The sequence below is a fragment of the Dromiciops gliroides genome, chromosome 2, assembly GCF_019393635.1.
Source record: "Dromiciops gliroides isolate mDroGli1 chromosome 2, mDroGli1.pri, whole genome shotgun sequence".
Taxonomy (NCBI): domain Eukaryota; kingdom Metazoa; phylum Chordata; class Mammalia; order Microbiotheria; family Microbiotheriidae; genus Dromiciops; species Dromiciops gliroides.
Window position 1 is genome coordinate 477,086,300 of NC_057862.1, and position 144,179 is coordinate 477,230,478.

The 144,179-nt window shown below is 39.7% G+C and overlaps 1 protein-coding gene across 1 annotated transcript; it reads right to left on the reverse strand.

Moving 5' to 3' along the window:
• Positions 1-28,634: 28,634 nt before the first annotated feature.
• Positions 28,635-98,753, reverse strand: XDH (xanthine dehydrogenase). The gene is given in 41 exon segments (XM_043988998.1): positions 28,635-28,736; positions 30,966-31,143; positions 32,542-32,567; positions 32,569-32,707; positions 35,259-35,365; positions 36,981-37,070; positions 37,073-37,097; positions 39,278-39,330; positions 40,887-40,961; positions 41,901-41,960; positions 41,962-42,030; positions 43,549-43,644; positions 45,048-45,129; positions 45,477-45,623; positions 45,779-45,879; positions 45,881-45,946; positions 45,948-45,970; positions 47,117-47,207; positions 49,490-49,579; positions 49,701-49,838; positions 51,210-51,334; positions 54,389-54,485; positions 54,883-54,999; positions 57,597-57,717; positions 58,976-59,145; positions 59,937-60,020; positions 62,441-62,612; positions 62,760-62,944; positions 68,041-68,150; positions 69,400-69,493; positions 71,109-71,260; positions 73,069-73,161; positions 74,819-74,960; positions 76,892-76,978; positions 77,533-77,601; positions 82,957-83,018; positions 85,029-85,155; positions 88,741-88,849; positions 90,056-90,152; positions 91,172-91,229; positions 98,504-98,753. Coding segments are annotated over 41 exon segments (4,026 nt in total). The 5' UTR covers positions 98,552-98,753; the 3' UTR covers positions 28,635-28,685.
• Positions 98,754-144,179: the final 45,426 nt, after the last annotated feature.

Sequence of the window (144,179 nt, forward strand, 5' to 3'; positions counted from 1 at the left end):
ATTTTTTTCTCTGTTTGTTCCCAGAGGGCAGAACTATATGCAACAGGAGAAAGGTGAAAAGGATGAACTTAGGAAGAAAAAGCAAATATTATGCTCAGGGTTTCAAGATCCTTGGCCCAGTCACACAGAGCTAGGTAAGGAAAATCAGAAGAATAGTATCCAAAACATTTGAACACTGGGCCTAGTTTGGTCAAGTCAGCTTCACGACATCAGTATCCACCCATGGCTATTTCCTGGTTCTTCAGGAAATGTCATTCTAGCACATTCCTGGTCTCTAACCCCAAGTCTCACTCCTGTATCTCTTTTTCTGACTAGACTGTGCTCAAGGAGGAGGTTCCACTGGCCAACCCTTAGTTACATCTCTACTCTAACCATGAACTGGGAGAGGATGGAGATTTATCTATATATCTACATCTATATGTATCTATCTATGTATATGTCTATATGTGTGCATATGTATATATGTACATATGTATACACACACATATACACATCTCTACATCTATATCAATATATATCTATGTCCATTTCTATCTATCTTTTCTTTCTCTCTTTGTGTACTTCTTTTGAGTTCACAGCTTGTGCTCTAATTCTTCTCAGAATTACTGTGTCAAAGCAATTTATTATTTTTGTTTCCCTGTCAAGAAGGTCACTGAAGGCCAGAGAGCCTACATACAAGTTGTGAATTGGGAATATTTCTCTTGAGAACAAATGAGAAGCTAGGTTAAGAGGTCACCCTGACTAGAAGTTTCTTTGCTTGCTCAGTAAGAAAACAAAAGAGTTTGTGTTGTCTTCAGGTGTTTCAGAAGGCAATGCATTTCTTTCTTTTTTTTTTTTTTTTGGTCTTGTGAGGCAATTGGGGTTAAGTGACTTGCCCAGGGTCACACAGCTAGTAAGTGTCTGAGGCCAGATTTGAACTCAGGTCCTCCTGAATCCAGGGCCAGTGCTCTATCCACTGTGCCACCTAGCTGCCCCGGCAATGCATTCTTATGGAGGAAGGAGAATGGATAAGCTCTCTGAACTCTTGACTTCTGAGCATCTAGCAATGACCTGCATCTATTGGGTAAGGAGTAATGTGACCAGTGGCTGATCCTTATCAGAAATTAGGTCCCTGGACATGTGGCCATTACTCAAGCACACTATCCTGGTACTCCTGGGTAACTGTTAAGCTCTCTAGCCTGCTCTTAGAGCATTTGACTGCCAATTACTTCCTTATCTCCACTCCTTTGTGACTGGATTCTTACTTGAGGTTGGGCCCATGTAATTCAGTCAAATCTCATGGCCCCAGACCCCCATCCTGTTTAGGAAACCTCTCCCTTTCACCATATAACTGCTGTTTCATTCAAGGTCACTGACAAGACATATTGTATAATATTTTTGTAATGTAATTTTTTACTACAAATGAGGATCAAGTATTGAGAACATGTACAGATGATATAAAATTGGGGAGGGACTGAACTTCAATTCAGAGGAAGCACAAGTGACAGTGATTTTTTCTAATCTAATTACTAGGTGGTGGGGGAAAAGGTCTTTTAGTACAGGCAGAAAATATCCCAAAATGTCATTTTCTTTACTGCAAAGTAATCAGACTGGAACCAGGCACCTAGTATCTGTGACCATGCTGAAATGCTAAGTGGAGCCACTTCATGCCATATCATCACAGATTCTCAGAAGCAGGCTCACTGAGCATCAAAGTGAGTGACTGCATATATTCTTAGGACCAAACCTTTTTAGTTTTCATCTTTTTATCCCCAAGGATGATGACAAGATGCCTTGCACATAGTACGTGCTTAATAAATGTTGTAAATTTGTTGAATTAAGTTAATATAATGTCGTAAGTCATATACAGTATTTTCCTCATAACAATAAAAACTTGTATATAATACAAGTTTTATTATCTATTTTTTTACATAGGAGGAAGGGAGGAAGGGCCTTTCTCATGGTTACACAGCTAGCAATTGTCAGAATGAATTCTTCTATTTCAAAGTCCAGTGTTCTTTCACCTATACCACACTGCCTCTGATCAATCAATGTTAGTACCCCACTATGATCTCTGAAGAGGATCATATTTCCATGGTGATCTAACAATGATAAGCTGGAGAGTAGGAAGGGGTGGACCAGTTGTTGTTGTTGTTGTTTGTCAGTGGTTTCAGTCATGTCCAACTTGTTATGAGCCCAATTGGGTTTTTTTTTTTTGGAGTAAAGATTTAGAGTGGTTTGCCATTTCCTTCTCCAGCTCATTTTACAGATGAGGAAACTGAGGCAAACAGGATTAAGCAGCTTGCCCAGGGTCACACAGGTAGTAAGTGTCTGCGGTTAGATTTGAATTCAGGAAAATGAGTCTTCCTGACTCTAGGTCTGACACTCTGGGTTCAATCATGCCCACCACTTACTACTTGAATGACCATGGGCAAGTCACTTCATCTCTCTAGGTCTCAGTTCTAAATTTATGATCTCCTGAATCAATCAAAGAATAAAATGAAGCTGGGATAGATCTCAAGAGAATATTTCTTCTAGCTTCCTGCTTTTAAACAGGTAATATCTAGGGCCCAATAAGAACAAAGTATGTCACAAACATCTAGCACTCTTGGGCCATAAGTCGTGTTGCATTTCCCATGGCCTTTAACATCTACAATTATAAACACCCCCATAGGAGAAGATCTGATCCAAATTGAGAAGACCCAATACAGGATTTCTTAACAATTTTTTTTGTATCATAGACCCTGTTGGCCATCTGGTGAAGCCTATGAACCCCTTCTCTGAAGAATTTTTTAATGCATAAGATTATAACAGAAACCAATTATATTGAAATATAGTTTTGAAAATATAAGAAATAAAACAAATTCACAGACTCTAGGTTAAGAACCTCTTATCTATGGGAGAAAGCTGGTGACTTGGCCTATTGCCTAGAGGAATGAACCTGTTTTAGTAGCCAGGGGAGCAATCTCATGTGAAGTGACCTTCCACAACGGGAATGGCCACTCAAGAAAAGGAAGGAAGTTTGCAGTTCATTTGAGAAGGTAAGTGAGGCGGAGGTTGTAAGCAGTGTCTTGGCACTCAGCTATTTCCTCTGAGCCTCCACCAGGGTTGTGATTGTCATATTATTATGCTTCTCATCCGGTGAGGAAGATGATATTGGGTTGGACCAAGGCAGCAGGATGTTTGTAGTAAAGAATGAAGCAAGGTGCTCTTTTTCTGGTTCCCTGAGGAGGAGATAGAGGAACAAGTATATTGTGCCTCTAAAAAGCTTTTGAATCCTCTCTGGGGTACTAACAATTTTCTATGTTCTGAGTCAGATCATTGCCAAAGAGTTGTATGAGTGAAGTAATCCTGGCTGGAAGTGTTGTAGAGATGTCATAATTCGTTGCACTTGTGATGTGAGAGGGGGCTAAGTAGGCCCTGTGGTTTTCACTTGCTCTGGTTTTCTGTCTTCATAACTAAGTTAGAGGAGATATAGGTCTCTCAGTCTAACTTAATCCCATCTGGTCCAATCCAATCTAATCCAAAAAGCGTTTAATGAATAAATTAAAAAGCATTTATTATGAGCTTAATTTGTATGTAGTCCAGTCTTAGCCCTCCACCAACTGGAAGAGGGTAACTTGAGAGACTTGAGTCTCAAAACTTGCTCTCTTGGTGGGGTTAAATTTTACCCAGTACTCCCCAAGCCTGAGGATCTCTGCCTTGAACTTGAGTTTGAAAAGGGTTTATGGTAAGAAGAAAGAGGAAATTAGTGTAAGCAAAATTATGGAGGAAGCTAACAAAAGGGGAAGCCAATTAGGATGACACAAGGAATGCCATGCTAGATTAGAGAAGAGATCTTATATTTCTTCCATCTCTTCCTGATTCCCTATTCCATGAAGTTTCAATCAGTACTATGGCCACCACTCAATCATGGTATATGACCTATTGATGGGCAAGCAGTCCATCAAGAATACAAGATAGAGACCTCAGTCTGACAGACTTCTTAGAACACTTAGTGAGCAAATGCAGATGTATTGTTGGTCTGTTGCTTGATGTTATGTCCATTTTTAATTAAGTGGTTTTGAAATAATAGCACATTACATTCCAGCTCCTCTCCTGCATGTAAAACGTACTGAACTTCTACTCCATTTGTAACATTTTCTTCAGTTATAATGGAAAAAAACTGTTCCATCTTAGTCTTGGATGACCCTTAGTTCTTTAGCAATTCTCAGCTAGCCATTACTAGCCATTACTACTTGCTCCAGTATCTGCAATGCCTTGTAAATAGTTATGTGAGGCATAGAAACATCAGTTGCTTAGGGAACAGTTCCTCTATGAGGAGCAAGGCATCTGTAAATGAGACAATGCCCTCAATATTTCACTGTAGTTTTGACCTTGTGGACCAATGAATGGGTGACCAGAACTATTAGTCTGCTGTGGTCTGCCTCCCCTAATTGGATGACTATTTGGGTTTCAGGAAAAATATAACAATAACCATTTATTGTTTTGGTTATCCTAGTTTATTATAATTAATAATAGATCATATTGGGGCAGCTAGGTGGCACAGGGGATAGAGCACTGGCCCTGGAGTCAGGAGGACTTGAGTTCAAATCCAACCTCAGACACTTAACACTTACTAGCTGTGTGACCCTGGGCAAGTCACTTAACCCCAATAGCCTCACCCCCCCCAAAAAAAAATAATAATAGATCATATTTATCTGACCTATTAAGAGTTACAAAGTGTTTTTCTCACAACACCCATGAGGTAGTGTCTGTATCTCCATTGTTCTAGTCAGGCCCAACTCAGACCATTCCAGTGGTTCCAGTTCAGGATTGGCATGTAATAAGACATTTGCAAACCACCTAGTAGCTAAGAAAAGGAAATTAACTTAGCAATGGCATGGAAAGGATATTTAGTAAAGACATAGCATTGATTCAGATGGGTGTACTTTCCCTTTGTTTTAACCAGCAATGCTGCCATGAACTTGTGTCAAACCTGAGTCCAGTGGAACCACTGGACTCCTTCTATAATAGCTTTTGTACTTAGGTAACCAAACTTTCAGTGGTTTAGGTATTAGTATCCTAAATCTTAAGTCCTAAGGATGATTTGCATACCTTTTGAAGAAAAACTAGTATAGCTCTCTGAGGTAGGTATTGTTCCTATGACTTGGGAAAGTGGAGACTAAGAGGTCAGTGAAAAAATAGGTTATTGAATGTAAGTTCCTTGCAGCTGTTGCATTGAAAATAATTACTATAGAGGGCAGCTAGGTGGTGCAGTGGATAGAGCACCAGCCCTGGATTCAGGAGTACCTGAGTTCAAATCTGGCCTCAGACACTTTACACACTTACTAGCTGTGTGACCCTGGGCAAGTCACTTAACCTCAATTGCCTCACCAAAAAAAAAAAAAAGAAAAGAAAGAAAGAAAGAAAATAATTACTATAGACACCAGTTTGGGATAAGCATATTATTAGTTTATCAATATTATACCAGTAAAGGATTGACCGTGTGTCTCCCTGACTTCTCATGGTCTCAGGCCCTGTGGTAGTGAAAGCAGGGACAGAGCTTCAGCATGCCAGTTAGCAAGAGCAGAAAAGCCCCAAAAGACCAGTGTGGTCTCCCAGAGAGACAGCATATGGCCTCAAGGAGACCCTAGAGAGGGAGAGAGATAGAAACCATGTGTTCCCAGAAAGCCAAGAGAGAGAGAGAGTTCAAGAGCAAGGCAGAGATCAGGTGGTCTTAGAGAAGCAAGAAACCCAGAAGATGCTCCAGAAACCCCCATAGGGGTTTTTATCCTATTTTGATAGAGACAAGTCACTATACATTGATCAAAGCTAATCGGGTCATTACACATCAAACAAATCTAATTGGTTGACATGATTTGAAGAGGGTCTATATTAAAATGAACTCTAGAAATGACATCAGGGGAAGGTATGCAAAAAACCCTCACTCAAGTTGCTCTAGGCAAAGTCCATTATCTAGGTGTGGTTTAATCCCATCAGTCCTTCCATCAATCTAGAGAAAAGAATCTCTCTCCATGCCCTTTGTTCCCTTGGGTTTGTCCCAGATGACATTTGATGAAGTTTCTTAAGAAAAATTCAACTTTCTGGAGTGATGGGGAGAAAGGTCTGATCCCTGGGTCCCCAAGAAATAGATTATTAATAATTATTTTCTCATACAACTAAGAAGTTTTCCTTTCTTTAAAAAAAAAAAAAGAAATGTGTACCTTAGCAACTAACGTAGTCCCTGACACCAGTAGACTCTTCATTGTTTGATTGATTAATAATGTCTAAAACTGGAAGGAACTTTAGAGATCAACTGCTCTTATTTTTGCAGTAAAGGGACCTGAGGCCCAGAGAATCATTTTACAGCTTTTTAAAGATCACATGGGTATTAAATAGCAAGGGTAGGATTTGAACACGGGTCCTCTGACTCCTAATTAGCATTGCTACTATATGATTTTCCCAGTGTCATACAGCTTCTGAGTGTAAGAACATGAACCTAAGTTTGTTGATTCACACACAGAGAGATAATACTTCCAGAAGGAAGATAATAAGGATTGCTAAGGATTTCAAAGTCCTGTGCAACATATTAAAGATCTCAAGGGCGCGGGTACTGTTGTTATTACAGCTGCCAGTACTAGAGAGGGATTTCAGAGGAGAGGGCAGATTTAGGAAATGAATAGCTTGTAAGAAAATAGTGTTTGATTAGTTCTATATCGATGATTCTCAAACTTTAGGACCCTTTTACACTTTTTTAAATTATCAAAGATCTCCCCCTCAAAAAAGGAGCCTTGATTTATGTGGGACATATCTATCAATATTTTATTATATTAAAAATTAAAACATCTGAGTATTACGAAAGAGTCTCTAGGATCCAGTGGTCCCTGGACCATACTTTGAGAACCACTATTATAATATTATATCTATATTATAAAGCAGCAATCATCAAAGCCATTTGGTGGCTAGGTGGTATAGTGGATAGAATAGCAGGCCTGGAGTCAGGAAGACCTGGGTTAAAATTTGACCTTAGACACTCACTAGCTGTATGACCCTGGGGAAGTCACTTAACCCTGTTTGCCTCAGTTTCCTCATCTGTTAAATGAGCTAGAGAAGGAAATGACAAACTAATCCAGTATATTTGCCAAGAAAATATCAATTTGGGTCACAAAAATTGGACACGAGTGAAACAATTGAATAACAAAAAGTAGAAAAGTAGACCTATGGAACAGATTAAACAATGAAGAATCAGAAATAATTGAATCCAATAACCCAGTGTTTGATAAACTCACAAAAATTTTACCTAGAAAAGAACTCCCATTTGATAAAAATTACTTGGAAAACTAGAAAGCAGTCTGGCAAATATTAGGCTTAGAGCAACATCTTACACCATATTACACAATAAATTCAAAATAGATATGTGACTTGACTATTAAATATCATGCCATAAAAAATTAGAAAAGAAACATATTACATACGCTTAGTAGTCAAAGTAAGGATAAGAATTCTTAAATAAGGAATAGAAGCAATTACAAAAGATACAGATAATTTTGATTACCTCAAATTGAAAAGTTTTTGCACATACAAAATTACTGCATTTAAGATAAGAAGGGAAATGATCAAGGATGTGGGGGAACAGATCTTTGTATCAAATATCTCTAATAAGGGTTTGACATACAAGATATATAAACAACTAACAGAACTATATTAAAAATTCATTCCCCAATAAAGAAGTAGCAAAACAATGTCAATAATTATAGAAAGAAATATTATACTCTATTAACAACCATATGAAAAAAGTTTAAATTCACTAATGACAAGAGAAATGCAAATTAAAACAACTCCTTGGTTTTACTTTACACTCAGCAAATTGGCAATGATTTAAAAAGACAGTAATAGTTAATGTTGGGAGAGATGGTGTAAAGACATAATGTATTATTGGTGAAGTATTGCACTGATGCAAACATTCTGGCAAGCAATTTCGAATTATGCAAATAAAGTTGACCCAGAGAGTCTACTGTTAGGCATATATTCCAAGGAGGTCATTGATAAAAATAAAGACTCTCTGTATACCAAAATATTTATAACAGAACCTTTTGTGATAGCAAGATTGGGAAACAAAGATGTCCATCAATTGTGGAATGGCTAGACAAATTTTAGTACATGAAAGTAACAGAATATAATTATCCCTTAAGAAATTACTAAAATGATGAATACAGAAAATCATGGAAAGAATTTCATGAACTGATATAAAATAAGTAGAGCTAGAAAAACAACATAAATAATGACTACCATATAAATGGAAAGAATGAGTAGATGAATGTAAATGCATTTAGTAAACACAATTTTAGCAATGTGTTAAACACTGAGGATACAAAAAGAAAGACAACCTCTGTTCTCAAAGAGCACATACTATAAGTTAGGCAACACAGAAAAGAAAGATCAGCTGCAGTGCATATGGAAAGCCCCAGAAATACTAAAAAAGTCTGTAGCAGGACAAACGGCCAGGTTAAAAAGCCAGGTAGTAGTAGCAGGGGACTGCAGAGAAGAGAAGCAGGGCAGGTGGTAAGTCCTGCAGGACTTTGGGAGCCAGTGGCAGGACAGACAGCAAATCCTGGTGGTCCTCCATCTTATATAAAGGAATGGAGTGTTTGACTTCCATTTCATCTGAACCCTGTGTGCAGCCAAGCAGCCTAGCAGTGGGGATGGGGATTTCAGAGGTGGAGAGTAAAAGGGGAAGGACTCAACAGAAAAAAAAAAAAGTGAAACAATTGTGAAATTATAAAGAAGAAACCTAGTCCCAAAGAAGAGATATGAAAAGTTTCTCTCCCCCCTTCCTCACCCCATTCCTTCGCAGAGGTCAAGGTCTGTGATGGGAGTGGGACATTGCATATAACATCAGATTTTTTTCATTGTGTTGATTGTTTGCTATTTTTTTTCCTCTTCTTCCTCTTTTTCTTTTTTTTTTTAATTTTGTTGTGAAAGATGACTTTTTGGAGGGAGTTTTGAAAACAATAGAAGGGGATATTTAGACAATAAAAACAAAAGATATCAATTAAGAAAAACCTATTTGAAGAAAGAAGTGGTGTTTAAGAATAGAATTCAAATTTCAGGACCTTGAATTAAGGTACAGGAACAATGGCCTCTCAGATAGGGATGGAATACATAACAATAGGGGTAATAAATGTATACATATGAGGTGCAAACATACTTCTACCAAATTAAATCACAAAGTCAGAGGATAAGAGGACCCATAGAAATATATAGGAGGCAACATTCAAGAAATGGTTGCTTCCAGTTCTAGTGTTCTAGGACTGATTTTACAGAGAGCTCTTAGGCAGGCAGTGGGCCATTTGATGTGAGCAAATGAATATGTTAGGACAAGTACTGCACAAGTTTATGATGATCATTATTATAAATTACTATGTGCTAAGTACAGGCATATATTTAGCTCTGTATGAGACCTTCAGGAATGCAGGCTCTGCCCAAGATTTAGTGTTAGTGTAGGATAGAAGGATCAACCTGCTGGATTCAGACCAGAAAGGTACCAAATGGGGAAAAAAGAAAAAGAAAAAAGAAGGAAGGGAAATATGTAAGGGGATTTGGGGGCCATTCTTTGGAACAAATAGTTTCTCATTCAAATAAAACTAAAATAAAATGTTAGCAAAATCGATCTGAATATCTGAAATTTAAATTACCTAGACTGACCTTGAAATGTGGACAGATAGTTGGAGGGAGGGGGTGTCCAGCTGAGAGGAACCAGTGTCTTTCTCCTTTCTGATTGCCTAGACAGGATGATGATTTAGGGGCAGTTTATGTCTAGGAATGGGTTAAAATCTCCAATATTAAAGAGACAGAGATAAAATCAAATTATACACCTGAGAGTCAGGTGGGAAAGGAGAACTCAAGATCAGGAAATGGAAAGACAGAGCCTTGGGTATAAGACCAATGTCACAAACGCTGACTTTGGAAAGACTAGTAGAGATCTTTCAGGCATCTCTGTGGAAACTGCTGTACTGCAGAGACTTTTATAAATATCAAAAGCTCTGCGTGAGCTTTCGTAACCATTGGTCACATCCAACTGGACGAGAGAGTCTGAACCTTTGGGAGTTAGAAGGGTTTGGCCTGCATTCCACTCGGAGGGGAAGAGGCTGATGTAGAAACTGAAGTTCCACATTGAGTCCACAGGTAACACTCTACTTAGATATATTATCATCATTATAATTTAAATGTAATGGTCGACTTATCAATGAAGGCCCAGTCCTACATGCACAAGGGACTCGCATGGATATCGACAAGTGAGGGTCCAAAACTCCATGATGACAAGGCACGGAGGAGCCTGTGCTCCACTTTTAGAGCATGCTCAAGTATACTGTGATGGTTTCTTTGTACTGAAAAAGAGACCTTTTATTTTAAATCGTAGTTCTGGCTAACTAGGCAGCCAAAAGATAGCTAGTTGGTGTGAGTTGGATCAGAAAGACCAAAAAAAAAGTTCAAATGTGGCCTCATACACTTATGAGCTGTGTGACCCTGGGTAAGTCACTTAACTTTTATTTGCCTCAGTTCCTCAACTAGTAAAAATGGAGCTAATAACAGTACCGATTCTATAGGATTGTCATGAGAATCAAATGTATGTGAAGTCTTCATAGATGAAAAAGAGCTGGCTAATGCTAGCAATTAATATTTACTATTTTTTTTCATTAAAAGTTTAACTATATAGATATTGTGTCTTGCTTTTTGGTATTTTTTGTGGGGCAATGAGGGTTAAATGACTTGCCCAGGATCACACAGCTAGTAAGTGTCAAGTGTCTGCAGTCACATTTGAACTCAGGTCCTCCTGAATCCAGGGCCAGTGCTTTGTCCACTGTGCCACCTAGCTGCCCCCAACAGTGTGTCTTAAATGAGTATTAAATGATTATGAACTTCAAGACTCATGAAATGTATAACAATTTGTCCTATTTAAATGAATTGTAATTTCATTTTTTACCTTAGGAGAATTTACCCCATGAGGATGAAGTTTTCAAACAATAATAACACCCTTATAAGGTGAGGGAAGACTGTTGAGCTAAAATCTGCCTCTATTTGCCCTGGTAATTTCCTTGGGAGCCACATGAAATAAGTCTAACCCTTTTCAGATGATGGGTCTTCCAATATTTGACCAGGACCCTACTGAAGCCTTTTCTTCTCTAAGCCAGAACCTCCTGGTATTCTTCAGCTTATCCTCCTATGTAATGGGATTACCTTTACTGTCTAGTCATTCCCTTCCGTATGTATCCTAGGGTGTGGATGTCTTTTCTGAACTGGTGCCTGGAAAGGAATGCAGTACTCCAGGTATGGTCTGACCAGTGACAAGTGTGGCAGGCTAATGCCTTCCACTTGTTCTGAATGCTCCAGTCCTAATAATACAGCCAAGTACTAAAAGTAGCTTCTTTTTTTAAATTTTTTTTTTGTGGTGGGGGGGTTGTTGGAGGGGGAAATACGCCCCACTGCCTCTGCATAATGCTTTTTTATATATTTTTTACTGCTTTCAGGTACTCAGTCTTTTCTGCCCCTCACAGAATGACTGGCCAGCAAGAGGTCAGCATGGTTAGTTTCATGTAGTAAGTGAGCAACCTCAGGCCCTGAACATGCAAGACAAAATAGCTAGAGAAGAAAAGGGATCAAATGGGTCAGATTCTGTACTGAAAAGAAGCAGCCTATTGGGAGGAGGCTATGTTATGTTGTAAGCAAACAACGGCCTTGTCACTTAATGGCTGTGGGAGGTCCGGCAAATCCTGCAACCTATCTACATTTCCTACCTGGAAAAAAAAAGGTCTCACAGGCGGATGATGTAATCTTTGGCCATGGGGAATAGGGAGTGGGGTAGAGTGAGGGGAGGGGACACTCCTGGAGAGTCCAGAGACTCTTCCATACACCCAGGATTGCAAGGCTAAGTCTCATACACACCTGTCACCCCGGTAGAAACTCTGTATCACTGGACTTGATTGTCTCCAAGCCCCAGTGTTAATCCTATTGGTCAGTTATGGAATTGAATACCTTTTTCCGCTTGAATTCTTGACAAAGGCTCATTAAAGTGGCTGGCTTGAGCTGATCAGTTATGATCTCTCACAATTTTATTGCTACTATTTAATTGAGACACCCCTCACTGATGGGCAAGAACTTGTACTTCTCCCTGAGCATGATAATTACATTTATGTGAAAAGTCATACCTTAAATTTACATTTGCAGAGAAATAAAGAACCTGTCTTCTGAAGAGGGAGAGGGAGGAAGGGATAGCAGGAAAGAGAGTGTGAAAGAGAAGAAGAGCAGCTGGAGAGAGAAAAAGAAGGCAGAGGAACAGAGACAGAGAGGAACAGAGACACAGAGATAGGGAGACAGTGGAGTACACAGAAAGAGACAGAGAGATAGACACAGAGATAGACAAGAGACTGACGCAGATAGTCAGACAATTCCTGCATATGACCCTGGGTCAGTGGATTTAAGTCTAGCCTCTGACATTGATACCATCTTGTAACCCTAGGCAACTGTCTAAGAGTATAAATTGCAAGACAGTTATCAACTGGTATTGGTAGAGGGAGTTTCTTCACTGAGAATTCCCAGCCAGGTGATCCATAGGGCTAAGAGTATTTTACAGTTTCCAAATAACTGTATATCTGTGATTTCATGTGATTCTCATAGCAACTCTAGCAGGTTGGCAAGGCAAGTCTTGTTACCCTCACTTTGTAGATGCAGAGATGGTAAGGCGATTTGTCCAGCCATCAACCTAATAATGGAAAAGGTAGCAACAGGAGGGAAAAAGATGGAGTAGAACAAAACCATATACCAAGCTCCAAGTAGACTGCAATCTCCTTGAGGGAAGGTCTGTTTTGTGTTTGTCTTTTGTATCCAGCACCTGACAGAGTACCTGGCACACAGTAGATGCCTTAATATATGCTTGCTGAATGAATAAAATAAGCTGCTCTGTAATTAAATCACTGGTTAAAAGATGGCTTGACAGCTCTTTTGGTGGTGGCTAAGAACTGAAACATCAAAGGAAGCCCATCAATTGGGGACAAACAAGCTGTGGTATATAATGGTGAGGGAATATTATTGTGCTATAAGAAATGACAAGCAGGATGAGTTTCAGAAAGGCCTGTGGAAAGACTTGTATGAACTGATGTATAGTGATGAGAGCAGAACCAAGAGAACATTATGCACAGACGACAGCAATATTGTTTGATGAAGACTGTGAAAGACTTAACTATTCTCAGCCATACAGTGACCCAAGACAATCCCAAAGGACTATTGATGAACCATACTATCCACCTCCAGAGAAAGAAATTATATTGATGGAACACAGACTGGAACATGCTATTTTTCACTTTTTTCATTTTTCTTTATTTAAAGTTTTCTTGTACAAAATGACAATATGGTAATTTTTTACATAATCATAAGAATGGCTTGAATCTTACATATAGTGAGTAGGTTTGGTCAAGAAAAGGGAGAGAGAGTTATTAAAGGATCTATTTATTGGCTCTGCCATTTATTAGGTTGATGACTGGACAAATCACCTACCATCTCTGCATCTACAAAGTGAGGGTAACAAGACTTCCCTTGCCAACCTGCTAGAGTTGCTATGAGAATCACATGAAATCACAGCTATAACAGTTATTTGGAAACTGTAATATACTATCCAAATGTTATGAAATCACAACAAAACAGACAGGAATAAGTGGTATCCCAGCTTGTAAGAAAACTGAAAGCAGGGCCTTCAGGGCATACATTCTGAGGAAATATGTAGAGAATAAGCAGCCTGGAAGAGACTATATTAGACTTTAGCTGCATGGGATCCAGGGTTTAAGATAATATTTCAATGGATGGACTCTTGGGGCCTAAAGATATGAATTAGAGGGATAATTAGGGCATGTTATCAATTTAGGGGCAAATAGGGTATAGTCCAGGAGTATCTAGGTGGTGCCATAGTGCAGAGAACACCAGGCCTGGAGTCAGGAAGTGAGGAAGGAGTCAGCCAATCAGACACTCGCTAGGGGGTGACCCTGAGCAAGTCGCTTAACCCGGTTTGCCTCAGCTTCCTCATCTATAAAATGAGCTGGAGAAGGAAATGGCAAACCACTCACAATCTTTACAGGAAAACCCCAAATGGCATCAAAAGAATCAAACACAACTGAAACCACTGAACAACAACAACAACAAGGGTATAGTCTCATGGGAGAAAGAAACTTCAACTCATTCAGGGAACATTTCTGGGCTAGAGTAGAATAGTAGTTACCTTACCATGTTCTAGCCTGATGTACTGGAAAGAGTGCTGACCCTATCAGAAAGACCTGGGTTCAAACCCTAACTGCTATTCACTAGTTATGTGATTGTATATACCATAACCTTATTGTATCTCAGTTCTTTATCTATAGAAATCAAGATAACAATATCTACTATTCCTGCCCCTGCAAGGATGTCAAGAGTATAAATGCTTAACTAGCTGTGTGACCCTGGACAAGTCACTTAACCCTCATTGCCCCTGCAAAAAAAAAAAGAGTAATAAATGATATATTGCATAAAAAACGTTTTTCAACATTAAAGCACTAATAAATGTCAGCATATATTTGAAGTTAAGGAATTAGAGCAGTGGTCAGATGAGAACGGCTAGAGGGTGTCAGAGAGTGTCTTTATCTCTGGAGATATAGGGGACTCTTCCTTTGTATTTCTCATGATCTCCCCCGGTGACAGATCTATGTTCCATTCCAATTGGCCTCTCCTATCTTCATGCCTTTGCCTTTGCCTATGGTTGGGGATGCATTCCATACTCACTTCTGTCTGTTGGAATGTTCTGGTTCCCTTCGAAGCTGTTTGGTCAGCTCCCCCATGAAACACTCTAGTCTTTGGGCTAATTTACCTGTTGGTATACTGCTTTGATGAGAATAAAACAGAATAAAAATAGCACTGCGTAGAATCTTAGACTCACTAGGCCCCTCTCTTAATTTTATAGAGAAAGAAACTAAACCAGAGGTTAAGCAAACTTGCCCAAGCCATACATCTAGTTAGTTGTGGCAGGCCTAGGAGCAGAGTCAAAGTGTCCTCACTCCCAACCTAGTGTTCTTTCTATTTGTTAACTTTTAAAAATGAAATTTCTCTCTGTTATACTGTAGCCAATACTCCTTTAGGCAGAGATCTTCTTGTCAATTTGTTAGACCATTTTATTTTCATTTGGAAATAAAAACCAAGGAGGGAAATCCATGTACATCCCAGTCTCCAATGACATTAAATTTCTATAGTCAAGGAGTTCTCTCACCAGTAGAGTTGGTGATCAGACTTCAGTTTGGGAGGCTTGAGCAGGTAGATTGAGGGAGCAGGGACACTCCCAGTATTATCCAAGTTATGAGCTGGCACTCTCCTTCCCAATATCAGTTCATTTTGTTCCAGAGGATAGTGGTGTCACATAATCCTATCTCTTACCAGGCAGCCATTACTCCCCCAGTTGGGAAAGGGACTGAACAAAAGGGCAGGTTGCAGGCCCTGTGGGCCTCAAGGTCATCTGGTTCAGAAGGAAGTTGATCTGAATAGGCTTATAGTGGGACCTAACCCAACAGTGATCAGGCTATTTCCGGGCTCCCCCTCAGATGGGGATAAAAATATCAAGAGATAAGGGCGGGGGGGAGGGTTGCTTGCCATCCATTATATGAGATTGTTTTGGTTCTCTTCCTAAACTCTGGCTCCCTCCCACAGCCTTCTTTCTTCTCCTTCCTTTCCCTCCCACACCCAGCTCCTGAAGCCACTCCATCTCTCTGGCTAGAGGTAAAACAATAGGCTGGACATTTTGTGACTTTTCTCGTCCCTAGCAAGGTTATCTGCAAAGAGTTCATAGCCTAAAAGAAGAATGTGGGGCAGAACTTGGGATATGTCCAGAAACTATAATGCAAGGCCCCCAAATTGCCCCCAGTATCTTCTGCAACGTCATAGACTCCATAATGACTGCTTCGGCTCCTTAGCTTGGTTGAAGATGAAGCAACGGTGTTTACTATATTTGAGAATGGTACGACTCCAACCCTACATTTTCAAAAAACTGCTGTTTTCCCCTTTTGCAAGCACATAATCACCACCACCACACTCACATCCCACTCCACTTTCCCAACTTCTCTTTTATGTGTTTGTCTTCCTCCATTAGGATGTAAAATCTTTCAGGGCAGAGGCTCTTTCTTTTTCTTATTTGTGTCTCTAGCACTTAGCAAAGTGACTAGCACTGAGTAAGGACTTAACAAATGTTTACTGAATTGAACTGAATTAATGTCAACAAGTATTTCTTAAGCACTGGTGAGGTGCTAGGGATGCAAAGACAAAGGGGGAAAAAAACCCTGCCCTCAAAAAGCTTATATGCTACTGGGGGTGGAAGAACATGACATGTATAAAATAAATAATTTTTATTCACATGCATATATGAAGTGAACCTATATAGTATCCCTACCTGGACGATGCCTCATAGGTGATATAGGTGCCTAAAAACCAACATGGCCCAAAAGAAAAGTCATTACCCTTCCTGCCAAATCCTCCATCATCCTGATTTCACTTTTCTGTTGAGGATACCGCCATCCTTCTTGTCATCCAGGTTCTAAGCTAGGAGTCATTCTTGACTCTTGACTCTCTCTCACCCCTCCCACTTTGACAGTTGCCAAGTTTAGTGGATTCCACCTCCACAATATATCTTGCCTTTGTCCCCTTCTCTCTACTCACACTTCTTAAGCGCTCATTACCTCTTTCCTGTATATTTTAATAGCCCCCTAATTGGTATCTCTGCCTAAGCCTCTCTCCCCATCCATCTAATGCAGGATAAACCCTTACAAATCATCAGCATTTCTATATCTTACCAACAAAACCCAGAAGGAAGAGAAGATAGAAAAAGAATTCCTTTTTGAAATAAATGCAGTTACTATAATATACTTGGGAGTTACCTGCCAAGACACACAGGTTACTGGAGCTATATGAACACAATTACCAAAACACTTTTCATACAAATTAATGTTGGATCTAAATAACTGGAGATATACAAATTGTTCATGAGTAGGTTGAGCCAAGATAATAAAATGACAATGCTACCTAAATTAATTTACTTATCCAGTGCCATACCATCAAAACTACCAAGAATTACTTTATAGAGCTAGAAAAAAATAACAAAATTCATCTCGGAGCAACAAAAGGTCAATATAATTAAGGCAATCGATGAAAAGAAAAATGTGAAGGAAAGAGGCTTAGTAGTATCAGATCTCAAATATACTGTTGTTCAGTTGTGTCTGAATCTTTGAGACCCCATTTGGGGTTTTCTTGGCAAAGCTATTGGAATGGTTTACCATTTCCTTCTCCAGCTATTTTACAGATGAGAAAACTGAGGCAAACAGGGCTAAGTGACTTGCCTAGAGTCACACAGCTAGTAAGTATCTGAGGCTGGATTTGAACTCAGTCTTCTGACTCCAGGCTGATGCTTTATCCACTGTTCCACCTACCTGCCTGAAAATTATACAACAAAGTGTTAATCATCCCCAAGCCATCCTTTGTACCACCATAGTGATATTCCTAAAGCACAGGTGTGACTATAGTATTCTTCCATTCAAGAAGATCCAGTGGCTCCTCTCACCTCTAGGATAAGACCCAGTCTGTTTGGCTTTTAGAGCCTTCTCAATCCAGACTCTTTTCCCAACTCATTACAGATTATTCCCTCCCCCTCAATGCTACATTCCAGCTACACTAGGCTGCATAGTAGCTCTCCTTTGTACATCTCCCCTTCTGTGCTTTTTCAAAGGCTGTTTCCTTTGTCTGGAAAGCCTCTTTCCTCACCTCTGCCTGGTAGAATACCTACTTTCCTTCAATACTCAGCTCCATGGCCAACCCTTCAAGAAAGCTTCCCTGAGATTTCTCCCCTTCCCTCCCACTTACTAGAACTTCCCTCTTGAAATTTGTGGGGTTTTTTTGAGGGGTAAATCTATTTTGTATTAATTTTATATCTATTTTTGTATCTATGTACATATTGTTTCCTTCCAATAAAAAATCCTTGATTCATTTTCACTTTTGTATCTCTACCACCTAATGCAACATCTGGCACATCCTAGTTCTTTTTGTTGTTGTTGTTGTTGATGTTGTTGTTTTGGTGGGTCAATGAGGGTTAAGTGACTTGCTCAGGGTCACACAGCTAGTAAGTGTCAAGTGTCTGAGGCCGGATTTGAACTCAGGTACTCTTTAATCCAGGGCTGGTGCTCTATCTACTGTGGCACCTAGCTGCCCCCACCTACTAGTTCTTAAAAAAAATGCTTTTATAAATTTTTAAAAATTTAACAAGCATTTTTTTTCTCTCTCTCCCCCTCTCCCAATTGAGAAAGAAAATAAGAAAAAAAAAAACATTTTAACAAATATGCATAATCGAGACAAATTCCTCCATTGGCCATGTCCAAAAATATATGTCTCATTGGGCATAATGAGTCCATTACTACCTCTATGTCAAGTGGCGGTTAGTGTTTCTCATCATTGGTTCTCCTGAATCATGGTTGGTTATTATATTAATAAGTATTCTTAAGGATTCAAAGTTGTCTATTTTTAGTGTCATTATTGTGTTCTCTTGGTTCTGCTCCGATTCACTCTACATCAGTTCATACAAGTTTTCTCTAAGGAAATGAGGAGAGGGAATCAGAAAAAGACTTTGTCCAAGGAGGTGATGTTTTAGCTAAATGAAGGTTACTAAGACATTCAAGAGGCAGAAGATGGAATGGCATCCAGGCAAAGGATATACTCTGTGCATGAAAGCTGGAAATCTAGTGACAAAAAGAAAAGGGAATGACAAGAATCCATTTGACTCCAACATTTGACTACAAGAGGGATCATCCTCCATGCATGAACTCAAGGCCAGCTTCCTCTATTCACCATGCACGAATTTTGTTTTGTTTTGTTTTGTTCAGTAGTTTTACAGTCACATCTGACTTTTCATGACCCATTTGGTCTTTGTTTGTTTTTTTCTTTTAACAGAGATACTAGAGTAGTTGGCCATTTCCTTCTCCAGCTCATTTTACAGATGAGGAACTGAGGCAAAACTGGGTTAAGTGACTTGCCCAGGGTCACACAGCTAGTAAGTGTCTAAGGCCAGCTTTGAACTCAAGAAGAATCTTCCTAATTCTATACCTGCATTCTTATCCACTATGCCACCTAGCTGCCCTATATTTTTTTTTAACATATCATAAAAAACAAAATTTCATAGGTAACCTCTACCTTCTCCTTCACTGAGAGCTTCTAGACTTCTAGACTCAGATCTATCAAATCAGGGCAGTGTGTGTGTGAGGGGCAGGTGGTGCGGGAAGGTGTTAGAAATTGACTAATCCAGCCCCTTTATTTATAAAAGAGGAAGATGAGGTATGGGCAAGGTTAAATGCTTTACTCAAAGTCACACACATAGCAAGTAGTGAGGCCTGGACTTAATCCTCAGGCCAGTGTTCTCTTCAGATCTGTTGATCAATAACTTCCCAGGACACTTTACCATTAAGGTAGTCATTCCCAGTTTGTCAATTTCAATGTAGACTTAATGTTCTTGTCACTGAACACAAACCACTGTTGAGAGTTTCAGTTTTAAATTCAATCCCCTGGCGCCATCTAATGTCTAAAATCAGAACTGCAGGGCATATCAAGTTCATTGGATTCCAGCCAAATCAAAAGAATAGCCCTGGTTTATTGCTTCTTATAATATTTGTGTCATTTGCATCTGAAACATCTCCTTGTCTATCTGAGGGTGGTGTGACGATAAATGTTTAACAACCAGCTTTGGAGGGAGGATGGAGGGGAATGAACCCACAGCATACTTTTAAGTTGAATCTGCATTAACATTTTCTCCATCAGTTTCTCTAGACAATCTTGTTTCTGTTTGTAAGACCCTTATTTCCCCTTTCCCTGAGACTTTAGACCTGAGACACCTCTGACTTCTCTACCCATTTGGATTCTTGAGCTAATCCCGTGCCTATAAACATACATTTATCTAGCACTTTTAGGGTGTCAATGGGCTTAAATCACATCAGATCCTATAAAGTAGCTAGTATGTATTATCCTCATCTTACTCCAATATGCGAATGTATCTTATGTGATCATTACGGGTTATATAGTTCCCTCATTTGATTGTAGACCACAATCCATCCATGTCTGCCCATTCAGTGTGACTCTTGCCCATCTCTTCCCATAACTTCACGATAGAGGGTGCATTCAACCTGGTGGAAACCTTCTTCAATTGTCTCCTGAAATCAAGTGGGTAACAGAACATGCTGAAAGTACGTCTGTCATACCTCAACGTTTTTGCATGACCTACCTATATTCTCTTCCTAATATAAATATCTTCAATGACTCTTTTACTCATGTTCTTCTAAAGCTCCATCATTGGTTATATGTTGCAGTTTGCTCCCTCCCATTCACAATGCACCTCTCTATCAACCTGTTTGTGATACTCGTCTATTTTTGATTGTCTGTTATATAAATGTCTTGCTGCCATATAGTGATTCTTATAGATAGTTGGTGCTTTATAAAAAAATAAACCTTATAGGTTCTTTTCTAGTAACTGTTTCATGTTTCTTATTTCCTAAGCAGATGAAGCATGGTGCAGTAGCTACACTATATTTGAAAGCTAAGAAAGACCTAGGTTTGAATTCAAACCTCAGACACTGGCTATGACACCCATGTCAAGTCGTTTAACCTCTTAACGGCCTCAATTCCTCAGATGTAGCATGAGGTGGTTGGATTCATTGAACTCTTAGGTTCTTCCTCACTTTAAAATGATGACCTTATAAAATGTTCCCCATCCATATGTCAAATTCATTCAAGGGAAAAAACAAATAAAACCCATACTTCATAAATATTCACAGAAATCACAAAAACAGGAGAATGTACACCTATGAATGCATTAGACACTGTGATAGAGAAATTCTAACCAAAAAAGTTCAAGTTAAAAAGGGTTTCTATGTGGATGGTGAAGTACAATTTGCATTATGATATTGCACTGTTCATATTAAGCCCCTGAATGTTGTAGAGCCTACAGAATAGATTATATATACATAGAATTTTAAAGCCAGACCATCTACACAAGAAAAACCAAATGGATGAAGAATTCATATGACCAGATTATGGTATACATTTGAAAAAACATTCTTTAGTGTGCATTCATAAGTATATGCATATAGGACAGACAGTTCAGTTGGACAATATTTAGGTCTGAAATTGAACAGGAAGGAGTAAGATGGACTGTTTTTATCAAATTGAAAAGCTTCCTTAATAACCTCAAGTCTCCCATGGAAACAAAATTCCATATCCATTTTACAAATAAGGAAACAGTCTCAAAATAGATCAAAGGTCAACTGGATATTGGCATCTTAACTTTAACACATCTAAAATGAAGCTGTTATCTCCCTACCCCCACCCCAAACCTACCCCTTCTCCAAACTTCTTGATTTCTGGAGACACCACCATCCTTCAAATCCTTCAAGTCACCTGGTTCACAACTTTAAGTTGCCACCATTGGCAATTCTTATTATTCTTACCTCCATCATATCTATCAAATATTCTTCTTTCTCTCCACAATATTATCCTTGTTCAGGCCTCATTACCCTCAACTGGACCATTACAACAGCTTCCATATTGGTTTCCTTACTTCTAGTCTCACCTTTCTCCTAACTCTACTCTTATATACAACTACCAAATTAATATTCTTTTCTTTCTTTCTTTCTTTTTTTCAGAGTAATGGGGGTTAAGTGGACTTGCCCAGGGCCACACAGCTAGTAAGTGTCAAGTGTCCTGAGGCCGGATTTGAACTCAGGTCCTCATGAATCCAGGGTCAGTGCTTTATCCACTGTACCACCTAGTTACCCCCCAATTAATATTCTTAAAATCATGGTCAGACTGTCTTAATCCCTTTCTCAAAAAATATTCAGTGGCTTCTTATTGTCTTTGGATAAAATTTAGGATGAATATACAAACTTCTCACCCTACTATTTAAAAGTCATCTATATTAGGACATTCAACTTGAGTAAAGACAGAAATGTTGGTTCCTATATACCGTGCTTAATAGTTATACCATGATCACAAATATTATCTAATTTGAGCACCTCCTCAGACCTAGTGAATTAAGTGGCATATCAGGATCCCCATTTTATAGACAAAGAGATTGAGTCTCAGAGATTAAGTGAGTTACCCATGGTCATACAACTAGTTAATGGCGGAGACAGGATGTGAACCCAGATCTGTTTCACTCTCAGTCCACAATCTTTTTACTCTCTATACTGACTCCCAAGAGACACAGAATGGAACATCTTCATGATAACCAAAAGAAATAGATTTACTTATAGAATTAGGAGTAGATGGGATCTTGGATGTCATATAGTCCAATTCCCTTGTCCATCAAAAGAGAAAATTGAGGCCCAGAGAGTTAAAGATTTTCTCAAAGATCACACGGATGGTAAGCATCAGGGCTGAGAAATGACCACACTGCAGAAGCCAGGAAAAGCTTCACAAGTGCTATGTAAGACAGAATGAAGGAAGAGGGGAAAGGGAATCTCAGACAGAAGAGCAGCACGAACTCCAATTTCCAAGTCAGCAATGAAAATAGTGGGTTTAAGGGGAGAGAGGGAGGATAGGCCTAGATTTAGCAATTAAAACAACCATCAGTCAAAAGCGTTTATTAAACGCCAGTTATCTGCTGGTCATTGCTCTAGGCAATGAGCATGTTATGAAAGAAATGAAACTATAGCTGCCTCCAAGAATAATATATTCCAATGATGGAAAGGAAGAGAGGGCTCACGTTGAAGATTTGTGAATCATACCACTGGTCCAACAGGGTGAAGGATTTTCTTGTTTCATAAATAAATTAGTCCAGGACAGCTATGGGACAACACTTTAGAGCTAAATCTCAGGTCACCTTCCAGAGGTTTTCCTCTTTCATATATGTGTGGGTTAGCTTTCCCCTCTGCCAGTTGTCTGCCAAATGAAGTGTCTTATTTTTTTTTTGCTTTCTCTCTGTTAAATCTTGGACCCCCAAAATACCTAGGTGATAAAGCTCAGACAATAGCATTATCAGTAATGGAAGGTGGGGTTCTATTTGAATTGTGTGTGAATACAAATTTGATCTTCCAGAGAAAGACCCTTTACTTTGGGGAAGGTAACCAAATACAATGTAAATACATAACAAAATAATAATAACTAATATTACATACCACCTACAGTCTCATTTGATCCTTGAAAACAACCCTGGGATGTAGGTGTATTATGATGCCATCTTACAGATGAGGAAGCTGAGGTAAACAGAGTTTAAGTGACTTGTCCAGATACTAATAAGTATCTAAGGCCAAATTTGAACTCGGGTCTTCCTGACTCAAGGGCAGACCAATAACCCACCAATAGGGATTATAGAGACAAACAGCCTGCTTTTCTGACTGTCTAGGTGAGTATACTGCAGGAGCCTACAGAAAATGACCTCATAAAAAGGATACTGCTTGGAATATCTATAGAACCACAGCCACACCCTTCCCTAAACTTTGAAGAGCCACCTCTTCTGGCTTAGTTTTTCTCTCTGCTAAAAATCCAATTCTGCCCACATTCAGCCAAGTAGGGTCAGTCTTATAACCAACTGCATTAGTAACTGCCCTTCCTCAGTCTACATGAAGCAATAAAATTTAGTGTGAAAACCCCAGTGAAGCACCAATCAGTTCTCTCACATCTGCCCTCAGTGAACCCCAGAATTGGGCTAATGGGTGCCTTCTAATTGTCTCTGCCACCACTCTTTCCCCCATTTTGTGTCCTCCCTAACATACATCTTTTCAAGCTTCTCTTGTCCTCCATTGTAAAAATCATCACAGGGCCTCTTCCTTAGCCCTTAACAAAAGGGAAACGAGACTCAAAAATTATACTGGACACATTCATAGAATTCACACTTTATTTAAGCTCTAGCCAACAGGTTTAATTGTTGAATAATCAACCAAGTTCTTTCTTCAATAGAGCTAGTACAGCATTGTGATGTCTGATTCTGCCCACTGCATGCAGGAGACTCCCCCCATCATAAACACATAAACCCCATTTTGAACAGAGGGGCATTAGGTTATGTTCTCCCTAATTCCTTATTAAAACAGGGAGGGGAGAAACAGGTGGCAGAATTGTTTGCTTCAGTCAGAGGTGTTTTGTTTTGTTTTTTAAGTGACAACACAAGATGAATAAATGAGTATTTTAATTTTGATTAATGTGCCTAAAGATTTAGAATTTTTCTTGGTGGTAACAATATGAAATGATTAGAAACCTTCATATTAAATCATCTTTCCTACCAAAAGGGAAAAAATAGATAGTTTTTACCTGAATTAATCAAATCAACCAACAAGTTGGGTACGCATTGTCTTTCCTCGTCAGTATGAATGCAAATCATGTTCAGCTCTGATTAAGTTTAGAAATGAAAGGCATGGAACAGGTCTGAGCACAAAAGTGAGGAAATCAAACTGAGGTTTATTTCTGAAATATTTCTGCCCCAAAAGCTTATGATCATAGATCTAGGATGGTGAAAGGACCTCAGAGGCTAAGATGTTATACTTCACCCTGGACAATTTACCCAGCCTATTTGAAATGATGTTGAAAGGCATAATTAAATCTAATTTAAGCAAACAAATAAAACAAAACAAAAACCCTTTTTGAAGCATGTCGCCCCTCATTTCCTATTGCAAGATCGTATTGTCCTAACCTGGGGTAAGTAGACCCCTAGCCTTTTAAATGCCCCTTTAAACTCCAGTAGAAAAATACTCTTCTTTCTATCTTTGTATCACCCTTACAATGGAAGGATTTGTTCAGTCATGATCCTAAAACATAACTCAAATAAGCGGAAGTCTAAGCATTGCTTGTTTGCCGGTCAAGAATTTTAACTTTCAATTTTCTAAGAAAATTGACCTCAAGGCTGTAACTTTCCCATGTGGTTCTCCAGGTAAAATAGAATACAAGTTTTGTGATCCTCTAGCTTTAAAACACAATGGTAAAATAAGTCAAGATTTATACAGTACACTAAAAAAGAGAAAATTTTATGGGAAGTGCTGGCATTTTCTTCATCAAAAATATCATTCAAGAGGATGTATTGCCCTCTGCTTTGCTGCTGCACCTTGGGACAATGGGACCTTTCCATCTGACTGCAGCTCAAAGTTTCTATATATGTATTGCCTCCACAATTAGAACGTGAGCTCCTTGAGAGCCCAGGTCTATTTTCTATTTGTATACTAGTTCTGTGCAAACAGGAAGCACTTATATTTTCATGTTGCAGAAAAGAAAGCAGATTATAGCCCCATCAACACCTTCACTATCATTAAGGATGAGTATGATGATTCACTAGCACTTATTGGTAGGTCTGACTCTTCTTCTTCTTCTTCTTCTTCTTCTTCTTTTCGGCAAGGCCATGAGGATTAAGTGACTTGCCCAGGGTCACACAGCTAGTAATGTGTCAAGTGACTGAGGCCAGATTTGAACTCAGGTCCTCCTGAATCCAGGGCCGGTGCTTTATCCATTGCACCACCTAGCTGCCTGGTCTGACCCTTCTGACATGCCTAACATTCTAATCAACCAATCTACCTCTCAGGAATTTCTCTCCCCACAACCAGGCTGTATATGAGCATGCTTAATAATGAATATAGCTAGACTATTCCTCAGATAAATACAGTTATGGGCCCCTACTCCATAGCCTTTTCAACTTGGTAGAATCTTGGAGGGACTCACTGAAGACTTGTTTGTTGGTTTGTTGGGTGATATGAGTCTAGTCAGAGGGGGGAAACCTATCATTGAAACTAGGAGCTCATTCTTTATCTCATAACCACCAGAATTGAGCATGTGTTCTCCTCCCTTGCTCTTTTTATCTGCCCTGTGGATGAAGAGAATATTAGGGAACAGGAAGTAGAGTGATATCTTCACACCCTAGTAGCCCATAATAATAAGTGATCCATTTCTGTGAGTGTAGCAAATCTCTGAAATTGTTGTATTCAGAGGTAATAGAACGACAGAATTTTTATATCTTGAAAAGGACATCATCCAACCACCTCACTTTCCAGATGAGGAAACTGAGGTCCAGAGAGAGGTGATGAAATGGATTGCCTGAGGTTAAGCAAGTAGCTAGTGGAAAAGCCAGGATGAGAACAGGATCCCACGCATCTTAAAAAGACTAACATGAAAGAGAGACTAGATGCACTCTGCTGGATCCCCCAGAGCAGAGCCAGGAGCAATGAATGAAAATTTCAGAGAGACAGGGTTAAGCTCAATATAAAGAAAAACTTCCCATGATTACAGCCATCCAAAAGTGGAACAGGCTGCCCTGGGAGGTGATAGCTTCCTCTTCACTGAAGATATTTGAGTGGAAACCCCTGGATGCTCACTTGGGAATGTTGTAGAGAGTATTCCTCTTTAAGTATAGGTTGGACTGTATGGTCACTGATGCTACTTCCAGTTAGGGAATTCTGCAGCTTTCTTTTGCCTCTTCTTGCTCCCTATGAATCAACTGATCAACAAGCATTTATTAAGAGCCCTACTATGTGTCAGTACTAGCAAAATTGAAACAGTCCCCTGCCCCCAAGAACTTATATTCTACAGGAAGAGGATTGGAGTGACCTAATATGGTCCGCTTGAAAAAACCTGCATGAGATTATTTCCATAACAATGAAAATCCTTAAATTTATGTAGTACTTGACATTTTTTAAAGCATTTGCACAAGGAAAGGTGAAAGCATTATGAGCTTACACCTACTATGAATCTGAAGGCCAAGCCTTATTATTAGTCAGTACTGTCACTGACCAGTCCTTCTCAAGGAAGCCTGCTACTTCTCCCTTCCTGCCTGAGCAAACCAAGGCAGTGAAGTTCCATGTTCAAAAATCTGGGCAGGACTTTGCCCTCTGTCATCACTCCTGGGAAAAACCCTGGGCAAGATGCTCTTCTGACATCCTTGCTCTGGACCAGTGAACTGTGAGAGCTATAAGCCTTAGTTTTGATTCTTGGTCATCACAATGCCTAATTTGTGGCTTTCTCAACACAATGGAATATAACCCATAGACTTCCAAATCCACTGAATGCTTCCTATTTTCTTTTTCTTTCTTTTTTCAGGGCAATGAGAGTTAAGTGACTTGCTCAAGGGTCACACAGCATAGTTACAAGTGACAAGTGTCTGAGGCTGGATTTGAACTCAGGTCCTCCTGAATCCAAGGCCAGTGCTTTATCCACTGTGCACCTACCTGCCTGAATGCCTTCCTATTTTCAAAGGGGCTGAACTGAAAATTAACAGTTAATTGGTAAGGCCATAACTGATACTAAGGTTACTTTGAGAATATCAAAAGATCTGTATAGTTAGTTATTCTCTCTACCAACACAGGTCACATACCTCTCCCATTTAGTAGCAGGCCCTTTGGGAGGTGCATCATGCTTTGTCAGCCCTTAGGAGAAAACCTCTTAGAACATAGCCAGGCTATTCCTCAGATGACATAGTTATGGGCCCCTATTCATAGCCTTTTCAGCCTGGTAGGACCTTGTAGGGACTTACTAAAGATTAGCTGGTGGTTTGTTGGGTGATATGAGTATGCAAAGCATCTGTGATTTTCTCATTTAGGTTTAAGAGCTTTCCCTATTAACCCATCTATAACATAGTAAACAAGGCCAAGGTAGTTACCTGAGGTACTCAGACACTAAAAGATCTGCCTGGAACCCACAGCAAGTAAGTGTCAGAGCGCAGGACTTAATAAAGTGTTTTCCTACCTCAAGCCCAGCACTTTATCAACTATATCATGCTTCTTTTCTTGATCCATGTAGCTATACAAAATGAGGTCAAATCAACATGAAGTTGTTTTTTCTTTCTTTTTTTTTTATCAGCAAACAGAAGGCTGGAACTGTCTCTTGCAGAATTTAGAATATCTAATTTAATTACAAAGGGGACAGCTCAAAATTTCAACTTTTGGTGGTGTAAGGAGAATCCCTTAAAGGAAAATTCCAAAAAATTTGGTCTAAGCTTCTGGAGGTTGTAAGTCTTGGCTGGAGGAATCCAAGGAAGTGGACCCCAACTTGTGAGGTTGTCTAAAGATATTTTGATTTTGGCTCTGATGATATTCTAAGCAAGGCATTAAATTTGTAGCTAATTATTTGTGTGTGTGTCTTTCTTTTCTTTTCTTTCTTTTCTTATTCTTCTCTTTCTTTCTTTTCTTTCTTTTCTTTCTTTCTTTCTTTCTTTCTTTTCTTTCTTTCTTTCTTTCTTTCTTTCTTTCTATTCTTTCTTATTTCTTCTTTCTTTCTTTCCAGGGAACATGAGGGTTTAAGTGACTTGCCAGGGTCACACAGCTAGTATCAAGTGTTGAAGCTGGATTTGAATTCAGGTCCTCCTGAATCTAGGGCCGGAAGCTCTATCATGCACAAATAGCACCTATGTGTGGTTTTTTAAAAGAAGCTATGGGTTTTAAAAATTAAATCTGATATAAATAACATTAGTAACTATTCAATTACTACTATTGAGATCATAAAGTTCTGACTTTTCTCACTCCATCTGTTGTAAATCACATAGTCACATAGTAGATCAAAATCTTTTCTAAATGTTCAATTTCCTTTAATCCAGAGATGGTGTGATGACCCAGAAATGTTTTATGTTGTGCATTTAGAATCTTGGGTCCCTTGGAGAGGTGTTTTTCCTTTTCTCTTGAAGGCACCATCTGCTTAACAGGGAGATTGTTCTGTGAATTTTCTTCTCAGACTCTCATAGACCATGGCTTGCAATTCGCTGGCACTTTTGTAACACACTGCAGAGGAAAGAAAAACAGTTGTTGACTAGCAGGATCTTTGTTTGTGCTTCCTTTCACTTATCCTTATCCCCTCAACAATTAAAACACATCCTCCTCAGTCCTGTCCTCTGAAACATGGCATTTGCATGGGCCACGGCCCATTGCTTCGACACAGTGTGCCCTTCACAGAATTTCTGGCTAATACCAGAATTCATTTGAATCAGACCATAGTGGAAAATCTATACATTGTGTTATATGGTTACCTCCCATGACGTATTAAGATAACTAGATGAGAAATGGATCCTTTATAGAGATTTATGGGAGGCTACAGATGCAAGTCACATATATTGAGAAAGTAAGGTGTTCTTACAGTCTTATCAGTGGAGGGAATTGTTGTTGTTGTCATCTTTATCATCATCATTGTCATCGTCATTTCCTTATCTTTTTCATGGATTTCAGATAGAAATGGTTCTGGCAACATGTTGATACACTCCTATCATATGTAATGTTTTAAGGGACTATTGTGCGGTGGGACAAAATGACTGTGCTTTGTAATTGAATAAAAGTATTGCGATATAAGCCCATTTTTAATTACTATTATTACTAATGAAATGTACTTATGATTTGCCTATGCCAATCCGAGGGCTCTGCATATATGCACCTCAGACAAACCCTGAGGCAAAAAACTAGATCTAAAGTTTAGACCAAAGAAGAAGTCCTCCACAACCCCTTTTTTCAGGTTCTCTTTCAAATTAACCAATATACAAATAGCATCAAATCAGCATTTCCCAAAGGTGTGCCAATAAAAAGAAATTTTATGTATCATTTGTCTCTCCTCACAGAGCCATGACATATGAGGGTTTCTATAAAATGTTAGTGACCAACTTGAAGACATGACTTTTCTGGGGATCTATTATATAACTTTTTTATTCATATCTATGAAAAGCAAGATAACATCCATGCATTGTACTTCATTTTTTTTTTTTAGCTCCAAGGAGGTGACCTAACATGTGGCACTTCTACAAAACTGCTATTCTGAGAGTTTTCTCATCATTTTTTTGTTTCTTCAGAAACCTGAGCCATCAAAGGTATAACTTGGCAGGGGGGAGGGGGGAGGAGTATGCAGGGCATTGCTTCAGAATAGGAAACTGAGATAGTGCCAATAGACTCTGTGGGAGAGTACTTCCTCCTCTGAGAGCTCTACCTCCAATAGAGGTAAATTAGGCTTTTTCCCCCATAGTGGCTATAGTTCTAAAGCTGGAAGGGGCCTCAGGGATCACTCTGTATTAACCTCCTTATTTCGGAGAGGAGGAAAGTAAGACCTAGGGAAAATCAAGTGACTTGCCCAAAGTCACATGAGTATCAAACATCAGAGGCAGGATTTAAACTCTAAAGTCAGCATGCTCTTTCCAAACCCAAGAATTCCCAAGGCTTCCTTCCTGAAAATTACAACCCTTTAAGCCCTTTTGTTACCCTAACTTTGGCCCAGGTGAAACTATTGCTAGTTATGGTTCTTTTTGGTACTCAAGAAATACAATTTTTTTTGAATTGTCATTTTTTATGTTTTTTATGATTTAATTTGCTTGTAAAAAAGTGACAATATTTTTCTGCATGATCATACATATATAACCCATATCAGATTGTTTGCTGCCTCAGGGAGGGGGAGGGGAGGAAGGAGGGATAGAGATTGGAACTGAAAACTATAAATAATTTTTTTGTGGTGTGTGAGGCAATTGGGGTTAAGTGACTTGCCCAGGGTCACATAGCTAGTAAGTGTTAAGTGTCTGAGGCTGGATTTGAACTCAGTACTCCTGACTCCAGGGCCGGTGCTTTATCCACTGTGCCACCGAGCTGCCTATAAATAATTTTTTAAAAAACTGTAAAGGATCTTAGCTCAATAAAGGAATCACTTCTGTTGCTTCCCCAATTGTCATCTATTCTCTTGAACACTTCCAGTGGTAGGGAACCTCCTACCCAATGATCTAGTCCATTCTACTGTATGCCAAATCTCATTAGTATCAAGTTCTACCTTCTGTCAAGCCAATTTCTGACCTACTGTGGCTTCCCCAATTAATCATAGTTCTTATAATGCTAATGGTTAATCACTGAATCTATGTTGTGCAACAGAGAAGTAGCCTCATAAGGCCCCTCTCTTTGGTTCCTTAACCTTAGTTTTCTAAATTCACAGACAAGACTTCTCTCCAAATCCCTTCCATTCTAGAAGGATTAAGGCTGTGGAAGTCATACCAGAGTGGTGAACTTGTCCACACAGGCATTGCGGATCTTCTCTGGGGTGGCAGGGCTGTCTAGCTGGAAAAGCTCCTTCATCTTAGAATCTGCATTCTGAACACGGGCTGCAGAAATGGCATCTTTGACTGCAAAGTAGACGGAGGCGGCCAGGAAGAGGGGGGGCCTCTCCAACAGCCTGTGTGAACAGAAAGCAGGGGAAAGAAGTCAAACTGAGCCATGGTCTATTTATCGTGCAGGAGCCTGGACCCAAGAGTATATTTAGAAATAGAGTAGGGAGCTGCAAATGGGGACTAAATGAGGGAAAAATGAGAGTCAGGTCTGGAACTTGAATCTCATCACCTAAACCATCATAAGAAGAATGGACAAAAAAGGAAGCAATGGCCATCCCCTTGAAAGGTCTGTGTGTCATAGGAAACATTTCCATTCCTTTCTGGGTGGGGAAATCTAAGTGACTGTCAAACTGTATTAAGGATTACAACAGTTTATGGAATGGCTAAATAAATTGTAGTACAAGAGGTAAGGGAATATACTGTGCTGAAAGAAACAATGTAGAATGAAGCATTGAAAGATATGAACTTATGCAGAATGAAGTTGGCAGAGCCATGAAAACAATATGCACAAAGACCACAACAATGGAAACAGAAAGAACCATAACCACAAAGTGATCAGAAATGACTGTTGCAAAATTACAAAGAACAAAATTAAGATAAGATAGAAGACACTTCCCCCACTTCTTTGCATGGGGGGAAGTGTCTACAATGGTACAACATTAAATATGTTTTCAGATTTTTTTTCCAATGCATTGATTAGTTTTCCTCAATTTCCTTTCTTTTTTTTTAAATCTTTATCACAAGAGATGGCTCCCTAATAGGGGAATGAAGAAAGGATATAGCAAATTGAGGCTACAGAGTAACAAAAGATCTATTTAAATAATACTAGCTCAAACTTATGCATCACTTTACATACATTATTTCATTTTATCCTCACAATGATCCTGTGAAAGAGGTGCTATTAATATCTCCATTTTACAGATGTGGAAAGTAAAGATCACAGTCATAGTAGGCATCTGACGGCTGCATTGGAGCCCATACCTTCATGATTTCTAGGTGGGCACTTCATCCATTACACTATGCTGGCTCTTCTCTCATATCTTAACAATCCTTACAACATCACTAGGAGAAAGCTACCATGGATCATTAGCCACATCATTAACAAGTAACGTAGATTGAGGTTTGCCTAAGATCAAAGATAATTCCTGGCAAAGTGAGTCTATGTTTGTTTGCACCTTATTGGAACTGGACCAAGTAACATTAGACGAATCTGGAAACCTTCCTAATCTGATTCTAGATGCAGTGAGTTCATATACCTTCAAGGTATCCCTTCAAAACCAAACTCAACTGGAAGCTTTGGGCAGCACACCCCAGTTGCCAACACCCAACACCACTTGTTTACCAAGAGAAAAGGACAATTTTAAACCTAGGCAAATGGGTATCTGAAAAGACCACTGCCTTTTACCCTGGTTCAGAAAGATGCATTTATTAAAAACCAAATATCGCAGACCCCAGAGTGATACCTTAGTGCATAGATGGCTTTTTTATTAAGGACAATTCCGGAGAAGAGACACCCTAAACTCAATAGGAATGTTTCCAAAGGCAGGGATCTTGTAGGTACTGGGTCCACGAGTATGTAGGCTCCCTTCAGGAGAGTAATGCAGCTCCTCCAGAGTAAAGAGGCCAAGCCTTGGACAAATGCCCTTCAACCTGCAAGATGAAACAAAGATCCACTCATTAACCCTGGCTCTCAATAAGTATTGGACTTTTCTCAAAGGTGCTCTTCTCCCCATAAAGTACCCAAATCTAATGAGACTGAAAAATAGCCTAAAAGAAAAATGAAGGGATAGGAAGGTCATTGTATTATTTCTCTAGCATTTTCTTTTCTTTTCTTTTTTTTTGGTTGGGCAGATGAGGGTTAAGTGGCTTGCCCAAGGTCACACAGCATAGTAAGTGTCAAGTATCTGAGGCCAGATTTGAACTCAGGTACCTCCTGACTCCAGGGCTGGTGCTCTATCCATTATGCCATCTAGCTACCTCCATTCTCTAGCATTTTCTAAAGTATTCAGAGACTAATTAAACAATGATGGATCTATGTCATCCCATTACTTCTCATTTACCTCGCACTTCTAGTCCCTGTGGTGACTTCTAGTTATTGGTACTTCCACCAAGAGTTTGACCCAGAGAAAGGGAGTCAAGATCCCTTTGCTAATACAGTCATGTAGATTCTCATACAAGCTTTGATAGTAAAGGAATTTCATACATTGATCAACATTTTTTGGTGGTAATCAGACTTTTGCTTTCATTGGTATAAGGAATGCTCCATAAGGAAACATCTACACTTCAGATCTTCACGTCTCTGTCCATCTTTTAGTTTTAGAGAGTTGCTTGGGGAGCTCAGAGTTTAAATGATTTGTCCAAGGTTCACACAACCAGTGGGTGAGCTCACCTAATCAGAGGTGAGACTTGAACTTAGGTCTTGCTGAGGGCCAGGTCTCTATCAAGTACACCAGAGATATCACATATGTAGCTCTCTGGTTGTATGGACCCAAATACTACTTATTGCTTCAGAACCAATTAAAATATAATTGGGAAATATTTACCAAAATAAACAAAAATGCAAAGGACATAGATAATGTTAATATGTGGTTTTCTAAATGGATAAATGGCTCCAAAGATCCTTTTGTATGGTTAGTGGAAAGCATTTCTATTTGGGTTTGACACCATGAACAGTATCATGCTGCATCTACATTAGCCTTCATAAAAACAAAAACAAACAAAAAAACCTCTGATAAAAAAAAAGAAAGGGACTTCCAATTTAATCTCTGAGGAAGTGGAGATGTAAAGGAGAGAAATAGCGCTCTTTAAAATTGCAGTTGCCTGTGATGTCACACAGGGAAAAAGCAAGTTCTCTCCCACATGGTGGAGGGGGAGAGGGGGGTTGTTCCTCCAGCTGTGACATCACAGAGGATTAATCTAGATAATTCTCCAAGGCCTCTTTAGCACTACTGTCCTATTAATACACAAAAAGTCACTAGAGAGTCAAACATTCCACAACAATCCTAACAAGAAATGACCTGCTTTCTTAGAGTGCTGGATTTCTGCATGTTGTGTTATCCCTGCTCCTGTTCTAAGAAATCATGATTTTGTTTTCTGGGCTTGCCCACTCATATTTCCAATCTGGTCATTTCCTTTGCCTTTCTCTAAATCTCGGGTATATCCTTTCTACATATAGGGGACACATCATTTGTTCATCTCTTTAATTCTGAATAGGCATCTTCTAAATTTTCTCATTCATCTGGAAACTTTCCCTTCTGCAATCCCTCCCACCCTCCATCCCAGCACTCTCAGTGATCTCCAATACAACTTCCAATTCTTCAAGTTTCATTTCTACCATACCTATGAAGGGAGGAGGGTAGCTATGGTAACATCTCCTTCTCACTCTCTCTGGGAAGAGATCTGATCACTTCTCCCATTATCTGCACTATCTACTCCAAGAAGGCTTTACTCTTAATATATATGAGTGTATACAATATGTCTTACTGGTGGCAGGGGGTTGGATGTGGTATATAGATCCATGACTCCGCTGAAGTAGGAAACTTCTTGAGAGAAAAGTCCCTCTATTAATGTAGATCGATAATTGTTTCCAGCTTACAGTATTAAAGAATAGCCTGGGGCACTTTAAGTAGCTTGCCCAGAGTCACAGAAACCAGTATAATGCCAGAGGGAATATTTAAACCTATATCTTCCTGACTCTGAGCTCTCTCTTCACTTGGCCATGGTACTTTCTCACCTAAGAGTTTTACTGTCTTGAATTTATTTGGTTGTTTGTGCCACCTTTTAAAAGTAGTTACAGTTAGTTGTTGTTTGCCTTAATTTATAAATGCTCACTCAGCAGGGACCCTGGTGACCTAAAATGATTTACTGTACAATAACTCAACTATGCTATGGGTCAATGTGCTTAATAAGTAGGGTTTTTTTCATTTAATTTAATTTTTTCATTTGACAAAAATATTGTTTTTCTTCCTCCCATCCCTGCAAAGGAAATAGAAAAAACAAAACTTTTATAACAAATATGCATAGTAGAGCAAAACAAATCCCTGCATTGGATATATCCTAAAAAATCTCTCTCTCATTTCTATATTCTGAAATCATCTATCCTGTCTAATGAGTGAGGAAGTTTGAAAGTAATAACAAGATATGGCAATTGAATCAGAAAATCAAATGGAAACACCAGTACCCAAATTTGTTTCAACCCTAGTTTTTCCATGAGATCCTTACCTGTCCTATATCTATAGCTGGATTCAGGCTGGAGCCAACATCCCTAACAATGTCTGTGGAGATGTTCTACAAAGGAAGAAAAAGTTGGAGCAGTTCAAAGACAGATCAATGTCAAAAATAACAGTCAGGATCTTGACTAGGTTAGGCTCTGGAAGTACCATAGTGAACACTGTCTTGCCACAATTCCACTATTGTACCTGTGGTGTCCCAGATCCACTCAACCACAAGGCTAATTGATCTCTGAATTCTCTGTCCTGGATCAATTCTTACTGTTTCAACTATCAACCAGACTGTAAGAATCTGGGATCACTGCCTGACCCATAGCTTCCTCTTCAGAAAGTTCAGTTGTATTTACAATCTACAGTATCAATAGTACCAACACCATTTTCTCTCACTGAAACTATGAAACAGTCAAAAAGAGTTCATATATATATATATATATATTTATATAAAATTTTTACTTAATGATACCTTCAAAATAATATGGTAGGGAACCAAGATAGTTGAATACAAAAATATATCAAGAAGTGGTATTCTGTCCTCGGAACCTGATAATTATCAGATTGATGTATAAATAATGTATTTGATATCACCATTCAGATCTATGAGATGAGACTTTGGAAAGCACTATAAAGTTTTCCCACCAAAATTGGTACATAGTGCTTGAAACCAACAAGCACCAAAATGGATTCTTTGGATAGTTTAAACCTTTAGCCACAATATGTAGTCAAATGCATATGTTCACTGAGAAGCATGTGAAACAGAGGGGACAAGAACAGTTTGACTAAAAAATCTGAGTTATAACAGCCTAATCTGATCTGTCTCCTTGAATTGTCCCTTGGCTACTCAGAGTCAGGATTTGAACCCAGATCTTTGTTTCCTCAAATATACCATTCTATCTACTCTACCTTTCTATCTCTGATAACTTACATGATGCCTAGGTGGACCAAAGTAGGTACTTAGTAATTGTTGAATTAATTAATTGATAATTTGTGCCCTTCAGATATCAATCAAGGAAGAAGTTGTTAGAAGAAGGAAAACTTAGGATAAGAAATAAATATACATTTGTGGTTATTAAGTTGCATGTTTTAGTGATCGTCTTAAAGATCAACTAGTGCAACCTCTTCATTTTACAAATGACAAAAATGAAAACCCATAGATATAATTTGTTCAAGGTCAATAGGTAGGAAGTAGCAGAGCCCAGTTTTGAATCCAGGTTTTCTGACTCCTGATCAAGTGTTCTAGCCACGTTCCTATGTACTAAGGTTCACTAAGTATATTCATTCATCCATCAGTATTAATTGAAAGTTCCTAGTGTCCATGGGACAGCAAATACTTTTGAGGTCTGCTAAGATCATATAAAACTATCAAATTTTGAGTCAGAAATATCTGGATCTGAATCTATTATTTCTCTGTGACCTCAGGCCAATCATTTATCCCCTCTGGGTCTCAGTTTCTTCATCCATAAATAGGGCAGGGGAAATGGTTGAACTAGATTCTCTCTAAAGTCCCTTCCACTTCTAGGTGTATGATTCTGTGATATATCATTTCAGTGGCCCTTTGAAGCTTTCAATTCTAAAGCCCTAGAATTTTCCTTAAACCAAGGATTTTCCTTCTAATAGCCCATCAGCATTGTTTTTTTTAACTTGACTCCACAATAAGAGAGTCTCAAGCTTCTTACCTTATGATCACCTGTTAAACAGTCTATCTCAACCTCAGAGCAAGCTACACCATAGGAGACGTAGTGGAAAGGATTTCCCAGAATTGGTTTCAAAAGCTATAACCCAGGTTGGGTGTTCTGAGAAGAAAAGACACCATACATTTCAAAATGAGCAGCAAGAAAAATAGTCCTTCCCTACAGTAGGAATCAATGTCTACGCACATTAAGGTTCACAAAACACTTCCTTCTCAATAACTCATGAGACAGTACAAGGTATTACCAATTGTTCCCATTTTTACAGGTGAGGAACTGAATTTAGAAGAGGCCATAGGACCGAGGTAGAGAGCTAGAAGGAATCTCAGAATCAGCCATCCAGGGCAATATCATTTTACAGGGAAGGAAACCCCAGGGAGGTATAGAATTTTTCCAAAGTCACTCAGGTATTTAATCAGTAAAGCTGCTATGGAAACCTAAGTTATCTGATGTCAAATCCAGTGACCTCCCCAATTACACACTGCCTCACCTTCCTCCTTGAGATCACAAAGGTTTTTCATATTAATTTTCCAACAAAGTCCAAATTTCATTAAGATAAAAACATTTTAGCCTGGCAAGGAAACATAGGTAATTTCATAATATGTGATCTCTGCTCCCCTGATATTGTAATCCCATCTTTTATGAGCTGCTACTATTAGCCAACAGATATTAATTAGTCAAGTCATTTTGTAAATCAGAGTTCCACCCTATTTTCTAGTAAATAATGAGAGCCTCAGAAGGGTCACAGACATGTATAGGCTCACATAGTTAAAATAAAACTGTGGTTTTATTAGAAGGGTTTGCCCTGTAAGGAATCTTTGGCTATGTTGCTGCTGAGTCTACCTTACTATTAAAACAGTAGTAGGATGTAAGCTAATTGAGAGCAGGGACTATCTAACTTTCACATTTTTATCCCCAGGACAAAGTACAAAGCAGGGAGCTTAACAAATGTTCGTTGAATCTTTGATTACCTGAAAAAAGTTAGATAGAGCCTCATACAAGTCTTCACTAATCTCTGTGTGAAAGATGGTCATTTAGCCAGTTATTCAGACAATCTAGACAGCCTCAATTTTGTTGTTTTTAAAAGTACTCTGCTTTGCTCTCTCTTCTGCTGATGCCCTTTCTGACCTTAGCAAAAATATTTTTGAAAAAGTCTATACAAATACCCATACACCCACAGTTTCATACCCCAAGAGACCACTAAAGTGGAATAAAACACTACTACCTGAAGTTAAATATCTGTGAATGAACTGAAGTTTTGCTAGTTAAAATTTCATAGGAGAGATGGAAATCAAAATGAACTCAATTGTAATTGTGTGTTCATCAATTTCTAGCTTCTAAGTCCAAAGGGCTTCTGTCCATAAAGGTCTTTGGTTTCCAATATATTTCAAAGAGACAAAGTGATGCAATGAACAGTGTTCTGGACTTAAGTGTCCAGAAAGTCTGATTCAAATATAGTTTCTGACACTTATAGCTATGTGGAGAAGTCATTTAACCTCTCTGAGACTCAGTTTTCCTCATCTATAAAAATGAGAATAATGCCATACAGTACCTACTTCACAGAGTGGTTGTGGGCCATAGGTTAGATACTGACTATTAAAGCACTTTGTAAAGTTAAAGTCTACAAAAATGTTAGAGTATGAGACTGATCAAATGGCTTAACCTTCTAATGGCCCAGGCGGCTCTCTAAGGCTATAAATTACAAAGTAGATACCTTCTTCTCAGTTTCCTCAACTGTCGGATAATAATAGCACCTACCAATCAAGATTGTTGTAACCGGATCAAGTAAGATATATTTGTAAAGCACAGTTCCTGGCGCATAGTAAGCACTATATAATGCTAATTGTTATTATTATCATCATGGATCATAATTATTATTATCTGAATTAGAAGAGGGAGATTCTCATAAGGAGTTTTCTATACCTGTGGACTCACTGTCTGGTCTAAAAAAAGTCAGTTATTAATAGTTATCATCATCCTCCTTCTCCTCCTCCAAGCTGGAGAAGGAATTTGCTCCTCTTGTAAATCCATTCAACATCTCCATTGAGATGACTTTGTAACAAGGCTCAATATTTCATAGGAAACATGGTAGTTCTATCTAAGGAGATGTCTCCAAATGGAAATTCCTAGGAAAAACTCAGAGAGAACTCTATTTCTACCATCGTAGTGAAAGGTTGGAACTCTCTGCTTTTGCCTGGGCACAGATCAGAATTCATGATGGTAAAATTTTCCCAACAGTGCTTTAATAATCAAATAGGATAAATTAGAAAAGATTGAACAATTACCTGTAAAATCCTGTGGCGGACAAACTCACTGGTGCCAAGTAGGCAGCATTGACCTGAAGGAGAGAAAATGATTTATGAGAGATATGGGAAGGTCCATATTCCAAACCTCCAACCTTAGAGAGAATTATAAAAAGACAGTTTGATCTGCTATTCTAAGATGTAATGTGACCATTCTCCCAAGCTTCAGATCTCAATCATCCATCACTGCCTCTTCTCCTTCCCTGTTACCAAGTCCTGCTGAGTTTTCCTTTATAATTTTTCTATAATTATTCTTTCCAGTCTTGGTGCCATTCTAATTTAGGTTATCTTGCCTCAAACCTAAATCTGCCTCCCTATAAATGTCATCCACTACTCCCAAATTCTGCCCTCTAGGCCCAAGCAGAACAATTCAACATTTTCTTCCATGTGACAGTATTTCAAATACTTGAAAAAAAAAAACTCTTTCCCTTACCCTACTTCCAAGTCTTTTCCAAACTAAAAATTTTCCAGTTCACTCAATGTAGCATGATCCTCAATCCCTCTCACACAATCTGGGTCACCAATTTTTGTTGTTGTTGCATTATTATTGGGGGGGTGTGGAGTGGGGTATCAGTTAATGAGATAAGGAATACTGTGAGGAAACTTTTTGTAGCAATACAGATCAGAAACTGCTCTGTTATGTAGAGTCTTGGACAGTTGTCTAGGACACTGAAGGTAAAATACCCTGCCATGGTCACAAGCCTGTGTGAGTCATAGGTAGGATTTGAACCCAGATCTTTCTAACTAAAGAGCAGATACTTCTAAGAGGGACACTGTAAAGTTAATAAGCTAACATCTCAAGCGAATTTGTTGTCAGCCATCTGAGAAAAAGATAAGACCCTGGAGAAGAAGAGGTTACTGGAAGTAAGGAAGACGGGTTTTAATGAGATATGAGATATGTTAGGGAAAGAAAAGTAGTTTGTTTCATTAATTTCCCAGGGGGAAAAGCCTGAAGGTCTTGGGAGTGGTGACAATATTGCTCTAAGTCTTAAAAGAAAATGATTAGAATGAGAATAAAACCAAAGATACATTCCCTATGCATGGCTTGGTGTGCAGGTGTGCAGGTGACCCAGGTTCTCAAGAAAGCCATGCCAATAGGGCATAAGCTCTGGCAGGCACTACCAAGGTGAAAAGGCATTGAGTATAGCCCCAATAATGAACTCTGGGTATCTTCATTGAGACAGAACTAGTCTTGGTCAGAGCATCAACATTCTTCACTAGAGAACTGTCCAGAGGATGGATTTTAGGGGAACAACAAAATTCACAAAATCTATCTACAAAGGCATAGAGGAGGTTATAATTTGTCCCAGTGGATAGAGCATCCAAACCCAGGAAATCACAGATCATGAGCATTTTGCACTACAAATATTATCAGGTCCTTAGTTTCACCATGTTTATTTTATTTTATTTTATTTTATTTTTTGCAGGGCAATGGGGGTTAAGTGACTTGCCCAGGGTCACACAGCCAGTAAGTGTCAAGTGTCTGAGGCCGGATTTGAACTCAGGAACTCCTGAATCCAGGGCCAGTGCTTTTATCCACTGCGCCACCTAGCCGCCCCTACCATGTTTATTTTTAATAAATGCAACTTACCCAGTCTTCCCAAGAACCATTGGGATTTTTCTTTTTGAAAGGTTCCAGCCTCTGTAAGATGGTTTGACATGCTTCCTAAAGGAAAAAGCAAACACAAACCATGCCCCACAAACATATTGGTCATTGGTCATAGGGTCATAGATTTAGAGCTAGAAAGGACCCTAAAAGTCACCAACTTCAAACCTTTGTGTTATACTAAGGAAATTGAGAAAAACAGAGGTAAATTATTTGTTCAGGTCACACATCATGTAAGTGTCTGAGGCTAGATTTGAACTCAGGACTTTCTGACTCCAAGTCTAGCTCCTCCTCAACTACCCCCACAGGCCCCGTAATGGTATATAAATATTATTATTCTGCCCCTACCCTCTCAGCATTTCCTGAAGGTAGAGAAATGCCCCCAGAAGTTCCGAGATAATAGGCTGGGGTTGCCTGAGGAGTGGGAGGTGATCACTGACTTACTCTGGGGGATACCTACCGTCCAAGGCTCCTCACTGAAATAGGCATTGCTTAGAAAGAGAGGCTAAGAAAGCAGTTGTTACTCAGAAAGGTGCTGTTTTGAGGTCTCATTCACTGCCAAAGCAAACCTTTTGCTTGATTTAAAAAATACTGATTTCTTGCTGGTATATTTATGGGGACTGTTAAGGCTGTATCTGAGATCATTATCTCCTCAGTTTAGTCAGGTCTCTCACAATAAGGAGTCCCAAAACAGATATCCCCATCTCTTGGTTTGACCATCTCACTTCCTCTCCATTGTCCTGCCCTGTCCACTTACCTGTCTTCAGCTTTGCCACCTAAATGCAAAGATGTTAATAGAAGCAGTTATGAGCCTTGTGGGTTTTCCTATGCCCTTGAGTCTAGAGAAAAGGGTCCTCCTTAATCACAGCACCAGAGGAACAGGACAGCTCATGATCAAATAACCTTAGTGGAACACTGCCACAGACATCCCAAAGAGACTGATCTGGACCTGAACAAGAGGCCATCCCAGAGACCCACCGAGTCCCACAAGATCCTTACATAGACAGCCTGTCCATTGATGTCAGTGCTGACAGAGGCAGCTGTAGGAGAAGTGTTTGGGCACTGTAGTAGTGCTTGTTTCACTGATGTAAAATCTTGGAGGTGAGGATCTTCAAAGCTTTGCTGCCACCTGTAAAAAGCGGAGCCCATGGCTAGAGAGTATATTTATGTTTAGAAAGCATTGCTAGCAATGCTTAGAATCACTGAATCTTATTAGCATTGGGAAAGAATTTAGATCCATCTAGTCCAATGTCTCATCCCATGCAGCAACATTTGATTACAGCTCCGAGGTTCATTCACTTATGCTACATCCCTTGGGAATTCATCCCTCCCTGTAAGTACATCCTGTAGCCAATATACCAGCTTTTGTGGGAAGGTCATTAGATGTTAGAGCTGGAAAAGACCTTTTTTTAAACTGATCCATGATTTCACTGATATAGAGAATATCAGATGAGGAAGCACCTACAAATACAATGAGGCACCGCCTCCTCTCAGAGTTGTATAGAATCTCCTGGGAGCACTGGTAGTCTAGGTGACTTGGCCAGGGTCACATAGCCCATTAGGTGGAACAGTATAGACTTGAACTAGGTCTTCTGACATTCAAGCTGGCTCTCTATCTATTTATACTTTTTTTTTAAGTGAGGCAATTGGGGTTAAGTGACTTGACCAGGGTCCACACAGCTAGTAAGTGTTTAATTGTCTGAGGCCGGATTTGAACTCAGGTTCTCCTGACTCCAGGTGCCTGTGCTCTATCCACACTGTGCCACCTAGCCTGCCCCTCTATTTATACTTTGATGAGTCTCAGAAGTCCATAGAAATTACTTGATCCTACTCCTTCATTTATTAAGATGATAAAATTGAAGCCTTAGGAAAAGAAAGGTGATATTTTTCAAAGTCACTGGACTCTATTTACTCATCTCTAAAATTAAGGAGATGGATTAAATATACTTAAGGGGTTTTTTCCCATTTTTTAATCCTATGATAATTTATGTTGAGGTATATCCCTTGTATATTCCATTGGACAAATCTCATTCTCACCTGGAGAGTACTAGTAAGTAAACAACAACAAACATTTATGTTTCACAATAAATGTATTACAAAGTGCTTCCCCCCCCCAATTTGAACTCCATAACAGCCCTGTGAGGAGATGCTACAATTTTTTGTGTGCAGAGGGAGAAGAGAAGCAGCAGAACATCTGGACTTGTGATTTCATCAGTAGAAGAAACTACCAAGGAGGCTATTCTCTCTAAGAAAATCTGAAATTTGTTTGCACCTTGTAACATTAAAGAATTGTCTGAATGCATGATTCATTACCAAAGGTCACACAGCAATTATAGCATGCGTCAGAAGATGGGGTTTGAATCTAGGTCTTCTGACTCTCTAGTATGCCACTCTGCCATGCTATCTCTCAGTACCGATCCCCACTTTGCAGATGAGGAAACCAAAGTTCGAAGATTTGAAATTATTTTTCCAGGGTCATACAGCTAGTTAACATCAAAGGAGGGTTTTGAACCCAGGTCTACTGGACATCAACTCAGGCAGTCTTTCCATTAGACCATGTTGCATTTCTAGAGGAAGTGCCTAGTGCTGAGAGTATTCCCCCACAAAGTAGTCTCCTTTTTTTGTTGGGCTCACTTAGGCTGCTTACTTGGATCATCTTGGTGTGAAGGCCTTGGCCCATCTCTGTACCACCATGGGTAAGAAGAACTGAACCATCTGTGTACACATGTATCAGGGCTCCAGCCTGCGGGAAGAAGAAGAGACCACATCAGGACCACCTCATGGGACCTACTTAGCTTCAAGTTCTCTTTAGGCTTAGACTGAAGGTAGTAGTGCCCAACAAAATACTTTCTGAAGAGCATCATAAGCCCCAGAAAGTTAAATGCTATATTCTGAGCCTTCTTTTCTTCTCTGTTTACATTCCCTCTCCTTTAGTAATCTCATTCTTCTTCATGGCTTCAGTTATCACTACAGATGACCACGTATCCAGGCCCAGTCTCTTCCCTGAACTCCATTTCAGCATCTCTAGCATCCTACTGCATGTTTGTACCTTGAAATCCTACTGGAACCTCAAACTCAGAATATCTAAGACTGAATTCATCTACTCTCCCTGCTCCCAGGCTTTCCTGCCTTCTGATTTCCCAACTATTGTCAATATCATTCTCCAAGTCCCTTGGGTTCAAAACCTTAGGTTTGTCTTTGATTCTTCCCTCTCTCTAAGCCTCAATATCCAGTAAATTTCCAACTCTTGACAATTTATCCCCATGACATCTCACATTTCTCCCTTCCTTTCCACTTACATTGCCATCATTTTAGCTGGGGTCATCACCACCTCCTTCTTAGACCATGTATTTCCTACCTATTCTCCCTGCCTCTAGTCTTTTCACTCTCAAATTCTTCATATAGCTAACAAAACAATCTTCCTAATGCACAGGACTGACCAAGTGACTCTCCATCTCAAAATTCTTTACTGGTACCCCTTAGTGTACAGAATAAACTTACTCTGCCATTTAGGACCCCTGAAAATCTGACTTCAAATCTACATTTCCAGCCTTATTTCACTCTTCTCCCTTTCATACCATCTAACTTCCAGCCAGACTGGACCACTAGGCATTTCCCAGTTTTTCCCTGCCCACTCTGGTCCCTGTGCATTTGTGTTACTCATTTCATCATGCTATCCTACCACTCTCTTTGCATTTCTACCTGTTGAAAAAGTTTGCCTTCAGAGCTCAGTTCTTGGGCTGCCATCATCTGGGAAGCCACCTACCTCTTTTCCTTCAGATAAAACAACCCTGATTCCTCATCTTTCTTATAGTCTTCAGGTCTGGATCCTTCCACTGCCCTTGTTACATTTTGCCTTGTACTTTATTTACAATTTTCATCATAGTATCCTTAGTACCTCACACAATGCCATAGGCATGACGGACACTTGATGAATTGTGGTGGCATCCCCAGCTGGGGTAGAGGTGCTAAAACCTAGCTCATTAATCATATATAACAAAAGTCTAAGCAGCACCAGGCTTCTCTCTCCAGTGAACTCTACCACCAACAAAAATAGATATCCCTCTTGAGCAGCTTTGTGTAAAGTAAAAATGCAGGCATCCAGTCAAGTGAAATGAAAGTGAAGAGACGAGGGTACTTAATTACCTGATTCAGAAAGGGAACTGTGAAGCTGATTCCAAACTTGGTAGGAATTATACACAAACCTCTCTTCTTCCAACAATTCTCCCTGGAAAAAGAGTGACATTTTTTTTCCAAAGACCCTAACCACTCATGTGGACCTCAACCTTCTTTGTATATATATCTTATCTCCCTTATTAGATTTTAAGCTCTTTGAGGGCAGGGACTGTATATTTTCCAGGCAACCACATGGCCTCACATAGTCATTGTATCACCCTCAAGGGTTTGGCATACTGGCTTAATAAACATCTGTTATGGTTAAAAATTCAAATTATTGCAGAAAATTTCAAAGTTGACCTATGATAGAAATGGAGGATTCAGTCACTGCCCTTTCCCCAACACCAGTTTCTCCAAGTGCAAGTTCTTGGTTTCCTATCTTTTCCTCCTGAGTCTTACTTGTTAAACTTCTCGATCTCACTCCTCCTGCTGTGGTACCGTGAGCTTGCGAGGCATTCATCCCAGCACCTGGGCAAAGTGAACACCTCCAGCTTCTGTTAAAGGTGAGTCAGGTCTCCTTCCTTGTACATGTTCAGCGTCCGAACCAGACCCAACAGACAGAGAGGTTGTGGGGGTTGGGGTACTCAGAGGCTCAACCCAATCCGATACACTTGCTCCTGGGAGGACAGGTTATTTTATCCCGATGCTAGGGCAACCCAATATTTTATGCCAACAATCACTATCTTAGTTCTTACTTGTCCTCTTGCAGTGGAAGTTTACAGGTTAGGGCACTTCACAGCATCCAGAAGGTACTCAGCGATGAACCATGCCCCTGGGGCCCTCCAAAACCCCTGAAAGCTGTTGTTGGAAGGCAGGTTGGTCTTGCATAGTCGGCCAGTACCCCGAAAATGTGTGGGGATCTTATAGTCAGTTATCCATGTGGAATAAAAGCCCTCTCCATGATCTGAGGAAAAGAAAGTCCAAAAAGGAACAATTAATCCATCACTTTCACTGGCTGTCTCCACAGATTTATTCTTTCCAATTTAAACAGTCAAAAGTCTCAGGATTTCACTATAAGGGGTCTGGTCATGGGATTATGGGATCATACATTTAGAGCTCAAAGCAATCTTAGAGGCCATCGAATCCAAGCCCCTCATTTTACAGATGAGGAAACTGAGGTTTACAAAAGTTAAGTGACTTGACCCAGGTTATATAGCTATTAAGTATCTGAGCAGGGATTTGAACTATTGTATTTCCTGACTGCAGGTCCAGCAGCAGTCTATATACTTTACCACCTGACTTAGTAGATGACATATGAGAGTTGGAGTGGCAAAAAAAAAGATCACCCTGTGGGCAACCTGGTGACATTCAGTCCGTCACCAGGTTCATATTTAAAACCATTACAGCTCATTAAGACATGTCATAACCTGTGTTCTCCTGGGATAGCCTTCGAGAGCCTAAAATCCTTTGCATTTTAGAATGAAGCATTGTAGTAGGACTGAGTCACGTCATCCTATCTATGCCAATACTACCTCTAAAAAAATTGCCCAATTTCTTCTGGTCTCAACTAGTCCAAAGCAAATGGTTAACCACAGTGCTCCCTATTCTTTCCCCAACTCTACTTCTTCCACTTATGATCACCCACACCCAGTAACCTAAGGGCTTTTGACTAATTCTTGAGATTCTCCCTGCCAAATCGTATAGTCCTCAATGCTTACTCATGGTGTAATTCAGATTGTGGTCAGTACATAGCATCAAGGAGGTCGCCTGAAATTAAGTCAAATCAATAAAATCAGATGCCTATCCTCAGGGTATCTTTCCTCTGAGAAGTTTAGTTCACTTAATAATTGTTAACTGGCCACCATATTATGGATGTTGACTTGCTGGGGTTCTTAGGATATTTCAAAAGCCAAGTCATACTCTAAATCCCTTGAATCAGGCTAAGGATAGTTCTATAATGCAACCCGTGCAACATTGGAGGACCCCAACCTATTCTTCTTATGCTCAGGAACATTCTCCAAGCAATGTTCACCATTAAACTTGCATTTGGGGCGGGGAGGGGTTGGAGAGGATGGTAGCCTCTAGAGTCCAGGTCTTACTTACACTCCCAGAGAGGTCTAAAGTATTTCCTGCATTGCTGTAGTGTTCAACTTCTAGGGCCACAATCTTCCCAGTCTTCATGAAGCCAACCTATTCACAAAACAGACCTCTTCAGCCAAGGTACTTTTCCAATACTCCATCTCTGTCCACCCCTTTCCCTCCCCTCTCTTTAGCTTCACAGGAGAAAACCAGAGGGAACAACATACAAAGGATATAACAGAAGTGACCTAATACAGGTACTTCCTTCAGAGAAAAAAATACAATCCTTTTCTTTAAAAGACAAATCGGGTCAGGAGGAGACTAACCTCGGCCTCACAACCTTGGACATAGCCACCCCACCCCATTCATCGCTCCAAGATCATTTTGGTTTTGTCTTTTTTTTTTTTCTTCAGAAGCTCACACAATGATTTCTCTACAGTAGAAAGCTACATAAAATGCTTATTGAATGGAATTTATTGTTTTCTGGAGTTCCTGGAAGAGAGAGAGAAAGAGAAATTGGGGAGCAGAAAGATGGTAAACCAAAGAAGAAAGATGAGGAAAGGAGGAGAGAAGATGAGAGAAGGGAAAAGAAGAGAAGGAAAGAAGGGCAAGGTAGGATTTAGTGCTTCACAATAGATTTCAGGACACCATAAGTGAAGGTGTTAAATTCAATCCACTAAAAAGAGAGGAATACACTCTGCTGACTCAATTCTGTCAGTCTGAGGAATCCAGGAAAAGGTCTCAATCTAAGGGCAAATGCTCTTCTAAGCATGTAAACATGGATGAAAGAGGGATGGTACTGGCAGGCTACATTGGAATTGATGTCACACCATGAGCTTTCTTTGTGGTATTCAGTCACCAAGCAATCCCAGCTAAACCTCTCATTCATTCCTCTTTTTTTTTTTTTTTGCGGGGCAGTGAGGATCAAGTGACTTGCCCAGGGTCACACAGCTAGTGTCAAATGTCTGAGGCCAGATTTGAACTCAGCTCCTCCTGAATTCAGGGCCAGTGCTCTAGCTACTGTGTCACCTTAGCTGCCTCACTCTAGTCCTTTTCGAAGTACATCCATACCCATCTTGGCATTTCATCCTCACACCAGCTCTCTGAGGTAGTTTATTATCCTCCCATTTTACAGATGAGAAAGCTAAGGTATGGCATATGCCTAGGTCACACAGCTAGCATGTAAACATCTTGATAGCAGGGACCAATTCATTTTTGCTTCTGTCTTCAGAACCTGGCCTTGTGCTTAGTACATTGTAGGGTCCTAATAAATGTTACTGAATTGAATTAAAGTGGATAGTCAAAGAGGTAAGATTGAAATCAGATCACCTGATTTCAGAAAGGCCTGGAAAGACTTGTATGAACTGATGTATAGTGAAGAGAGCAGGAACCAAGAGAACATTGTGCACGAGAGACAGCAATACTGTTTAATGAAGAACTGTGAAAGACTTAACTCTTCTCAGCAGTACAGTGACCCAAGACAATCCCAAAGGACTATTGATGAAACATACTATCCACCTCCAAGAAAGAAATTATATTAATTGATGGAATACAGACTGAAGCATGCTATTTTTAACTTTCTTTTTTTCCTTTTATTCAAACTTTCTTATTACAATAATGACTAATATAGCAATGTTTCACATAATGGACATGTATAACCTATATCTGATTGCTTACTACCTCAGAGAGAAGAGAGGGAAAGAAGGGATAAAAATTAGAACCCAAAACTATAAATATAAAAATGTTTTACTAAAAAAAAATTAAAAACTAAAAAAATAAATAAATTTTTAAAATTAAGGGGTTGAGGGGGGGAAGAAATAAGATCACACGAGTTTAGTCCAGTGCTATATCTACCAGAACTATAACTAGGGCAGGGAGATCTAGGCTTATTCCTAGGGCACTAAATTTAGAGGGTGCTAACAGCACTTACTTTAGCAGCATAGAAACAACTTAGTTTAGCAGTTAATCAGCAAGAAATAATAATTTAGAATAGGAAACTACCATATGGCATGTTGTCCCCTCTATCCATATCCTTACTAATTCCCCATCACCACCACTCTATGAAGGGGGCTTCATCTCTGTCACCACAACCATATGCAGTATCCAGATGTCTCTTCCCACCAAATGATTTTTTCTTTAAAAGTTAAAAGTGAGGTGGTATTCTTGTGGTTCACCATATATGTATGTGTTTTTGTAACATTTGCCCTAGACTCCAAATTGCTAGTTACCGTTCTGATTTATGGTTACCATGCTTCTTCACATACGGGGAAAACTTAAGTAAAGAAATCTGACCCCATTCACACACTGTGGCCCACATCCCTGAACTTCTGTCTTCCAATTATGACACTAGATAAGCATGGCTGAACTTGACTTTGTTCCTTTGAATCTGATACCTTATATCTGGCCATAAACGGGTGTCTCCCACCAGTTATCAACATGTCTTCATCTCGATCCAGCATGCATCTGTACAGGGCGGGCCAGTCCTGGAGAGAGACCATTACCTTATATAGACATACCAACCTCTTCTCAGAAACCCGCTTCCAAACACAGCAGGAAGTCTCCTTCTCCCCACCATCCCAACATCCAATCCCTCAGCTTTAGAACTCACTTGTATGCTGCCAGAGCAACTGCCGTAGACAATATTGTGCTCCGGGTCTCCTTCCCTCCAAAACCTCCTCCCATTCTTTTCACTCGAACCGCAATGCGATTTGCTGGCACCCCCAAGACTTTGGCTACAAAACTCTAGAATGAAAACAAGAGTATGCTTCAGTGTTAACACCCCATCTAGCACCATGTTCAGGTTTGTGTCAGTTCTAATAGATTCAGACTCCACATGCATTCAGTTCTGGTGAAAACAGCCTCTTAATTTGCAAGGAGAAAGACCAGAAACATCTGTAGCTGAGGTCTATTCAGCTAGATCACACCCTGTACTGGGTGTGATGGATGGAGCTCAGGCTCTTTTGAGCCTAAGGAGCTGTCAGCAGATCCCAGCAAGGCACAGGGGGTGTGCTCACTACAGATTAATGTGACACACACTAATCCCACTGGAGCAGATAGGGAATTCTGCAGAAGAGTTTATTTATGTAAAAACAAGTCAAATTCAAGGCACCTCACGATTTCAGATATGTGGTGACCTCTGACTAAACCCAGACACTAGAATTCTTTTCCTTTTCCTTATGTTTGTATAGACACCCTGAAGCTAGATGGATACAACCAGTGGATACAACCTACACTGGTTCACCTCTCCCTAGGCAGCCTGATTCCCCACTCCTCACTCCCATATTGGGGCTGAACTCTGAGTCACACCTGATCAATCAGGTTTAACCCTATAACAGCTCAGAACTCTCTAACTCAAATGATCCACCAGCCTTAGCTTCCCCAGTTGTCAAGGACTATAGGCAGAGACTACAGGCAAGACAAATGTATTGGAGCCAGCTCCTACCAGCTGTTAGATTTTCAGTGTGAACATTTACACCTTAGAAATCCTCAAAAGCTACAAATCAGGGCGTGATTTATTGTTTTGGTTGATTGTCAAGACTTAAAGTGGTGGAGAAAATATTAATAATGCAGGTTATAGCTTAAAAGTGCACATTTCAAACATATGTATATATATTTTTGGAGGGCAGTTGTTTAAACATTTCCCAGAAACACCCCTCTGTATTCAGCACCTCACTCTGGCCCCACCATGGTTACTATCGACCAGAAAGAGGAGGATCACAAAGGTCATTTGGTCTGATCAATACTTGAACAATAATACCCTCTCCAAATGATTTGCCTCACAGTTACACAGAAAGTAAGAGAAAAGAACCCAGATGTAGTGATTAGGCACTGTGGACTTGCAGTCAGAAACACCTGGATTCAAATCCACATACTAGCTGTGTGACCCTAAGCCAGACATCTCACTACTTGTCTGTGTTTTTCTTTCCCCTCTCTGTAAAATGAAGGGAGGGGACTTGATGGCCTCCAAGGACCCTTTCAGTTCTAAATTAATGAATGGTCCTCTGATTTTTAGTTCAATGTTGCCTCTCTATGTTTTTCTGCAAACAGGAATCAACATTTTACGTATTTCTGTCAAATTCCCTTTTCTAGTTCATCAATTGATTAGTTGGTTACCTGCGTCTTCATTGTGTTTTGGGTGGACACAAAGAGCTCCATCTCTCCTGCTTCACCCTTCGGGACAGCAATTGTGCAATGAGTCTCTAAGTAGAAGTGTTCCTGCCCACCAATATACAGCTCTCCTGGAAAAGCCACAGAAAATTGCATGTTAGTAGTGCAAAGAAGAATAGAATCCTATATAAGGAAGAAAAGGTATAGCACAGATTCCTATTGGCGTATCATTGTGAGTAAACCAGGAAATCAGAAAAAGATCTCAGGTTCATAGCAAACCATGCGTTGAAAATGAAGCAGTAATAATGTCAAGGCAAGTCAAGTCAAGCAGTATTAATTATTAAGTTTCTACTATGTGCCAAGCACTGTGTTATGCACTAGGGAATACAAAGAGAAGGCAAAAAGTAGTCTCTCCTTTCAAGGAGCTCACAGTCTAATTGAAGAGGTAATTATTATATTTTCACTGTGAGTATTTACACCTTAGAAATCAGAAAATGCTACAAATCAGGACTTGATTTATTATTTTGTTTCCTATCTAGACTTAAGAAAGCAATAAAGAAAATATCAATTGTGCAGATTAAATTTAAAAGTGTGTTGGTGCATACATTCTTTTTTTCCAAAGAGGTGATTGTTAAATACTTATAAGTATTGTTCAAACCATTGGGAGTTGATTCAATAGGGAGGTAACATGGTCAGCCTTGCTCTTGACATTTGGGTGGAATATGGATTCATACAATGACATATTTTTTTTAAATTAAGAGGAATATATATACTGGTAATACAGTCAGCAATGACAAGGTCTTTGCTAAAGATTATTGTACAATTATGGAAAAGGACAAAGGGAAATCAACAAAAATGATTAAAGGTTATTTGTCAAATGACCTGAATTCTCCTCCTTGTTCTGACAGAAGCTATGTAACCTTGGCCCAAACACTTCTCCTTTCTTGATCTTTTTTTCCACATCAAAAGAAGGGGAATTCCCTTTAGCTATAATATTCAGCAATTCTATCATACATAAAGAAAATGGCTTTTCTTTTTTAAAAAAATAAGATTAAAAACTTAAAAAAAGAAAAAGCTAATGCAGACTTAGTAATGTATATCAGTGTAACAGATCTAGAAAACAAGTAGTAACATAAATCTAGTGTTGGAAGGGACCTCAGAGGTCATCTAATCCAATCACTTCATTGTACAGATAAGAAACTGAGGCCCAGGGAGGTTAAATGATTTGAACAAGGTTATTGAGGGAATAACTATCACAAGTAGAATTTTAATCCAGGATCTTGTACCCCAGAGTCTACATTCTTCCCACTGTACCACAATGCCATGAGAATAAGAAAAGGAAGCAGCTCTGTCCAGGTGTAAAGAGTTTCGTATTCTATTCCCAGGTTCACTACACACCCAGTGTGTAACCTTAAGCAAATCTGTGGAACAAGGATAATAATCCCCTACTTGGGAGGATCTAACAAGATCATATGAACTGCTCTTCAAAGAAGTAAAAAATGCTATAAAAATTTATTGGCTATTAGTTGGAAGAAATGGACTCCTATTGCATTAGGAGAAATTTAGGTTAAACACAAGGAAAATCTTCCTCATTATAAAGACGAGTGACTCACTGTAATATGTGCCCAAGGCAAGATAAAGAGTATCAATCAAATGAACCCACAGTATGTACAAGGCTTTAAGCCACCTAAAAGAGGGGGAGAAATTCTAGAATATGTCACTAAAAACATGGTGAGCAAATGCATAGGAAAGGAGGCAATGATCACAAACGGCCAGCATGCCTTCACCATTAATAGTAGCTCCCATTTCTATGGTGCTTTAAGGTTGTCAGAGTACTTTATAGATATGGTCTCATTTGAGTCTCACAAAACCCTCATGAAAGAGATGACACTAATATCCCCATTTTGCAGATGGGACTGAGAGATCTTAAATGTCTAGCCCAGCATCACATAGTAAATATATGAGGTGGGATTGAACCCAGGTCTTTCTGTCTCCTATTCCATTCCTCAATGACAGCTGAGACCAGAGGCTTACTAAACTGGTAATAATCGTCGCTCATATTGATATGTCTCTTTGAGGTTTCTTGAGTGATTTCCATAACACCCTGTGAGAGAGATATTGTTTTTTTTAATACTGAATTTATAGATGAGAAGCTTCAGGATCAGAGAGAAATAGTTCACACTTAACTAGAAAGTATTTGGAGCAGGGTTTAAATTAAGATCTTTCTTCCCAAAGCCTAACACTATATCCACTTTGTCATAGACTAGAATGGGGGAGATGCTACGGATAGAATTTGCCTAGATTTTAACAAAGCATCTGACATTCTCTCCTGCTATTCTCCTGAAGGATAGAGAGATGTGAGTTTGATGATGGTGCAACTTGATGGAGACAGAACTGGTTAAAAAGCCAGACCTGAAGAGGAGGCAACAATGGTTCTGTTTAAGCTCAAGAGAAGACCCCAAGGGATCTGTGTGGAACCTTCAAAAGAAGATCCCAAGGGATCCATGCTGGACCCTATGTTGTTGAGTGTTTTATATCAATAACTTGGATAAGCACACAGGTGTCCAGTTTATCCAATTTGCCAATGACACAAAGTCATGAAAAGTAACTAAAGTAAGGAATGAAAGTATCAGGGTTCAGGGCAGCTAGGTGGCGCAGAGGATAGAGCATAGGCTCTGGATTCAGGAGGACCTGAGTTCCAATCCAGCCTCAGACACTTGACACTTACTAGCTGTGTGACCCTGGGCAAGTCACTTAACCCCAATTGCCTCACCAAAAAAAAAAGTATCAGGGTTCAAATAGCTCTTAACAGGGTAGAACAGGCTGGATCACATATGAGAAAATGGGATAATATTAGCAGTTACCTCACAGAGTTGTTTTGAGGATCAAAAGACCTAATATTCATAAGTGATTAGCAAAGTGTCTGGTACGTAGTAGGCACTTAATAAATGCTTATTCCCTTCCATCCCCAACTTCCCTTTTAGTTTCTTCATCTTTATATAGACTTTTATAATGAGGGGACTGGATGATAAGCTCCATCCCAGCTCTAAATTTTTATGATATTTAGAAATGACAGAAAAGACTAGTGTCCATTATGCAAAACTGTCATTTGGCTTCTTCCCAATTGAGAGCTGCCACCCAACCCTCCCCAAACACCACGAAGGGAAAACAATAGATGACTGTACCTGAAACAACATTATCAGCTTCAGCAAACCCCTTTTTGAGGTTCCCTTTCTCAATCTTGATCTCGGGACCGTAGAAGGAATTGTTTTTTATTGCATCCTGAATGACAAAAAAATAAGGCATGGGACCCAGACCTTCAATAAGTTAACAGAAAGGAGAAGAGAGAAGAGGGGCATTTCTCCTTAAGGAGGGGAAACCCCTGGGAGTTGATGATTGTTTTTCTTTCCCAAGTTCATTCGAATGAAAAGGAAATGGGTGGAGATGGGGAGATATGTGACCATACAATTCAGAAGAGGACTCAGGAATTGTATTTGTTCAAAGCAAGCTACTATGACATGGCAGAGAGACTGTGTTAAATACTGTATACCAGACACAACAAATAACTCTACAGAATGGAGCCCCACAACTGAGGGTGGCTGTGATTAATGAAGGTTTGGGCAGGGAGATGGAGAATGTCAGGATAGAGCCAAGAAGATCAGGGTCTAACATCAGTCACCTCAATTGTGATAATGGCTGGAAGCTCCTCATACGTGATTTTCACAGCTTGAGCTGCCCTCTGTGCATGTCTGGGGTATCTGTGACCACAGCCCAATGAGTGTCCCACACAAGTAACCTAGGAGCAAGGACACTGCTGTTGGACCAAGATGGTCTCAGTGAATCCACAACCCTAGCCAGCCATTCCTTGTGTTTTTCTATGCTCTGGATGCTTTCCCTAAGTCACCTGTCCCTCCTTATCAAAGACAGGGGATGAGCAACATAGAGCCAGCCCTGGAGCTAGGAAGACCTGAGACCAGGTCTTGAGGTTATATCACCCTCATCAAGGTATCTAAGCTCTAAGTGGCTCTCTGAGACTATAAGTAGCAGAGAAAGGGCAGACATGCATTCTTAGGAACTTTCTCATCTGGAAGATCCCTATACCAATGAAATCACAAATCTCTAGTCCCCGTGTCTCAGAGGGAAAGGAGAAGAGAAGGGAATGAGCATATAGAGTGCCTACTATGTGTTAGGCAATTAGTTCATCGATTTCCAAATTGTCATTGTTGTTCATCCTTCCTTCTTGAGGATGACCAAAGACATTTCCAGGGTGACATCTTGAGTTGCACATGAATTAGATTTGACTGAGACAGGGTTGCACTAAGTTGTCAGCCTCACTCTCTCCTTCAAAGTCCATTGGCAGGACAGAAGTCAAGATGATGGCCTGGAATATAGCAGGTGACCTTGACCTTTCTAAGTATTATATCATTAATCAAAAATATATACAATGAGGTTGTTTTTCTAATCTCATTATTATTTTTTACTCAGCACTAATATTCTTATGAGGATCCATTATAGTTACAATAATACTTCCTTAAGTATCACTGGGGACAAAGGTATTCTACAGAACTGAAATTTCCAGATAATTGAACCTTTGTTAACCTTTAAAGCACTGTATAAATGCCAGAGATTACTTTTATAGTTATCTTTGTATCCCTGACACCAGAGGCAGTTAGGTGGTTCAGTTAATAAAACATTGTGCCTAGAATAAGGAAGACCTAAGTTCAAATCCGATCCAATTTCCTCATCTGTAAGATGGGGATAATAATAGCACCTACATCCCAGGGCTATTGTGAGGATCAAATGAGATAAAATTATAAATTGCTTAACACAGTGTCTGGCACATGGTAGAAGCCCAGCTTAATAAATGCTTGTTCCGTTTCTTCCCCCAAAAGTCTATTTTCTATTAATACTATGCTGTGTATGCAAAGTAAATAATTAATGGTTCTTAGATGTTAAATTGATAAAGTATGCATATAGACACACACACACACACATATATATATATGTGTGTGTGTGTATATATACATATACACTAAGAGTAAGCAACTTCTGTTTTGGCTATTCAGATAGCTTTTTTACTTTCTGCAAAGTTGAACGTACAAATGGCTGAAATCATTAGAATGTGTAAGATATTACAATAAATTATGTTAATGTTGATTTACAATTCTATTCTTATCCAAGTAGTTAGTATATTCTTTTTAAAATAGAGGCAGCTAGATGGCATAGTGGATAAAGCCCTGGATATGAGCTCAAATACAGCCTCAGGCATTTATTAGTTATGTAGTACTGGCAAGTCACTTAACTTCTCTTGTCCTCATTTTCTTCATCTGTAAAATGGGGATAATAATAGCAGCTAACTCCTAAGGTTGTTTCCTGTCTTTTTTTTTTATGGGGCAATTGGGGTTAAGTGACTTGCCCAAGGTCACACAGCTAGTAAGACTCAAGTGTCTGAGGTCATATTTGAACTCATGTACTCCTGAATCCAAGGCTGGTGATCTATCCACTGTGCCACCTAGCTGCCCTCCTAAGGTTGTTGTGAGAATAAAATGAGGTAATATTTGTAAAGCACTTTCCAAATCTTTTTTTAAAATAATTTACTCATTTGCATAATAGTTTGTTGAAAAGGAAATATAAAAGAGTAATAATAGGCTAGTTATGCATCCCTTTTCTATTGAGTATCACAAACATGAGATAAAACTGAAATGATCATAAAATAGTTAATATTTATAAGAGCTAAAATGGTAAAAAATTATTCTACAATTTCACAGGAATCTATCTTAGAGGTTACGCAAAAGATGATGAAAATGTGTATTATGATGTCGTAACGGTTTTCAATGACAAAAAGTCGATAAAACATGTAATCCAAGAGATGAATGATTCAAAAAGAAGCTCTATTAGCCATGAAGTGAGAGTAAAAGTAGAGTTAGTTTCACTTGTTTCATCATTATACTTATAATAGCACTTCACAAATCTTAAAGCAGTATATAAATGCTAGTTCTCATTAGCTTTATTGTCATCATTATTATCACTTAACTGATGGTTCCTGTTCTAAATAGAGAAACTCAGAACAAAAGGGAATAATTTTTTAAACTATCACTACTATCTCTAGGAACTAAAGTGTAACTATAAGAATGATTAGTTTGCCAAACAACAACATCATTTTGATGTAGAATTTTTGCCTAATGAGGACATCAGTCATTCACGAACTAAATCAAGAGTTGATGAGAGCAGAGGTATAATTAAGAAGTATAATTAATACACATAACTAATTCCTGCTTTCTGGTAGCATTTCCTACACAGAAAAATATGGAAACCTGGACATTTGAGAAAACATGACTAAAGATTAAAGATATAAAAACAGGTTCTACTTACTTCATAAGAAACAAGTCATACCTTATGCTTAGCAAAAACAGTTTCATCATTAAATAGTCCGGTTTCATTACTCCCAGAATATCATCGCTGAGAGGAAACAAACAAACCCAGGACTTTCTGAGCTTCAGAAAGATCTATGGACCTAAAGAATGAGCAACATGATGAGAAGGCCAGGAATCTGCGGTAAGCTCTGTTGCTCAAACTGGGTCTCCACAGGCAAAATGAAAAGGGGAAATAATGATCCAGTGAATTTAATCATGGCTTTCCTTCATTTCCAGACTTGTTTTTGTCTGGAGTCCTTCACGCTACACCTTGGAGTGTGATTACCTTGCTCAATTCTGTTTCTTATCTCTACCCTCCTATCTTGGAATAGAAAATCACAGAGACACAGCAAAGAGTAGCAAAACATCCCCAGACTTGGAATTTGAAGATACAGTTCTGTTACTTACTAGCTATGTGGCCTGTCCTCTCACCCCTCAGAGGCTCACTCAGATCATCCATAAACCTGAAATGACAATACTTCTACTCCCTTTCTTGCATCATTATAATCACCAATCTTTGTAAATGCTTTAAAAGGCACTACATCAATGTGACTTGTTATTATTATTGTTCCCCATAATACGCAGAAGACTGTGCTAGGCACTGAACTGTCTGACACAACCTCAGGGAGAACAATTGCTCACCTGTTCTCCCCAGTAGTTGTGCTATTCTCCAATATCACTATACCAGGGAGAAAGTTATAGCATTTGGATTTCTAATGGTGCAGGGTAATATGGGAGGGAAACTGAATGTAACCAAGCTCCAGGAATTCTCTGGTCCTTCTGAACACCTCCTCCATGGAGAAATGAGAACACGGACAAGGTGCTGCTGTTCTTTCCACATCCTCCCTTTCATCCAAATGTTATTTGGCTAAAGGGGGAGAATGCCTGAGATGGCATTGACAAAGGGCCCCCATAATCTCCTATGTTGTTTAAGTAATTTCAGTCAATTGGTCTAGGTTTCTAGGGTCCAATACAAATAGTACCTTGTATTATTTCCTATCACCTTCCTGAAAGTGCTTGCCAAGATGTTGAGTTGTTTGTTTGTTTTTTTTTAAGTTTTCCCTATGTTTAGCTAGAGAAGTGAGTGGTTAGAGATGAGGGTCAGTCAATCAGTCAATTAACAAATATTTGATACCCTTTAGATTGTGAAGAAGAATAGGGTCCTCTGATGTGAACACACAAATGTGAGCTGAGAAGTGTTTAAATTCCCGCAACTGATCATTCAGATTTCTCCAGGAATCTTACATCTAAAATGGGTATTATAATAAGACCTTTGGTGGAGAGAACTAGGAAGAAACCAACCTAATTCCTAATTTCTGGGTTCAAGCATTACTTTATTCCACTGTAGCTACAACTCACCTGATTTTGGCATGAGCCTTGGTGCTGGTGACTAGTCGAAGGCTAAGTTCATTGGAATAGAGGGGGATGTCATCACAGTACACGGCCTCCCCTGAGGCCTGCATGGCGGCAGAAAGGTGGGGGATGGGCCGGCCCACCATATCCTCTTCAGCTTGTCCCTTGGGAACTTCCTAGAACAAGCAGGAGTGGCCAGTCAGGCTAAGTCTCCAAAGGGGAGAAAGGCGGGGTATCTCTCCAACTACTCAGAGAAGGAGGAGAAAAATTTGAACTAGGGAGGAAAAGGAGGTTGGAGGAGTAAGTCTGGGAGATACAAAGGCAGAGGAGACTAGAAGGTATAGAGTCATAGAAGTAAAGGGGACTTCGAAGGCCATTTACTCTAACCCCCTCATTTTACATGACAGAACTGAGGCCTAAGGAGGTTAAATAACTCACCCACAGTCACAAAGGTAGGAGAGGAAGTCATACATCAGAGGAAGGCTTTGAACCCAGGTTTTTTCCACTCTATAATACTGCCTGCTAGTAAGACTGCAGAAGACAGGGAGGCTTCAAGATCGAGTGCAATACAGAAGGAGGTAGAGGAAGCATTTTTTGATGAGAAGGGAAAGCAAAAATGAGCATGATTAATCCCAGTTATTAATCCCAGCCCTGAAGAGGGACAGAAGAGACAAAAAATGGGGAGGGAGGGTTTGACCATTACTAAAGGAATAGATAAAAAGTAGAAATTGAAGCTCCAGGGACAAGATTAGGATGAATAAAAAGGGGGAAATGTAATATTGATCTGAATATGATTCTGGGTTTCTTTGCCTAGAGAAAAATTCTGGAATTATTCTCTGACTTTTTTTTCAAAAGTGTCTAAGCACCATGCTCCTAAATGCATGTTCAGTGAGTGGGCTCACATCAGTTCAGAAAGATAAAGTTAGAAGAGGTCCCCCAGCGGAGCTCTGGGTGCCTTTCCACTTACTTGGAAGAGCTGGACATTGGCGGGGGGCTCTTTCTCAAAAAGTAAAGTGGCACTGGCATAGGTTGGATCCAGTTTATCACATTTCTGTGGAAGAAAGAAGATGGAAATGAGCCTGGCTATACATGTTCACAGTATTTCAGTCAGTCAAATAACATGGTGATTACTGGGGGAAGCCAGTCCTTACCCTCAAGGAGCTCACCAGTGAATAGAGGAGACAAGAAACATACAAATATGTACGAGCAAGGCATATATACAGGACAAATAAGAGGGAATAAGGAAGTCTTCCCACAGGATAGGAATTTAGTTGGGACCTACTGGGAATATCCAACAGGTGGATATCCATCATTGCTCTGAACCTGTCCCCAGGTAAAGATTTTTTCAACTAGAGAAAGTGTCATCTCATTTGATATTCCCCTTTATGCTTATACAGGAATAGCCATTCCATCCTTGAACAATGATGACTGATGGAAAACAGATTGTTTAATAGCATCTTTCTGATGGGACGATATGCAGGAAGAGATAGAGCGAGGAGAGATCTTGGGGGAATCCACCTAGGAACGTCTTTGAAACACTTACAAATTATATCAGCAGCCTGAGAAGCATAATGGAGAGAGATCTGGCCTGGGTGCTAGGAAAACCTAGTTTCAAGTCTTACCTAGGACACATATTAAGGTAGCTAGGTGGTGCCATAGTGCATAGTCTTCTTGATTCCAATCTGAACTCAGATACTTACGAGCTGTGTGACCCTGGGCAAGTCATTTAACCCAGTTTCCTCATCTGTAAAATGAGCTGGAGAAGGAAATGGCAAACGACTCCAGCATCTTTGCCAAGAAAACACCAAATGAGGTCATGAAGAGTCAAACATGACTGAAATGACTGAACAATAAATGACACATATTGGCTCTGTGACCCTAGTCAAGTCATTTAACTTCTCGGTGACCCCAGACAATTCCCCAAAACTCTAAGTCACAGAAGAAAATGTCCTTCTCCCCTGATAGAGGAAATTACTCAGTAAGCTCTTCCTCCTCTGATGAAATCACAGACCCTGTCCCCATCCCCCCAAAGAATTGTTGACCTATATTCCATACATAGTTATCACCTATTCTGAAGGACACACTGTCTCCTATGGTCTACACCAGCTCTACATTCCACAGCTCTTCCCCTCCAATATATTTATACAGCACTCTAAGGGTCTGCCAAGTTCTTGACAGGTTATCTCATTTGATTTTCACAGCAACTCTTTGAGGTAGTTGTTATTATAAATCCACATTTTATAGATGAGAAAGCCAAGACACAGCGTCTAACGCTAGCCTAACACAATAAATGGTTGCTGATTAAATAACAAATTTTAGAAAGGTGATGTGATTTGCCCAAGGCTACATGGTTGGGTAGGGTTTGGGTTCGGGTCTTTCTGACTTGAAACTCAACACTAGCAACTTGTGCCATGCTACCTCCAATATCCCACTTGGCAGGACAAGATAATCTAAAACCACCCTGGTCTGCCTATACATGTCTCTGTTTTGTTGTTGTTGTTGTCATTCAGTCCTGTCTGACTAATGGTAACCCCACTTGGGGTTTTCTTGACAAAGATACTAGAGTGGTTTGTTATTTCCTTCTCTAGCTCATTTTACAGATAAGGAAACTGAGGCAAACAGGCTAAAGTGACTTGCCCAGGGTCACATAGCTAGGAAGTGTCTGAGACTATATTTAAACTCAGGTCTTCCTGCCTCCAGGCACAGCACTCTATTCACTGTGCCATATGTCTGTGTAGTTTGAGATTGTGGCATGAAATTTAAAACTACACAGGTGTGTCTAGTTCACCACCACCCCCACAGCCCAGCCTCCTCTTATGATTAAATCCTTTTGCCAATGCAATTCAGCAGTTCTGCATCTTAGCATCTTAGCTGGCTAAGGCACTGAAAGGGTAACAAATGCCCAGGGTCACAAATGTATCAGAAGCTACATTTGAACCCAGGTCTTCCTGAGGGAGGCCAGCTCTCTATGCTGCCTCTCACAGTTTCATAATACTGTGCTAATAATGTTCTTTCATTTGGTCCTTACATTGGTCCTTACATTTGTCCTTGCATTTCCAAAGGGGAGGTTCGCTTCCACCCCTTAGGGCACACAGAACACAGCACTGGGGACGAGATCTATCCCCCAGATCAGAGGTGTCAATGCCCCGTGCTCCCCTGCAGACCACAGCACTCCCAGGGGCAGAACCAGATGAAAATGTAACTGGGAAATAGTTAACAAAAATAAATAAATATACAATTGAACATAATGTTAATATGTGGATTTCTAAGTCAATACGCAGCCCGCAGGGATCCTTATGTATTCGGTTCAGTGGTCCCTGATTCTATTTGTTTGATGCCACTGCCCCAGACCACTCTTCTTTGGGTCCATCAAACAAAGAAGGTCAGGTCCTGAAGCCTTCCTGTGCCATACCGGCCTGTGCGAGCCCTGCCCAGCCCAGCTCCGCCCGTGTGAGCCCCGCCCCCACTTACAACTGTACTGTTTTGGCCCAGTTTCTGAAGCACCGTCAGGTAGAATTTAAAGAAGAAGCTGAGGGTGAGCGTCCGTCGGAATTCTACCATGCCACCCGGGGCATCCGGCTCCAAACTCAGCTCCTCAGCTAGGCTGGCACAGATGTCCTGAAGCAGCTCCTCGTTCCAGACTCTGGTCAGATAGGAGAAGCAAACCTGAGACCCTGGGAAGAGAATTCCTCACCTCCCTCTCTCATCTCCCCTGCCGGCCACCCTCCCTTCTTCCGTGCCAATCACCCCTGGCCGGTCCACTGAGGCCATTCTCTACATATCCTCTCACCTCCCCTGCTGCTTCCTGGTGGTCTTCAGGGCTGGGACCGTTCTATCAGCCATGCCTCCAAAACTGATATCCAGTTCCTGAACTTGGTTGCTTTCTGGTTTGAATAAGACCCTCATTCCGCAGGTCACTTTAGCGATGTCGTCTTCCCTTCTGGAGGCTTGTTTGAAGGCTGAGAAATACTCCCCCTGAAAGAAGCACAGGGTGGTCTTCTATTTATCACCGTACTTTGCAAGGACCCCAGTACTGAAGTTGGCTAGATTAGTATTATTGTCCCTACTTTATAGATAGAGCAACTGAGCTCGGAGGGGAATCAAGGGAAGAGATGACATTAGATTTCAGTGGGCTAGTACAGAATTCCTATCCCCTTTCATGAGAAGGTCTGAATGACATCTTCAGCTAGTCTTGCTATCACACCCACAAGACATCACAACTCCTGCGGGGGCCATGCATGGGTTATCCCTTATGCCTGGAATAGTCTTTCTTACTTCCACCTTTTAGAAATCCCCTGTTGTTGTTCAGTGGCATCCCACTCTACATGACTCCATTTGAGGTTTTCTTGGCAAAGACACTAGAATGGTTTACCATTTCCTTCTCAGGAACTGAGGTAAACAGGGTTAAGTGACTTGTCCAGAATCACACAACTAGTATGTATCTGAGGCTGGATTTGAACTCAGGTGTTCCTGATTCCAGGACTGACATTCTATCCACTGTACCTCTTATCTGTGCATATTGTTCATAATAGCTATTATTTCTATAGTGTTTTAAGGTTTGCGAAGCTCTTTACACATGTTAACTTGTCAAAGACTAACTAAATAGCAGGTCCTGGGCTAAAAATGTCAAAGCTCAACTAAACTACCACCTCCTGGAATGAAAGGTCTGTTCTAACTCCCTTCCCAGATGCTAGTAACTCTCCACTGGAATTATGTTGCATTTATTTTTTTAAATATATTTAACATATAACATATGGGCAGCTATTTGGTGTGGTAGATAGAATGCAGGACCTGAAGTCAAGAAGACTCATTTTCCTGAGTTCAAATCTGTCCTCAGACACTTACTAGTTGTGTGACCCTGGGCAAGTCACTTAACCCTGTTTACCTCAGTTTCCTCATCTATGAAATGAGCTAAAGAAGGAAATAGCAAATCACTCCAGTATCTTTGCCAAGAAAATTCCAAATGGAGTCATGGAAAGTTGGACATGTTTGAAAAATGATTGAACAACAACATTTATTTTAATATTATTTTAATATACTATATATATATATATTCTCATATGTGTATATGTTTCCCTCCCAACCCTTCCCCACTAGAATACATCTTTCTGAGAACAGGAGCTGTTTCATTTTTGTTCTTGTCTTTCCAGAGCCTATCCCTGTACTTTTGCACCACAGTAGGCACTGGATAAATGCTTGTTGAATTGAATTGAATGAGAGCTTCGTGAAAATGGTCACTACAAACAGGGGAGTGAGGATAAGGGCATCAACGATGCAGTGGAGAACCCCTCTCTCCCCAGTATGTAACTTCCTTCAAGGCAGGTCCTGCTTCATTTTGTCTTTGCAGTACCTGATACACAGTAGTTACTTAATAAATGCTTATTGATTGACTAATTGGGAGCTAGAAAAGAGTCAAGAGTAATGTATTAATTTTTAAATGGGAAAACTAGAACATAGAACCAGAATAAGTTCATAGTATTCCCATAGAGCAAAAAAAAAAAAAATGCTTATAGGAGAAATCACTTTTTTTTTTTTTTTGGTGAGGTAATTGGGTTTAAGTGACTTGCCCAGGGTCACACAGCTAGTGTCAAGTGTCTGAGGTCAGATTTGAACTCAGGTCTTCCTGAATCCAGGACCAGTGCTCTATCCACTGTGCCACCTAGCTGTCCCTGAGAAATCACTTCTTAAAAAATGTTTATAAGGTCATTTTCTTTCCTACTCTAATCTTAGTCAATGGTTAAAATTTGCTGTTTTTCAATGGGTATGCAAATTGAAATATCTCCCTGCCATAGAGACTGAGGCGCCAAATCAGAGAATGGAAGGACAAAAATGGGGGTGGAGGGAATTAAAAAAATTGCATAAATAGAATACGATTAGAAAAGAGAGAGAACGCGAATAACTAGGCCCATCACCAAAGGCTTCCTGTAGGAGGTGCCACCTGAGCAGGACCTTGAAATAAGCTAAGTGGTGCACAATGCATCAAAAGGTACCACCCTCCCTCCCTTCTTTTCAGAGGTGAAGGACTCTGGTCGTGGAGTCTTGAGTGTACTGTCAGATTCAGTTGATGTGTTGAATACTTTTGTTGATCTACTTTTTTCCCTTTTTTCCTTTTAAATCTTTGTTACAAGGGATGACTCCCTAGGAAGGAGAGGCAGGGAGTGATATATCCAGAAATAAATGTAATGTAAAAATTAGTCTATTAATTTAAAATTTATAAATTAAAGTTAATTTAAAAATTAACCACTCCAGTGTCTTTGCCAAGATAATCCCAAATGGAGTCACAAAAAGTCAAAAACAGTTGAAACAACTAAAGAAACAACAAAAATAATCAGTAACACATTAAAAAAAAAAGAAAGAAAAGCTGTCCATACTTTCAAAGACACCCATCCTGTTCTCTGCTCCACATGGGAACCAAACAGTTTGCTCCAAGCATGACAGAGAGATGAGTTCCCAAGTCAAAGTGAAAATGCATCTGCTAGGTCCACTTTTATGCCAACTTTCATAAAGGAAGTTGGTCCCTTTTTGAAACAGTAGCTGCTTTTATGAATTGAAAATGGTTTTCTTTTAGACAGCCAAGCCCAGAGGCCATCACACAAGAACACAGTGTAAGGTGCTTTCCAGGTATAAACCTCCTTAATTCAAACTCATGCAGTGTTACAGGGCTGTTGTGGGCTAGGACTGGTCCTGGCACCTAATGAAGGCCAGATTCTGAGTAAAAACAACAAAACCCCAGGAGGATTAAGGAAACCAAGTCTAACAGACACTGAAATGCAGCACAGTGAGGTCTTCTACTGATAGCTCTCCTTTCCAACTCAGAGACAACTTCAATCTATTCTTTGGAAAAATTGCTAGATTTCTGCCGCTGAGATACACATTTAGATTACCATGCATTAAAACCACATGGAAACAATACGTCTAATTAGTTCTTTTATATGGTCTAAAGGTACTAGTTAGAAAACATACATTTTATATATACACACACACACATATATTTATGTATATATACACATAAATACCTTATGGACATAAACTCTCCTCTCTCTTAACTATATTATTGTTCAGTCATTTCACTCATGTCTTACTCTTTGTGACTTCATTTAGAATTTTCTTGGCAAAGATACTGGAGTGATTTACCATTTCCTTCCCCAGCTCATTTTATAGATAAGGAAACTGAGGCAAACAGGGTTAAGTGACTTACCCAGGGTCACGCAACTAGGAAGTGCCTGAGACTGGATTTGAACTCAGGTCTTCATGACTCCTGGTGCTCTATCCACTTCGCCACCTAGCTACCCCTCTTAACCATAATACTCAATAATTAGGCCAAAAGTAAAGGAAGAGGAAGGAACTATGGTTCCTCCAAATACTGTTTAAGTACTAACATTTCTAAAGGAAGCAATTCTTCTTTATAACTTCACAGGATCATAAATTTAGAGCTGAAAGTGAACTTGTAAGTCATCAAAATCCACTTTAAAGATGAAGAAACTGAAGCTTAGAAAGTTAAGTGACTTGTCCAGAGTCACATAGCTAGTAAACCTCTGAGGTGGTATTCAAACCCAGGTCTTCTTGACTCCAAATTTAGCATTCTATCCCCTCTGCCATATTGCCTCCCTTCCCTTGAAGCCACCAGTTCCTTAGGCTCCACCCAGGAAATCTGCCTTCAAATGTCACTTAAGACATAGAGGTTCAGTGCCCTCCCTTGAATAGGTGACAAATGGAAAGAAAGGGTGTCACACTACCTGGAGCACTTCTAGGCTCAGCGATTGTCATAAAGACAAGAAGAAACCACACAAAGCTTTTTGGACTATACAAACATTCCAGGAAATGAGCCAACTGTGGGAGAAAGGAATTCAAACAGGGGATGGAGAATTGTCAAATCAAGGTATAGAGATGAGTAAACACTTGTATGGAAATGAATGGAATGGCATTTTCCCATTTAAGATAGAAATAAAGATTGGACTAAAGATTTCATTGCTATAGGGAATTACCAGATAAGGAAATTCCCTCTATCCAGGTGCCAATTTGCATTAATAGTCTTAGAAAGTTGTCTAGAATACTGGTATCTAACTCAGATAGAAACTGATCCCTGACAGCTGAATGTTGATGTAGAAAACCACAAATTAACATTATCTGTGTTGAATAGTGCTCTGATAAGAGAGGGACCAGTCTTGTTTGGATTGGCTCCTGAAGATCAGAACCAGAACCAGTGTGCATGGAAGTTAGAAAGAAGCCAATTTAGGTTAGAAATGAGGAAAAAATTTTCTAACAATTAGAGCTGCACAAATGTGGAAGGGGATACCTTGTGGGAAGGGATGAGTCCCCAGATCAGAGGTCTTCAAGCAGGGGTTGGATGACCACTTGTTGGGTATATTATAGTAGGGGTTCCTTTCCTATTTGTATTAGACTAGATGGCTGCTGATGTCCCTTCTAACTCTCAGATTTTGCCAGTCTGTGATGCTGCAGAAAGGTAGTGAGTGGCATATGTGGGACAAGTGTGATGTGATCATTTGGAACAAGAACACTGAATGTGCTGTTCAATAAATCAATGCATTTTTGGAATTAACTGTTCAGAAGTGATTTGGGGTTAGTTTGGTAGGAAGAAAGACAGGAAGGAAGGAAGGAAGGAAGGAAGGAAGGAAGGAAGGAAGGAAGGAAGGAAGGAAGGAAGGAAGGAAGGAAGGAAGGAAGGAAGGAAGGAAGGAAGGAAAGAAAGAAAGAGAAAGAGAGAGAAAGAGAAAGAGAAAAGACAGGAAGGAAGGAAGAAAGAAAGAAGATTTCAGATGTCATGAGTTATCAAGTAGGCTGTGTATCCTGCCTCCCTGGAGATCATAGGATCTTAGATTTAGGGCTGGGAAGTCTGAATCAACCCCCTTACTTTAAAGTTGAAGACACTGATTTTCAGGGAGGTAACGTCACTTGCATGAGGTAACAGGGGTAGTCCCAGAGTTCATATTTGAATCCAGGGCTTCTGATTCCAGAGTCAGAGCTCTTTTCCCTAACACATGTAGAGAGATACACAATATGAGAATTAGCCCTAGATCAGACTCCAAGATCAACTCCAGACAACATCTCACCTTCCTGCTGTAGGGAATCTCAATGGAAAGCAGTATCTCCTCTGGACTTAGGAGTGTTTTTCTGTAGCCAGGAAAAAACATGTGGTCCATCCGAACAGTCCTCTTGGTCCCTGTATAGAGAGAAGGAAGGAAGCTCAGAGGGCCACATCAGAGCCCGGCCGCAACCCAGCACATAAACACCTGGGCACGGGAGGTCTTCTTCAACCATGCAGAATTATCATGAGACCTTGACTTCGAAGGAAAGAGCTGACATGGAGAATGGGCAAAGCTCAGAGGGAATTGGGTCCCATATCCTCTATCTCAAAATATCTTATTTAATTGGTAATAAATCAAAAATAGGATCATAGACTTAGGAGCAGAAGAGGCCTTAGAGACCACCCAGTACAATCCAATTTTACAGATGAGGACCATATAGTGGTTCATCCCAAGTCATACAGCTGGTAAGTGGTAGAACTGAGATTTGAACCCAAGGGCCTATGATTTTACATCCATCATTTGTTCTACTGTACAATGCCACCTTTTTTTTAAATCATTCAGTCATTCAATTTATTTTTTAATTTTATTTATCTATCCATTCATTCATCTATTTATCTATTCATTCATTTATTTATTCCTTCCTTCATTTATTATGTCTTTTTCAGAATGAGAAGCATATAACTTCCCTGACCATCATTCCAATATTATCTCTTACTTACCATAGTAATCCCCTTGACTTCAAACATTAGCCAGGCTGGACATCTGAGTTTCCCTGCCCCTTCCCCATTCCCAATCAATCCCCTATTCTGTTTTCTTAGGAAATAGACTTTCTGGTAAAACATACCCTTTAAGTGCCTTCTTTCTCATAAGAATAGTAATGACAGCTTACATCTGAATTGTGCCTTAAGATTTGCATGGTCCTTGACATACCTTAAGCCTCAGAACAACTTGGTATTTCTCGTTGTTCAGTCATTTTAGTTATGTCTGACTCTCTGTGGCCCCATTTGGGGTTTTCTTGTCAAAGATACTAGTGTGGATGGCCATTTTCTTCTCCAGTTCATTTTATAGATGAGGAAACTGAGACAAACAGAATTAAATTACTTTCCCAGGGTCACATAGTTACTATGTGTCTATGGTAAAATTTGAACTCAAGAAGTCTTCCTGATTCCATGCCTGGCACTCTATCCACTGTACTACCTAGCTTCAGAGATAGGTATTACAGATGTAAATAATCTAACCAATAAAGAAGCTAAAATCAGAGAAATGACATGACTTGCTCATGTCAGACAGCTAATGTTTGTCAGAGGCAGGATTTGAACCTGGGTCTTTCTGACTCAGGTCCATCCCTTTAACCACTTTATGGATACACCTACATAAACTCACCTTTGGATACTAGAGTCAGTTTGGTTCCACTGGCCATGAACACAGGGTTGAGGTCAGAAATTGGGCTGGCATTGATGATGTTTCCCCCAATGGACTGAAAACAGAGATATGGACCATGTGGTCAGATTGAGTCCACCCCTAGGAAAACTTTCCTTACTAATTCTTGATCTCTGATTTCAGAGGCAGGGTAGATGGGACAATCAGCTTTCTTTGAATCACCAGCTGAATCACTACTCGGAATGACGGAATCAGAGCTGGATCAGTGGTCATCTGGTGCAAACCATACCCCCAAAAGAATCCTCACTATAATATATCTGACAAATGCTCATGTAGCCTCTGCTCAAAGACCTTCGGTTGGGGTTGGGGAACGACCTCTGAAATAGGCCTTCCTGAAATAAGATAGGGTTTTTTTGTTTGTATTGTTTTTGTTTTTTTTGTTTTGGTGGGGTAGGGTCACACAGCTAGTAAGTGTCAAGTGTCTGAGGCTGGATTTGAACTCAGGTCCTCCTAAATCCAGGGCCAGTGCTTTATTCACTGTGCCACCTAGCTGCCCCCAGGATAGTTTTTTTTAAATGATTAAAAAAACATTCATTTTTATTTATAGTTTTGGGTTCCAATTTTTATCCCTCTTTTCCTTCCTCCCTTTCCCCCTCCCTGAGGTGGCATAGTTCTGATTTTTTTGGAAGTGGTTTTGGGTTTTTTTATATATCAAGCCTAAATTTACTTCTTTGTGACTACCATCCATTGCTCCTAACTCTGCCCTCTAGAGCTGAATAGAACAAGCCCCGTCTCTCTTCCACAGGATAGTTCTTCAAATACTTGAGCACAGCTATCTTATCCTCTCTGAAATTTCTCTTCTTTAATCTATACATACCCAATTAATTCAACCATTTCTATACAGCATAGATTCAAGGTCTTTTACTATGTTCATAGTCCTCCTCCAAACACTTTTCAGCCTATCAATACTTTTTTAAAAACATGGAACCCAGAAGTGGACACAAAATTCCATAAATGATCTACCCAGGGCACAACTTACAGAAAATGACACTTCCTTAATCTTGGAAGCTATACCTTTCTTGATATGGTCTAAGATGTCACTTTTTGGGGGGGGGGTGTCAAAATTCCACTGTTGGACTCTTGAGGTTCTTAGCTCTTTTCAATCAACTCTCTAATCATGCCTCCCTAATCCTGTAATTGTGAAATTGTTTTTTTTAATCTAAGTTTAAGATTTATCTATGTTATATTTAATCTTATTAGATTCATCCCATTGTTCCATCCCATCAAGATTCTCTATGCATCTGTTCATGGGATCCTTAGCTTTCTTGTTCATCTTTTCTACATCCATGACAAGGAAGGAGTGGGAAAGAATTGTTTTATTCAAGTCCATACAGTCATAGATTTAGAGCTAGAAAGGCTAGAAAGGACTTTGCAGATCAACTAATTCAACCCTCTCATTTTACAAATGAGGAAACTGAGGCCCAGAGAGGATAAGTAACTGCCAAAAATTATACAGGAAGCAAGAGGGAGTTGGAATTTGAACTTATATCCTCTGATTCCAAAGGAAGAGAGATGTACTTGGGCTGGAGGGTGCAGAGCAAATCAGCTACAGAGACTAAAATACAGTTATTCTAACATCTCCTCACGTAACCTCTCCTACCTGATCAACCCTTTCCACTTTCCCTGGTTGAATCCCTGACACAAGGACTCACCGCCACAGATTTGACCTGCTTTCCAGCAAACCAGCGCAGCTGCTCCAGGACCCCCTTGAACACTTCGGTCTTGTAGGAAGGCAATTCAGCTATGGCCATCACCAAGGCTTTCTCCACTTCGCTCAGAGGGCAGGCTGCCCCAAAGGAGATGCCTGAGAAGGAAGCCACTGTCATCCTTCCAATCAACTTTGACAACCTCACCCCACTCCCAACAATCACACACAAACACATTCATTTATTTGCTTTAGACAATGGTCAAATCCCATGAATTCTCCTTCTGCAATGTCTACCATTCTATTCATTCATTCATTCATTCATTCATTCATTCATTCATTCATTCATTCATTCATTCATTCAGATTGTTAGGTGTCTACTTCATATCATGTCCCTACTTTCCAATCCCACTGCTACAACTTTGGTTCTGGCCCTCAGTCAACAGCCTCCTACATGGTCTGTCTACCTCTAGCCTCTCCTCCTTCCAAACTACCGACATTGATGCTGTACTATCCCTACTCAAAACTCAAAAATTCAATACAGTTTCCAACCAGCTACTTAATTCTCTATGCTAACATTCAAGGTTCCCCATGATTTGTCTTGAGCTTACTCTTCCAATCTTATCTTCTACTACTTTCCTATAGCCAAACTGGACTATTTTTAGTGCATAAATCCTACCCTTTCCCACCTCTATACCTCAACTCTTGCTCTCTTTTTCACTTAGAATGCCCTCCTCTTTCTCTGTCAAAATCTTGCCCGTCATTCAAGGCCCAGCTAAAGGCTACTTCTTCACAAAATCTTTTATCTTTCTTTCAATCAAATGTGCTTTCTACCTTCTATTTTTAAAAAATCTAATATATATATATATTTTTTTGCGCAGGGCAATGGGGGTCAAGTGACTTGTCCAGGGTCACACAGCTAGTAAGTGTTAAGTGTCTGAGGCTGGATTTGAACTCAGGTACTCCTGAATCCAGGGCTGGTGCTTTATCCACTGCACCATCTAGCTGCCCCAATCTAATGTATTTTAATAGCATTTATTTTCTACTCAGTTTTTAGCTATTTTAAACAATGGGACTTTCTCAGAGACTTTCTAGTCAGATCCATGGATAGTACCTGAAAAGTAACCCCCTTACCCCCAACAACTTACATACTGAACAAGGGCTACCCACCTTTGCTTGAAGACCTGGGATGGGGGACTCATTACCTCTCAAAGCAGTTCCTTCCATTTTTGGACAGTATTAGTAGTTAGGAAATTGATTCTTCTATCTCTACATGATCCCGTCTCTCACTGACACATCCACCACCCAGGTGTAGGCCCTTATCACTTCTTACTTAGATGACTGTGATAGCCTCCTAATTGATCTCCCTGCCTCAAATCTCTCCCCCACTCTGATACATCCTCCATCAGCTGCCAAAGGGATTTGTTTAAAGCCCAGTTCTGACCATTTCACTGCTCCCTGCCCCCCACTCAATAAACTCCAATAGTTCTCTATGGCCTTCAGAATAAACTACAAAATCCTCTGATGAGCATTTAAAGACCTTTACAAGGTGACCCATTCTTACCCATCCAGTCTTCTTAGGCTTTATTTTGCTCCATACACTCTAAAATCCAACCATAACAGTCCACTCCCTTTTCCTCATATATACAACACTCCATCTCTTGACTGTATCTGTCGTGGCTATCTGCCATATATACCTTCCTCCTCACTTCTGACCACCTCCTGCCCTCCTGCAAGACTCAGGTAAGCTCAGAGCTTTTGTATGAGACCTTTCTCAGTGTCCCCTGCTACTACTTCCTTCCTTCTGAAATCACCTTCCATTTACACTTTACATCCCTTTTTGCTGGTTGTCTCCCCCACTCAAACGAGAGAGCAGTGCTTTGCTTTGTGTCTAGAGGTCTTAGAAGAGTGCTTGGCCCATAATAAGTACTTGACTCCTCCAGACTCAGGAAGGATCTCCCCCTTACCCTCTAGGCCACGCTCCACATAATTCAGCTCAGGGATCCAAGCCGGGCAGAGTATTAGAGGGAATAGCTTGTTCTTAAATTTCATCTCAATACCTTTAAAAAAAGTCAGAGTTAGAGATACTGTCGTCATAAACATCATTATCCCTACTAGAAAAATCAGAAAAACCACCCTCCCATTTTACTGACAATCCCTGTGGCTAATTAAACCAAAACTCCCTTTCCTGCCTAGCATTTGTTGATAGGTTTTGGATCCTTCTTGTAGAATGCAAACTTCTTAAGGACAGGTACTATTTCCACTTAGATCTTTGCTTTCCCAATGCCTAGGAAAGTGCCTGGAACATAGTAGGCACTTAATAAATGCTTCATTTAGCACTGATATGATCTGGCAAGCAGAACCCAGACTGACTCTTCACAATAGATACTAATTAAGCACCGATAAAAATAGATCCTGGACCTGGGCTTTCACTGGTCTAGGGAACTCCCAGGTAAGGAAACTCCCTCTATCAATGTAGTGGCAATTCATATTAGAACATCAACTAGAGCCCTGAGAGGTGGTTTCAGGGGTAAGACTTAATGCCAGGCTCTGGTACTGAAGCCAATTCTCTGCCCACCACAAAAATTAGCTCCTACTATGTGCCAAGGCTTGAAAGAAGGGCTGGGGACACAGCTAGAAAGATGATACTGTTTCTGTCCTCAGGGAGTTTGTTCTATTTTGGAAGGTAGGACATTATTTCTCTTGGCAAGCTTGAATCACAATTTAAACAATTAAATTAAATTAAAACAATTAAAATTAAACAATTAATTAAATTAAATTAAAACAATCTCCATTGGTAGGATGGGTGGCATTGGAAGAGGTGGTCACAAAAGGCATCCTCTCCAGCATCTATACATCAGGAAAAGCTATCAGTTACCACTGACCAATCAGGACTAGCTCTCCCAGACCCAAAAAGCAGTTTTTTGCCAGGGTGACAAATCTTTGTAGTTGCTCTCCAATGTGCCAGTTCATCAATAGATGAAATAGTTTTGGGGAAAGAAACATAAGGTATCACTTCCTTCCCCAGACTACCTGAAACCAGTTGTCACTCATTTCTCCAAACCAGATTCTAGACTTTTAAAAAGTGAAAAGGTCTTTGAGAGTACTGTCCATGCATGACCTATCTCCATGCCTTTTGCAGGCATCTGAACAGATATTGTCAAGGCCACGTGAAGAGCCTGAGATCCCAGGGACCTAAAGGATAATTGGATATCAATGAGAAGGGTCTTTAGAGTTCATCTACTCAAAACCTTTCTTTTTATAGATGAGATATCTGGTACCCTACAGGCCTTGTCTAGCTCACATAGGCTGTGAGTTTCAGAGGGTCAGGGTTGAATCCAGTTCCTCTGACCCCAAATCTAAGCACTGCTTCCCAAGTCCTTGTGTGGCCTGTTTCTAAGGTGTCAAAGTTTAGGGCAGCAGCACCAAGGGAGGAAAGCTATGGTCTCACTTGGACTCCTCCTTTTCTTTCTATGAGAGTACCTTCCCAGGTATGGGACATTACAGAACCCCTGCCCCTCTCAACCTAGGGTCATCTTTGATACAGTCAGGAAATGACCTGGTACTTTACAGGTTGGCAGATCCTCCTCTGAGGCATCCATCAGGTGGATCCTTGTGAAAGGACCAAAGGGAATAAACACCAGTTTTGGACTCTGCCGAAAGCAGTACAGCGTGCACCAGACCCTGTGGCCACCCTTCCATGGCATCCCCTTTTACCGATCTCAGTGTTCCCCACCACCAGCTTGGCATTTGGATACTGAGCCTTCAGCTTCAACAGATCATCCAGGGATGCAGTCTGGATCCACTTCACACGCTCCCCCTGGAAACACAGCTGCTTCCGGGGCTCATCTTTCAGCCTCTAAGAACATAGGTTTCAATTGTTTTTCCCTGGATTGGAGAAAACAGTGCCCCATCACCTCTTCCCTCCTCCTATTTTCCTGACTAAAGCTGTTCTTGAATACACTTGGGAAGCTAGCTGATTGTTCTATGCTCTCTTAGGAATAGGGATGAGACCCTGATGCAGGGAACCCCCCAGGTGAGGAAACTTATTATACCAATGCAGGACCCATTACACCTTCTCTGCATCTGTTTTAGAGAGTAGTCTAGCCAGAAAACTGAGTTGATAACTTATCCAGGGTCACACAGCCACTGTGTCAGCTCTTTATGGCTCTGAGGCAAGTTCTGTACCCACAACACCATGCTACTTCCCCTCCATTTATGAAACTATGGTTCAGTGTTCTGAGGCCCCTTCCAGCTTGATCATTCCACAGGTCTATGTTCTAAACTGGTGTCTTCCAGTTACGATAGTGCATGCTTCTATATTCTGAAGTCTAATCTAGCTCTGGCATTCTGTGGTTCTGTGTTATGATCTCCCTTCCAGCTCTGAAATCAATGATCCTACATTCTTATGCCCCTCTCAGATCTCACAATCCATGGGTCATGCCATGTTCTAAGGTCCCTTCTAGCTAGGATATTACAGCTGAGGTCCCTTTTAGCTCTGATATTCTCCAGCTCAGTGGTTTTAAGGTCCTTCCCAACTTGCATGTTACATTGTCCTTTGTTCTGAGGCCCCTCTCAGCTCAGACATTCTACGGTTCTATGTTATATATATGTTCTATGTCCCTTCTAGCTCTGGTATTTTATGCTCTACGCTCTCAGCCCTCTTCAACTCTGGCATTCCATGACTCTATGAATTCAAGTGAGATAAGCAATCCACAGATAACTGATTTTGATCTGGGGTTGGGTAGCAAAACAGAGATACTCCAAAAATGCTACGGATAGAGGGAAGCACACTGTTTGACATGAGGAGATAAGAAATTAAAGACTAAAAGATGACCCTCAAATCATACATAGGCAAACTTTTTTTCCTTTCTTTTTAAATTTTTATTTACTTTTTTCCATAAAAGTATTTTATTATTTTCCAGTTACATGTAGAGATAGTTTTCAACATTTGTTTTTATAAGATTTCTAGTTTCAATTTTTTCTCCCTCCCTCCCTTCCCTTCCCCCTTCCCAAGACAGCAAGCAATCTGATATAGGTTATACATGTACAATCACATTAAACATATTTCTGCATTAGTCATGCTCTTAGGCAAACTTTTTAAAATCTATAATCATATTCCTTAAAAGTTGGGAGTGAATTAAAATTTGAAAATCAAGGTACTTTTATTGGACTAGGGGAATTCAATTTTAAAAGAAATCAAGTTTTTTAAAATGAAGCAACAATTCTGGGATTCAGACCCAGAGCTTCCTCATTTCAGATGCACTACATTATGCTGCTTCTCAACTAATAAGAGCTAACATTTATAAAGTGCTTTGCATATATTACCCCAGAACAGCCCAGAGTTCAGTGTGATGAGTACTTAGTAAAAATCAGGAATGGCACTCAAACCTGGGACTACTAGGTCTCTGCCAATGTCTCATATCTGGTTCTGTTAGAAGCAGTAGAAAGATCTGTATTTGGTTCCTTTTTTCTGACAGTGACTTAGTTCTGACCTTAATCAGTACCTGCTGTCACAGTTGTCAGAGTGAAACTGCTTCAGCGATAAAACTGAGAGAACAGATTTATGCGATATCATAAAACTGGGCTGAATAGTCAGGTCACTTTTTTTTCTTTTAATAAGAGAGTCTCTTTTCCAAGGTGACTCTGTGAGGTTGGAAGAAACAATGATATGGGTTCTATGGGCATCGAGTCACATTACCTAAGTATCCAGGGAGTACAAAGCCAAAGCAGTGTGTCTTATCCATTCAAGTTACAAAAGTTCAGTTCCCACTTTGGGACATCACCTACCATTAACTCTGGTGGGAAGATAGGCTCCTGGGTAGGGTCTAATGGCAGGAATTCTTCTGGATTAAACAAAGATGGTGAGAGACTTAACTGCAAAAAATGTAGAGGAAGATAAGATGAGAGGAGGAAAAGGAAGAAGAGGAGGAAGGGGTGGAGCAGGAGGAGAGGAGAAAGGAAGAGAAGGGAAGAGGAGGAAATAGAGCAGGGAGGATGAAGATGGGAAAAGAGGAGAAAGAAGTAGAAGAGGAAGAAGGAGAAGAAAGAAGAGAGGAATATATGGAAGAAGAAGGAAGACAAGAAGAAAAAGGAGTAAGAAAAGGAGAAGAAAAGGACCTTGTATTCTCTGTCTCCCTTTAAAATATCTAATAATAAGAAGATTCTTGCAGGATTCCTTTCCCTCACCTACTGATGAAGGAGCAAAGAAGTAGAGATGAGAAATGACTTTGTAGTAAGCTTTGACATAATCCCATTTATAGAATATATAAGACAGTGGCCCATGAGAGGCACCAAGCAGATGTCCCCAGATTTTTCAGTGCCCTCTCCCTCCCTTACCCAGCTGGCAGCCCCTTGATAGTTTTTAGTTGCAAAGACTCCAGCCCGGGGCGGGTCTGGGGGTGAGGGTGAGGGTCAAAGGCAGGACTTACCTTGCTATTTTCCTTTTGATTCATGCAGCAGTTTGGATTCTCTCCCTTTCCTCCGCAGCATCCCCCATCCTAAGAGAACAAGGATCATTCACACGTACTCAAAAACTTCCTCAGGGCTAAAGAAAATAGATTCCCTTTCAAAAGATTGCACACCCTGTTTAATGAGTTTAAAGGAGTCCTCCTATCTCATCTACCTCTCCAAACAAGAGCTGGTGTCTGTATTAGATTTTCTGCTACTTGGTCTAATGTAATCACAAGGTGGTGGACAAGGCATATGGAGAGAGCATACAAAAATGGATATCACATGCCTGCTTTCAAGGAACATCAGTCTGAGGGAGGAAAAATACACAAATAGCCACGATACAGGAGAAAGGAAAATAAGGATAAAGGGAAGAGAGAAGTGTTATTAGAATTTTAAGGAGGAAGGGAGGGAAAGATCATTATTAGCTGGGGGAGTGGGGCAAGAAAGCTTTCAAGGAGGAAGTGACACCTAAGTTGGACCTCGTAGGAAGGAGGGACTCGAATAATGGGAGATTGAGGAGGAGGAGGAGAGGAGATACTGGTCCATTCCAAGCATGGGAGGTTGTCATGAACAAAGTCATAGAGATGAGAAATAGCAGAATGAGAAGAGAAGGACAGAAAGGAGTCCAATATTACCATAGTATGGATGAAGGGGAATAAGTAGTATGAGATAAATTTTGGTAAGTAAGTTTAAGCAAGACTATATAGGGCCTTGAAGTCAGGAATTAGGAGTGTATATATTCAGCAGGCAATGGGAGTCACTGAAGAATTTTGAGTAGAGGAGCTACATGCTCAAAGCCATACTGGACTGGGAGGTGTAAAGGAAATTTCATCCCTCTCTTAGAAGAGTCTGGGAGGATTTGATATCTAGATATCTTTTCCAGAAAGAAAAAAGCCCCTCTTTTACAAAATTTTGTCTTCCCTACTGTAGTCCCATTTTCTTTCTTGGATAAAAGCCTTTTGGGTGGTCTTATCTGTCACAATTCTGCCAGCTGTTAAAACAGCCAAGCACTTCCCTAATTAGAAGATCATTATTGTGCAGACTTGGCACAAGGCCCTGCTGCTAAACTTCCTTTAGGTTTCTTGCCAAGGATATTGGGATATCACTCACCCAGAGTTCTTCCCTGTTCTGGACAAAATGCTGATAGCTGACCACTGAACTGTTTAACAGTTTCCTCTGGAAAGCTCCAAATGAAATGAGCTAATACCAACATTGTGAGGTCTCACAATTCTAAAAAATCCTTTTTAAAAGGGTTTGTAAAGAGCTTTCCTTGCAATAGCTTCATATGGTAGGTTGTACACATTGAGGAGACTAAGGTTTAGAAAGGTGAAGTGAATTGTCTGTTGTTTCACAGCTAGTAAGGAGCAGAACCAAGATTCCCTGGTATGGTAGAAACAGTCCTGCCTCTGAAATCATAGGATATGGGTTCAAATCCCACTTCTCACACATACTCCTTGGGGGATCATGGACAAGTTAGTTGAACCTCGGTTTCCACATTTGTAAAAATGAGTGCAGTGGAGTAGACAATCTCTGAGATCCCTTGCAGCTCTGTATCTGTGATTCCAGGTTAGATAGGATTTCCCTCTTACTATCCTGCTTCTGTGTAGTGGTGGGCACTGTGTATGTTATCAAGGCACTGTGCTTTTATTTACATTTTTATAGGAAAGTGATGCATGTTATCTTCTCCCATTAAAATGTAAGCTCCTTGAGGGCAGAACCTCTTTATTTTCATATCAATATTTTTATTATTTTCCAGTTACATTTAGAGATAGTTTTCAACATTTGTTTTTTATAAGATTTCTAGCTTCAAATTTTTCTCCCTCCCTCCTCCCCAAGACAGCAAGTAATCTGATATAGGTTATGTGTGTGTGTGTATATATATATATATATATATAATCACATTAAACATATTTCTGCACAGAACCTCTTTTTTAAAAAAAACAAAACTTTTATCTCCAGCACTTTGCACAGTGGCTATCACATACTAAGTGCTTAATAAATGCTTATAGCCTGCCATTAATAAATCCTATCAGTCAAGATCACTCACTGTGACCAACCCAAAAACCTTCATTACCAGGTCATATGGCTTATAATAATATAACAGGTAACATTACTATAATACTTCAAAGTTTTACGAAATACTTCACAAATATTGTCTCATTTTTACTCATAATAACCATGGGAAATAGGTGAAATTATTATCCCCATTTTACAGTTGACAAAACTGAAGTTAAACAACTTTCACAGGGTCATACAGCTTGTTAGTGTCTAAAGCAATATTTGAACTCAGATATTCCTTATTATGGGTCCAGTACTATGTCCACTGTACCAACTTCATTATAAATAAAGAATTTATACAATACCTTACTTGCAAAGCTCTTTATATACATTATCTCATTGGAGAAGAACAACAATCTTATACTATAGGTATTGATGGGGGCTGGGGGAATATTCTCATATATATTTTATGGATGAGGAAACAGAGCTAGTACATGTCAGAAGCGTGATTTGATTTTATGTCCACCACAGTGCCTATATCTTCTAGTATAGGGGGAAGCAAGAATGGTCAAAACTTGCTCCTGATCAAACACTAAACAAGACATTTGATTGGGAACCAAACAAGATACCTGATCAGGGACTAAAACATCTCAACAGTGGCCAACAGGGTAGAAGGGAGGGAGAGGCAGAGCAGGAAGACCAGGACTTCAGTCTCAAATCTATCTTGTGATGTTTTTTCCTCAGTCCCTTCACCCCCCTGACCTGTTTCTTCATATTTTGTTTTGTTATATTTTGTTTCAAAGGTTGTGGGGTGGAAACAGGGGTAGGCATTAGGTTAAGGGATCAAAGCTCCCTTCTAGCTCTGACATTTCATGATTCCCACCACCTTCCTGGAGATTCAACACATTCATTCCTTAGATTGATGTCAGACTTTAATTTAGAATCAGAATCAACTGAGACACACAACAATTATAGAAAATGGGTGAACTCTCCAGGAAATTAAGACAAGAAAATCCTGTTTAGCCCCACTCCTAAAGCTATAACTAGGATGAGTAACTGGGGACTTCTTCCCAAGATACTGACATATAAAAAGAGAAACCTAGTTCACTGTCCCCATCCACTACTTAAGGCCACCCCCATAGTCATGCCCTATGCCTTTCTGCCCTATCCCCACACAAACATACATACCTGACTGCCACTGCTAGCCACCTCTGTTGGGCCACTGATTTTGTGGCTGGATTTTCTGAGGGAAAAACCCCTTTCCCAGTGCTACTACACCCACAAGTCCCTCCCCAACCCCACCTCCAATTTGCCCTGGCTGCTAGAATTCCTAGTTGCAGCTCAGCCTTATATATAGGGTTTTTTGGGGGGGGGGGCAGAATATGAACTTAATCCATATACTCTGTGTTTCTTGAGAGTAACATATATAGACACTGTGGTAGAAGAGCCACTGCCTTGGCTGAGGTGGTGGAGGGGTGTCTTAATAACCAGTCTTATTAATCCTACACTAAGCCAATCATACACACATGCTGAGTTCAGTTGAATTGGTAATCAGTTTCATTTGCAGTACCTGTAAGCCTGGCTGGTCTTACGGAGTTCTAAGGAAAGCTAGATCCTACATTTCTTTAAAGAATTAACTTCTTAGACATTCTGCCTCTTCCAGGAACTGGCTCAGGACACTCTATAATTGGCCCATAGGAGTGGAAAAATCCCTTTCTTCTCAAACAGGAACACTTCCTGAATTGGGTTGACAACAGAGCAGCTCAGTGTAATACACTGAATAAAGCCCTGGGCTTTTGGAGTCCCAAGAGCCTGGTTTGAATCTCACCTCTGTTTCTTGCCACCTTAGTGACCTTGAAGAATTTATGGCAACCCTGAGAGTATTAATTTCCTTATCTGCAAACTGAAGAGGGTGGATTAGATTATCTCTAAGGACCCTTCCAGCCCTAATTCTAAGATTCTGGACTCACTAAAATGAAAGAACTGGAAAATATTTCACAAATGATCAAAATTGGGAGAACAAGTTATACATGACAACATTATAGAGAAAAACAACTTGGAAACATGGATCATTACAATAATAAACCAATATGACCCAGGAGGACCAAGAATAAAGCATACTACTCATTTCCTACCAGAAAGGTGATAGACCTAAAAAGGAGAATGAGATATAAATTTTGGAAGCGTGAACTGTGTGTGAATTTGTTTTACTAGACGATGATTATTTATTATGAAGGTTTTATACTTCACATTGTTGCTGTTATCACTGGTCAAGGAAGGGGGTGGAGCAGTGGGAGGGACAGATTATAAATGCATATAAAAATAAATAAATTCTTTGTTTAAAAAAATAAGAAAACAAATTCATGATAAGTACAAAATCTGATCTGTTCCCCCTCATAGTATCTAGACAAAGCAGGAACTTACTTGAGTAGAACTGGGGGCAATTCCTTATCCTGAGTCAAGTATGTATCCCATCCTCACCATGGTCACATTCCCTAATGCCTTGCATAGACTGTTTTGCCAGGGGTTGAGTAGCCCTTATATGGTGTCTGAGCTGGATGTTTACAACCCCAAAGGATTTCCAGGTTCAATAAGGGATAGATGTAGATGGGAGGAATGGGGAGGATCAGCTCCAAATGCAAAGGTGACCATTCACCCCACATAGTAAAGAGACCTAAATTTCCCTGAACTTTAACCTCTTCCATCTGCTATTGTGATATAATGGGAAAAGTTCCTCATATGGAGGCCAACAGTTCAATACCTGTCTCTGTCACTTAGCACTTGTGGTAACCTCTCTGTGCCTCAGTTTGCTCATCTGTAAAATGAGGGGGTTGAACTATATGTCCTCTGAGGTCCCTTTGTAACTCCAGAGCTATGATTCTTTTCCAGTGATTACAGATGAGAAAACTGAGACAGAAGTTAAATAACTTTCCCATGGTCAACAATTCAATTTGATTCAATTCCACAAGCATCTTCAAGAACCTGCCAAGTACCAAGTACTGTTGTAAGCACCAGGGGTAGAAAATCACAAATTAGTGTCTGCCCTCAACGAGGTTCCTTCCTATTTGGAAGGGTAAAGGGGGAAGGGACAATATGAAAACAGTTAAGTAAATAAAATATGTTTGTGTATAAAAATTAAACACAAAGGAATTTGGGGGGAGGAAGAAGACCCACAGCAGAGAGAATCGGGAAAAAGGTCTCTTGTCAAAGGTGGCACTTGAGCTGAGCATAAAGAGAAAATAAGGATTTCTGAGAAAAAAGTGAAATGAAGAGAATTCCAGGCAGGCCTGGGGAACAGTCAGTTACTTGAACCAGACAATCGATCATGTTGCTATTTTGAATTTATGTCGGTCTTCCCCTCCCCATGCCAAGAGATGGGGAAGCAGCTGACCAATGGCACTTACCCTGGCAAATGTCCTAAAGCCTTGCAGGATGGGTCTGTAGCCTGTACACCGGCACAGGTTCCCTGTGGGGGCGAAGAAGAAAAGCAGAGATGCCTGTCAATGGTGATGTCCAGCATAGCAAAGAATCATAAAGAGAGTGAATTTTAGGGTCAGTTGGCACATATGGAGTGCCGTGGGATCCCAGATTTAGAGCTAGAAGAGACCTTAGAAGGTGTCAAGTCCAACCTCTCATTTTACACATGAGGAAACTGAGGCTAAAAGAGGTTAAGCTATGTCCCATGACTAATAAGAATCTGAGTCAGGATGCATCTATCTACTGTACTGCCTAAGCAGCCTAGGAACCACCATTTGGTAAATTCACAGGGACAGATAGCTCCCCCAGTACTGTACCAGAACAGTTAGGTGTCCCAGTGGATAGAGCACCAGTCCTAGATATTGGAAGAACTAAGTTCAAATCCAGCCTCAGACTCTTAGCATCTGTGTGACCCTGAGCCTTATTTGCCTCTGTTTCTTTATCTGTAAAATGGGGGTAATAATAGAACCTGCCTACCAAGGTTGTTGTGAAAATCAAATTAGATAATAAGTGTAAAGCACTTAGTATGGGGCCTGGCACATCATAAGCACTATATAATCTGAGATTAATAATACTTATGCTCTTTATGCCTTAGAGTTGTTGTGAGGAAAGTGTTTTATAAAACTTCCATCCCTTATCACCCTCTCCAAGGCTTGGTTCTCTTTCTCTTCTAACCCCTAAAATACTGGTCTAGGAGGAGAAGGAAGAGGAGCTGTTATACTTTGTACTCCCCACAGCTCTTTCACTCTGTCTCTATTATTCAGGGACCACTTCTTCCTTAGAGTTCATGTCCAAGGACTGATATTGTCTGAATACAAACTTTCTTTTCTTCCTTCCTTCTTTCTCTCTCATTCTTCAAATCCAGCCTCAAACACTTGACACTTAATAGCTGTGTGACCCTGAGCAAGTCACTTAACCCTCATTGTCCCCCCCCCCCAAAAGAATGTAAGCTCTTGAGGTCAGGCGCCATGTTTTTACCTTTGTATCTCCAGAACTTAGCACAATGCCTGGCATGTAGTAAGCGCTTAATAAGTGCTTGTTGACTGACTGGGGGGAATACAAGGATAGGGTGTCATAATAATAGTTAACATTTGTGGAACACTTTAAGGTTTGCAAAACACTTTTCAACTATAATCTCACTTTATCCTCACAACAACACTAGGAGACAGGTGTCATTATTTCCAATTTAAAGATGAGGAAAATGAGGCTAGCAGAGGTTAAGTGACTTCCCCAAAGTCACACAGCTAATAAGTGTCTGAGGTAGGATTTTAGCTTGGATAACGTGTCCAGCATTACCCCCCTACACACTTCCTAACTGCCTGTCCTCAATTATATAAAAAGTCTTCCCAACAGGAGAGAGTTTACATTCTACCCAATCTTAATTCTGATCCCATGGATTTAGGAATTCTCTCTGTTACCAGAATCACAGAATCATAGAAATGGACAAGACCTCAGAGGTTGATTAGTTCAACCCATACCTGAACAAGAATATTTTCTATGACAAATTTGACAAATACTCATAGTATCACAGGACTGAGATTGGAAAATGACCCCAGAGGTCATTAAGACCAACAACGGACCCTTTGGTCTTTGTCTAAGGATCTCCAAGTCGAGGAGAACCTCCCACTTCCTCAGACTGCCCATTCTGTTTTGGATAACTCTCATTTTTACTAAGTTCCCTCCAACTCCACTATATCAAGACCAAATTTTCCTCTTTTACAGTTTCCATATGCTGTACCCAGGTCTGCCCTTTGGGGCCAAGAACAAGATTAATTCCCCTTCACCATGGTAGCCTTTCAAATTCTTGAAGACAGCTTAAATCTTCTCCCTCTTCCAAATGGTGGAACCTCCTGTTTTTCTTGTCCAAGTACTCTTCATTTAAAGAGACCAATCTAGGTCTTAACTCTAGCCCCGTGACTTTTTTTTCCTTGCAGGATCCCCAGTTCCAAGTAATCCTCCCCAGTACCTCCTTGGACTGCTGCTGGGGTGGGGGACAAACCTTGGAAAGCATTCTCAATCTCCTCCACTGTGGGTTCAGGGTTGTTGCGAAGCAGGGTGTACATGCTCATGACAATGCCAGGGGTGCAGAAGCCACACTGGGAGCCATGACTTTTGGTTATTCTTTCCTAAAACAGAAGGTACAAATTGTTGAATCAGTTGCTCCATCCCAAGGTTTTCACAGGGGATCAAGCAAAGTCATTCATTCAGTCATCAGAATTTATTATGTATATACTGCATGCAGAGAACTGGAGGTCTTCAAGCAAAGGTCGGATGGCCACTTGTCAGGTATAGTGTAATGGAGATTGTTTTTTCAAGCATGGTTGGACTAGTTGGCCACTGAAGTCGCTCCCAATTTTGATTCTCTCCAAATGGGAAGGTCATTGCTGATTGAGGCACAAAGAAAATGTGTCAGTGAACTTTAGGAAGGTCCTTCTACATAATGTGACCATGCATCCTAGACTAGCTGGGGCAATCCTGATTTCAAGAAAAAAAAACATACTTTTAATATAACTTTGCAAAAGAAAATCCCTTTGTGAGAACACATTTCCTAATTTATTTTTTTCCTGAAAAACATGGTTACTATATCCAGTTGTTCTTGTAGTTGTTCAGTCATTTTTCAATCATGTCCAATTCTTTGTGACCCAACTTGCGGTTTTCTTGGCAAGAGATACTGGAGCTTCTTTAGTTCATTTTACAGATGATAAAACTGATGCTATACTAGGCTATATCCAGCCAGTAGGTATTAAAGAGCTACAGCATTAGATTGTTTAACCCAAATTCTAATGCCAATATCCCTTTGAGTGCAGTGGTCCTAAGAAGTCTAGAAGGAAAGTGAGAAATGGAAATCTTTGTCAATAGGAGTTGCGATGAGACTGGATTACCCTGTCTTTTGAGCCAAGTTAGGAACTTTTCCTATCTTGGCTGATCTCTCCAATATACAGCTCCAATCAAAGGTGGGAGAAAAACAACACTGGATTCATAGTTCCCATTCCCCATTCTGTTCCTGAATGACCTATGTGACCTTAGGTATATTACTTAACATCTCTCCCCTCAGTTTCCTTATTTATAAAATGCAGGGGCTGGATTTAATTTATTTCCCTTCTAGTTCTAAACCCATGATTCTATGATCTTGTAGTGGGAATAGCTAAGAACCTCATGGTTTTATTGGTCCCTTAAAGCTCCTAAATGAAAGAAGTTGGAGGAGAGGAAGGTAGTAAAGGGAATTCACATTTTACATGATAGGACCTGAATGAGACAGTTGCAATGTTTTTGAAAACTCAAGTTTAGGAAATACCTGTTGGTCCCCTATGACCAAGAGAGGCAACATTCTTGGTATGGGTGGGTAAAGGGGGAATTTAGCCAAACACCTTATTTGGGTTCATTTAAGTAGCTGAAATTGTCAGTCTTCCAGGAAGAAGGACCTGTTTCCCTATGTGAGAATGGTTGTTAGGCAGATTATCAGAATAAAGCTTTTCATTCTACTTTTCATCCATTGTTTCAAAGCAAATAGAAGTATTCATTAATCCTTACATCATTCCTACAAGTTAAGCAAATAAATGGTATTCTATTTTTACTGCTAAAAATCTAATATTTCAGGAAGAGAAACAACATTGTCATGGGCATTCTGTGAGCCAGTAGTAGACCTGAGGAATAAAACTTCCTGGAAGGATGTTGGACACAGAACAAGGAGTTTGGAAACTTTCAATGGGAAGATGGAGGATTATGAGTAAAATGAGGCACATTAATGTCCTGTATCATCAAAGAGTTATGAAAGCCTGGGGATGAAGGGTCAGGGGCAGAGAGAATCAGAACACTGAGATTCTACATGTGGACCTGATACTGTCCTGTGACTATTGAAAAAAAAATCACTTTGTTTTCCCAACTGAGAAATAGTAAAAACAATGCTTGGTACCTCCTTACTTCAAAGAGGAATTTATTTCTACCACCCTACTTATTGTTTTCCTTTGGTTAAAGATGCCCCATCATAGATTTTGCACCTCCTCCATTAGTGGTGTTTGTTTCTACTTATCCACCAGAGGGAAAGCCTTAATTGGCTCCCAATAGTCAGTCAACAAGCATTTATTAAAGTGTTTGCTGTGTGTCAGAATTGTTTTAAGTACTGGTAATACAAATTTAAAAAGGCAAAATGTTTCCTCAGCTCAAAGAGCTAGAGTTCTAACCAAGAAAATAACATGTAATTAACTAGATACATACTAGATTAATTAGACAGGTAGACAGATGTTTCTGGCCTCAGATACTACCTGTGTGATCCTGGATAAGTCACTTAACTTTTGTTTGCTTCCATTTCCTCTGCTCCCTCCTCTCTTAGTTTCCCTGGATTCCTTCAAAACTTAGCTCAAGTCCCATTTTATGCAGGAAGCCTTTCCTGGTCCTCCCAGCTGATACCACTTTCCCCTCCCTTATTACCTTTCATCTAATAGAGACAGACAGACTGATAGTGTATACATAAATAGATGGCTAAATATTAGGTATGTATGTGTATATGTATATATATATGTATATATATATACGTGTGTGTATATTGTATATATGCATACTTGTATCACTACATGTATATATACTTGTTTATACATTCATATATATGTGTATACACACACATTCACAATATATATTTTATTGTACTTCATTATCTGTATGCTGTATCTTTCATCAGAATGTATGCTTCTTGAGGTCAGGTACTGTTTTGGCCTTTATATTTCTAATGCTTAGCACAGTACCTGACATATAACAGATGTTCAATACATACCTTTTGACTGATTTAGGAGCATAGACCAGGAGATGGAAATGACTTTAGAATTCATCTAATTCATTGAAATCTCTCATTTTTACAGATATGGAAACTGAGGCCCAGAGAGATTCAGGGACTTGCCTAAGGTCACACAGGTTAGTAAGTGGCAGAACTGGGGACTGAGCTCACGTCGTCTGTCTCCAAATGCGTTGACCTTTCCACTGCATCTCGCTGTGTACTACATTTATTTGTTTGTCTAATAGCTGATGAGGACAAGAACTTTAGCTTTTCTAAACTTTGTAGCTCACCCAGTTGCCTAGCTTAGTGGTTAAAATGTTTGTTGACTGAATGAATAAACAATATTGTAAAAGTAATATCCTTTTCCCGGATCATGTAGCCTCATTTTTAGTTCAGAAAATAAGGCTATTATAACGGGAGGCCTTGCTGCCCACAGCTATCAGGAGCAGGAGAGAGAAAAGGCATCGTTTGTGGTGATAACACAGTACCCAGAACATAGTAGGCACTTAATAAATATTGACTGGTTGATTGATTTCCTCCCTTTTCTTTACTTCTATCCTCTTCCTCCTAACAAATTACTAGGCACTCGAGATTTCGCAATAATCTGTTCCATAGGGGAAATGGGACTCAAGCATGACTTCCTTCAGCCTCAAAGTATTTGCACGAAACAGATAGGGAGTGCTTTCGTATTTTATAAATTCAGCCCAGTAGTATAAACATCAGAAAGCAGAAGTAAATACAAAACCACAGTGTTTGTAAAGCAGTTAAGCCTGATGTCAATAAGGAACACTTCTCCTGCATGGGCATGGGTAGGCTAAAGAACCTCTGAGTTGTCTTCCAATCCTGAGAATCTGTCAAGTCATGAGACTAGGCAGACCTGCTGGTGTCAAAGAGCCTGCTTCTTCTTCTGTAGTTTAACAGCCTCAGAGCCAGCCCAACTCACTTGTACAGGATGCAGTCTGGTCTTGGTGCTTCCTATTCCTTCCACGGTTGTCACAGCGACGTGATGTAGGGAGCAGATTGGGGCCAGACAGGCATTGGCAGAAAAGTGACTGGAGACCCAAGTAAAGGATAGCAGATCTAAACCTGGAAAGGACCTCAAAGGTCATATATTCCAACTCCCTCATTGCGCAAATGAGGAAACTGAGATCAGGGACATCATGTGACTTGCCCAAGATCACACAAATTAATAAGAGTCTGAAGTAGGATTTGAACGTAGAATATAGGTCCTCTTCTTTTCATGGCATCATGTCACATATTCTCTCTCTCTCTCTCTCTCTCTCTCTCTCTCTCTCTCCTCCTCCTCCTCCTCCTCCTCCTCCTCTTCTTCTTCCTCCTCCTTCTCTTCTTTCTCCTCTTCTCTCTCTTCATGTCTCTCTCCTCCTCTCCCTCCCTCTTCTATCTCTCTCCATCTCTCTCTGTCTGTCTCTCTGTCTTTCTCCTTCTCTCCATCTCTCTATTTCTCCATCTCTCTCCCTCTTTCTCTCTCTTCCCCCTCCAGTTTTTGCCTTCTTCCTTCCCCCTCTTCTTTCTTTTTCCTCTCCCTCTCTTTTTTTCCTTCCTTCCTTCTTTCCTGAAAAAGATCAAAGGTAATTCAGAAATAGCCCATCACAGTCACAGAATCTCACAGTTAGCACCTCAGCATCCATCTAGTAAGGGGGAACCTACTGTCTCTAGAGACAACCCCTTTCACTTTGGGACAGGTCTAATTATTGGGAAGCTTTTCCTTAAGGGCCTCAATCATTTACTAGCTGTGTGACCCTGGGCAAGTCACTTAATCCTGTTTGGCTCAGTTCCCTTGCATGTAAAATGAGCTGGAGAAGGAAATTGCAAACCACTCTAGTATCTCTGCCAAGAAACCCCCTAAATTGGGTCATGAAGAGGAGGACACAGCTGAAACAACTCAACAAAACAAATCTGCTTGTTTGTAACTTCTACCCATTGTTCCTAGTTCTGTCCTCAGGGCCAAGCAGAATAAGCTGAACCCCTCTTTCTTATGGCTATCATTCAGATGTTTGAAGACAGCTCTCATGTCTGCCCCCTCCCACCAACACACACACACACACACACACACACACACACCATATTCTCTCTTTTTCAGGCTAAATATCTCAAGTTCCTTCAATCAATCCTCATGCATGTGTAATAACACAGCCCTGAGACTCTGCATCATCATTCTTGTCCTTTTCTGTCACAGACACACACATACATGAGATCATAACTGGGTCTTGGCAGTCAACTCAATAGCCAAAGGATACACGATTTTTTTCTGGAGCCGATCAAACTTGGACAGCATCACCGTGCAGGCCCCACAGCCACCTTCTCCACAGCCAAGCTTGGTCCCACTTAACCCCACTGGGAATATGAGAGTTAAGGAAAAGAGTTCTAATGCAAGGGAATCCTTTTTGCTACTCAGTCCCTGGACATAGCTGAGGATTCACCCACCCAGGTAACAAGGCTGGGACACTACGTTGATAAGTGCCCTATCTTTCCTGATATAGGGAAGGGGGAAAGCCAAAGCTTCTCGTTAATATTCCCACTGTGGGTCAGGAATGACCCACTACTTCTGGAATACAGCAAGGAAAGGATCCTCCCCATTTAATAAAGGGGGAAACTGAAAGTGAAAATATCCCCAGCCAATTCTGTGGGTCACTGATGCAATTTTTCCAGCCCCATTACCAGATGGGGGCAGTTCTACAGCTCTTTATTACGTGACGCTTGGATGGCCCCAGTAATAATCATCAGGGGAGCGTAGATTTAGAGCTAGGAGGGACTTTAGTCATCATTAAAATCTTTATTCCACATCCCCACTTGGGCTACTGCAGGGGTAAACAACAACTCCATGTCCTCCTAGGATCTGCCCATCTAGACAGCTGACAGGCCCATCATTGCCTCTCTCCCCTCATTTCAGTCAGCAGTGCAATTCCATCATGCTGAACTAGCATGGGTTGGGATATGTACATATCATTAGACCAAGGTTCATCAAAAGGGGTCCTTCTCTTTCCTAGAGATGTATTCTTGTGAAGTGAACAAAAACTAAAGGGGGCACCCTTTCTGATTTATCAGCTTGAAGACCCCAAATTTGAGCTTTTACACCCACAGAATCATAGACAATTAGAGCTAAAAAATACTTTAGAGATCGTCTGGGCCAAATTAACTCTCCTTGGACTCTAGACTCCTCCACCCTCTACCACACCTGACCATTTTCCATAGGACAAAAACAGGTTGATAACTTGCTCAAAGTCACATAGCTAATCAACTGCACAGCTGGAACTAGGGTTCAGGGGTCACCCCTGGCCCCTCCTGCTGCCCCTCAAAAGTCTGATGTTACCATCTGAAGGCTAAACCTTTTCCTCCTCAAGCCTCAGGGATACATTTTCTTCTTAGATAGGCCAAGAGTGTTGTCTCTGGATCTGCATTCTTCTCCACCACCTATAAAAGAGGGAAAGAAAAATATGTTCCAGGAGCACTCAGTCACCTTGAAATATTTTGTTTGAATTCATCAGCAATCCAATATTTATCAATCTCCTACTATGTGCAAGGAACTGCGCTAGCCACTAGGGACAGAATGGCAAAAATAAAATATTGCCTGCCTCCAAAAAGCTTATGTTCTATTGTCAGGACACAACATACACATATAATTAATAAGAGAATTAAAGTGACTGAGAGGACTAGAATCAGAGAAGGCTTCAGGGAGGAGGTGGAAACAGAAGGAAGCCTTAAATGAAGACAAGGACTTTGAGGGGCAGGATGAAGAGAGCAATTCGGGCATGGGGCTCACCTTGTTCTGAGGCATGGAGGCACGAGATAGGGTAGTGATTTAGGGAAACAGCTCAGAGTCTCGTTCAGTGTAAAGCCAAGTTTGTGAAATGGATTAGCATGAATTAAGGTTGGAAGTATAGGTGAAAGTCAGAATGTGGTGAATATTAAATGTCTGGCTGAGACTGGATTTTAAGCCTATAGGATACACACAGCGTCTGAAAGTTTTTAGTCAAGAGAATAGCCTGGTTAGACCTGTGCTTTTAGGAAAATTATAGGGGTGGCAGTCAGGATATGTAGAAGCCTGCCAGCCAAGCTCATGCTGATTGTTAAGTTTTCAGTGTGAGAATGTAAACTACAAATCAAAACTTGATTTATTGTTTTCTTGATTGCCTAGACTTAATAAAGCAGTGAATAAAATATTAATGATACAGATTAAACTTAAAAGTGTATGGAAGATCCTATTGTTAAATATGTGCCATCACACCCCTGGGGGTCAGTTATATGGAAGAAAGGTTTATTGCAAAGGTAAGAGACTGGATGAAGGTAGACCAATTCAATTGCAGCAGTCTCCAAGATAGGTGATGAGGGCTGAACTGTGGTGGTAGGCCTGTGAGGAAGGGGAGGCAGCTGATGTGAGACATATGCAGGTGATACTGAGAAGGCTTGGTGTTCGACTGAATGTGGGGCAGGGGGTGGGAGTGAGGGAGAGGAAAGAGGCGAGATGTCTCTCAAGAGTTTGCAAAAAAGCTGGACAGCTATTTCTAAAGGTTATAGAAGAATTAACATATTAACTAAATATAGGAAACACTATCAGCCTTAAATTCTTAATGTCAAGTTGGCTCATGGTGCTGAACCTTCTGCAGCATTTAAAATTATGATATTCTGCCCCAGACCTGCTGCTTTGCTTAAAGTCAAAGTCCCTGCAAGGCCATACCCATAAATTGCAGGGGTGTCAGATAGCAATGTTGGGAAAGATGCCAGCTTAGCACAATCATAATATCATGGATTTAGAGCTGAAAGGGACCTTAGAGGTGACCAAGTACAACCCCTTTATAATTTGAGTTTAATAACCTCTGTCTTTGTAAGAGATGACTGGCTTCTGGCTTACAGAGTTACAGCTTTACTGATGATTAGAAATTACAGTCAGGAACCAACATTTACTAGATTTTAGCAAAAGAATTGCAAGTCTAGGGTTCTGTGGAAAGCATGTGGTAGGTATGTTTTGTAAGCTCATTCTGAGGGAATGACTTGGTTTGTCCTCAGCTAGAACCCAGGAAGCCCAATGCAGTCATTTATGAACTGACTTCAGACTTACATCAATACCCTTGTGAATAGTGAGCCAGTCTTTACCTATTCTTATCATCTCCACACCACCTTCAGATTAATCTTCCTAAAGCACCACTTTCCTCATCGTGTCCTGTGTGACACCCTTTATTCGTTCCCCATTTTACTTGGTTAAAAATCTAAATTCCTTAGCCTGACATTCAAAGCCCTCTACAATCCATCCCCAGTCTACATCTTCCAGCCTTATTTCTTATTACTTACCTACATGAAAGCTATATTCCAAACCACCTGGTCCACCATTCCTTAAGCATAATTCGTATTTTCCTACCTCCATGCCTTTATTCATGCGGTTTCCCCAACATGAAACACCTTCTTCACCTAATGAATTGCTATTCATTGTTCAAAATGCAATTCAAAATATCCCTACTCTTTTAGACTTTTCCTGAATAATTTATCCAGCTAGAAATATTCTTTCACTCCTCTGAAAGAGACTCCATTGTCTGTACCACTCTGTGGCATTCATCACACACTTGTTACTATAGAGATATGTGTCTGTATTATCAACTAGACTGGAAACTGTTTATATTTTTGAAAACTCTCTAGGTTCCACAATGATTAGCACAGTGCTTCACAAAGCATAAAGACTCAGCTAGTAAATTAATGAAGGATGAATGTGAGTTCAAATCCTGCCTCAGACACTAGCTATGTGGCCCTGGGCAAGTCACTGGATCTTCTCTCTTTGGAAGCCTCAACCAATCTGACCCCAGTGCACTATAACCGAGAGAAAGATTTCTAGTGCCATGAGTTCTTCCAGGGCTCGAAAACTCCATTAAGGAGAAATGAGTAACATGTTAAGTTTATTACATACTTTTTTAAAGGTAAACTGTGTGCAATAGAGGTACAGCTTCATATATCCCCCTTTTCTATTCTATTTGCCATATAGAAATATTCTCTTCTTTGGTGTTCATTAAAATTAAGGGGTTTTTTATATGTGCAGAAGAGCACAGAAGGGAGGCTAAAAGGAAACACAAACAGGAAAGCTTTGAAAGTTATACATTGAACTTACTACATATTTAAAAGGAAAAACAAACCATATGTAATTCTATTTCATATATAGAAATGTTCTGTTCGTTTGGTGCTTGTTACATTCAGAATTTTTTAAAAATTTAAGTTATAAAAAGAAATGTTCAATTAATTGTCCTGGTCAGACCATACCTGGAATACTGTGTTCATCTCTGTTTGCCTTATTTTAACAGTGACAACCTGGAAGGTGCTCAAGGGAGAATAACTGAAGTGTTTAAGAGGAAAGAAAACTGTTCCATGAAAGTATTAATTAAATCTTTGAATGTTCAGAGCCCAGTAAAGAAAAGACTTAAGGGAAAACATGATAGCTATCTTCAAATATTTGAACAGTATGGGAAAGGAAGAGAATAAGCATTTATTAAGTGCCTACTACATTCTGGGCACTGTGTTAAGCTTTATAAATATCTCATTCAATCCTCATAACAACCCCAGAAGATAGGTACTATATAATATTTGATAGCTGAGGTAACTGAAGCATGCAGAGGTTAAGTTGACTTTCCAAATATTACACAGCTAGTAGGTGTCTAAAACTGGATTTAAACACAGGTCTTCCAAACTCCAAGCTCAGCAAATTGTATCCTTTGCACACTTAACTACCTGAACAGCATTAGAGTTCAGTGGAAAGAATATTGGTTTGGGAGTCAAAGGGCTTGACTTCAAATCTCAGCTTGGCAATTTATAATTTATGTAACTTTGGGTAAGTTACTTAACCTCCCTGGGCCTCAGTTTCCCCATTTGTAAAACAAGGGGGTTGAATCAGAGAATCTCAGTGCCTCCCCCCCACCCGCTCTAAATCTATTATCCTAAGAGTCACTATGAAGATGGTTTAGACTTCTTTGATTCAGATTTGAGAGCAGAGCTGGAGGACCTAATGAGAACCAAGACCAGAGAATCAAGGCAAAGAAAAAAATTAAATAAAATGTTAAAAGCACTGTCCCAAATCAGAATGGGATACAGCAAATCCCCCATTACTGGAGGCCTTTTCAAACAAAGCTGGGAGTATCACTTGTCTAGAATGTTGTAGAGAAGGTTTCTGACCCAGAATTAATCTGACTAGATGATCTGAAAGGTCCTTTCCACCTCTGTGATGTCTAAGCTCACTTATCATCTTTATTCATTCCGAGGTGAAAGAGGAAAAGCAGCAAGCCATGTGCCCTCAGAGAAGCATCCTGATGTGCCATAGGAGGGCAGCACATCTCCACGTGTAGGAGGTAGGACTCACTGTTCACTTCTGCATGTGTGATTAGAACCACGGTTCCTGTGGATCTTTTACTACTTAAAAATAATAGTAAGAAAATGTGTGTATGCAAAATTCAAGATAATGTATTTTTGCTTGATATGTATTTATGTGTAGTATGTTAGAATGCATTTGTTATGATATCTTATTGTACCTATGTTCTCATTTACATGTGTGTATATATATACACACATATATACATATACACATATACATACATACTTTTAAAATCTCACTGCAATGTTTATTAAGGAATTTACCTACGCGCAGAAGAAAGTCAACTCGAACTTTTGGTTCAGACAAATGAAATCTTTTAAGCAATTTTTGTTTTGGTTTGGTTTTCTAGTGAGGTGAATGGTCATTGACAGGAAAGCTATCTGGGGTCTCTGCCTGATGCATGGTGTAAAATATGCAAGAAACATAGGTGCCAGGGCTACCCCAGAACAGTACTGCAAGGGGAGGAGAGGAATTGATTAGGATGACAGATAACATATTTTTAAAACTTTAAGAAGAAAAAACTGGCAGTGGATCTTAGCTGCTGATAAACTAATTCTTCTGTTTGTTTTTGGGGGGGTTGTTTGGTTTTTTTGTTTGTTTGGTGTGGTTTTTGGGGGGTTTTTTGTAGGGCAATGAGGGTTAAGTGACTTGCCCTGGGTCATACAGCTAGTAAATGTCAATTGTCTGAGGCCAGATTTAAACCCAGGTCCTCCTGAATCCAGGGCTGGTGCTCTATCCACTGTGCCACCTAGCTGCCCCCTGTTGGTTTGTTAACCTAAAACTTTGTTTTTTAACCACCACCATCCCTGTTTGGATGGGTAAAAAAAAGAAGCAATGCATAAAGAGGGCAAGCTTCCCATTCACACCATGTGTGTATGAGGGCTGTCTCCAGACCTCACAGTGATTTGGGTTCCAATGACACGGACTAAAGCCACAGACAGAAGACTGCTTAGAACAGAGCAGAATGACCTGGCTCTCCCTCCCTTGGAGGGGCTGTGGCTCAACCTGAGCCTGATAACTGCCTTCACAAAGATCCATGGCTAGATATATTTTAGCAAGACAGTATGTTTCTTTTCTTGATATATATTTATAGCTAATATATTACAATGTATTTATTATGATACATATTATTACATTATATTAACATTTATATGTGTATATTCATATAAAATGCATATATATGTGTATGCATACATATATATGTATATGTGTGTATTAACAAGATGATGTATATGTATTAACAAGACAGTGCATGCATGTCTTTTCTTGGAAACAGCAAAGGCAGCCAAGTAATTAGAAGTCCCATGCTTGGAATTCACCATCCCCATTTCCATTTCCCTCTTTGAATTCTATATTCCCTTCTTAATCCAATACAAGCACTATCTACTATCTCAAGAGTTGCACCTTCCTCCTAAAACATAGCATTTAAATTGTAGTTATTCTTTATGTTCTTCATATGTATGTGGTAACTCTTCTAATAGGGATATAAGCTCTTAAGTAAAAGGACTATCACAGTCTTTTCTTTGTATTTCTAGCCCATAATAGGTACTAGAATAAATATGTGGTTGCTGTAAAAAAAAAAATACAAGCCTGAGAAGTAGTTGCTATTATTATCCCCATTTTACAAGTGAGGAAACTGATAAGTGACTTGCCCAGGGGCATACAGATAGTTATGTCCAATCCCTTCCAATATTTTAATATTTTCAAATACATACTAAAACAGGTTGTTACCACACACAAAGTGTGTGACACTCCTGTATTATAGATTAAATAGAGAGCTATTTCAACAAAATATACATTTTCTGACAAGTGTTCCCATATGTGCAGTGAAACAAAATAAGGAATATCCTTGAAAGTTAAGTTATGGAAAGAATATGGGATTTTGGAATCAGAGAAATTGGCTTCATTTCCCACCTTTGGCACTGATTAGCTGGGTGACCTTGAGCAAGTCACTTCTGTACAATGAAGTTGTGGGACCAGATGATTTCTAAGGTACCTTGTAGCTCTAAATCCTGTGATCCTTTTCTTCCCACCCTTCACCCCTCAAAGAGAACAGATTAGATTTCATGCAAATAGTCCTTGGTATTTCAAATGAATGCCTGCCCAGTCTAGCCGCAATCTTTCTTAGTTTTCCTGAGTTACTGTCTAATTCTGATCTTAAGTCCACCCAACTTCTCCTGCCACCTGAGAAACTCAGAGTCCCTGAAGCTGCCAAAGAATCAGAGTCTTTGGATTTGGTGGCAGCAACATTTGGATGTTGTAGGAGCAAGGAGGAATGAGATGGGGAAGAGACCTAGAGAGAAAACTATGCTCTCCAATACTTTCCTCTCCATAATAAGATGAAAACAAAGGGGGAGAGGAAATGGGTGAATCTCATTCTCTGATTGGCTGTATAAGGGGGCAGGCAGCAAAATGCTTGTAGTTGCTGATGATTCTCCAAAGAGGAAAGGATTCTAGCCAAACAGGCCTGAAATAAGCTAAAAAACATTGTTGAATAGCAGGCTAGGACTCCACCTGAAAGGGTCTGGGAGGCTGTCCAGTCCCTTTGCTTTAATCTTTTGAAAGCAAGGACAATGTTCGCAAATCCAACCTAGGAAACTGCTCTGCTCCCCTTTATTTTATACATACATACATACATACATATACATTCATATGTATGTATGTACACACACACACACACACACACACATACAAGAATCTCTTCTGCCACCCACCATAGAAGTCCAGGATCTCTTAGGAACATTTAGAATTTAGAACTAGGGCAGCTAGGTGGTGCAGTGGATAGAGCACTGGCCCTGGATTCAGGAGGACCTGAGTTCAAATCTGACCTCAGACACTTAACAATTACTAGCTGTGTGACCCTGGACAAGTCACTTAACCCCAATTGCCTCACCAAAAAAAAATAATTTTAAATTAGAATTTAGAACCAGAAGGTCATCTTGTTGAAATCCCTCATCTTACAGGTAAAGATACAAAGGCCTCAGGGGTGATGAAACTTGTGCATGGTTATACCAGCAGTAAGGGGTCCACTGAGTCCTGATTCAACATCCTTTTCCACTACACTGGTCTATGCAACAGATTTGGTTATCTTTCCTCCAAACCAACTTCCTGTCTTTATCTTATTTTTCTCTCCTCAAGTGTCCCTTGTCCCAAGAATGTTTTCCATGTAATCTAGCCCAGAAAAAGCTAGCCTTATTATAAAAACTTATCCCCAGTTCTTTAAGCACACAAGGAGAGAGTACACACACACACACACACACACACACACACACACACACACACACACACACACACGTATACACCTCTAATGAAAAACAGAGCCAAAAGTCAGACCCTTGCTTACCTTTTTGCCATTGACAAAGAAAACCAACTCATCAGACGCCATGGTCATGGGCTGAAGACCCTGTGCTGCCCACACTTTACCCTCAGGTCGCCCCTCACAGCTGTCTTTGCTTTGTACCAAGCAGAAATACCTCGTCTCCAGATGCAATTTAACTCAAAACTGAAAGTAAATCAGCCAGTGACAAACAGGCACAGAAAGTCCTTGGCAGGAACTTCTACTGTTTACATAATATCCACCAATCCCATATAGCCAATGACCGACCCTCTTGTGTGTCACAAGTGCACCAAGCTGACCACACTTAGAGATTCCTGAGCAATTCCGGACCAGGGCAGGATTTCTCATTCCCTGTCCACACCTACCCTGCTTTATCCGTCCTCACCTCCTGCTATTGGAGGGCGGGACTGAAGGTGGGGCCAGGGAATCTTCCCCTGATTATGAAGCTGACTGCCCACATTAGCCAGCTTCTTCTAGCCTCAAGAAACACAAACTCCATTCAAACGTCAGCCAGAGCTCTACTTTGTCCTTTTATTCTCAGGCATAGAGTAAGTGCTTATTAAATGCTTACTGAGATTGTTTAATTAAAGAGTGACAGGGCAATGTAAACATTTTTTAAACTAGTTGTTCCCCTGAAACTTGAAAGGTATCATGCTAGGAGAAGAAAACAGAGAGGTCCTAGAGTCTGAATACCTGGTTTCAAAGCTCTGTTCTGCCTTTTACCAACTGTATGACCTTGAGTAAATCATCTAATCTCTCTTGAATTGTTGCCTCATCTGGAAAATGGGAATGATAATAAAAAAAAAAAAAACACTTGCAGTAAAAGCCTCATAGACATGTGAAGATCAAATGAAATCTATGAAAAGTGTTTTCAACCTGTACATGTGAAATCGTTTTGATGATTTTTTTTCACAAGGTGCCACAGTAGTTTAAAAACAAAAGCAAAAAACAAACCTCAATACTGTGAATGTCGACATGCTATGTTTTTTCCTCCCCTCATCTGGACTCACATATATCTGTGTGGGGAACTCCTTCATGTAAAAGCTCCTTCTACCAATACCAACTGTCTGTAACTTACCACGTGACATGGAGTATTGGAGCATCTTGCCTAGCAAGTGAGTGTCAGAGACAGGATTTTACCCCCGTTCTTCCTGACTCTAAGCCTAGCTCACTATCCACTGTAGCATGCTACCTGTACCACATACAAGGAGAAATTCTCCTAGTTAGGCATCATATCTCCCTCCACATGCAACACAGGGTTCTCCTTCCCCTGTCCTGCCTGGGTGGGAGCCAGGTAACATATACATACATGCATGTATAGAAGGAGCACCCAACGGGGCATAGAGAACTACCCTCAGAGTAGGTGCCAGTATGCCTTGGTAGAACAAATTGGCTCACTGAGATCTCCCTACACAGATAAAATCACATTCTATAATTTATCACCATCATTATTGCTGTTGCTGTTGTTATTATTAGTGCTGTTAGGCCTGAACCTGTGATTTCATCTGCATAGGGTGGTTTCAGTGAAGGAACTACTTCTACCAAGGCAGAGTGGCACCTTCTCTCTCCACTGTTGGGGAATATCAAATAGACCAGTTTGACTGGAACATAAAGTATGTGAAGTCAATCTGGACAAGATAAGTTGGATCCAGACTGTGAAAAGCTTTAAATGTAAGCTGAGGAAAGAGCAAAGAATTATGATAACCATACCTCTGGACAATAGACACTATGTACTGCCACTGATTGGAATTATTATTGTCGTTGTTATATTAATTGCTAATATGATATATCATTATATATATGCCTATTTATTATAGGTATAGATGCATATAGGAACCATAAAAGGAGAAGAGTAGAGAAAAATTTGCCTCCAAGGGATCCCCATAAGGTCTCACTAAGTTGCTGTGACCAACAATTCACCAATAATTATTTTGGTGGCCAATCAGTGGCCAATCTTCTGATAATGAATCTTTCTGAAATTAGCCCGAACTCATTTGACAAACAGGTGGTCTTCTCTCATCTGGTCTATATTTTAAGCCTTTCCAATTTTTTACAACCTGCCCAAACTTGTATTCCACTGGCCTAGCTTTCAAGAATTTAAGCTCATATGTACACCAGGATAAAGCATGAGAATAGAACATGAATAGAGATAGGGCTTCATCATCGCCATCATCACCACCACCACCACCACCCTCCTCCTCCTCTTCCTCCTCCTCCTCTTCACCACCACCATCCTCTTCATCATCATCATCACCACCACCACCACCACCACCACCATCATCACCATCTAACAAAAGTCAGGACCTTTCATTTGCATAGAACTTTGAGGTTTCCTAAACTCATCTACATACATTATTTCATGTGATCCTCTCAACAACCCTTTTTGACCTAGGGAGGGGAATTGTTATTATTACCTCCCTTTAACAGATAGGGAAATTAAAGTCGAAGAGACATTTTATGCAATGTCACTCTCTATGGGTATTGTCACTCTCATTCAAACTTCCTAAGGTTTCCACTGGTATTTAATATGTCCCTAAGTAAAGAACCAAAAAGCTGTGGCAATAGAGGAGAAAAATCATTTGGGGGGCTACCCTCTATTATTGATGATAATTGAATGCTGATTAATCTTTCAGTTGGGGTTCACTCATATTGGCTCAAATATAATCAACAATTGGTATGTTAATACCTAGGAACCTGTAATGGTTCTGACAACAAATATGTTGTTTTTATTGAGCAAAACAGTGTAATAATGTGACCAGTAGAATGTAAACTCCTGGAGGTCAGAGACTGTTTTGTTTTTGTGTTTGCATCATCAGTGCCACATACATAGAAGATTCTAGTATAATAAATATTTGTTGGGGGGCAGCTAGGTGGCGAAGTGGATTAAGCACCGGCCTTGGATTCAGGAGGACCTGAGTTCAAATCTTGCCTCAGACACTTGACACTTACTAGCTGTGTGACCCTGGACAAGTCACTTAATCCTTATTGCCCCACCAAAAAAAAATACTTGTTGGATTGAATTGAATTGAATAAATGTTGGTTAAAATGAAATTTGTCCATCTGAATAGCTCAGAATATATTTGCACACAGCCCTGAAGCCCACTTCCTGGGAGCTGGTTGGATGTTAGCAACCCTAAGTAGAGAGCTAAGAAAAAAGAAAGGGAATGTTCTATACTATGGTCCATTTTCCTTCTCTGATAAGTTCACTCTTAGACACATTGCTGGCCCAAAGTGTTCTTGTTCACATGTATCTGCTTTGTAATCAATAAAGGTATGTTGCAGCATGCTTTCAAGTGAAGTCTGTAGGAAAAAGTAACAAGTGCATGTGCAAAGTAGGGGGGTATTTTTCATCATTCTTTCTTTCCTTCCTCAGCTTGGTAGTTAAAACCTTTCACAGTCTGGCCAACCTACCTTGCCTAGATTGATTCGACATCAGTCCCCTTCACACAATTTATATTCTAGCCAAACTGACCTATTTGATTGGATGTTCCCCAACCCATCTCACACCTCCCAGCCTTTACATCAGCTATTCCCCTCCTCACCTCTGCCTCTTAGAATTCTCAGCTTCCTAAGAACACAGTTCCAGCACTGCCCAGTAGGACTTGCAAATCTATGGAAATATTGTCTCACCCTCTTTCCCTGTCCTACAAGAATATAAGCTCTTGGAGGGCAGGAACTATTTTTCATTTTACCTTTGTACCTACAGTGCCTAACAGGTTTTTAGTAATTTGTTGAATTCCATATGAAGTTTACCCTCACCACCCCATCCTCACTCTAAAAACAACCATGTATTTTCCTGTATATGATCCAGATGTATATCTATGTGTATATATACACACATACATACACACACACACACACACACTCACACACACTCACATCTCTCCCCACTCCTATCTATTCTCCATTCATCTACTAAAGTGATTCTCCTAAAATGTAGGTCTGATCATGTCATTCCCCCCTATGCAATAAACTTCAGTGGCTTCCTTTTGCCTCCAGGTGCAAAGACAAAATGCTGTGTTTGGCATTCACAGATCTTCCTAACCCAGCCCCCTTCCCTACCTTTTAAGTCTTTCTGTAACTTAATCCTGGACTAATATTGTTCAATACAGTGACACTGGCTTCTTGGCTGTCCCATGAACAAGACACTCCATCTCCCCAGGCATTCCTTCTGGATTTCTCCTCTGCCTGGAATGCTCTCACTCCCACACTGACTACTGATTTCCTTTTTACTTTTCTGTATCTAGTTCTTGATATATAGTGGGTGCTTAATTAATGCTTATTGATTGATTGGTTGGTTAATTTACTGGAAAGAAGTTTATCCTTCCATTGACTTCCAACATCTGGCATAGTCCTTAGTATCTCACCCTCCTCTAATTTCTAAAATCTTGTACATTTGCCTACAATATTGTTATTAGTATAATGTTTCACATGCTAAGTGCCATACAATTATTATCTCATGTGATCCTCACAGCCATCCCAGGACAGAGTTGGTCTAAGAAGCATGTTAGGTGCAGAGGATGAAATGCAGGTGTTTTTTTTAAAGTATTCTTCATTTAAAAGTCTTTAGATCCATTTTGTTGACCCTTCACTTCAGGAAGAAGCTAGGGATGGGGGGAGTATCTGGTAAGTATTTGACATTCTCTCCACAGCCTATGTTCTCTGCCTTGCTAATCTCTCCACAAGCATAACTTTGTTTAGTGAGTTCATAGCAAGCAAGGATTGAGAGATGACAGTGTGTTTGCACTGGCCAGACCATCGAACTCAGCAAGGCAAGGAAGGGATATATCAACTACACTGCTGCCTAGACCTTGAAGGGCACTGAAAGCCAGAAAGAGCAAAGGAATGATAAACTTGGAGTCTATAGACTCCAAGGTATCTCAACCACTGACTTGGTAAAGCATATTGTTAGATGATAACAATAGTATTTAATTTAATTTTTTTTGTTGTTGGGCAATGAGTGCTAAGGACTTGCCCAGGGTTACACAGCTAGTAAGTGTCAAGTCTCTGAGTCCAGATTTGAACCCAGGTCCTCCTGAATCCAGGGCCGGTGCTTTATCCACTGCACCACCTAGCTGCCCCTGATAACAATAGTATTTTAAAGACAATTTTGAAAGACTTAAGATTTCCGATCAATTCAAAGACCAATAATGATTTCAAAGGATGGAAGATGAAACATGATATCCACATCCTGACAGAGAAGTTATATAATTAGGATGCAAAATGAGATATACACTTTTGGACAAAGCCAATGAGTGAATTTGCTTTGCTTGACTACGTATATTTATCACAAGAGGTTTTTCGTTTTGTTTTGTTTTTCTTTTTCCCCTAATGTTGAATTGGGAAAGGTGAGAGGGTAAGAAATGTAATGACTATTTATTTTAATAAGTATATTGATAATAAAAGTTATATAAAAATAAACTATATTGTCAGAGCTGCAACTAGCATGGGGGTAACCAGAACTTTTCTCCAGGCTGCTGAATCAAGAGAGAATGTTGGGGGCAACTAGGTGGTGCAGTGGATATAGCACTGGCCCTGGATTCAGGAGGACCAGTGTTCAAATATGACCTTAGACACTTGACACTTACTAGCTGTGTGACCCTGGGCAAGTCACTTAACCCCCATTGCCCCACAAAAAACTCCCCCCTCCAAAAAAAGAGAGAATGCTGACAGTATTTGTATTCCTCTGGCATCAGTAGAAACAACAATGTTGAAGCAACTAGTTAGTGAGAATAATTCACTAAAATTGGAAGCTATCAGATGGTTGTCTTTGGTCCACTTCCCCAGTGCCCCATGCTAATCCTCTACAGGCACTTCACCCTACTTCCATCATTTCCCTAATTAACATTGATATCCCAGCGTCTCTGTGTCTCCTCCACACCAAACTGAAAGTGTGCTTCACACCACTGGTCCTTAGGATGGCTTCTCAGGAAGAAAAATTTCTGATCATGGCTCTGCCTGTCATATTGGGATCAACCTGCAGTGAGTGACCTTGGGAATGGGCATGGGGATGGTCCAGGGAATCCTTCAACATTGATTGATAGTCATAGTTATGGTTACTGACATTTATATAGGTCTTTATTTTTTATATCAGTCTTGAGTGTTTACAAAGTGCTTTGTATACAGTATCTCTTTTGACCCTCATAACAACCCTACAAGGGGTATACTACTACTGGTCTAATTATCCTATTTTTTAATTTTAATTTAATTTTATTTATTTTGCAGGGCAGTGAGGGTTAAGTGACTTGCCCAGGGTCACACAAATAGTAAGTGTCAAGTGTCTGAGGCTGGATTTGAACTTAGGTCCTCCGGAATCCAGGGCTGGTGCTTTATCCACTTCACCACCTAGCTGCCCCCAATTATCCTTATTTTACAGGTAAGGAAACAAGTTCTTTTGAGGCATCCGTGCTGCTGTACTCCCAGGAGAAATGTAATAAATAAACCCTGATCATAGTCGACCTCTTTTATACTAAATATAATAATAATAGCTAACATTTCTATAATGCTTACTATGTGCCTAGCATTGTGCTAAGTGCCATACAATTATTATCTCATTTGATCCTCACAGGCATCCAAGGAGGTAGGTGCTATTATTATCATTTTTACAGATGAGGAACTTGAGGCAAACAGAGGTTAAGTGACTTGACCAGGGTGATACAGCTAGTCAGTGTCCAATGCATATTTGAAGTCATCTTCCTGACTACAAGCCCGATGCTCTATCTACTGTACCACATAGCTTCCAGTGAATAACGAGTAATAAAGAGTTCAGTGATTCAATCAACAAGTATTTATTAAGCACCTACAATGTGCTGGGCAATGTGCTAAGTGCTAGGGATACAAAGTTAAAAGTGAAATATTTCCTGCCCTCAGAGAGCTTACATTTTAATATTCAAATTAAGAAAAATGAAAAAAAAATCATTTTTAAAGATAAAGAGGCCACTTGGAAAGACATAGATGTTAAGCTGAATTAAATTTTTGCTGGTCCTAAATGTGACATTTATTGAAGAGTCATGGAGATTTATTGAGTTGTTTTGGACCTTAAGGGTTGTTTAGTCTTATTGTCTTAATTTATTAATAAGGGAACTGGCCCAGAAAACTGAAGTGACTTGCCTAAGGTCACACTACTAATTAGTGACACAGATCTAGAACCTAGATCTTCTGACTCTTAATCCAAGTCCTTTTCCATTTCTCTCCTCTTACCTTCTTGATAAGTTCAAGACAAGGAAACCTGAGTGAGAGAACTTTAGGAAAATAATTTAAGATGGTTTGAGGAAAATATGAAGACTGCAATAAGGAGATACATGAGTTAAGAAATACCTTACAGTGTTCAAGAAAAGAACCAAGAGTTATAAGCTCCAAGTTACACAATTTACCAAGTGGGCATAAATCAACAAACCTCCAGAAAAAGAATGTTGGCTCTGGAAGTTCTGGAAGAGGCTGATAAAAATACAAGAATCATAGGAATTTGGGGGAGAATCTGAAGGTCTATGGGGAAAGCTCCTAGATCTCCAAAATTATTGTAAAGGCAGGTAGAAGGCTTAAGTGATCACCTAGAAAGGGGGACAAGGGGAAGAAAACCAGCTTAAAGGGTGGTTTCAGGATCTACTTCTCAGGCTTAGAGGCAACTATGTCAAAAAAATTCTCCCAGATATGAAAAGTATAAGTAGCCTGAGTTGGTGAAAAGGAGAAACATGTTCATACATAGAAGGCATTTGGGATCATGCTAGGGCCCTGACCACAGAGTTCTGGGAAGTTCTTCCAGAGGAAGTGACAACTCAGCACAATTTTTAGAAACATCTTCTGCAGACCGAGAAGAGGAAGGGCAGGTTCTTTCTCTATTCCTCCATATCCTACCTCCACTCCAGAGCACAAACAACATCCTAGCTAGGAATTCCCAAGTGAAGAGAAGTAAAAATCATTTGGAATGGGAAGACAATTAAAAGACTTGCACAAAAGGGCAGACCTCATAGGAATGAGATTGTCTGTGGCAACAACTTGGTTACTGGAAATTTCTAGATTTCACCATACTAAATTTTCCTAGCAACAAGAACAAGGAAAGCACCACACCCTATGTCAATTCTCTGGTTCAGGATCCAATACAATCAGAAATGCAATATTAGCCCAGCAGTTTTCTCTACATCCAAGATTATATTCCCAAAGGCTGAAGCACTGCCATTCCTTAAAAAAAAACCCAAGAAATCAAAACCAAAACAAACAGACCCAAAAAGTAGGAGTTGGTGCCAACATGAAATATAATCCCTGGTAACTGATTGCAATTGTTAGTAGAGGGTATCAAGAGACCTTCACTGTAAGGCTTGGTTCTGTCACTCCTCTGCTCAAAATTTCTGCCATGTCTCCCTTTCATCTCTAGGATAAAAGGAAAACTGCTTGGTTTGACTTTTAAAGTCCTTCATAATCTGACTCTGGCCTCTCTTTCCAGGCTCACTGCATATTTCTGTCCTCCCACGTTGATCTTGCTGTTTCCCCATCTCCACATTCAGTCTCTAGCCTCCAGGCCTTTGCACAGACTGTCCCCCACATCAAGGGTGAGCTCTCTACTCACCTCTGGCTCATGGAATCCCTAGCTCAGCTTAAACTCTGCCTCCTACAGGAAGTCTGTTTGTGATATCCTTTGTTGTTATTGCCCTTCCCATGGGAAATGCTTTTTATCTATTTTAATATATTTTATATTTAATTTTTTGTGTACATGTTGTTTTCCCACAATAGTATATAAAGTGGCAGATAGTATTCCATTTTCCCCTTTAATCCCTAGTATATAGAATAGCACTTGGCACATAGCAGGTGCTCAAAAAAATCTGTTGAATGAATTAATGATTTGTTTCTCAGAAATCTGGACACCATAATCAGACCTCCTTCTCCACCTCACAGAAAATAAAGCCTGGTGTTGATCCAGGCTCTTAAGTCCCTGCCCCAAATGATTCACAGAAAGAGAAAAGAGAAGCACATTTACTAACACCTACAAATAGCAAGATGGCCTAGTCAGCTGTCTTGACACAATAGAACTCTGTTACAGCAGCAGACCAAGCTTAATGTTCTTAGGCTGAAAGACACCAACAGTAGCAACAGCTAGAAATACAGGTCCCACACCCAACAGGAAACTGGACATCTTCCCAGAATCATTCACATCCACCACTACTTGGGTGGAAAGGCACCAATTCCTTATACCCCACTGACAGGTAGAGGAGCCCTGAAGGGAGACACTCACCTTCACCATTTGCCTCTTGTCGATGTATAGCCCACATCAGTACCTCTGCTAGAGTGAATACAGCAGCATGAAGTAAGAGAAGCAACAGTCAAGAAAAGGGCAGGGTGACCTCTGGATTCCATCACCTTCTAATCTTAAAATTTCTCTTTTGCAAAGTTTCCAACTGTATACCGTATTTATATAGGAACAGAAATATTTTTATTAATATGTCATTAATATTATATGTGTATAAATAGATGCATGTGTGCTTGTTCTGGTGTATATTTGCAATACATATATGTATATGTCTATAAATGTATATATGTATTCACAAATATATGTGCATGTACATGATATATATGCAGTGCTAATTTATATTCACATATGTTACATATATATATTGACATTGGCATATATACATATGCATACAAACATCCATTTTAAGAAGGCACCCAGCCAGTCTTCACTCAAACCTGGATTCTCTCTCCAGATTCCTTCTGCTTCTCTCCTCTGTCTCTGGAAAAATCTCTACCCTGAGATCCTGATTCAGAACTAACTCTCTCTCTCTCTCTCTCTCTCTCTCTCTCTCTCTCTCTCTCTCTCTCTCTCACCACCATTTTAAATGGCCCCTAGACATGATTCAACACTGACACCTGGGTCTTCTCTCCAGACTCCTCCTTTTCTCACTCACTCCTACAGGTATCTTCTCTTGTAATATGTGTACATGTACTTGCTGTACATGTAATTTTCTCTCACCCAACTCCCACCTATTTCCACATCTCTTGTATATGTTTCTTCCCCCATTAAAATATAAGCTCCTTGGGGGGGGGTCTATCTTACTTATATTTCTATACCTAGTTCTTAGCACAGTACCTTGCATATAGTAACATATGGTAAGTGCCATTTCCTTTTCCAGCTCATTTTACAGATGAAGAAAATTAAGCAAACAGGGATTAAGTGACTTGCCCAGGGTCACACAGCTAATACATATCTGAAGTCACATTTGAATTCAATGATATGAGTCTTTCTGACTCAAGGCCCAGTACTCTATCCACTGTGTCTAACCCTAATTCCCCATTCCTTCACAACCCACTCACCACAAACTCCTTAAAATATTGAATGGGCACTGGGTTTGGAGTCAGAGGACTCAGTTTCTAATCTCACCTCTGTCTCTTACTGTCTTGTGACTTTAAACAATCAGCCAATCAAGCAACAAGCATTTATTGAGGGTCTACAAAATCCTATCTGTTGTGCTAGACACTGGGGACGTAAGTACAAAAAAAGAAATAATTCCTATTCTTCAAAACCTTACATTCCAACAAGGGAGATAAGAAGTAAGTAAGTATATAGAGAATAAATATAAAGAGATTTAATAAAAAATAGTTAACTACAAAGTAGTTTGGGAGGGAGGGAACTAGTGGTTGGAGGGATCAGGGAAAGCCTTCATATAGATATTGCATCTTGAAGGATGAGAGAGATTCTATAAGGCATTGCTAAGGAGGGAGTGCATTCCAGGCATGGAGTTTGGCTTGTGAAAAGATGTGGAGTAAAAGTGATGGAGTGTTTTATGAGTAACAGAGAGATGGCCAATTTAGCCAGACCATAGTTTGGGGGTCGGGGGGGGCAATGTATAATGAAGATGGAAATATAGATTGGGTCTATATGGCCCCAAGGATATGAAGGGATTTAAAAGCTAAAGAGAGGAATTTTTTAAGAATTATCTTATCTTAGAGGCAATAGGAAGCCACTGACATTTATTGAGTTGGTTTATTGAGTTATGGAATTTTTTGAATGATATGTTTGGGTCATTTTGGCAGTAGTTCATCAATTAGAACAGAGAGAGATAAGGCAGAGGGACCAACTAGAAAGCCATTGCAATAATCTAGATGAGAGGTGAGATGTGAGAAGTGATAAGGGTCTGAACCAAGATGGTAGCATACGTGTAGGGAGAAGGGGTCAAATATGAGAGATGGTGTAAGGCTAGAAATGGCAAGATTTGACAACTGATTAGATATGTGGGCGGATTGAGAGTGAGGAGGCAAGAATAGTGCTAAGGTCATGGACTTGAGAGATTGGAAGAATGGTGTTTGATGGGTGCTTATTGAATGAGGTCACCAAGAGAGTATATATAAAGAAAAGAGAAGAGGGCCCAGGATAGAACCCTCGAGAATACCCACAATTCAGGGACATGAACTGGATGATGAGCCAGCAAAAGAGGCTGAGAAAATGTGGTCAGATGGCGTCATGAAAACCCAGAGAAGACAGTACAAAGGAAGAGAGGGTAATCAACAGTGTTAAATATAGCAAGTAGAGAAGCATAAGGACTGAGAAAAGGCCAGCAGGAGCTATGTAGTGCAGAGTACAGAGCTTTGGGCTTGAAGTCAAGATGACCTGAGTTCAAATCCTCCCTCAGACACTAGCTGTGTGACCTTGGACAAGTCACTGTTTGCCTCAGTTTCCTCAACCATAAAATGGTATAGTAACTGTACCTAGCTTCCATTTGAGAATCAAATGAGATATTTGTGAAGCCCTTAGCACAATGTCTGGCACATAGTATGTACTATATAAATGATAGCAATTATTAGATTTGGAATTTAATTGGCACTGTCATTTGGGGGGCCACAAGGAAGGCAGCTGCTGTGGAAAATTACAGATTAGGCCTAGAGAACTATTTCTGAGTGGCAGAATGATATAATAAATAGAACACTGTAATTGAAGTCAGGAAGATCTGGGTTTGAAATCTTCCTCTGATATTTAGTCAGTCAGTCAATAAGCATTTAAAGTGCTTATCCCATGCCAGGCATTATGCTAATTACTGGGGATACAAAAAGACACAAATGACACCTACCCACATGGACCTCACAATCTAACTTATTAAAACCATGACCCTGAACAAGTCACTTCTCCTACCTGTGCCTCATTTTCTTCATCATAAAATAAGGGGGTTCCTTCAGGCTAACATCTACAACTAGTGAACTTTGGTCAAAAGTTATCTGAATTACAAATCAAGACTTCAGCCTCCTCTGGATAGAATCTCGTATATAGATTTCTGATGTTATAGGATCCTATTCTTCTTGTTTCTGAATATATTCTCTCCCTTTGGATTTATTTCAATACTTCTAGAATCTAATTTCTTTGGCATGGGTCCTGTTTCTACCAATGCAGATCTCAGTTCTTTAGCCTCTTTAGGAAATGGTCTTTGTGAGCTGCTATGCCTGAGAAATTCACCACCCTCTAGCCAAATTAGAGATGAACCTCTTCTAATTAGACAATGAATTCTGGTTCTCAGACGATAGCTCATCACCACGTCTATACTCAAAGCCTCTCCAGCTTGAAAGAGCTAACTAGAGTTTATATTCTATAAGCATAGCCTCCGAAAAACCAGGGTCACCTGAACACTACAATGAGACATAGAGAGAGGGGCAAGACTCAGGTTGAGGAATTCTCTAGGTGCCTATATATTCTAGAAATGATTTTTGTGTATTCTGGAGTGCATGGTAGCAGCAGGAAGAAGAGAAATAAAGACTGGGTGTTAGAATCCAGCACCTAAATAATGGCAGTGATGGCCAGAAATAAGGGAAAAGGAATATAGGAATACCAAACAGAATTGTTATGAGTCCAGGGAGTGAAATAGGTCCAGGGACTAAGAAAGTTAAGGGAAGAAATACACCAAAATAATCCTAACAGCGCTTTTTGTGATAGCAAAGAACTGGAAACAAAGCAGATGAAATAAGAAATGGATAAACAAATTGTGGTACACTGAAGTAATATTACTGCACCATAAGAAACACTGAAAATGAAGAATTCAGAAAAGCATGAGTTTTATATAAACTGAGTCAGAGTAAAGTTAAGTAAAATCAGGAAAACAATGAAAAGAAACAAGACTGAAATTTATAATGACCTACCTTAGCTCTAAAAAGAGAGTTGAGAAAAGGTAAATATGGGGAGTAAGGATGTGGACTATTGCAGATACTATAAGACTTTATTAATGTATTAGTGTTTTTTTTTTCTGAATTTTCTTTCTTTTGAAATCTTTGCTGTGAGACACAGATCTCTAAGTATGGGGGAGGAAGGTAGGATATATCCAGAAATATTTAAGAGTGGAAGTGATATAAAAACAAGATACCAGTAAAAATAAGGCTGTTGCTTAAAAAAACAAGAAATTCAAGAGTTTTATGCCTTCATACAAAGGTTAAAAATCAGAAATATTTAGAAAGCAGTGAAAATTGAAAACTGTGGGCTCAGGGCAAGTTTACTAGATCATTTCCAAGAAGGAAGTACAGCTCAGAGAAGCTGATGCAATCTGTAAGGTCTACAACCAATAGCGGGACCTTTCATGTAACCCTTCAGTCAGAGGCTCCTTCCTGTTAAAAAGGTCCAACAGTCACTTTGGGAGACCTCTCATTCCTCTTGCTCTTTGTCCCCAAGGAGATTATCTAGAAACTTGAATCTGATTCTCCAGTCTCCACCTCAGGTTCTCAAGGTTCAAAAACACAAACTTTTAATTACAAGTTAAAGGATAGGTTTTAAAAGGATTCATATCAAAATGAGCAGAAGATAAGGATTTCTCTGAGTAAGCAGTCCTTACCCCAGAGGTCTGTGCAAAGAATAAATCAATCAAACAAACATTAATGAAGCAGTGGTCTGGGCCAGCTGCTGTGCTGGGTTCTGGGGACTTAGAGATAAAAATGAGCCCTTGCCCTTAAGGAGTTTACATTCTGTAAACAGAGACAACACGTGTGTAAAAAGCATGTATAGAATATAGGGTGTCCCCAAAGTCTTCATTCAGTTTTAAGTTTACAACTTCATGAAGACTTCGGAAACAACATGTATATACAAAATAAACAGAAGATGAATTTTCACTTTCACTATGACCCTGTACTTCAAGGACCTCCCAAGGTCAGGTCTCCATATTCAGAGTCTGCTGTGCAGCATTGTCTTTTCACAGAATCTTAGAATTGGAAGAAATTAATTACCTCTACAGCATGCCTGAACAAATGGTCATCCAGCCTTAGCTGGAAGTCCTTCATTGAGACGTGTTGATAGATAGATAGATAGATAGATAGATAGATAGATAGATAGATAGATAGATAGATAGATAGATAGATAGATTGATGATAGATAAGGTAGACAGATGATAAATGATGGATAGATAAACAGATAGAAAGATAGATAGATAATAAACAATAGATGATAGAAAGATATATAATGGATGACAGATAGATAAGATACAGATGATAAATGATGTATAGATAGACAGATAGATAGAAAGATAGATGATAAATGATAGATGCTGGATGATAGGTAGATGAATGGATGGATGGATGGATAGATAAATGATAGACAATAGATAAATGATAGATATGTGGATAGATGATAGATATATGGATAGATGATAGATAAATAGATGACAGATAGATAGATAGATAGATAGATAGATAGATAGATAGATAGATAGATAGATAGATAGATAGATAGATAGATAGATGTGCATATGTTGCTTTAAGTTTTGCAACGAGCTTTTACCAATATTACCACATTTGAGTCGTGGCAGCCACTTCATCATCTCTGGCAGCTGGGCATGAGGGCAAAGGAGACAACAATGGCAGTTGGGAGTGTAGACTGAAGTTAGAAGGTGGCTGCCATCTGCCCTAGCCCCCAACCTGATGACAAAGCATGCTGACCATGTCTGTTGGGAGGCACAACCACCCCTGTCTGAGAAGTGTAAGGAAGCATCTTCAACTCCCCTTCTTCTTGCACTTGCTTATTGGTTTGCAGGCATCTGTTACTATTTGTCCCTTTGTTATTATGTCCTAAATGATTCTCTTTCTCTTCATATAAAAGCATCTGTGGTTAACCCGGAAATGAGCATTCCCCTGTGTAAACTTTAATTGCATTCAGGAATTTTAAGTAGAGTTGTAGCCAAGTCTGCCAGATGCCACAGAACATAGTTGGTTATGAAGTTCCCTTTCTTGCTTAGAGAAGAGATCAGAGTTTCTGGTCAATTGTTAAGATATTTTTGACTCGGGGTTCGGTGAGCAAGGCTGGTCTTTTTCTTCTTTTTTTATTAATAATTCTATAAACTCCTCAAAAGACCAAAAAAGGTATCCCATATGGATCTGGGCCCATTGTCTGTGGACATAAGAAATTACATTGATTGTTGAATCCAGTCAAGGCTTTAGGAAAAACCTCCAACCCCAATTCTAGCCAGAGAGAGGGAGGGGAAAATGAAGAGTGTGGCATGTGGGTCACCTAAGAAAAAATTCTCCACCCTTTCCCACAGGGACAGGAGGAGTCAGTGGAGCAGGAAGTGGCCAAATAGAAGGCCCCACACTGAGCCAGGCATAGTGTACAGAGATAAACATGGTCTGAAAGGATTAAGCCCTCTCACTCCCAAAGGTGGGGTAGACAAAGTCCCCCTAAGCCTAAATGTTCTCCATTGTGATACCTGAGGGGAGGAAAGAAAGAAGGAAGCTTTATTAGGTACTTTATTAAGTATCTATTATGAGTCAGTCACTGTGCTAAGTGCTTTACAAATATTATCTCATTTAACATTCACAACAGCCCTAGGAGGTAGGTACTATTATTATCTCTCTTTTATAGTTGAGAAAACTGAGGCAGACAGTGGGTAAATGACTTCCCTAAGGTCATATAGCTAGAAAGTATCAAAGACCAGATTTGAACTATGCTTACTCTAGGCTCAGAGCTCTATCCATTGTACCACCTAGCTGTCTCCTAGCAACCACCTCTACTTCTTTCTATCCATGTTCATCTGGCATGGACTGGCAGCCCTTAACCATCGTTGCCCTCCTCTGGACATTTTCTAATTTATCAATGTCCCTTCTAAAGTATTGTGCCCATAACTGGACACAATATATCTTCTGACACACAGATGAGACTGAAAATAGATCTATCCCTTCTTTATTCCTGGAATCTATACCCCACCTTAATACAGCCCATGATCCTGCAAGCTTTTTTTGACTGTTCTCAGGTTCAAAGATTCAGAGTTGGAAAGCACCTCTGAGGTCACCTAGTCCAATCTATTTTAGAGATAAGAAACTAAGGCCCAAGGAATTTATATAACTTGCCCAACATCACACAGGTAGTAAGCAGACAAAATGGAAATTTAACCTCAGTTCTCTAACTTTCGATTTATATTTAATCCTAAATCCACTAAAATTTCCAAATATTTTTCGGAGAAACTATATTCTAACCATATCTTCCTAATCTTTTACTTAAGAAATTGATCTCTTGAGCCTAAGTGTATGCCTTCATATTTATCCCTAATAAATTTTCTCTGATTAGATTCAGCAAAACTCTGGACTCTCTCAGCACAGTTACTAAATTCCTCTCCTTTACAGCTGTCTTTGTGTAATTTCCTCCCCGCCTTTAGCAGGTAGAGGTCAGACTGTCCTCCATTGCAATCTTGTCTGCTGTAGCTTTTCCCAATATAATTCTCCTTTGCCTCAAGCAGAAAACACTAGACATCTTTGTCTTGCCAAAATGCATCTACAGTTTTTCAAAAAATCCTCTCATTTTAAAAAAATGCCTTTGTTATACATTGATTGCCAGTGCTCCAGGAATCACGCAAAAGATGTCTCCCAAGAACCATTCTCCTTTGTCCATATAAGCATGACTTTCTAGCCAATTTTCTGTTGGCTTAGGGCTGTTGGTTATGGTTTTTGTTCCTTCTTTCTCTGGGATCAGGTGAAATGTCTTTTGCCAGCTTTGTTATTTCCTGCTTGGAGGTGAAGGGGCACTCACTGTCTTCCCAATTGTCACAATCCCCATTCTCCCTGGGAAGCTAGATGTGATTGTACTAATTACCTCAAGCTATTTCCCCAAACATCTCCCCCATGTCCTGAATTTCAGACCCATAGTAAAATGCACCTGGTGGTGACCATTCTGGGGAAGTAAACACAGACAGAACAAGTTCTATAAACTTGTTATATAAAAAGTTATATAAAAGAAAACAACAGTAAAAAGATTGTTAAATTCTTATCAATGTACTTTCCAATCCTAACTTCAGAAGACTGATTGATAGTGAAATCTGGCTTTGGGGTAAAAAATAAAGAGTGGCCTAGTAGTGATGAATGGGGCATACATTTTCATATGTGGCCCACACATTGATTTATCTTACTTATAAAGTTACAAGGGAAAGTTCTCTTGTCAAGGGTAGAAGGACTAAGAGGTTGTAACTGGGAAATGACAGGAGAAAGAAAGGAAGGAAGGAAGGAAGGAAGGAAGGAAGGAAGGAAGGAAGGAAGGAAGGAAGGAAGGAAGGAAGGAAGGAAGGAAGGAAGGAAAGAAGATCACCAATAAAATGTCTTTTAAAATTGTCTATTTTAAAGTATATTTAATTTTTTAAAATAAGTCCAGTCAGAACTAAGGACTGATAATATATTTTATCACTTTGCTGCAGGAGTATAGTTATTAAGACTAGAATGGAACTTAACAAAAAAAAAAAACTGGACCAAAGAAAGATTTAGGATTTTTTTTAATCAATGCGTTATGTAAGTTTTGACTACTATAATTTGAATTATAGAATATTTTGCCCAGATTCCCACTTTCTCTATTCAATTTGATGCATATGTATTAAGGAACTAGTTAAGTATTGAGAACAAATAGATTTATGGTCTCAAAAATAGAATTAAGTATTGTGGACTTGCTCAGATGTTGGTTTTAAGTATTGAAAGGGTAACTTGCGAAGTTTTCTGACTCACATTAGAACCAAAAATGCCATAGGATCATAGAATGTTGAACACCGGAAGGGACCTCTTCCACTTCTACCTATGTGGCTAGGACTCAGTTTCTTCATCTGTAAAATGAGAGGGTTGGACTAGATGACTCGACGTCTATGATCTGTGATCTTTACCAAGCCTAAATCTCTCCTTTTCAACTGTTATTATTATTATCACAGTAGAATTCTAATCTAATGTAATGACATTCCTGATTATAATTGAATTCAACAAATTTTTATTAAGCACTTATTAAATATGATTACTCTTATATTTACAAAGTATAGCACACAAAGTTTGCAAAATGCTTTCTTAACTTTTTTTCCCTTTTTCAATTACTTTATTTTTACTTTTTTCCCCCAAAGGGAATTGAAGGCAAAGAGGGGTTCGGGAAGGCACCTTATACTCCATGGAGTAAATTCATTTGTAAAGAGTAATGTCCTAGAAAAATATACTTTGGTAATTTGTTGGCTACAACTCAACCATTTCTGAGGACACTGAGGGGCCGGAGTTGTGTTGAGGAAGAGAGGGAAAATGCATGTCAGATTGGCTTGTGTGGATATTGTGTGGAGTCAAATTAAATACACTTTTGAGGGAGAGGGCTTTTAAAAAAAATCCTTGTGTTTTTCTTAAAAATAAAACTTCAACTGCCTTGTCAAGTTTACTTTCTGTGGTTGTGTGAGAAGGACAGTTTGAAGGATTCTTTTTGGTTTGTGCTGTATAGCAGAAATGTGGTGTCAGGTAGTGATAACCATGTGTCAGTGAAAGTATTATTATCTACAGGGTCACACAGTTTATAAGTTCCTGAAGGTGGATTTTGACCCAGATCTTCCAACTCGAAGCCCAGCCCTTTCTCCACTATGCCAGATAACCTCTTAATAACAGCTTTTCATATGGGAAGACAAGCTCACTACTATACTATTGGAAGATCTGTGGAGTTGCCCAACCATTCTGGAAAATAATTAGGAATTATAGTAGAAAAGTTTCTAAACTGTAAATATGTTTTGACCCAGTGACACCACTGTTAGGTATATACCCCAAGGAGGTAAAAAAACAAGGAAAAGATCCCATGTGAATGAATTTTTAAGTATCTCTTTCTGTGATAATTAAGAACAAAGGCATACCCATCAATTGAGGAATATAGCTAGATTAACTGTGATATATTGGATCATTGATTTAGAGATGGAAGGAATCTTAAAGGTCATTTAGTCTATCTCCTTCATTTTACAGATGAGGAAACTGAGGTACAGAGAGGTTAAGTTATTTGCCTATGTTCACATAATTACTAAATGTCTAAGGTGGTGTTCAAGCTCAGGTATTCCTGAATCCAAGTAAAGTACTCTATCCATTATTCTATACTCCCTCTCACCTGACTACATATGAACCGCAAGCAATTTCAGATAAAAAGAATTTTGAGAAACTTGGGAAAACTTGTAGGCAGTTATGCAGTCCAAAAGAACAATTTCTATGATGATCACAATAACGTCAAGGAAAATAACGTTTGAATGTAGCAACCAAACATGGCTTTGGAGACGCAACAGTGAAGGCTCCCTCCTTCTCAAAAGGTGGACTACAGATGTGGAAGGAGGAACGCGTTGTCAGACACGGCCAATGAATGTGTGCCATTGATTTGGTTCCATCCCTGCTTTTCTCTTGCTTCTAAACCATCTGCAATCTGGCTCTGACCTCATCATTTAACAGAAACTGTGTTCTTCAAAGTTATCATTGATCCCTGAATTCCCAGATGCAATTGTCTTTTCTGAGTCTACATCCTTCTTGCCCTCGCCCTGCAGCATCTGGTGCTCAAACTGCCCTCCTCATCGTGATACTCTCTTCTCTCTTGTTTGAATGACTTCTCTCTCCTGGTCCTCCTTCTTCATCCATGTCATCCCCACTTAACTGAGGGTGTTCCCCAAGACTCTCTTCCTTTTCCTCTTGTTTGGTGATGTCATCCTCTCCCATGGGTTGAATTATGAGTTGCCAGAGTCACAAATGAGACAAGCAGGGGTCTCAATTCATGCACCAGAGACCCCTGCTCATCTCATTTGTGACTCCAGCAAATGGTGACCCTGACATAAGACAGATCCATATGTGACCCCTATGACAGTCATCCCCTGAAGGAGAGGTTCCAGGAGTGTTCAATCCTATGTAGACAATTATATATATATATATATATATATATATATATATATATATATATATATATATATATATATATATATACACACCACTGATCTCTCTTCTGAGCTCCAGTTCCACATTATTAGCTGCCTTTCGGGCATCTTAAATTGAATGTCCTGTAAGCATCTCAACCTCAATATGTCCAAAACTGAGCTCATTATCTTTCCCCCAAACTCTGCTCTCTTCCCATCTTTCCTGTTACTATCAAGGGCACCATCTCTCCCTGTCACCTAGGCTCACTCTCACAATCTAGATGCCCCCCACTCTTCACTTGCATTCTCACCTCCCTCCCCAGCATATTCAATGTGCTGTCAGATATTGCCATTTCTACTTTCACAATATCCCTAGTGTGCACCATCTCACTACTCACACAGCCATCACCCTTAGAGGGGGCCCTATCACCTCCCTTAGTCTTCTGATTGATTAGTCTCTCTGCCTCAATCCCTCCTCACTCCTTGAGGGCATGCAATCTCTTTCTATTTTTGGTGCTTAGCACATGGTAAGCACTTGACCTACTGATTAAACATGCTTTTTATTGTTGTTGTTGTGAAAAGGGTGGGAATGTTTTGGGGTTTTTTTTGTTTTTGTTTTTGTTTTTTAGTGAGGCAATTGGGGTTAAGTGACTTGCCCAGGGTCACACAGCTAGTAAGTATTTTTTTTTTTTAGTGAGGCAGTTGGGGTTAAGTGACTTGCCCAGGGTCACATAGCTAGTAACTGTTAAGTGTCTGAGGCCAGATTTGAACTCAGGTACTCCTGACTCCAGGGCCTGTGCTCTATCCACTGTGCTACCTAGCTGCCCAAGGGTGGGAATTTAAGAGTATCTATAAAGTAGTTATTATTTTAGGAAAAGATAATAGCGCTTCAAATACTCAGAGGATTATTATGTGCTTCTCTTCTTCCCCCAAGCCTTCTCTTCCCCATGTACCAATCTTCATACAATATTATCTCCAGACCATTCACCACCCTGGTTGTCCTTCTCTGGATGCTGTATCAATGTCCTTCTTAATATGTGATGCCCAGAACTGAATGCCATGTTCCAGATGTTGGACTGCTTTGTAGATTTGTTGTTTGGTCATGTCTGATTCTTTGTGACCCCATTTGGGGTTTTCTTGGCAAATACACTGGAGTGGTTTTGGCATTTCCTTCTCCAGCTCATTTTACAGAGATTCCCACATCAACACAAACAGAAGCAATAGGCCTGGACTTGTCCTCTGCTCCCACTTATTACAGCCTGCCTGGAATGTCAAGGTAGTCCCCTGAATCTTCTCAACAGAGGGATTTCCTCTTCCACCCCACTGCCCAGTCCTCTCATCTGATTGTTGCATCTCCTAAATTAACTTCACTTATGCATAAATCATATCATGTCTTGAATTCCAAATGAAGGTGTTGGAACTTTAGACATGATATGATTTATGCATAAGTGAAGTAGTGTTGTAGATTATAGTTGTTTGTGTTGTATCTTATCACCTACATAATGGTAGACACTGTCTTATCTAACATTTTCTAACATCTGACATCTGTCTTATCTTAACATTTTCTCCAGAGTCTAACAGAGTTCTCTGTACACAGTAAGCACTTAATAAATTTTTGCTAGATGAATAAATGAATGGATGGACACCCTCTGTTGCTCTGGAAGTATTTTTTTGGAAGTATTTTAATAATTTCCACAACATTGTCTAAACCAAAGAGTGAGCATATTGGAATATAAAGAACTTTAAAATTTAAAAAGCACCTAACATACTTTATCTTCCTTGAAATCTTATCTCTTACATGAAGCCTTTGTTGATCTCCTCTCTGCCTCTCTCCAGCTGCTAAGTCCTTCTTGCTCAGACAAAAAAAATAATCTTGTATTTACTTGGTCTATTTTTGAATAGGTAAGCTAATAGAATGCAGGGCAGGGACTATTTGGTTTTGGTTTTGTATCCTCAGCAATGGGTTTTATGTCTAATACATAGTAGGTGCTCAATGATTGATTGATTTGTCAATCTTAGTAAATTCTCAAAACCACCCTATGAGAGGTGGGAACTCTTAATATTACTATGTCCACTTCAAAGATTAGAAATCTGAAACCCAAAGAAGTTAACTATCTTGCTCATAATTATACAGATAGTTGTTGTTGCTGATTTTTTGTCCTTCATTCTCAAGAGGACCATGACAAATGTGATGAAAAGTCACATGACTTGTGATGAAAAGTCACCAGCCTCATTTTCTCTTTCAGAGCCATCTGGGTCCAGTGGCAAGATATATATATCAGTATGACTGGAGATGTCCCAGATGTTTAAGGAAATCGGGGTTGAGTGACTTGCCCAGGGTCATACAGCTATTAAGTGTCTGATGTGAGATTTGAAATCAGATCCTCCCAACTTCAAGGTCAGTGCTCTATCTACTGTGCCACCTAGCTGCCCCTAAATAGCCAGTAGGTTTTAATAGTATGACTTGAACCCAAGTTATCCTGATTCTACAACCAGCATTTTCTCCACTATAATGCTGAGAATGGTCAGGCACTTCAGCTGTGTCACTTGCTATGTTTAGCAGTGACAAGGTTAGGGCCAAGGATGAGGACAAAGAAACAGAAGGAATAAAAGGAAGAGTATAAGATGAGAACAATGGGAAAAAGAAGAGACAGATGAGGGAACATGTATTTATTAATCATCTACTATGTGTCAGACACTGTGCTAAGTACCTTACAAATATGTTCATTTGATCCTCACAACAGCCCTTGGAGGTACGTACTATTATTATTCCCATTTTATAGATTGAAAAACTGGAGGAAAAGATACAAATGGTGAAAAGCCCTTTGGGGCAGCTAGGTGGTGCAGTGCCGGCCCTGGAGTCAGGAGGACCTGAGTTCAAATTTGACCTCAGACACTTAACACTTACTAGCTGTGTGACCCTGAGCAAGTCACTTAACCCCAATTGCCTCACCAAAAAAAAAAGAGCCCTTTAATGGCACTGAGGCTTTGGGTTCCCCATCCATGATCTGGTGAAGACCCTAGATCCAGAAGACCTGGATTTGTGTTCCAGTCCTAACATCTTTGTAACATGTAGGGAAGTCTCTGTCTTCTGTGAGCATCAGTTTCCTCACCTGTAAAATGGTTGCATTAATATCCTCCCTACTTGCACAAAGGAGGGTTGTTGAGAGGAGAGCATTCTGTAAGAGTCAGCATACTATAGAAACAGAAGTTATGTTCCAAGCCTTGGGTCAGACGAGAATAATAGTCATCACTGACAACACAGAGTCTGTAATTTTCCAAGTTTGATCTCTATCGTTCCTAGAGTCTGTGGTCACCTGCCCTTATTAATCTTTTCTAGCTTATCATCACTATCATTCTGAGAAAACTACATGGAAGTAGGATCCAGGACTGACAAGGATCTGGGCACAGCCTCAGGTAGGTGTGTCATAGCTCAGTGGTCACATCCAAAGAGGCAGCTTCCCTAATGTCTTCCTAGAGCTTTCTGCCCAGTGGCAAAATAGGAATCTTTCAATAATAGGTCAAGAAGAAAAGTTTAGGGAGGAAAAAAAATCTTTCAAGGTTCAGATAAGGTAGCTTGCCCACAGCCCTGTCCTTTGCTAGCCTGGTAGAGTCTCTAAGTAGAAGACTAGGGTCAGCTAGGCAGCCCAGTAGCCTCTGTCTGCCTCAGTTTCCTCATCTGTAAAATTAGGATCAAGGACAAAATGTTTCCCAATCTGGATACATGACCAGTAACCAGTGATTTCCCTTCCCATTCAAGAGCAACTCTTTTTGCTTTTTGAAGGCACAGGTTTTTTTAAACCAGGAGCTGTGGAGGTCGTTCTTGGTGGGGAGGAGTTTCTCTACTCTAATCCAGCAGCTCAAACCCACTTGGGGAGTCCAGTCACAGCTCCATTCCCTGCTCCTCCTGCACCCTCCTGTGGGGGCAGCTGGGAATGGATCCTGTTTGTTTCTCTCTTCATTCTCAGACGGACTAGGACCCATTCCAAACACTCCCTGACACTGAGAGATAACATAATCCTAATTATTGTTTTGGCTCTAGATGGTGTGAACTGCCTTTGTCAATCTCTGGTAGAACAGAGAATAATAGCCAAAGCCTTTGGTTAAAATTATAGCAGAGATATCCCCAACCTATACTTGTAGCAGGGCCATTGTGCAGTCGATGCAAGGACTTTCCAGGCTCCACACCTTTGGAGTGGCTGTCCCCCATGCCTGTTATGCCCTCCCTTACCTCTGCCTCATAGAATCCCTCTCTTCCTCCAAGCTCAAGCATTACCTCTGAACCTTTCCAGAAGCCCTTTCCCCAAGTGCTAGAGGGTTCCCTCCAAAATGACCTTCTATTTTCCTGTTTTATATTTCTTTTCATCGATTCTCTTTATATTTATTTTGTGTATACTTTTACATGAGCCTGGCATCTCCTTCATTAGAATTTAAGTACTTGAGAGTTAGGTTGTTTCATTCTTCACTTTTGCATCTGTAGTATTTGGCACAGTGGTGCACAATGGTCTGTATGTAGTAATTACTAAACGCTTATTGATTGATTGATTGACTGATGATGGTGACAATATATTGTTCAGGTCCAAATAATAATATCTTGGTTCAGAAGTATTCTTGAAGCATTATTCTTTTTTTTTTTTTGTGGGGCAATGGGGGTTAAGTGACTTGCCCAGGGTCACACAGCTAGTAAGTGTCAAGTATCTGAGGCCGGATTTGAACTCAAGTACTCCTGAATCCAAGGCCGGTGTTTTATCCACTGCGCCACCTAGCCGCCCCGAAGCATTCTTCTTGAATTATGATTGATTAGATTTATTTTTAAGTAAATACCATTAATATTTGAATCATATACTCCATTCCAAAATGACTTTTACATGTACTATATATTTTTGTTTGTTTGGTTTTGGTTTTGGTTTTTTGGTGAGGCAATTGGGATTAAATGACTTGCCCAGGGCCACACCTAGTAAGTGTTAAGTGTCTGAGGCTAGATTTGAGCTCAGGTCCTCCTGAATCCAGGGCTGGTGCTTTATCCACTGCGCCACCTAGCTGCCCCATTATATATATTTTAATATGAGCGTGTTGTTTCCCTTGAATGAGATGTTAGGTCTTTGATGGCAAAGACAATTTCTTTTTGTTTTTATACCTGAAGCTCAGTACAGTGCCAGGCAAGTAGTAGGGGTTAAAAAATGCTTGTTAAATTGAATTAAAAATAATATACTAATGATAATAATAGCTAGCAATTATGGAGCCTTAAGGTTTGCAAAGGACTTTACAAATATTTTCTCTTTTGATCCTCATCCTGGGAGGAAGGTGTATATATTAGCCTAATTTTATTGGTGAGGAAACTGAGACAGACAGTGATGAAGTGACTTCCCCAGAGGGCTCAGGAGGAGCAGGAAGGCTTAGTTGGAATTTTAGGTTTTCTCGCCTCTAGTTCCAGTGCTCTATTCAAAGAGAAAGGAAAAGAGTTGACTAAGGTCATATAGTCAGGGATATTACTGGGTTGTTTCTTCACTCCTAACCCAGGCATCTCTCCATGACATCCTAGATCCCAGTAACAGAAATCTTTCCAGTTTGGAAGAGCAGGAGACTGCTGGGACTTGCGCTCCCCTAGCATAGTTTTTGAGCACTTCAGGCCCCAAAGAAACTTCATAGTAGAGTTACTACTATGAGGAGCAATATTGGTATTGCAATTATTATTGAATGAGAAGACATTATCTTTTTTTTTTTTTAGTGAGGCAATTGGGGTTAAGTGACTTGCCCAGGGTCACACAGCTAGTAAGTGTTAAGTGTCTGAGGCCAGATTTGAACTCAGGTACTCCTGACTCCAGGGCCGGCGCTCTATCCACTGTGCCACCTAGCTGCCCCCTGAGAAGACATTATCTTAGTGAGTGCCCTCATGGCCCAGGGTCACACAGCCAGTATATGTCACAGGTTGGACTTGAATCCAGTTCATCCTGGCTCTGAAGCCAGCTCTTTATCCACTACAAAGCACTACTTCTCATGATTTTATGTCTGTATGCAACCTATAATGTTATTGATTGTTGTAATCTCCTTGTAACTATAACATATAATTCTACAGCATTTTAAGGCTTTTAGAAGGCTTTACATACAGTTTCTTACTTGATCTTTGGAACATCTCTAAGAGGCAGGTAGTGAATACAAGCATTTTACAGATGAAGAACTGAACTTCATGACCTCACAGCTATATGACTGCAAGGGCAGGGAGACTCCCTACCCTCTTCTGAGCTGTCAAAGTTATCTCCCTAAATCACATGTTTGATCATGTAATCTTCCTGCTCAATAAACTCAAGTGGTTCCCAATTACCTGCAGGATAAAATATAAAATCCTCTGGTTTTTTAATTTTTATTTATTTATTTTTAATTTATGGAATAAAGCAAGCATTTCCATAATATAGTATAATAAAAAGATGATTGTGCATGAAATTGTAAATCTATTATGTACAAATTTCTATTCATTTAAAATATATAATAAAGTTATCATATACATTTCTTTTTTCCACTTTTCCCCTCCCCCTTTCCCCCACACTAAAGATGGCTACCATTAGACACAAATGTGTTTATATAAAACCATCCTATACATACTTCTATTTATCAGTTCTTTCTCTGGATGCAGACAGCATCTTCCTTCATACGTTCTTTGAAGTTAATTTGGGTATTTATAATGGCCCAAAAGACTTATTTGCTTAAAGGTGTCCTTAAAACAACATTGCTGTTGCTCTATACAGTGTTTCCTTGGTTCTGCTCATTTCATTCTTCATTATTTAGTGCGTCTATCCACATTTTTCTCAGATGTCTGGTTTTCAAACTCTTTACACCCTAGCACCTTCCTTCCTTACCAGTCTTCACAAACTTGTACCTCACCACACATCCTTTTTGTTCCAATGGAAGTAGTCTTCTTGCCCTTCTTCCCACAAGCCACTCCATGTGTTCCTTCTCTATGCCTCCTCACCTCCACCTTCTGACTTCCCTGTCTTCTTTCAAGACTCCCCTCAAATCTCGAATCCAACATGTCCAAAACAGAATCCAGTATCTTTTCCCCAAAACTTTACTCTCTTCCTAATTCCTCTATTATAATTGAGGTCACCACCATCCTTCCAGCAGCTCAAGCTCAAGATTTTCATGTCATCCTTGACTCTTCATTCAGTCAGTCTACACATGCACTCTTTTGCCATATCCTGTTATTTCTGTCTTTACCACATCTTCACTCAGACATCCAGTACCCCGATTCAGGCCCTACAGTGGTCAAGAGATTATGGGTTGGCTTCTCTGTTTCAAGTTTTCCCCTAAATCCATCCACTATTCTGCTATCAAAATGATCTTCCTAAATCATAGGTTTGACTTGTGGCACTTCCCTACTCAAGAAACTCCCTACTACCACCCATATCAATTTTATAATTCCATTTGATTTTTTTTTTTTGGTGAGGCAATTGGGGTTGAGTGACTTGCCCAGGGTCACACAGCTCATAAGTGTCAAGTGTCTGAGGCCGGATTTGAACTCAGGTCCTCCTAACTCCAGGGCTGGTGCTCTATCCACTGTGCCACCTAGCTGCCCCCCATTTGTCTTTTAAAGTACTTTATAACCTGGACCTTTCCTACCTTTCAAGTCTTACACTTCACTCCACTCCATGTGCTCTGTCATCCAGTGACATTGGTCTTCTTTCTGTTCCCTGGACAAGACACTCCATCTCCCAACTCATTGACTTTTTATTGGTTATCCCATTTATCTGTAATGTGCTTTCTCCTCATTTCCTTTTCCTGGCTTTTCTGGCTTCCTACTAGACTCTTTTACAAGGTGCATCTCCCCCACCTACTGTTAGTGCCTTCCCTCTGATATGACTTCCTTTTTACCATGCACATATATCTGTAGGGACCTAATTCTTTGCACATTGTCTACTCCATTAGGCTGTAAGCTCCTTGAGAGCATGGTCTGTGTTTTTGTCGTTCTTTGTCTCCTCAGTGCTTAGCACAGTGACTGGCACATAGTAGGTGCTTAATAAATGCTTGTTGAAAAACTAGCTTTGGAAATTTTTTTTTTTTTGTGAGGCAATTGGGGTTAAGTGACTTGCCCAGGGTCACACAGCTAGTAAGTGTTAAGTGTCTGAGGCCAGATTTGAACTCAGGTACTCCTGACTCCAGGGCTGGTGCTCTATCCACTGCGCCACCTAGCCACCCCGCTTTGGAAAATTACAAAGGTTTTTAATGACTCTAAACTTCTCCCTAAAACAAAAGAACCTTTATAAAACATGATAAATATTCAACCAGTATAGTTGTATGTCTGTAAATAAAGAAACATTGTGATCACTGACAAAATAAAAATCATTATCATGCCAAAGGCAATGGAGAGAGTAATAGAGGAGGGAGGGGCATGTTGTAAGACATCCCAAATAAGGAGGCCTGGAGTAAAAGATATCATCTAAGATATGTATGAAATGCAATATGTGAAAGTAATGGAATATTTTGTTGTTCAGTCATTTCAGTCATGTCCAATTATTTGTGTCCCCATTTGGGGTTTTCTTGGCAAAAATACTGGAGTGGTTTGCTATTTCCTTCTCCAGCTTTTTTTACAGATGATGAAACTGAGGCAAACAGGATTAAGTGACTTGCACAGGGACACATAGCTAGTAAGTGTCTGAGGCTGGATTTGAACTCAATTCTTCCTGACCTAGGCCTGGCACTCTATCCACTTTGCCACCTGGCTGCCCAATGGGATATTACAGTGCCTTTAAAAAAAAGATAGACATGAAGAGTTCAAAGAACATGAGAAGATTTGAATGAATGAATGTAAAACAAAAACAAAGGTGACCAAAATACACAATAACTAAAATAAGTAAGTGAAAGTAACACTCAAAGGCACCTGAGCTCATTAAACTGAATCACCAGTCATTCTCAGAAAACACATAATGAAGCACACTTCCCTCCTCTCAATTGATGGAGAGGGGGAGACTTTGGGTACAGAATATTGCATACATTGTCATGCATGGCTGCTATGCCCATTGTCTTTGATTTTTGAATATCACTTTTTATCATAAACTCAGTTACCAATAATCATTAAAATTTTAATATACAATTCAAAAAGTCAATTGTATATGAAATTGTGAATTTCTTTTGGGTATAGTTACTTTTTTTAAGTTGACAGTAAATTTAGTAAATATACAGAGGCAATAGAGACATGGACCCAAAACCAGAAGAGCCTGCATTTAAGTCCCACCATGAACACACACCAACTACAAGACCCTGGGTCCTTAACTTATCAGGACTCTCAACAAGTCTCTAAGCCTCTAACTTCCAGAGAGGGTGCTAACCTATATCAATAGAAGGGTTTTCCTCATCTGGGAGTTCTCTATACTAATAAAATCATTGGTCCACTCTATCCCTAAATTAAATATAGCACACTTTTCTTCATGGAAGAAAAGTTTAGTTGAGTTTTTTGTTCTTAAAATGCTTTTCTAAGTGACCAGATCTAGTGGGCTTGGCTAGGTAATTTCACCTAATTTAATGATGAATATTGAACTTTTTATTTTATCTAAATACTTGTCAACTAAGAGAAAGTTATGGAAGAGCCTCAGATATGCTTACTGCTTTCATTTTTATAAGTGGCTATTTTTTTTAAATATGGCTTCATAAATATTTCCAAAATATTACAATTTAGCTGATCTGTTCACTACAGACATCTAGCTTTGTGGATGGTTTTTTCCATACTATTGTTAACTTTTATTTTTATGATGTAAAGACTGTAGCAATTTAATGCACCATTTTTTCACTTTTTAATAACTTCATAGAGTACTCTGTAAACTGTAATAATTAAATTGCTTCTTTTAAAAATAAATATAGCACATTATTAATAACAAAATTTGCTTAACTGTGTTTTGTTGTTGGAAGGCCTCTAGAAAAAGGGTAGGTGTGGCAATCAGGAAAATAACTGTTGTAAAAACAAAAAGCACAGTTTAAAAAAATTTAAATTACTACATGAGATCATTTGAAAACCCCAAAGTACTACAAATAAATAGCTTCTTATGAGCATCATTCATAATGTACCTTAGAGGGGATTCTCTCAGTTGTGCCTAATTCATTCTTTATTTGTTGGGCCTGTGCACTTGTATTGGTCAATGAATGCTTCCTATGAAGAAACCCCCTTTTAAGCAATTCTACTGTTTGTAACCCTCAGAAATAATTTTTCATCACATATTTGTGACATTGCAAAGGTTTAAGCAAGTCTTATTCTTCCCTTCACTGGGACAGAACTGTTTGTCACAAATAGAAAGAGGTCTCTAAAGCCAGAGCAGAGAAAAATGTTTCTGTTTCTTCAGATTTTTCTGACTGTTTCTAAGGCCTAGATTTATAACCCAGAAAGGTTTACAGAGGATGGGAGTAATCCCAATTGTCAGGAAGTCCTTTCATAATAGTGCTGAAATCTGACTCTCAGTAACTTCCCACTCATTCTGCCTCTGGGACTGAACAAAACAAATCAAACTTCTCTCCCTCTGGACAGTCCTTCAAATATTTGAAGAGGAAGGGAAAGCAATGAGCATTTACTAAGCACCTACTGTGTGCCCAGAATTGTGCTGAGCACTTTAAAAATAATATCTCATTTGATCCTTACAACAGTCATATGAAGTAGGTGCTACTATTATCCATAATTTACAACTGAAGAATTCTAATTACAGATAGAGAGTAAGTGACATCTGAAGCTGGATTTGAACTCAAGCCTCTCCTGACTCCAGGCCCAGTACACTACCCACTATGCCCCTATACACACACCAACCTCCAGGTCTTCTTTTGGCTAACTCCCCCACTCCTGCCCCAGATCCTTAAGAGACCCTTATTTGCTTACTCAAAAACTTATTAAAGAAGACCTGAGCTGAGGGTAGCCATTTCGGCCACCAGGTACAAGAGAACTATTCTCTCAAACAAATGGAAACATGAATGAAAACATCATTATCACAAGTGTATATCATCTGGGGTCATCATATATCTAGCTATCTGTGTGTATGTAAGTGTGTGTATTTATGTATATGTATATATACATATACACATACATACTTATATATACATACATATATGTTTATGCATACATATCTATGTATATCTGTGTATATGTATATACATGTATGCATGTATATGAAATTCAAGGTGGCTTGGTACTACAGTGGATAGAAATTTAGACTTAGAATCACAAAGACCTGAATTTGAAGCCTGTTTCAGATACCTCCTCGCTGCTGTCACTTAATCTCTATCTGTCTCAATGTGACACTGTGTGAGTCCCTTAGCCTCAATTCTTTTCATCTATAAACTCTAATGAATAATAGCTCCTACCTCACAGGGTCGTTGTGAAGATCAAATGAGATAATACTTATAAAAGTGCTTTACAAACCTTAAAGCACTCTATAAATACTAGCTATTATTAATTCACTTGGGTTTTGTTTTCAAATTTCACCTCTTTTCCTTATTATCTATGTGACCTTAGGTAAGTCACTTAGCCTCAGGTCCTCTTATGTAAAATGAGAGACTGAACTATATAGTTTATAATGTTCCTATAAGCTTTAAATCCATGATCCTAATGCCTGTGCCAGCATTTGAATTTGGGTTTTCCTAGATAAAGTCCAGCCTTCTATCTACTACTCTATATAACTGCCCCACCATGGACTCAGTGAGTCTGGAGTCCTCTAACTCTGCCAGGTATCATTTTCACATGAGTCATCGTCTAGCTACACACCACCTATTTTGTACTTGGACAGATACTATTACTTTTTAATCTAAAATGTAGGCCTTTACATTTATCACTGCCAAATTTCATCTGATTAAATTCATCCCAATGTTCCAATCTGTCAAGATTTCTTTGGTTCTCAATTCTATTATCTTACACATTTAACTAAGGATCTAAGGTATGTGTCATCCTCAGAATTTGATCAGCATGACTTTTGCATCTTCAGCCAAATCATTGATAAAGATCTTTATTAAGGCAGTTTGTTGCAGTGAAATGATCACTCAATTTGGAATGATCTAGGTTTTAATTCTGTCACTGCTACAAATAGTGCGGAGAAAAGTGATTCTTCCATCCCCAGCTTCACTTTTGTTGTTGTTAAGTTATTTTTCAATCATGTCTGAATTTTCCTGACCCCATTTGGGGTTTTCTTGGCAGAGATTCTGGAGTGATTTGCCATTTCCTTCTACAGCTCATTTTACAGATGAGGAAACTGAAGCAAACAGGATTAAGTCATTTGCCCAGGCTCACATAGCTAGTGTCTGAGGCTGGATTTGAACTCAGGTCTTCCTCATTCCAGGCCCAGCATTCTATTCACTGCATCACTTAGCTTCCCCCAGCCTCACTTTACTTGTCTGCAAATGTGGCAGAACTACCTGATTTCAAAGATCCCATTCCTCTCTAGATCAGATGTTGAAAAGAGTGGTGCAGTGGATAGCTCACTAGACCCAGAGTCAGGGAGACCTCAGTTCATAATCCAGTCTCAGAGCTCAAAGACTTACAAAAATGTGTGACCCTGGACAAGTCATTAAATCTCTATTTGCTTTAGTTTCTTCATCTGTAAAATGAGAATAGGATAGGAACTATATGAATGCTAGCATGATGATGATTATGATGATGGGCAAGGAGACAGCTCGATGGCCCTCCTCTTCAAGCTGATATTGATCAATTATTAATCAATGCTTTAAGTCTTACTTCAATCAGTACTTAAGCCTATTATCATATAGTCAACATTTCTCTATATCATTCATAAGGATGCCATGAAAGATTCTGTAAAATTATTGGCTTGAATCCAGGCAAAATGCATCTTGTGTATTTTCCTGTTCCACTAGTTTAGTAATCCCGTCCCAAGAAGGAAATTTACTTCACCTGACGTAACCAGTCTGGATGACCCCATGGTACTCACAGCAATCACTGTGTCCCTTTCAAATTGATCACAAATCATCATTTTGAGAACAGGGTTTTAGAATTGTGCCAGGAACAAAATTCAAGCTTTCCAGGATGGGTAGGAAGAATCCACTTTCTTCCTGTTTTTGAAAGTTGGAACTGAACATGCCCATTTGTAGCCGGATGATAGTCTTCCCATTATCCACCACTTTCCAAAGATTTCCAACAGCTGCAATCATTCAGCAAATTCATTGGCACCCTGAAATGTTGTTTAGTCAGGCCTGGAGACTTTAATTCATTGAGAAGAGTTTAGTGTTCTCTTACTGTCTCCTCACTTATCTTGAATGTTAATTCCTGTTAACCATTTTTGTTCTATATTTTACGATCTGAGGATGATTCTGCTTGGTACAGGAAACATGGAAAAAATGTTGAGTCATTCTGCTTTCTCTCATCCATTATCATGCTTTACATAATCAAAGAAGTGATCTTATCCCTTCTCTTTTTCCTGGGGAATGCTAATATTCGATCTAAGCCTTAGCTCATTCTGGGCTTTAGCATTGCTGACATTTTTATAAGACTGCCATTCTTTTACATTCCTCCTCAGCTACTTTGCCTTGCTCCTATCTTATGGAGTTGTGTTTATAAAATCTGAGGGAATTTGTGAACACCCTGGAAGGCATACTGCCCCTTTGACACAACTCTCTCTTCTTCCTATGCTTCTTTCATCATCTTCTTTTTCCCCAATAAAGCTTTTGAAAAATTCCAATAAAGTTTTAAAAAAAATGTTATAACTGTGATTTTCTCACCAGACCAAGCTCATTCTGAGTTTTAGCAGTCTTAACTCTTGCAAGACCATGTCATGCTTTCGTATTCATTGTGTTCCCTGCCTTGTCTACTTCTTCCATGCATATCTTTGAAACATCTAAGTTCATGGGTGGGTTCTTTGTGTATCCATATCAAACTCTTCAGGCAATTCTTGGTTTTCCATCTTACAGGGATTGTTTCTCTCTGAGTCTTCTCCATCCTTCCTGGATTTCCTTCACTTGTAGAATTTAGTCCATGGAATATTACCTATCCTTCTGTGAATCCTTTGAAATCTGTGCTTCCAAAAAACTAGAGTGCATTTCAAGCTAAGCCTGACTTCCCCTACTCTACACAAACTCTAAGAAGGAATGGTCATTTCTATCCAATGTTGCCATTATTTCCACTCCAATAACCCCTGAATTACTGAGAATTAGATGCAGAGTAAAATTTCCCCTTAGTTCTCCACCTATTGAATCATGAAATTATCATTAAGACAAGCCAAGTAATTATTGGCTACGCTGCTTTTGGCAAAGAGAGAAGTCTATCAGGCCTCTAAATAATTGAAGTTCCATGTCACAACTGTAGCCCACCTAAAACATAGGTTACACAAGCAAATCAGGTGTGAGGCTTGTAGTCTATTCCCTGAATTCACCTCTTTCTTCTTTCTGTATAAGTGGTTGGTAATATACTCTGATGACAAAATCACATCTGTTGCTCCTACAATTGACCTTCATTCGAATGCTCTCCACCCTGCTTCCTTCTTCTGGTTCCTGGATTTCTTTACACGAACATACTAATAATAATTCAACATTTATATAGCACCTACTATGTGACAGGCACTGTCCTATTTTACTTGATCCTCACAACAACCCTGTGAGGTAAATGCCACTATTAAGCTTATCTTACAGATGAGGACACTGAGGCAGACAGAGGTTAAGTGACTTGCCCTAAATCACATATCATAATCAATTTGTTTCTTTGCATTAGTATCTCCAGTTCATCTTGGATGTTGCCCAAACTTGACACATTTGTGTATTGACATACATTGTTTGTATTGGTAATATTTCATTCCTGATGACATACTATCTCTCTTGAATCAAATTTTCCTATAACATCATATCCACCCATCCTTTCTCAGGAATATGCTCTCCCAATGCCTGGTAACCCCATCTATCATGAATAATACCACCACTTTCCTAGTTACTGAGATTTATAACATTAGTCATCCTGTGTGTTTCATTCTCGTTTATTCTCTTCTATTCATTACCATTTTAATCAGAATATTACAATCCTTCTTTCTAAATATTCTTGTTGTTTAATCATTTTAGTTGTGTCCAACTCTGTGACCCATTTTGGAGTTTTCTTGGCAAAGATAGTAGAGTAGTTTGCTATTTCCTTCTCCAGCTCATTTTACAGATAAGGAAACATGCATAAGTGACTTGGCCAGGGTCATACAGCTAGTAAGTGTCTATGTCTGAATTTGAATTCAGGTTTTCCTGACTCCAGGCCCAGCACTCTACTGGGCCACCTAGTTTTCTGCCCAGCACGTCATCATTCCTAAATTCTAATTTTAGCTTCATAATTCCTAATGCCTTCTACCTTCTATTTGAGAACATTTATCCACACATGACTCACTAGAGCTAGGTATTCATTATAAAGTAAGACAAGTATTAGAAGTGTCTCTGTCAGGGAAAAATGAAGAGCCAAGAAAAGATAGCACATGTCTCAATCATCCACATTGGGTCAACAAATGGCCACCTCACCACCCCTTCCGCAGTGTGTTGTCAACTCCCCCAACTTTCCTTTTCTTCTTGTGGCCAGTCCTGGATGTTCTCTCTCCTGGTGCCATCATCATCAGTCTAGAACACAGAGGAAGCCATTTTCCTCCTTAGAGTATTAAGCTTTTCCTTCGATGGAAAGGGCCTCAATCCCAACCCATATCCCAGTAATTCGGTGGTCCTCTTTCTCTTGCCTCTCTTTCCTGCAGATTTCTACTTGTTAACCTTTTGACACAGACTTACAAATTCCCCTCTGGGGGCAGCTAGGTGGTGCAGTGAATAGAGCACCGGCCCTGGAGTCAGGAGTACCTGGGTTCAAATCCGGCCTCAGACACTTAACACTTACTAGCTGTGTGACCCTGGGCAAGTCACTTAACCCCAATTGCCTCACTAAAAACAACAACAACAACAACAAAAACAAAACCAAATTCCCCTCTGAATCCCAGGATTCCTTTTTCCCTTTGAAATAATTTCTTCCCTTCAATTTTCCACAACAAAACATACATTAGAGAGGTATTCCTTCATACCTTTCATTTTTCCCTCTAGCATGAAGACCAATCTTAATTTAATACCATGTAATTATCAATTGGCCAAGGAAAAATGCAAGTATAGCATAACCTCTTTGATTACTGGAACATTTGTTTGACCAAAGGAGGAAATCATATGGTCATTGAATTATTACTTCAGAACAGGGAGAGACCTCAGAGGTCATCCAGTGCAACTTCCTTATTTTACAGATGAAGAAACTTGGGCCCCCAGAGGTTAAAGAATTTTCTCTAATTCCCCCAGGTAACAAGCATAACAATCTAGGGGCAACTAGGTGGCACAGTGCATAAAGCTCTGGACATGGAGTCAAGAAGACTCATCTTCCCAAGTTCAAAGCTGGCCTCTGACACTTATTAGCTGTGTGACCCTGGGCAAGTTACTTAACCCTGTTTGCTTCAGTTTCCTCATCTGTAAAATGAGCTGGAGAAGGAAATGGCAAACCACTCCAGTCTCTTTGCCAGGAAAACCCCAAACGGGGTCACTGAGAGTCAGACACGACTGAAAACAACTAACCAACAACAAGCAATCAAGTTGTCTGATTCCAAGTCTAGTACTTCTTTCCACCTTAAACTGGTTCACAAAGAAGATATTCATCAGAAGTCAATTCCTACTTCTTATTTCTTCAGTTCTCTACTTTAGTTCTACCCCCATAGGTACCAAAAAAAAAAATAACAATTGCTCATAGATCTTCCAATGGCCTTAACATAAGAAGTAGGGAATTATGAGGGAATCATTGCAGTAAGGGTATGATCTGTTCCCCTAGCTCTTCTCTTTCCTGTGGCTTCATCTGATCTAGTGTCACATTTTCAGAACGTCATGTGCAGGATCATCTTGCTCTTCTGCAACAAGCAAAGAACTGATCTTTTCCCTCATTTTACTCATGAAGAAATCAGTGTGGGGGCAGCTAGGTGGCACAGTGGATAAAGCACCAGCCCTGGATTCAGGAGGACCTGAGTTCAAATCTGGCCTCAGACACTTGACACTTACTAGCTGTGTGACCCTGGGCAAGTCACTTAACCCTCACTGCCCAGCAAAAAAAAAAAAGGAAAAAAAAAAAGAAATCAGTGTGGGGAATGGAAGCTATTTGTTCAACTTCGAAGAGTCACTAAAGTGTCACAATTAGAACTTGAATCCACATCTTCTAACTCTAAGTCTACTATTCTTTCACTGCTGATAATGTGGAGCACCAAAAATATAGTAAGTATTGAACAGAACATAGATTCTGACAATAAATCCTGCTCAGAGGGAAGAAACATGCATTTCTTAAACACCTAATATATGCCAGACACTGTGCTAAGTGCTTTACAAATATTATCTCATTTGATCCTCATAACAACCCTAGGAGGTAGGTGGTATTACTATCCCCACATTAGAATTGAGAAAACGGAGGAATTCCTGGTAAATTGACTCGGCGAGGTTCATACAGCTAGTGAGTTAAAAACTCACAATCAACATTTAAAAATAAGGAGTAAGAAACCAGGAAAATACATGAAAAGTTAGTCCCCTCAAAAAAGTTTTGATAGCACCACTGATAGAATGTGGTGTATCTGGAAAAGAGCTAGATTTAGAATCAGAAGAATTGGAGGTGTATGCAGACTGACTCTTACTATCAGTGGGACCTTGTATAAAGTAGGAGAAGCTAGGTGGTGCAGTGGATAAAGCACAGGCCCTGGATTCAGGAGGACCTGAGTTCAAATCCAGCCTCAGACACTTGACACTTACTAGCTGTGTGACCTTGGGCAAGTCACTTAACCCCCATTGCTGTGCCAAAAAAAGTAATTTAATATCTCAGAACTTCAGTTTCCTCAGCAATAAAATTAGGTGTGTGGACTAGATAACCTGCTAGCTGCCTTCTAGTTCTAAATCTATGAACATCCTCTGAAATAATCTGCTGTTGTTGTTCAGTCATTTCTGACTCTTTGTGACCCCATTTGGGGTTTTCTTGGCAAAGATACTGGAGTGCTTTGCCGTTTCCATTTCCAGCTCATTTTATAGATGAGGAAACTGAGGCAAACAGAGTTAAGTGAGTTGCTCAGGATCACATAGCTAGAAAATGTCTAAGGCAAAATTTGAACTCATGAAAAGAAATCTTCCTGATCCCAAGCCCAGTGTTCTATTCACGGCGCCACCTAGTTGCCCTTTTCCAAAAAGAGAATGGATTCTAGTGATGATAAATCCTAAAGGAGATGAAAAGTTTGTTAAACACTTTAAAGTTTACAGAGTACTTTCTCCCAGCAAAAGATAAAGGTTTTCTATGGGCAACCCTCTTACAGGATACTATTACAAGAAAACACCTCATAAGACAGGACATTTTATGATATTTTTGGAGAATTTTGAAGACTTGGTTTAGTAGGTGGGTATTTGGAAGGTTGTCCAAAAAAGAGATAGGGGAGGTGGGTAGAAAGCTGGAAGAAAGGAAGAGGAGGAAGAAAAACAAAGGATAAGTCAGAAAACAGGTCTATGCAGAACATAAAGAAGAATATCCCAAAAATATAAGCAGGAAAGAAATAAAGGGAAGAGCCTGACATACTTTCCCATGCAGTATGGTGGATTTGGCAGGCAAGTTGTCCAGCAATTACTAAATGTACTCTAGTATAAAGATATCAGTCTAAAGCAGGTTCAATGGCAAATTAACCCTACTGGAAAAGATTTATGGGAAAAATAGTTAGAAAATAAATTAAAAATTAAAAGATACATGTAAAACAATAATAACTAATATTTACAATAACACTTTAAGGTTTGCCAGGAGTCAGATACTTTTTTTTTTATGCAGCAATGAGGGTTAAGTAACTTGCCCAGTCACACAGCTAGTAAGTGTCAAGTGTCTCAGGTCAGGTTTGAACACAGGTTCTCCTGAATCCACGGCTGGTGCTTTATCCACTGCACCACATAGCTACCCCCCAGATACAATTTTAATCTCCATTTTCAGGATAAGGAAACTGAGGTGGACAGAAGTAAAATGATTTACCTAAGGTTACAATGTTCATAAGAATCTGGAGCAGGATTCAAACTCAGGTCTTCCTGATTTGAAATAGAACATTTTAATCACTAAGCTACTCTTTCACCCAATCATCAACTTTTTGACTCAATAATACCACTACTAATAACATACTCTAGAGAGACCAAAGCCAAAGGAAAATGTACAAAATAATTTATAGTAGCAGTTTTTTGTGATAAGAAAGAACTGGATACAAATTAGATGCTCATCAATTGGAGAACTAACAAACTGTGGCATATGAATATTACTGTTCATCATAAACAACGAATATGAGGAATTCAGAGAAACTTAGTAAGACTTCAATGCATTGATGAAGAGTCAGGTAACCATAAGCAGGAGATCAATTTTTATGATAATTACAATAACATAAAGAAAAATTAATTGATTTCAGAACTCTGATTAATGCAGCCACTAATCATGACATTAGAAAACTGATGAAAAAGCATGCCTCCTGCCTCTTAGCAAGAAGGTAAAAAACTAGAATTACGGAATGAAACATACATTTTCAAACATGGCCATTGTGTTTTGCTTGACTATATATTTTTAACATACACAGAATAAAGGAAAAAAACAATTTGAAAAGAACCAGAAACAGGGAACTTTCTCACTATTTATTAAATGCAAGTTCCACTTTTTCAAACAAACCGAAATGTAAAAGAAGTTCCCGATTTCATATGCAATTTTTTGTTCTTCTTTATCATTTAATGTTTGTTGACTATTAAGAATCACAATACAACAGATCCATCATCTTTTTGCTAAATTCTTTGAGAAAAGGGTCTGTCTTTCCCCCAAATAATTTTGATTCAGCCCTTCCCTACTAGGCCCTCCCAGGTGTGACAAGAAAAAAATAGCCTCTTCTCCATTCCCTCCATCATTTCCTCTTAGAGGAAAAATCATCAGATCATGGGAGTCTTGCTTTTGAAAAAGTAATTGTCACAGCTACTTAAGACCCAAAAGATAGTTCTTGTTACCAAAGTCTTTGATCCCATCAGGTGGTTCAATATCAGAAATGGATATGATTTTATTAAGTGAAATAACATTAAAGAATAGGAATGAGCATCTACTTTGCCACTCTGCCCTCAGCACCATGGGACCTTTCCATTTCACTTAGAACTGAAACCTTCTATGTGTTGTCTCCCCCATTTGAGAGAAGGAAGCAGTCCTACTTTTTAACTGATAGTCACAGCCCTTAGCACATTCCTTGGCACATATTAAATACCTAGTAAAGGCATTATTCATTCATTCTCCATCTATTTAGAGCTATAGAGTTTCAGTGGGGAGTTGAACTGGTGGTCAAATATCTAGTCCAATACCCTCATTTTACAGAGAAAGAGACTGAACCTCAGGGAATTTTGTTGACTTATTCAAGAGCACACAAGTAGAATGTTACAGGTATAGCATTTTATTCTAATGTACTTTGATGTTAAATTCAGGATTCTAATATACTGTGCTGCCTTGACAGCTCTTGGGAAAAGAACTTTCCATTGATCCTATAGAAAGAAGGTACTGCATTAAAGAAGTATGTATTCTGAAGGGAAGGTTATATACAAATATATCAATAACAATTTAAAATTTTTTGATCTTTGATAATTTTAATTTTTAATTGAAGAAGAGTTCTCTAAATTCTTGTCACTTCTTACTAAACAATATTGTTCTACTGAAGTCATATACTTCAGTTTGTTTAACCATTACTCAAATGGGCACCCACTTTGTAGCCTATTAATCAGCAGGTTAAGTGATGCAGTGGATAGAGTGCCTGGACTGGAGTCAGGAAGCCTCATCTTCTTAAAGTCAAATCTGGTCTCAGATACTTACTACCTGTGTGAACCTGAGAAAGTGACTTAATCCTTTTTGCCTCAGTTTTCTCATCTGTAAAATGATTTGGAGAAGGAAATGGGGAATCCCTTTGTTATTTCTACCAAGAAAACCCCAAAAGGGATCAGCAAAGAGTTGGATATAACTGAACAATGAACAACTTTGTAGCCAGTTCTTTGTTACTGGGGGGAAAACCAACTATTACCATAACTATCTTGTATGTAAAAATCTTTTTTTCTCTGTCTTTGATCTCTGGCCTAAGACCAGACCAAGAGCATGACTGATTCTTACATATCACACTGCCTCTCAATAGTAGCTTATTATTCCCAATATATCAGTGATTGCCTTTGTTATGTGAATACTTATTTTTTTTAATGAGATATTTTATTTTTTCCGTTACATGTAAAGATAGTTCTCAACTTTTGTTTATACATGCTTTACAATTTCAGATTTTTCTCCCTCCCTCCCCTCCCTCCCCCCTCCTCTAGACAGCAGGTAATCTGATATAGGTTATATCTATATATCTCTATACATATACATATAGATATATATATATATACACACACATATATATACACATAATAACATTAATCCTATTTCTGCATTAATCCTGTTACAAGAGAAAGAATCAGAGCAGTGATGCAAAACCTCAAAATAGAAAAAAAAAACACAACAGCACCCAAAACAAAAGAAATAATATGGTTCAATCAGCATCTATACTCCACAGTTCTTTCTTTCTTTTTTTTTCTTGGATTTGGAGATCCTCTTCTATCATGAGTTCCCTGGAACTCTTCTGTACCATTGCATTGGTGAGAAGATGTGAATACTTATTAACTGTGTAAAGTTAAGTGAATTCTCCACCCCTGTCTACTAGAAATAACTGACATTTGCATAGCACTTAAAGTTTACAAATCATTTCATATATATCATCTCATTTTATCCTTAGGAAGCAGGTCCTAGGGTATTATTATTCCCATTTAATACATAAGAATTTACAGGTTTTCAGAGTTGGAAGGGACCTCAGAGGTCATCTAATTCAACTTGTACTTGAAGAAAATCCCTTCTGCAATATACCTGATAAGTGGTCAGAAAGACTCTTCTTGGAGACCTTCAATGAGGACAAATCCATTACCTCCAGAGTAAGCCCATTTCACTGTTCGATATTTCTGAAACTTAGAATGTTTTTATCCCTGTCATCAAGCCTTTATTTCTCTTTCTACAACTTTTCTTCACTATTCCTACTTCTTCCTTCTTAGGCCAAACAGAATACATCTAATCCTCATTCTACAAGACGGCCCTTCAAATATTCAAAGATAGCTGCCATGCCTTCAGACTGAAACTTTTCTTCTCCTAACTAATGCAGTTCCTTCAGTGCATCCTCCTATGGTAGGAGCTCCAGGGCCATCATTGTTCTGGTTGGGTTCAACTTATCTCCACTGGACATGCTTTAACTTATCAATATCCTACCTAAAATGTGTAGTATAGAATTAAATGCAATACTCCAGATGTGGTTTGATTAGAGTAGAAAGATTACATTGGAACTATTACCTATTTAACACTGGATACTGTACCTCTCTGAATGTAAAATAAGCTTCCTTGGTTGACACACCACACTGAAGAATCCTGTTGAGACTATCACCCTCTATAACATTCAAACCTTTTTCAGGCAAACTCTGTTCAGCCACACTTCTCTCATATTTTATTTATGATATTGGCTTTTTTGCTCTAGTATGATTTTTCATTTATTCCTATTTAATGCCATCTTATTCAATTTTTGATCTAATGATCAAGGTCAATCACTCGACAAACATTTATTAAGCACTAGGTGTTAGGAATACAAAGAAAAGCAAAAATATCAAAAAATAATACCTGCTATGGAGGAGTTTATATCTTTGGGGGTGGGGGAAATGGGAGAGAGAAAAAACAATATGTAAATAGATAGGTACATAGAAGTTACATAGAAAGATGATAACCTCTTATGGTTTTATTCAAGTGGCTGGGGAGACCAAGACCTCCCTACAGAAGGTAACTTTGGAGCTGAGTCTTAAAAGAAGCCTAGGATTCTCTCTGTTCCTCTTCTTTGCTTTAATCACAACCATGTGGGCAGCTAGGTGGTACAGTGTATAAAGCACTAGCCCTGGAGTCAGAAGTACCTGAGTTCAAATCTCATTTCAGGTACTGACTAAACTCTGTAACCCTGGGCAAATCACAACCCCAATTGCCTTAAATATCCAGGGCCATCTCCAATCATCCTGATGTATATCTTGCCACTAGACTCAGATGGCTTCAGAGAAGAGCGGGGCTGTTGACCTTGCACAACCCTCCCTCACCTAAATCCAATTCAGTGCAAGTCAGGTCATGGTCCTCTTTGAGAATGAAGAACACCACCAACAACAACAACAGTCATAACCATGAGTGGGCTAAGGCTTCAGAGGAGGCTTGCCTCTAACATCCTTTGATACTGAAAAAGATAGTATGACCTGAACCCAATGAGACCAATGAACCCATCAATGCCACCTCCCAACAGTAAATCTGGAAGCTGATTATGGATGGGCTGCTCACATACAAGTCTGTGACTATCCACTCTTGTGATTAGTGCTAGAGAAAACTCTGCCTTGCTAGAAGGGCTGGCACATGAGCTGATGTTCATATACTTGAGAAGGAATCTTAAAGGAGGAGAATGAGGATTCTGAGCTGTCTCTTCCTCACATACCAAGAATCCAAAAAGAATGACTGCCTTGTATACCATAGCCTGTGCTTAAGGGTGAAGAAATATGTGTTCAATCCTCATGTAGCATATTTGTGTGCTGAAGTCAGAGAATGTTTTCAAGGAGCTTCTGATTGAGCAGGCTGAGGCTTGCAGGTCCAAGACTGAGTAAGGAAACATGGAAGCATGGATATGAAGAAAAGGAAAATTCATACAGACTCTATCTAAGAAGAAGGAAATTGAGAAATTAATCTTTCCCATCTCCTCTGTACATAGTATCCATCTAAAACTCTCATTCAATAAACTTTTACCAAAAATGGGAGGGAGGAGGAAGAGGAGGAGGAAGAGAAGGAAGAAGAAGTGGAGAAGGAAAAGGAGAGATATCAGAAGACAGAAATGAGGAGAAAAAGCATTCCAATCTTGAAAGATGTCCTCTTTAAGGGCAAGGAGAAGGGAGATGGAGTGACATGTGTGAGAAAGCAAGCAGGCCAGTAAAACTGGACTACAGAGTGGGTGGTGGGGAATAAAATATGAAAAGAATGAAACAGAAGAAAGATGGAGAGATTGTAAAGAACCTTATCTGCCCAATGGAAGACTTTCTATTTAATCCTGGAAGTAATAGGGAACTACTAGAGTTTATTGAGTAGAGGTAGGGAGTCATGACCTGATCACACATACACTTTAGAAGTACTATTTTAGGGGGCAGCTAGGTGGCACAGTGGATAAAGCACCAGCCCTGGATTCAGGAGTACCTGAGTTCAAATCTGGCCTCAGACACTTGACACTTACTAGCTGTGTGACCCTGGGCAAGTCATTTAACCCCCATTGCTGTGCAAAAAAGAAAAGAAAAGAAAAGAAGATGAAAGGAAAGGAAAGGAAAGGAAAGGAAAGGAAAGGAAAGGAAAGGAAAGGAAAAAAGTAATTTAATATCTCAGAACTTCAGTTTCCTCAGCAGTAAAATTAGATGCATGGACTAGATAGCCTGTTAGCTGCCTTCTAGTTCTAAATCTATGAACAAAAAAACAAACAAACAAACAAAAAGAAGTACTACTTTAACAGATGTGTTGGAATGAGGAGAAACGAGGCAAAGACATGTAAGAAAGCCTTTTGCAATAGTTTGAAAGAGTGATGAGGGCCTGAATTAGGGTGTTGACACATGTAGAGAATGGAGAGAAAAGGACATATGGGGCATACATGGCTGTGAATGTAGAAACAAGATTTGGCAGCCATTTGGGGTGAACAAGAATGAGGAGTTGAAGAGGATCCTGTGATTTCTTCAGCAGGAAACTGAGGCTCAGAAAGGTTGAGTGACTTGACCATGACCACACAGGGAGAGTCTTTGAAAGGGAATTTAATCCAGTTCTTTGTTGCCCTGAAGTCCCTTATACTTTTCACTAAAACTATGCGGCCTCTTAAATGCTGCATAAGGTCATCATGGCTGTCTTTCATGGGTTTAGGAAGGGGCTTCTTTCTCAGGTTGATGCTTCATGGGAAGAGATCTTCAACAAAGATCAGTTAGACAAATATCGGAGCATCAGCAAGCTTCCAGCAAAGCTGCCTCACGATGGCCGAGTTCAAAAACAGCTGAATTCTCAGTTCGAGAGACAGCTCAAAAGAGTGGGTGGCACCTGTCTGAGGCTCTGGTGCCTGTGGCCGCCCTGGCATCTGCCTTGATGACAATGCATGGAAACTGCTAAAACACCCTGTAATTAGCAAGCAGAAGCTCCCCTCCAGGAACAGCTCTGGGTGGGGCTTCCAAGGTAAGTCCAAAGCAGCCTTCTTCCACTGCAGGCCAAGTGTCTTAGCATAAGGCAACTGTAGATTTTACATTTGACTGAATAAGAAGAACTGATGCTCATTTAGCCAGGGCTTCAGGTGACAACCCACTTTCTAGATGTCTCCTCTTTGGAGTTTCTCAATAACCTTGTGAGATAGGTCATGTGAGTGTTGAAAATACTTCAAACTCAAATCCATTTTACAAATGGAGAAACTGGAGCCAGGAGGTTAAAGACAACTTACCAAAAAAAAAAAAAAAAAAAGACAACTTACCTC